This window comes from Ixodes scapularis, unplaced genomic scaffold (assembly GCF_016920785.2).
Source record: "Ixodes scapularis isolate PalLabHiFi unplaced genomic scaffold, ASM1692078v2 PGA_scaffold7__128_contigs__length_106722199, whole genome shotgun sequence".
In the NCBI taxonomy this organism is placed as follows: domain Eukaryota; kingdom Metazoa; phylum Arthropoda; class Arachnida; order Ixodida; family Ixodidae; genus Ixodes; species Ixodes scapularis.
In genome coordinates this window covers 7,332,799-7,467,742 of record NW_024609882.1, presented here as the reverse complement: position 1 = coordinate 7,467,742, position 134,944 = coordinate 7,332,799, and the positions used below count along the sequence as shown (strand labels likewise).

At 48.5% G+C, this 134,944-nt stretch overlaps 1 protein-coding gene across 1 annotated transcript; it reads right to left on the bottom strand.

The window, feature by feature from the left end:
• Positions 1-16,334: 16,334 nt before the first annotated feature.
• LOC8040220 (LIM domain transcription factor LMO4) lies at positions 16,335-127,419 on the bottom strand. Its single transcript, XM_002413995.5, has 6 exons — positions 127,055-127,419; positions 69,121-69,193; positions 44,347-44,638; positions 43,998-44,123; positions 43,128-43,819; positions 16,335-16,598 (listed from the first exon to the last, which is right to left on the bottom strand). The coding sequence occupies exons 2-5, from the start codon at positions 69,134-69,136 to the stop codon at positions 43,453-43,455; spliced, it is 801 nt and encodes a 266-aa protein (XP_002414040.2). The 5' UTR covers positions 69,137-69,193; positions 127,055-127,419; the 3' UTR covers positions 16,335-16,598; positions 43,128-43,452.
• Positions 127,420-134,944: the final 7,525 nt, after the last annotated feature.

Here is a 134,944-nt window from a genome sequence, read left to right as displayed (position 1 = left end):
TATCTCTTGTCCTCTCAGTGCATACATTGAAACAGTCTCGAGGAGATCTTGTTTCCGGACGGCCAGGAAGGTTTCCGAGTTGACGTTTCAAGGGTGAATGATTTGGAAACAGAAACTGGCGACGAACATTAGGTTAGCACACATAAAAATAAAAATAAAAAAACGAGAGAAGTACGATAACAAAAAAATTACCACACATGCACAGTCTGTTATCGTTGTTTTTTTAGGAAACAAGCCAATACAGTCTTTTTTTTTTTTTTCTAAATCATTGGCGAAATTATATTTCGAAGCTTTCGTCGTTTACTTGGATCAAAAAAGCGGATCCGTCTCTCCCTTATCGTGTGTATTTTTTTTTTCTTATCGTCCAGAAATTGGTATGACACAAGTCGCTAGTTTTAGTCAGCTTCCTTATCTGCCGTCCGTGCATTAGCTCATATCTGCGCGCGTCGAATCGTGATTTCTCTAAGTGAGCTTCTCGGCGCAAATAAGCTTCTAACTTCCTATCCCCCCAAAAAAAGAGAAAAAAAAGAGCATTTCTCGAACTTACCCTTATCTTATCACGCGTAACGCGTGTCAAGCACAGCTCTTCATTTTTCCGCCAGGGTCTCTACATTCAGGCCGAACGGGTTGCTCCCGCGGGGAACCTCACAAGCAACGACAGCTGGCCTATCGGCGCCTCTTCTAAGCGAAGGCCGTGTTCTGATGCCAGCGTTGTACGTACACTACGTGCCCCGAGTGTCGATGGACGTCGAAGACTAGGATCCTCCACTGAGTCGGCCCCCTCTCTCCCCCCACGTTAATGCTTCGGAGCACTTCGGGAGCAGAAAAACGTGTACTCTGTTTTTACGAGATGTAGCCGTCAAGTAAATGGCCATCGCCGAAGAGTGCCGATAAAGAAAAACTGGCTACACAATCTTATTCCGCGCATACGCGACAAGCAAGACTAAGGGTCTCGCGGATAGAGTGTATGTAGTATAGACTACAGCAGCGGCTGCTGGGCGTTTCGACATCTGCTCGCCTTTTCTTTTTTTTTTTTTTTTTTGACCTTTTGCCATCCATCCGTAAATATACATTCGAGAGTATCCCTTTTTATTTTTTTTATCTCTGTGGTCTCTCGGTATACGAGAGGATTGCGAGAGTTTTCTTTGAGAAACACGCCCCGAAAATTGGCTGGTTTATGCGAAAACATTGGGGGCCTAAATAACTCCGTGCCGCTCCGACAGAAATCTCGGTGCATTTGACCTTTGAGATGTCAGCTTCTTTTCAGAAAAAAAAAAAAGGGGGGGGGGGGGGGGGGGCTTTATATGTGAAAGCTTATGTGCTGGAACTGGGGGAGGGGGAGGGGAGGGGGAGAGAAGAAGAGTGATAACTCGGGAAGAGGGGAGGGGGCGCTCAGGGCGAGTGGGTTGTTGGTGCCATCGAGCGTGATAAAGCCGACGAGCCAAGGAGTTGAGTTTATGGCGGAGGACCCTGGAAGCAGTTTGGCCTGTTTTATAGCGGGACGGACGGCGGCCCGCCGGGCTTCCTGAATTGACCTCCCCCTTCCCCCATTTCTGTTTCTTTTTTTTTTTCCCGGCCCCAAAGTGGAGCCTAGTGGACGACGATCGACGCCAATTTCTCGCAGATTGCTATCGCCGCCACCGCCGCTGCGCGACTTCGCATCTGCGGCACGTCGCTCCGGGTCTGGGGAAACCGGCGTTGGGAAGACCTCCTCCTGGTCGCCCAGCTCGCGAGTCGCACGCACACGCTTATCGCCGTGTGTGTCGTCGTGTCGCGGTCGTTGGGATGCTCTTGCCGTCCCTGTGCCCGTAACTGCCGGGATGGAACTTTGGATTCGACTCAACTACGGCGGTACTATTTTTTGTCAGTGTCTGTTTTTGGACCCATGTGTGTATGCTTGTTTCTGCGCGTGCGCGTGTGTGTCTGTGTGTGTGTGAGGTTGAAAGAAGAAAAAAAAAGAGACGCGTACGTATTATGAAGAATGCTCGGAGCGTTTCCGGATTATTCAGTTAATTCGTAGTTGTATATTCACTCTTTCTCGCGTGAGTTGAAACATGGTGGCGCCAGTGACCAGATACCACTTACGGTTCTGAACTAGAGGGCGGGTTTCGCAGTGTTTGCGAAATCATATATTCAGGCTACCTTCTGTATGTGACCACTTATAGCACTGTCACACTTAATTCACTCTTCCGATAAAACAATGATGAGTAAAAAATTAGGAAATATCCATGAACCGGAAGTTTGCCGGGGCTATCCAAAAGGTGGCGCCATTGAGTTTTTTGCCAAACAAAAAAAGGGCGAGGACTTTAAAGTGCACTCAAAAAACTGTCGCTTAAACTTCCAAACAAGAACTTAAAAAAAAAAAAAAAAAAAACATTCACACAGCGCTGTGTGAGTGCCAAGCTGGGTGACTTTTATTCTCTGATATTGGCTTCTGATTCGCGGTGCAGTAATTTATAGATGTCTTTGTGCGCGACATCACGAAGTGAGAAAATGATCTTGCGGCTTGATTTGTTAATTTTTTGTGAATTGAAAATAATTTCTACGCCAAAACGTTCAGCAGGTTCTGTCTTTTCCAGACACAGGTTGGCGAGGACGTCCGCTAAAAAGGTAGCGACGCTTGGCGATTGATTCGTCTGAACAGTGCGATAAAAATTTAAAGGGATTGTCCGGTCGAAACCGGAAGTACTTAAGTTCTTGCGCTCGTTAGGTCGAGGGAGTCTTCATGTAGACAAACGTCATTTTTATTTTGATATATGATCTCCCGTTATTAATTAAACCTTTCATGAGCGTACGTACGAAACCACCACGAATTTCGCCAGTGTCAATGGCTGACATCCGTAGGCGCTGCGTGACGTCACAAAACGCAAAGGTTTGTCGGATGGTCAGGATAACAAGCGTTGGTCGATGGTTGTCGTGTATTTTGTTTCGAATTATATAGTCTCCTAGGTTGTACCCTACTTAAATACGGTTCTTTTAATGCAGTTCCCAAGCATGTGCAAAAAAAAGTCGCACCTTTTAGCAGGAAATTACTCGCAGAAAGCCATAAGCTTCGAGCAAACGTGTGCCGTTTCGAGCAAACACAACTGCGACGGCCACCGATCGAACTAGGGGCGCTTGCAAAGCAGAGGATGCAGATTTTGCTTCCGAAGCGGTACCTAAGTACACGAAGCGGCATATGGGTACACATGTCAGCGGATCCATTGGATCGGTGATGAGGCTGCGAATCGTTCCCTCAGAGGGGATGTCCGCTAGTCGAAGACAAACGGCGAATCGTTCAAATGCACGTCGTCACTTGACTTGGACCAGCTTGGTGAATCGTAGTCATGATTCATTTTCACACGCGGGTCAAACAGAATCCGGCTGCACGCGTGCTAATTACAACTTCTGGTATAGTTTCCAGATGGCCTAGCTGTTGGTTTCGGTTTCGCTGCATAATCAAATTGATTAATCCGATTTGGGCGAGGAGTGGATGGACGTAGTTCTATATCGTTGGCACAGCATCACACCTCAGCTTACGAGCCTTCTGTCCGCTTAGAGCTCAGCTCGTAGCTCTCTTCTGTGAGATGATTGCTGCATAAGTGAGATCTCGATCTTGACGGGAACCTAGTCCCTACGCGCGGCAACGATCCACTTCGCTCGACACTGCACGTCTCGCGGAAAAGTGTGGAACGTCATGTCTTAGCTCGCACGTGCAGCCCGGTGGTTGCGGCACCCAACCGCGCAACAAAAATCTCACCCAACTACGAAACAAGTCTAGCACAACAACAAAAACGAAGCACGCTGAGGCAGACAAAAATGCTCGCTTTGTGTTCTGTGACGTCAGAGCTTCAATGTTGCCAACGAAAGCAGCGCTTACGCTAGAATGCGATTGGAGCAGCATAAATTCAATTACTCACGCAGAGGGGCATATAAAATTCAGGTATTGCACGTACGATCCGACTCGAGGCAAAAACAATGATATTCAATTGTTTTCTCGAATACAAAATTTGACCGGACAATCCCTTTAAAAGCGACTGGAAGTTACAGAATGCTGCTTCAATGAGGAAAAAATCTAGGGATCGACAAAGCTGGTGATGATTAAACATATTTTAAGAAAAAAAACGATACAAGAGAAAAATGAAAATTTTTGTTGTGTTGTCTTTTGTTTTTTTGTTTTTATTCACTTTTTAAAATTTGTTTTAAACTTTTTTTTTTTTTTTGCAGGAAGGTTTTGCATATTTGTTAAATTGAAGTGCCTAGATCAAAGCTGTGCCTACATTGAACGGTATTTCTCGAGGTGCCGACTAATTTAGGTTGCGTAGATTGTTCCAATACTGATACTTCGCCGTAGCTTTGCGCATGCAAACAACATCACTATCAAAATATAAAATGTATCTGGGTGTTTTCATGTCATTCATGCACAGATTTTGGGTCAGTATTTTGATATTTGCAAATATAAATAATTTTTGGGTCCTTCCTTAAAATGAAACACGCAAACAACAAATTTGGCGGACTTTTTTGATGTTATTTAGTATTCAGGCAGCCGAGGCTAGAACTGACGTTTCTCCCACCTGTCGCAAATCGCAAGTCCGACCGCTCGCTATTTTTTTTTTTTTTTTTTTCACTACTCAAGCAAATGCACTAGGAATCTTCTTTGACACTTCAAAAAATGTTTTATTATGGTAAAATAAACAAAACAAAAATCTTGTATTTTAAAACTATAAAACAAAAACTGACGATCTCCCGTTGATGATTTTCGGCAAAGTGTCAAATTCTCACGTCAGGCCTATTAAAGAAAGTTTAAATGACCTTGATATAACCAGAAAGATCAAATGCAGCTAATTTTATTTAATATAGTTTTGATATTAAATGTACAAATTAAAATCTGTTATATACATTTGCTCCATTTTTTATCAGTGACAAGGTATGATCGTGACCTATCAAGAAATATAAATAAATGTTCGACAGAGAGAGACACTTGAACTTGCTTACGCGTAGGAATGCCAAAGCATTCCTACACGCAACGCATTCCTACAAGGAGCGCGCCACGTCTTTCTCTTTCCCACGGCGCCTCGGCGGTGACTTCACGTTCCCCCACTGCGCAGCCGCGGCGAATCCCGCCGGCTTCGCGGCGGCTTCCGCGACGAAGCACCTGCGTTGCTGTGCTTTTTTTTGTGTTTTAAATCAGAGGCGCGTGCTTGATGATGTATTGGTGCGACCATATTTCGGGCACAACGCCGCCGCTTTTTCGCGTAATGGGACAAGTAAGGCTTTCGCCTTAATATGAAATATTTTTTGTACATGACCGGAAATCAAGCTTAAATCTTGTTAAACTTGCTTTGGAAAGCGGCAAGTTTTGTCGCGGAGAAAAATCACTTTTACTTCGCGTTGCGCACTCTTTCGGGTACTTAGAAGCTTACGTGTCAAGCATTCATTTGAGGTAATCATCCATATTAATGCCACAAGATTGTCTAGGATATCACCTATGCGAGGACGCTGTCAGTACGCACTACTGTTCAGTTTTAAGTTTCAATTGCACTCGTACAGACAATATACTATATATTCTTTTTATATTTTTGATAGAACACAATCGCACGAAAACACAAAGAAAATAAAGAGAAAAAGAAGTTTTAAGATTATTGGCTTCAAATTTGGTTTGCGAAATATTTGTTCATGTAAATATACAGTCTCGGAGTCGAAGCGATACCTCGCGCTATATTTTGGGCCTTTTTGGTATGGGATAAACACATCAACCTCAACTCCGCATTTGTTTTTCTCTGAAGTAATCCTGCTGAAAGCTCTGTTCTATTTTTCACGCAAAGTATAATGTTCGCGGCACCTCTCGGTCAAGTTTGAACATACTCCAATTGTTGTTCTAGGAGATCGATGCAGCTAAACACAAACTGTGGCAATTTGCCCCGCGTCTCGTTTTACCCAACCTTACACTATGCGGAATATTTCTTCCTCTTCGTCTCCTCAAGAAACAAGGTTCTAGAGACAAGAGTTTAATTATCGTGAGCCGAAACATGATTCAATCGACTTCGTTTCAGCTTCAGTCCGAGCGCGGCCGATGTTATGAGCCGAAGGGCCAATCAAACACCGAAACAGGCACAACGTCATGGCGTGCTCTCTGCAGTTGATAGGACCAGGGTGTATTCGTCGTCTCTCAGTGCGTGCTCCTCCGCCGGCTAGTCTTATCAAGCGCAGAGTGCACGCCATGACGTTGCGCTTTTTGCGCTCTTTGATTGGCCTGACGGCTCATAACATAGGCCGCATTCGGACCTAAGGTAAAACGAAGTATAAGAAGCGGAGGCCGGCCTCTACATTTTTATTTTTTATTAGTGAGCAGCCTGTATGATCCAAGCAGCATGACCTCAGAACATTAATTGGAAATGACCAAGCAATTGACGCCGCTATAATTTGCTATCCACTGATTTTGCGATCTGCTCACTCGTACTGTATGCTAAGGTTTCGATCCGAAGCTATGCGGAGTGCAAGTTCGTCTGCTTAAAAGTATAATGCAATTAAATGCAAAGGGGCAAGCGAGCTGGACAAGAATGACGAAAATAATCCCTGGAGAAGGGGAACAAAGGGACAAAAGACAGACACAAATCTCCAAACAGAGCTAGGTGACGTCGCCGTGTCGTCGTCGTCGTCGACGTCGTCGTGTCGTCTGCTTCTTGCGCAGGAATCGCAGTGACGTCAGAAGGACGCCGAGCTCTGATTGGCTCTCATTGAAAGATAGTGGGTAGACCTCAAAGCAAGCTGCCTTGAAATCTACCCACTATCTTTTCAATCGAGCCAATAAGAGCTTCAAGTTCTGACGTCACCACAACCCCTGGAAAAGAAGCAGACGAACTTGCACTGCGGATTGCCCGGTTCAGACAGTTGCGCATGTCGCCTTCAGCGCCACTGAAACGACAACAACGGCACAATCATTGGAAGAGGCAATCGCCGCGCCCAACTTGATGAGTACTGCATGAAAAAGGGTTCGTGGAAAAATCATTAGTCAGAGTTACCCGGCGTCCGGTCTTTGCTGAGAAAGCAAGTGACACAGATGTACGGATCTACCTTTACACTCTTGGCAAGAGTTCACAGCCGTTTATGCCTTTGCATTTTTTTTTTTTTTAATCTCCCATGTGCAAGGGTTGTGGTCTGCTACAACTAGTGGACTTTTCGATACGACAAAGAGGCGCGTCTTCTCATCTAAAAACGGCCACAGTTTGTTACGGGGACAAGAAAGAAGATGGCGGGGGGACCCTATCATTTCACAGTTGCCAGACTTTCAGCCGGGCGGTTGCTAGACTTTCGGCATCGTCAAAAGACTGCAGAACTCTTCCAGCCTAAACAACTCTCTGCGCGACGAGTTTGTTTTTTGTATATATATATTTTTCGAGATATATTGATTGAGCTCCAGCAGCGACCCGCACAGCCTTGTCAGGACGACGATAGCCAAAGTGGCAGCTTAAAAGCCGGCCAACTCAACGAGGACCTCTGCAGCCGTCTGCTTCTTTTAGAGCCGACTTCTCTTTTCGTGTCCACGGCAGCCATCGTATCTCGAGTCGGGCGAGCGGCCGGTGTCAAGCGTTATTGCTCTCACCCGTGTCAAATGTAACGAATCGAATGCTAATGCGCAGCCTAGCGATCTCGTGCTGCTTTCGAGGCGACCCCTCTCACGCAGCGCCGGGCCGCCTTTGGCGGGGATGACGTGCCGTGCCGCGTTCTCAGGATTAGTCGGCATGATGCGTAGTGACAAATGAATAGCCAAACTGGTTTTGGCTGAGTTGGCTCTAACACGGCGGGCAACAAAAAAGATTGTAAAAAAAAGAGGCGACGGAAGTGAAGGAGGCGAAGCTGCCACTTGGATTCGGCCACTGCACGACCCCCTGGATAGTCGATGTTCCTTTCAGGAAGCGGCGATAAATTAAGGCCTCCGCTGCGTCGGTCGTCGCAGCGGCGTCTTCTCCACGTGGATTCAAACGTAAAGGAAGAAAATGGTGATCTGTGGGAGAGTCGCGCTTTGAATGGTGCGCGATAGGCTTTACCCGAACACTGGATCGTCCATTTTGCTCTTATTTTTTTTTCTCTTACATGAACATCAGTATGTATGACACGAACTTGGGACCCTAGCCTTTATGAGTAAAGTGACATAAAGCCTCGATACCAGAGCGATCCTGGGCCTGGACCTGACCAAGGCCTTCGATAACATTATACACGACGCAGTCCTGGACAACCTCAGGGCGCTGGCCGTGGGCAAGCGAACGTATGAATACATCCAGGACTTCCTGAGTGGGAGAAAGGCGAGATTGGCGCCGGCGGGGTCGAGTCCGAAGACATCTGCCTCGGGGGAAAAGGAACGCCCCAGGGATCGGTGCTGTCCCTGCACATCTTCAACGCGGCGATGCTCTGCCTGTCCGCGAAACTTGAGAAGATAGCCGGACTGCAGCATAGCATCTCCGCCGATGACATCACGCTGTGGGTGACAGGCGGCAGCGACGGCTACATAAAGGATGTACTGCAGCAGGCGATCCGGGTCGTAGAAGAGTACGTAGCTCCCAGGGAGCTGCCGTACTCACCGCAGAAGTCCGAGCTTTTGCTGCCGAGACCCAAACGCGGCGGGAAGGAGAAATCGAACATCGAACTCTTCGGGCAAGGGCACCGCATCGCCCAGGTCAAGAGCATCAGGGTGCTAGGCCTGCACATACAGGCAGATGGAAAGAACAGGGAGATGATAGAGGCCCTGAAAGGGACGGCCTATCAGGTCATCCGGCTCATTGCCAGTATCTCCAACAGGAACTATGGGATGAAGGAAGGCAACCTTATGCGCCTGGTACAAGCTTTCGTGATGAGCCGGCTGGCGTACGTGGTTCCCTTCATGAGACTCGGAGTGGCCGAAAAGTCCAAGCTGGAATGTATAGTACGGAAAGCATACAAGCGAGCCCTAGGGCTGCCGGACTCGACGTCAAACGAGGAGCTGGCGGCTCTAGGGGTACACAATACCATCGACGAGCTCATCGAAGCTCAAAGAACGGCCCAGCTGGAACGGCTCACGGGAAGCACGACTGGCAGGCACATCTTCAAGAACCTCGGCTTCCGGTACGAGACACAAAGAGGCGAGAAAGTGGACGTTCCCCTACACATCAGGGAGATGCTGCAGATTTCCCCCATACCAAAGCGCATGCTTCCTGTACATGACGCCAAGAGAAGGGAGGCGAGGGCCAAAGCCCTGGGAAGAACGCTAAAAGAAGAGGAGGGAGTCGCATATGTCGACGCGGCTGTGTACAAGGGAAGAGAAGCCATGGTAGCGGCGGTGGTGATTAATGACGGACACCTCGTCGCGAGCTGCAGCGTGAAGACCGAAGACCCGGAGACGGCGGAAGAGGTGGCGGTGGCACTCGCGCTAAGCATGCCCGGCGTCAGGACAATCGTGTGCGACTCGCAGAGCGCGGTTCGCAACTTCGCCAAAGGGAGAGTGTCGCCGAAGACTCTGCGCGTCCTCAGGGGTGCGATGTGCTTCGGTGAGAGAGAAAGAGTGAGGCTCGCGTGGACACCGGCACACGCGCTGCTTCCTGGCAATGAGGAGGCTCACGACGCGGCCCGAGGACTTACCGCCCGGGCCGGCACAACGTCTGTGGCCCCCGTCGCGTCGTCCGGGAGAGACAGGCTGGTGACATTTAGAGACATTCTCGACCACTACACGGACGGGAGGGCGAGGTTTCCCCCCGTGCACCACTCGCTGAACAAGAGGCAGTCCACGGTGAAGAGACGTCTGCAAACGAACACCTATCCGTGTCCGGCTTTACTAAATCGGTGGTACCCGGACAGATACACGGTCGCGTGCAAACTATGTAGGCATAAGGTGAACTTGAGGCACAAGGTGTGGAAGTGTAGTAACATAGACAGGGGCGCTTTCGCGATAAAATTACTGACGCCGCTCAGAGATGAAGAGAGCTGGGAGATTACTCTGCTCACCTCGGACCCTCGGGTCCAAGAAGACTTAGTCCGACTGGCCGAGGACGCCGCCGGGGTCCGGGGGATCCTGGCCGTCATCTGAGGGGGGGGGGGGGGGGGGGGGGGGGCCTTTAGTGGGCTCCTCACCCCTTCCTAATCCCTTTTTCGGGCACCAATAAAGTTGTACTGACTGACTGACATAAAGCGCCAATGTAGCGATCGATCGAGCACGGTCCAATTCTGCCCAGCACTTCTTCTAACTGGACGCCAGTTTTAATATTTTGCGTGCAGCAGAACTTGGGAGAAAAAGAAGGAAAATTGAGACTCTTGTTAACACTGGACGATTTTGTCGTCATCTACAATCATTGAAAACTGCCCCTTATCGTCTGGAGATAACTAACGGCTAGCTCTGTAACTTTAGCAGTCGGTTTATTCTCGAATAGAATCATATATTTCCGGTTCGTTGCTAAAGTCGCAAAATAAAAACCAAACACGGCTCGTTTCAGCTCACAAGCGCATTTCCCTAAAAAGCAAAAGCTGCAGCCAAGCGGTCTACACGAACATACACCGTTGCAGCTGTGCCTACACCGTGACTTCTACTGGACAACGGGCTTTAGGTTTCTGTCAGGAAAACGGCAAGAAAATCTATCCCGATTTTGTTGCTACGTGCCTCCTGGCTTCGTCACGACTGTAGTTCCTGGATAATTTGAGACAGCTGCGCATACACGCATGAAGCTCCAAGTGGCGTTTTGGCCAGTTCTATTTTTATCGTTTCGCTTTGTGCTTACGGTAGTATCAGTTCCCGCCCTCTAAAGGTCCGTTCACACTCTTGCAACCGAGTACGACCGAGAGAGACCAGACCGGTTTTTAGGCCTCTTGCGATCTCTTAGGACCAGCTCTGCTGCACCGCATTCGGTCCTAAGAAGTCGCAAGAGGCTTAAAAGCCAGTCTGGTCTCTCTCAGTCGTACTCGGTTCAAGACTGTGAACGAACCTTTACAGAAAACACGGGGTTTTTTGTCTCGCAGGTTTTGTGGGGCGTTTGTTGTCGGCAGTTTCAGTTGATGTTCGACAATAAGGCGGAGGGAGGTCAGTAAGCGCTGTGAAATCGTCTACCATACACAATAAAAAAGAAAAAAAAATGAATTTTTAAAAAAATTTCTTTTATTTTTGATGTTGCGGGTTTCAGACAAAAATTGCTACCTGCAATTCCGGATTAATCAGAGCGTGCTGTATCCATTGGAGTGCCTGCAAGAAACGCAGTCGAACCGCACGGACAAGAGACAGATGAAAAAGATTTGGGTTCTAGCCGCTCTACAGGTTTGGATCGTACGGTAGCACACCCGTTCCGTAATTGTGAGATGATGCATAGATTATGCGCAGCCGACATTAATTGGTGTCATTACTTCCAGCGTGAAAAGCATTATATTCTTGAAGTGTATCGCGCGTCTAGCTTAAAAGAAGAACCCAAATTAAGCGACGTTGTGAAATTTAATTACTCTATTTGCAGTCGACAATGACGGTTGACACTACAGCTAATGTAGGTATAGTGTTCCTCAAGAGTCTTGAATACGATTTCATTGTTTTCGCGAACATAACAACTGCAAGAAAAACTCCGCTACTAATTTTTTAGAGAAATAAAGCTACTGCGATACTTAGTACGAACGCATATTGTTTGTCACGAAAGGGAAAACGTCATCTTTAGCTAAATTTTTAGTGCTATTTAAAAAGTGGTGGTTAGTCATAAAGCTAGCTGCTTCACCTGTTTAAAAACAAAAATTTCGCTAGCTTTTTTTTTCTTTCATTTAGATTTTTTTACAATTGAATGTTTTGTTTTTAAAGGTTGATTCGGTTCTTTTTTTTTTTACGAACTCAGATAATAGTTTTTTTTTTTTTTACACAGACCATAAAGAAAAAGGATATTACAGTCTATAGTTTCTTTCGCCAAAATAGAATGGTAATCTTTATACATTTAGCTTCATGCCTTGACCAGCGACCAGCGTTACTATTACACAACGCAGGATGGGCAACGGCCGGTTTAACAGATTGGTTGCTTCCCAAATCATCTCCGTACCGAAAAAAAAAATAAACGCAAACCTTTTTCCCACGTCGCTTCTCAGGCGTGTTGGGCAGCAGAGTAATTGACTAAATTGCAAAATCCCATCACCGTAATTGGCTCGCGAGGGTCACTACTACTCCTAATTGATTAGACTTTCTAACCAGACATCGCACCGCGCACAAAAACGATAAAAACGCACATACATTGACACACACACAAGGAGCGGCACTGGTCCTAATCGTCCCATTAGGGGTAATCGCGGCGGCTATTACCGCGAGAAAGGCGAGATGGCGATCGTGCAAGGCGCGGGTGCTCCGGCAGACTTTTCTTTGATGGCGATCCGAGATAAGACTCCATAGCTCGCACTTACCCTGGGGGAGGGGGGACCCCCTGAACGCAGCTGGTGTCGGTCGGGTCCGCCGGTTTTCTGGCTCCCCCACCTACCAGCGGGGGTTTGTCTGGGGTATACGTTTTGTGCGGAAAGATTTGCCGTGTGTCTTGGTGGCAGTCATTTTCAGGGTTTAATGCTCCTCTTTTTTCGGTTGAAGATTGGGGGAGCATTTTACATGCAGAACAGACGTACGGAAAACCAGAGGCCAAGAGAGAAAGAGCGAGAAAAAGAGAGAGAAAGAGAGAGAAATATAGTTAATTGTTTTTTGAGGCATTGTAAGTTCTCCATATTCGCAGAAAAATAAGCTTGGTTATCAAGGCGAGTGCTTAACATTTGGTTACCCGTCTTGGGAACAAGACGTTAGAAAATGCTGTATTCGAGATAGTCGGCATTTAAAAGCACAATGAGAGAGTGAGCAAGTATAGACTGAATTAGTCTTCTTCTCTATAGCAATGTCTTGATTCAAATAAACTGTAGTTCAATTAATGACAAATTGGATCTGTTAAGACAGTAGGAAGATTATGTGCATTGAAATGCAGCAACTTATGTGTAGAGGCTACTCTGCCACACTTAATCTAGAGTGTTTAACGCGTGTCACGCAGTCGTCACTGCAGGAAGCATATCCCGGCACGATGCCAGTTCATTTCGAATCTGATTAGAGTGGGATACGAACTCATGACATTAGTCTGCCGTGCGAGCTTTCGCTTCACGTATTCTCAAGATGCGCGGTGTGTGAATACATTTTAAACGTTTCTATATATTTTTTAGAAGGGCTACGTGACGTCACGCTTAGTCTGTGATACCTTTACTTGAGCAATGAAGACGTGATTGGGAACCACTCACGCCGCAGCTCTCAATCGGAGACGGAAAAAAAAGCACTATTCACTTAATTTTTAGCTTTTTTTTAGCCAATTGGAGATAGAAAAAAAAACACTATTCACTTAATTTTTAGCTTTTATACTCCAATTGCATGCACGTTTGCCGCTGGCTTATTAAGCGAACTTCAGACTTGCGATGATGTGGCGAATAATGTGCGAACAAGTACCGAATTCATTTGTAAAAAGAAACACATTTTTAAAAAAGAGACAGGGATGTGTCAAGTAGAGTTGAGTAGCGGGTTTGCTTCTTCGTTAATGAGTGTACTACTAAGAAGCCAGGTCAGGCACAGTTCCTTCTGGAGGCGCAATTTAAGATGTCGTTAACCCATGGCTAAAGGAAGGACTTATTGGCCGCCCTAATGCATCATAGAACCTCGCTGAATGCGCTATACGGGATTGCTGAATTGTTCCCATCACCACAGAACTATCTTCGAGCTTTCGTAGTCGTCTAGAAGGCATACCAATTTCCGACGCCGTTCGGTCAGGTATTCGGGATGGCTGCACTCGAACGCGGAAGGAGCGCTCGAGGTCGTCGAAGACTGCTCCGTGGGAGGGCGCGCACGTGGGCGCCGCTTTTCGTTGAGCCGCACGTCCGTCAAGCTTCAAATAAGTAATTTCATCGGCACGATGGCTATCTCGCGTCCGAAGCGAATGGAAGTAATCTCCCTCCCGCTGAAAACACGCAGCGCCGTCCCCTAAATGTTGTTGCTGATTCAGGAAACACTCCGGAGCGGTGGCAGGCTGTCAGCGGCGCTTGTAATTGGTCCTCTCCGCTGATGAGCCCGCTGGCAGAAGTCAAGAACCAGCTGATATCTTCCCTGTTGCGCCCTCGTGCGTGCTCCGCGTGCATAGTGACTCAGCAGCAAAGGCTTCGGGCGGAGGTTGCTGCACTTCGTGTTTTGCGCATCCTATTGGGCAATTTCGATCGAGTGTTCGTAAGCCTATACTTTCACGGCTTTGTGTTTTGACTGCCGGGCGCTGTGGATTTCTGATTAGCTCGAGAGGGTTGGAGAGCGAACATGTCGCCACAGATTTAGTTTTTAGCCGCTAGATGCCGTCGATTTCGGTGAAATCCCCAATACTTCATTTGCTCATATGCGTCCGAGCGCAGTACAAGGCACGAACACATGCAACAACGAACACGCATACTAAGAGCACAAGTCATTGGGTCTTCATTGCACGGGATTGGTTTAACCGGTTAAGAGCATGACGTTGCACTTTTGACGACGTTTGATTGTTCCCCTCGGCTCGTAGCTTGTCCTGCGTTCTAACTGAGGAGAAACGAAGTGTAGGTTGCGAGCGTAGAGTTGTTATAATGTACGCTAGAGGTTCAACTGGCGCTAGTGTCTATGCGACTTCCGTGACGCAAATGGAAGCAGATAGCAACCAGTCTACTTTTGCGGTGCTCCTGTGCATTCCTATGGGAAAACGCGCCTGCATTTTGTCTCTTCGCCGGAAAATAACAAGGAGAGCTTTGCTTATTTGGGTCGTACCTCGATTAACATGGTAAAAGTGTAATCGCTTTAGTCGCAGCTTTTGTCTTTACCACTGAACGATGTTAAACTTCGCTATATTTCGGGCCCAAACCTTTGTTCCATAGCAGGTATGTAAAAACGAGCGATAATTCTAAGCAAAATAACAATAGAAAGGGATGTAGAGTGTGTTCAAGGTTTGCCAGCATTCCGGTGGTGCTTACATATTGGTAAGATGCCCGTCCTGTAAGAATATGAAAATGACCTTGTCGTGCACCTTTACGAGCGGTTAAAAAACATTCGAAACGTAAATACTAAAGTACGTGGGTCATGAAAGATGGTTCTTTTCATTATTTCTTATGGCGGGCAGCTTTTATCGGTTTCCTGTTCTTTGGGATATCCCTATTTTCAAAGATTTCGAGCTGTGGGTAATGATTTGAACGCAGAACAAGCATCTTCGTGCATATTCATAGGCAGGACGAATAAAGAGGTAATTATTTATTCCCAATCGAACTATATTACGTGGCCTTCAATTAATTAAGATCGTCCCCATGTACAGGGAGTTAATGATCCAGTGTTACTGCGTAGTTCTCGCCGTCTCTCTTGGTTTTCCACATGTCCGTCGTTCGTTTCGCACGTATATCCACAAACATCGGTGGCGTATTATAATCGTGACAGAGGTGTTCTTAGCGATGTCATGGAAACTTGTTCCACAGTACGTATAGTCGCTGTGTAATAACCGAGGTTTCGGTTGCTCGTTAATAAAACGCGTCCCAGGATATTTATATTCGTCTTCAGTCCTTCATTTAAACCTGAATAATTTCCTACGTTGACTTGTCCAAAACCTAGACCGTTTTAAACTCGCAAAACATTTTTATTCCTGATGTGACGTTATCAAAATGTCGTCTACGAAGGCGAGAAAAAAAAAAAAAAAGGAAAAGGGGGGGGGGGGGGGGGGTGTCATACGAGGCCGTATCAAGAGAAATTTTAAACCTCATATATTGGCAGCATTGAACGTGAAGACCGGCGTATTTACGATTGTTATCCTTAAGATTTCACGACGGTTATGAAATAGAGAAAATGAAGCAATAAATATAAAGCAGCTCAAACAGCTTAGCTATAAACTAGAAAAAGAAACCATAGGTCCTAAGAAAAGATTGAAACAATATTGTAGAACACAGTTCTTGCTACATAAAAAACGTCAAGCATAAGTTTGAACATAGTATATGTAAAGAAGCCCAAAAATTGTCGTTAGAAAAAAAAAAAACATTAATTTTAGTTACTATTGAAAATGTTTCGACATTATTAGTTCGATATTCCCTGGGTATGTCTTTCTAAAGAGTGTATTAAAACTGAAATAGTATCACTTCATTCATATTTTTAAAGGGATTGGAGTAATGGTTTGCTTTCAGATATTAAAGCGAAACGACATCTACAAGTTGACTAGTGTGTTGCTTAAAAAATAATTTTCGGTTATTGATAAATAAAAGATGTCACGCCATAAATGGGGGGAAATCTTTGACGGCTGATAATTATATACTGTCGACGCAGAGCCGCAGGGGTGCAGCTCCGTGTCGCGCACTGAACCACAGACACAACGAGGTGAAGGACTGTACATTATTTTAATGTTTTTCTCTGTCTCGCCGGGTCATCCCGGGCGCGTCTTCCGCGACGCAGTATTTACAGGGTTGTTGACACGACAGGCTTTCACTGTACAGGGACTATGCACACGCGTCTGCAGAGAGCGAGGGTCCATCCGCCGCTGAGACAGGGGTCCCGCCCCCTCCCTCGGCATCCGGGACTTGCAGGCGTGTCACGTGGGATCCTCCGAGGCGCCGCCATGCGGCCACGACTAGCCAGAATGCGCCTGCGAACAAACAAAAGCGGAAAGAATAAGGTCAAGCTGGGGCAGCGTTTGTAAAGCCGCTGATCACACTGATCACACATCATACATGCGGAGGACACACGTGTGCTATTAACATGTTTGCACCCGGATTTCGTGCGACCAATACGACGGGTCAAGAAATAAACACGCCAAGTCATAACACGCGTAGCGAAGCAGCCATCTTGGTGCACATGTAAATGGTCTATCTGGAAGCCCCAGTTTCCTGTGTGTGTTGCCAAAATACACACCTGCAGAGCGCGAACACCGTCCTTCAGGATGTACGTCGCTAACAAACACGGCATTGACAAACAAATCTCGCGTTTTCTCGTTGAAAGTTTTCCTGCACGTGCGCAGAAACCAAATTCGCCCGAGGTCTGCGCATGCGCGTTGCCGACAGCAGCGCCACCGCTGCAGCGTGGCGTCAGGACGACGTGACCATTCCTGTACATTCGCTTCTGCGAGTTTTGATCTTTTGTCGACTGGGCACAGTCCACGGCGTTTTCCACCTGGGTGATAATAAGCGCTTGAAAGTTGAAATGTGTATAGGCACGCGATATCTCGTGGACTTGCGCTCCCTTATCATGATTTCACCACTGATGCATTGCAACCCTTTTAGTCATCAAAACGTTGACAAGTAGACATAGGTCACGGGGAAAGTAGATTCGCGAGTATATGCGATTAGAAAAGATCAAACAACCACCTGTAGGTGCGTAATGAACCAAAAAGCTCTCGCGAAGTGCTATTTACTTCATTACGTGATTGATGTACATGTGCCGGTACCGGATAGGTGTCTACAAACAAGGATCCCATCTAATGTTTAAAAAAAATGCGACCTTCTCGTACCGAATCTCGCCAAAAAGGAAATGTTGAAAATGTCCAACGACCTATTTATAAATGATTATTTCAGGAGCGATGATCCAGGTGTCAGTGCGGTTCGACAAGATTCTTTCGGCCGCTACGCAGTCGTACTAAACTACGTACTGGGACAAAGTGACTCAGTCAAGGCACAGCGGAAGCCACATGTGAGAGCAAGAAGCACAATGAAATCCTCTTCTAACAGTCGAAACAGCAAACGTAGGCAAAAGAAAAAAAAAAAAAAAAAAAAAGACGGCGGTACGTACGGCCGAGAGAATGCGTCTTCGAGAAAGTACGCACTGACTTGTAATCAACTCAAATATGTTCTCCTTGTTAGACCCGGTTTATATTTTGCTTACCTGAAAGCCTGCGTCGTGTGACAGTGTAATAATTATATTTCCATACAGAGATTTGCTTTTAAACAAATAAGACCAAAGTTTTGGTCACCTGAATGTTTTCTAAATTCATGACTCGTTCTATAAAACCACAAAGCCATTTAAAAAAAAAAAAAAAAAAAAAACATCACCACGAACGAGCAACAAAGCTACGCACAACTGTGATCAATTCTTACTCGGAGCTTTCCACTAAGTGCTCAAACGTCCGTTACTCCGAATTTCCCGATAACAGTTTAATGAAGATCAAGTGGCAGGCCGGCGGCTTCAGTTAAACCTACCATTTCGTCTCTTCGAGGTCCGTTCGCCCCCTTTCTGTTGGAACGGCGCTACCGCGCGAGTGCTTAAACCGGCGCGCTGGCACTCGGACCGGTCTCTTCGCGATTCAGCAATATTTTATTCGAGCTAAGTACTTCCAAGTTTCGGCACTCCGGAAAGACGAGCAATTCTGAAAAAAAAAAAAAAAAAAAAAAAAAACGAGCGTCTTTGTGGACTTTCCATCCGCGTTAACTCCACTTTTGGTCACTACGTCCGGTGGCGCCTCAGTCGCATCCACCCCCGTGCCCCCTCTCCCCTCCCTTTTAGGGAACCAGGGTCGCGCAGGGAGAAGGGAAAGCTAGCTGCCTTTTTGATCGGTCCGAACGCCGAAAGGAACGAAGGGCATTAGGTTTTTATGCTCGGCAGTCGTGTTCCTAATGGAAAACACTTGTTCGTCCGCTGGTTCGGGCGTCCATTAAAAACCCACTAATGTGTTCTATCAAGCATTTTCGCCCCGGGGGAGGGATCGATGGGTTCCTTCATGTCCGCCGACGCGTGGGAGGGGGACGCCTCGATCGGCTTTCGGAGCTTCGTAGCTGAGTTTCGTGCCAATAAAATCGATTTGGAATGCTTCCGCTAACGTCTATTTGATCGGTATTACGGTCGTCTTTTTTAATGTCGTTGCGAGGAGGTTTGGTGCTCCCGGGAGACGAAAAGCCAGAAACCCGCTCAGGATCGAACTTCGAAGCGTATAGTGGCTAATTTCGAGCTTCACTTGATCTTCATGATCGAATATTGATGTCCAAGGCGATGATAAAATTGAAATCGTCATAAAGTAGGGCGCGATGCAGACTTTAAAAGCAATGGCGACCGTTTCAAAGCCGGTATAGTAAAGGGGACCTGCCACCCTATTTCAGCGTCTATTTTTTTTGCTGTTTAAACGTCTATTGTGGTTCGGGTAACCATGCGTGCACGGAGAGAGTCAGTAAGTATCAGCGCGTCATATCTTAACCGGACGGCGCGGAAACCTCCTCCTCCTACGGGGGCGCCCCGCGGTGTCGAACGCGTGCGGCATGTGACGAATAGACCTGTCGCTATATTACCCAAGGATCAAGGCGAATGCAGAGATTGGTGCACCGCTGAAAATTGGGAGAGTTGGTTATGAGGGAAACAGTGCCCAAAGTACGGAGGACAAAGATCCCCGCAGATTCTATCAGACGGCACACGACGCCGGCGGCACATTTTGCAAGAAGTGAGGCTTCGCCAGCCCGCCCCGGACGCTTACGAGGAGCGTCCTTGTATGGTGGTGCTACTCCCAACTCCGCACTTCTATCGATGATTCGGAGGTCTAACTCCGACAGACCCGGTAAATACGTGCCGGCAAACGCGATGGAGGGCTGAAGCAAGCAACGAACCGTTGACGCGAATGCGGCTGAAGGGGAAGCGGCCATCACCGTAAGCCGCAGCCAATTGGTGAGTCGCTTCGCTTGTACGATGGGCCTCCCAAGCCGGGACAAGGGACATCGCGAAGGAGGTTATTTTCTTGCTTGTTTTTTGTGATTTTAATTTGCCTATAACTTTTTAAAATAAAGCGAATTTCGAGAAAAGAATTGTTTGACTAAGTTACTACGTCCAATGCACTCAGGTTCGGTACAAATGAAAAGCCAGTCAAAACGTCGTTACAGTGCCGCTTTAAAGGGGTACTCCGCCGATTTCTTCATGGCCCCCAATTTGCTTGAAATTTTGCTAAACTCGCCAAACAACGTCGCCAAAATAGTATCCCAAATATTAGGTCAAAATAATTTTTTTTCACGAAGTTATTGAATTTACAATTTTGGTCCTCACCGTGTTTTTCAAACTGAAAGTCTCTACTGGCAACAATGAAAAAGTGACGTCATTGGAAGTGCAGGGGTTCACTCTTTGGACTGCAGAATTTGTTCCCAACTGATTTGAAGCAGTTTCATGGTGTCAAATGAATGCCTTGGAAGCTCGCTCCAGTCCCCGCGCTCCAGCACGGAACAAATAATTGGCATATTCTATTTTTTAGACTGCTCGCCCGACTGGCAAGCTGAACTTCCACTGACGTCACGGCCCTGAAAAGGGCGGGTATATTTGAATGTCTGTTTTTGCATCATTTTCATTTGCCGATTTCGCAATAACTATTATGAATTTCACGATATTAAATAGCATTCCAGAAAGGGTAAAGGCCTGGGAGTCAGAAAATATAGTTAGTTGAGGTAGCTCAAAAATCGGCGGAGTACCCCTTTAAGGCCAAACTAGTACACACAGATAACGATGACTACAAAAATTACCTATCAAAGTGCACAGTGCAACTGCCGACTTCCGTCGATAAAAAGCGCCATAGAATCCTCATTGTGTTGTCGTTCCCGCAGCGTATGAGTGACTAGCCATATCGTAAAATATAGAGGGATTTTTTTTTTTTTTTTTTAATTTCAATGTGCACTTTGTTAAAATACGGTGAACTGTTCACTGTATTTCAAATACGGTGACCTAAGTAACTTAATCCCGAGTTTCGTTTTTAAATTCTTGAACCAAAGCCATGGCATGCCTAAGCTATACAACACAAGTGACGCAGCGCAAGCGGAGGGGATGGAATTGGGATCCAACGAAATGACTAAAGAATCGCTGGTTGCATACCAGTAGTATCGTGTACGAGAGCAATTCAAAACATGTATGAGGTCGTGAAAAGTTTGGCCCTTTCGCGAGGGCACCACCAAGTCACGAGATTTGAGGCTAAGGTCGCCACTTCTCAGAGACTCCTGGTGAAAGGCCCAGAAGGTACATGAATACGGAGGTGCACTCAAAAGCTTTAGGACCGCGTGCTGAGGTCACTGGGATACGCTGGTTGTGGTCTTACAGAACACCACAAGGAAAGCTCCGAAAATAGATTCTTTAACGACAGTTAGTAGATTTTTCAGGTCAATGTATCAGGCCTACCACTGCTTCCAATCGGAAGATAAGTTCCAAGTTGACAAATGACCTCTACTTAAAAATGTTCTTCTGCCATGTGACTTATCTCCATCTCATCCCGACCGCTTTAATTATAAAGAGCCTGAAGATCCTTGCTAGCCGAGCCAGTTCCCAATAGCCGGGAAACGCAGACGACTTGGGCCCCCGTCGTCGTTGTTTCAGTCGCAGTGGCGCTGTCGACGCCCAGCTGGCAGGGGCGGGCGGCCCACGCGGCTCGGTGTGACGGCGGTGCGGCTCGTGTTTGCCGCTGACTTGTCGCTCGTTTGTCCCGTCTTTGTTTCCCAGGAGACGTCAGCCGGCCAGCGGCCAGGAACGGTTCCCTCGCCGATCGATGCTGTTAACGACGGCTCCGGAAAATTGTTTCTCGTCGATAAGCGGCTTCCCGGGGCGTCACGTAATGAGGAAGCCATTAATGGTGCCGTCGACGGGCTTGACTCCGCCGAAGGGACGCTGCCGCTGGTGCCCTTGTATTGTCGTTTGAAGGGGGCGACGAGGGGGACGACGGCTTGGCCGTTGCTGTGTATTTCTACAATACTTCTTGGAAAGTTCCCAGGTGCCGAGTACGGTTCCTGAGAATCGCGACACTCTAACCGTTCCCCCTCTGAAGAAGAATATACAGGGAACAACGTGCTCCGAAATTCGTTTTCGGTGCACAACTTAAAAAAGGGGGCAAGTTCCGAGCATCTGATTACCGCTCCGCAGCCAATGAGATCGCAGTATTAGCCAATAAGAACACCAAATAACAAATCACGAAGGTGGAAGCGTCTGGATAAGAAGTCATACCCTACGTTTCTTAAGCTGTCAGCGACAACAGAAAGGTTATTCGCATTATCAGGCTGCTTTGCGACGAAGGCTATCGTATGTATTTGTTTTGGCTCCACTTACGTCTATTTTTTTCTTGTCCAGTCTATCAAAAGTCAAACCAATATTAACGTGAGGCGTTCTTTGGCTAGGGGTTCGACATTTCGTGAATCACAAAAGTGAAGCCTGGATAAAAGCGTGGCCGCGAGGCTTGACACTGATTGGTTGACGGGTGGGAGAGGAGAAGTAAGGTGCTTGAGGCTGACTGGTTAGCGGGGAGGTCATGCGATCAGGGGTGGAGCGGGGAGGAGAGGTTGGCGAAGTGCGAGAGGAGGAGTGGGTCAGAAGGTTCTGGAAGATCACCAGGCTTATCGTTTCAGGTGTACACATTGCGATAAATAATCGGATGAAGAGCGCCGCTAACGTAGGCGCCTGGCTGCACAAGTTAGATGTGGTCCTAAATGATGATATAAACGTTGGTTACGCTAGAACGTTTCCCGTAAGCAGCACAATTCCATAGCAAATTACATTTTCTTTTTTCATTTACGGCTTTCATTTTGCGTTTGTGTTATCAATTAACCTACTATTGAACGTTGTCGATAACGGTCGTCTTTAGTCCTCCGCTGCGTCGGCAGCCTTTGGCACGAGCCTTCACGAAAGGAGACGGCGGCCGGCAAATCAGAGGGAGTCTCGTCTTTTTACACAAACACTGCGCGTGATCAAATAATCAACGAGAAATGCGATATACGGGATCTTTCTTTTGAAGCGAAGTGTATCTTCATTCAAATATAGTGGAATCTTTTTTTGACGACACGTAGCCCTTTTTAAGCTAATTGTTTTCACACACACTCCGCACTTCATGAATCAATTTGAGGTTACGCATGCGAATGAACTTTGAAGTAACAAATCTCACCGGGAAACACTCAGAAATCGTAAACATCGCGAAATCATAATCGAAATTTGCTTTCTCGAAATATTCAAACCTGCTGTCGACCCATTCCTTCCGCGTCTCAACTAGGAGAAGGATTCAATCGGCTTTCCACTTAAAACTGTTGGATTATGTGGGTCAAAAAAGGAACGAAAATCTCGAGGCGGTTATTTTGAAAGACCTCCTCTCTTCCACAGACGCGGCTCTGACCAGCGACACGTCTCTGCGGCTGAACAGCCAGACGCAGTCGACTCCCCGGTTCGAGCCCGTGGCGGTCCCGGAGCCCAGGGCGCCCCGTTCAGTCCCCGGCGGCGGTGTCGGCACGGGGCAGCGGTCCAACCAATCGGGCCGGCCGGCAAGTGGCAATCAGTCGCCGAGTGACGCCGCCGGGGCCTCGCCCGGAGCGACCGCAGATTAACCGGGCCCCTCGATCTCATTTCACGTGCGAGCGGACGCCGGGCGCCTGATTGGATTGGCTCCCGCGGAACGCCAATCAAACGGTGCTAATTAAAGTTGAGCCGGGGCCAAAGCAAGAAAAGCCAAGCGACAAAAGCGAGGGAGGCCCTGTCGGCGGAAATTGGACTCGGGGAACTTTGGGGACGGAATTGCATCGCAGATTGGCCGCACTGCTTTGTTCTTGCTCTCTGGGGGCGCCCCCGCTCGGCTGCCTCGGCCATCACGTCGCCGCCATCTTTCTTTCGGGCCGCCGCCGTCCGCCGGTGGCTCGCGTTACGGATTCTCTCGCTGTGGCTTGCTTTAGATTCATCCTCCCTGCCTCGATCACATTTCCCCCAGTTTGAAGTAGGCGGCCAGTATTTCCAGTCTCGATTTCGACGAAGTCGCATGTATCTACGAAAGGTGGTTCTGTTCATCTACTCCGTGGAGGCACGCACGTCACAGGCATCTTGATATTTGAGTTCTGGGGTATTTCCGCATCTCATTGAGTCTGTTGGCTTTAAACGGCTCGAGAAACGAAGGTTGAATCGAATATTTCTTTTCTTTCGATCACGAGATTGAGCAGTTGCGAGGGGATTTCGACTTTGCGGTTGCGCAGACACCGCAGAAAAACGCCAAAAAGGATGTTTTTCTTCTTTTATTTACGTATTGTTAATGTTCTGAAGAGGCGCCCAAACACATTTGAGGCATGTTTGCTTCACACGCACGTTTGTTTCGAACACGTCTGCAGACAGTTTTTATATGACTAATGTTACAAGGCCGTCACACAAGGAAGAAATACGCCACAAACAGATAGAGAGTTTTAGGGAAGCATTTTGGCACATCGGATATGGTACGATGTGTCCTCCGGTACAAACTGCGCATGTGCGAGTTTTCTGTTACAGCGCATGCGCAGATCGTATCAGAGGGCCCACCGTACCGTATCCGTGTTGTGCAAAAACGGTTCCCTACAACTCTCTCATATCTAAACCATTCTCTACGTGCGCGCCAATCGTCACTCGAGCTTCGATCCGTTCCCATTGATCTCTCTTAACGGCGGAGCGTGAACCATAGAATCGTACTGCGCGCCTTCCCCTTTCCCTCCCGCTCCCTTCTTTCGGTTCTGTCCCCAAGAACAGCGGGATTAAGCGTCGGCGTCCAGCAGCCAACCGCATCGGCGCCACCGACGGCCGCATCAGCAGCAGCGGGCATTCCTGAGCGGCCTCCTATTTCACGTGTGAGCGGCCAGCCAAAGACGCGAGCGCCGCGTCCGCTGATTGGATTCCGGGCGACCCGTCAGCGCCGTATGCCGCTCTCCTCCGCGCGGACCGCCGCCGCAGTGCTGCGCGCTAATTAAACCCCCTCCCCCTTCCTCCCAGAGAAGGCAAAAAGGAACCGAGTCAACACATTCAACATTGAGCCTAACGAAATTGCACGCGCGGTGAGGTTGTCGTGCCCGTGCGTGTGTGTGGGCGGGTGGGCGATAGTATATAAGCTGACAGCGAGCTAGATGCAATGTGCTGGTTGGCCGCCTTCCTTTCATCCTAACCCGTATTATACTCGGCTCACCGAAAATCTGACAGTGAGGTAGAAACTACGAGCTCGTTGAACCATAGCCTCCTCTATACTCACAAAGCCTAGCAGTTCGATGACGGAGCCATAGAGTGCCCCGTCACAGATTTGGAGCGCGAGGATCTGGTATCGCAGAGCATCAAAAGAGCCATCTCTCGGGAACCTGGTCGTCAGCCTTTGCAGCGGCGAGGACCAGAAACACACTTGCTCGCTCGGGAGAAGTGTGTTTCGGCGTTTCACCGCAGCGGGGCGCCAGTCACGTGGCTCCCCTCTCATCCGTTGTCTGCCGCTGCATTTTTTACCATTTCGGCGGCCGCTTTTCATGGCGATCTGCCAGGCGTTGTCAGTATAGAGGAGGCTATGGTTGAACCACTCAATCGCCTGCTTTTCATCACCTGTACGTACTCGGCTCAATGTTGTACGCAACGCGTTTCTTTTACGAGGAACAAAGGAACGCCGCCGTTCCATCTTACATCGGTAGAACTGGAAGCGAAACTTCTTACGTTTTCGAGGAAACGGCAAGAGAATGACGGCGTTCCTTTTAGTTTTTTCGTCTATTTATCCGCAATTTTAACCGACATTCTTAGGCATTTCAGATTTTTATGATCGACTATTTCAACTTGCGAATTCAAGAGATGGAAAAGTGTCCCCAAAATAGGCGGCAAAAAAAAAAAAAAAAAAAAAAAAAAAAAACTGGAGCAGATGTGATGGGCGCGATTCGACGCGTAGTTCGGTGTAGGTCTTTTCTTTTTCCCTCGCTTTATTTTGTGTACTGACTATACAGCAAAACATTTAATTATAATCTGCACACGTAGCGTTAAAGTAACGACTCGTTCCAATCTTTAAAAAAAAAAAAAAACGTAACGGGAACGCGTTCCTATCGAACCGCTGGAACTTTCTAACGGGAACTGGTTCCAAGGTAGAAAATAAACGAGGAACGAGCTCTCGTTCCTGTTTCGGAGGAACGTGTAGAACGCGTTTCTCCGAAACATGAAAAACGTTTTTGAGAACGAATTGGGTAAACACAATAATAGGGAGTTTTAGCAGGTCGTTTCCACACGAACGGTTCACCCTCCAACGCATCCGCGACGCCACTACGCATGCGCGCGCGAGTCGTTCGGGGAGTCGGGAGGCTCTTCTCGTTCGTTTCTCCCATTCCGGCCGCTGGAGTCGTCACCGCAACGCAGCCAGCACCGTTCACGACTCGGGTAAAAAAAAAGATGACGGTCGGTTCGGCGACCGCCTTCGCCGACCCAGCCGAGCGTTAGGCTTAGGACAGCGGGAGGCGATTTGCCGTCCTGTTAGTCTGCTTCATTTGAGAGCTTGAACCAAATCATTTCGAGGACTGCTCACAATGGTAAGCGATCGTGAATGCTGTAAACTGCGCATGCTAGTAAATTTTTGCGATCTGCGGGCAGACTCTGCCGTGCCGACCGCGAGCAGACGAAATGATTTGGTTCGACGGCACACAACGTGAACCATCGTTCACGATGACGAAGACACACCACATACCTTTACGGTCGTTCAGACACTTTTTACTCAACCTAGCTTCGCAGTTCTTGAAATTCCGACCGGCAAATGTTACGTCGGCCGTCTTGTTTACATCGGTCGCACGCCGGAAACACTTGACGGTGCCCGCCACCGTCAAGGAGGGCCACCGTCGCCACGGATTTACACGTTGCAGAATGTTTCACATGTTTACTAGAAGATGGCGCCACCGTTAATTCCGATCATCATCATCGTTTACACGGTCGCGCCACTTTCACGATTCGCTAAAGTATGTCAAATTTGACGTACGGTTTCGCGGAACGGACCAGCTGTACCGTTCGTGATTTCGGAACCGTGTGCTTGAAAAACGACTCGCTAAAACTCACTATTCTTTGTCTCGTTGCTACGGTCACCTCACATTGTGGGCGATATTTTGGAGGGAACTAGGGCGCCCTAGTAACGAGACACCTATGTACGCCCGGCTCACACCTAAGCTACGCACTCGCCGGACCAATCACCCGCCTCCTCCTGATCACCTGACCCAGCTCTCACCTGCGCGGGGATGTAGATACCGGAACGTGGTCTGGTTACATAAGGTATAGACGCTGTGACTAGCCCAAAGAGCTCGTAGCTTCCACCGCACTGTCAGCTTAATGGTTAACTTAAAAACGCGTTTTTTTCGTTTTTTTTATTTATTTTTTTTTTTTTTTCTATTTCTGCTAGTGGCGTCGGTGGTGGCGGAACCGGCGTCGACCGCGGCGGCGTCCGCCTAGAGAGCTGGAGGGCCAGGGCCGCGCCTGCTCGCGCAAATGACAAGGCAGCGATTTATGGGAGTGATACATATTAATTTGGCCACGGATATATGGCCCTTCTCCCGGCTTGGATTACGCGCGCGCGTCGGCCGGGACTCGGGTAGATTGGTATTGCTCTTCTGCGGCGCAGTTTGGCGGCCGCCGTCGGCTTTCGGGCCGCAATTCGCGAGCAAGCACGCTGCCACAACGCGGCGGTGGCGAAGGATTGGAAAGAGGGGGGCCTCGTAATTTATTGCGGCCCGGGAATCTGTTAGCCACGTCGCACACTAGCCCCGCTTTGCGGGTGGGAGGCCCAGGTATAGGGCTAGTGCGCTAACCTTCAGGCTGACAGTGGGGTAGAAGGCGCGCGAGCGAGCTATACAGACCAACTTGCCGTAGCGCCTCACTGCTTCGCAGTCTTTACGCAATCGTACGAGGGGAGAGATTAGTCACGTGAACAACATTTGATTGGTCTGGCTAAGCAGTGGGCCATGTATACGCTCCGGTCTCGCGTTTGTAGCATATATCGCGAACCGAGTGGATTCCGCTGGTCTATTCTCCTCGAGGGTGGAGATGAGCTGCTGACGTGGCTAAGCCTCGCTGGATAGTACAAAGACGCTGCTGAAGCTGATGCGGCTTGACCGAGCACGTGGGGTACTGGCTCGAGAATTAAGCCGTGGCTAGCGAAAGAAAGTTTGGGATGGGGAAAATGACGGCTGCTTCGAGTAACTCTGCGCAAGCAGTTGCGAGCCAGAAAAGCAAATAACATTTGTATGTGTGTGTGTGTGTGTCTGTACCCGCGCATGTGCGTGTGTGTGTGTGTTTCTATAGGTGTGCGTGCGTGCGCGCGCGCGCGCGCGCGTGTGTGTGTGTGTGTGTGTGTGTGTGTGTGTGTGTTTTCGTGTGTTCTGTCTTCAGCATCTAGATTGCTCTAATATACTTTCACGGATATGTGTTCTATAAGTTCCGCTTGTACAAAGACGTTGCCCCGGTAATTGAAGATATTACACAAGAAACAGGTGCAGTAACTGCTTTTCTTCGCAAACCAAGCGGAATGACATTGCTCCTCTTTCTATCAACACCAATTGAACTACTGGGATCTACCGCAGACAGTATAAACTCCCTTCGCGCAGCTTCAAAGAGCCGGTTCTTCTTCCTTCCAAGTGGCTTTGGCTCATTAAAGATGTTCAACGACCGACCAATTAGAAAGAAAATGACCGAGTCGCACTCTCACCGCGAGGCTCGATGCATCGAGCACGTCGGTTACCATTTCGTTTTCGGTTGGCAGCGGAGATATCTCTCGGCGACACCATCTTTCAATCTTGGCTATAGCTCGGCGAAATAAGAAAAAAAAAAAAGGGGGGGGGGGGGGGGGATTGCGGTTAGAAATAGGAGGTGCAATAAAGTCTTTTCCCGAATCTAGGCACGCCGGAGCGGCTAAAAGCTCGATGGAACGTGTCTGGCGGACGTTATCCGGCCCGTCGTATCCTCCACGTATAAGGACATCGACGCGACACAGACGACGCAGTCTCCCGACGTTGCGAGGGAAACAAATGGAACTTCCTTCAACTCGAGGAAAAGTCGTCATCAACCCGACGTGAAGACGCATACTGCTACCGTATACCGGAGCGCCACCTTAAATATAAGGCCACAGACCCGAACGGTGCGACGGCATTGAAATATGATGTTAGATGGGCTTAACATAACGCGAAGCAGCAACATGCACGACTGAGAATAACGTTTCACCGATGACTTATTCAGACAATCGTACTCTGACACGGCTAAAAGTTGTATCCGCGCCTTGTGAGATCTTACGGCTTTTTACACGACATCACCCCCTTGGAGAAATGATGTCGCTGTCTCAGAAGCTGCTGGTTTTACCCGATTATGAGAGTGAGAAACGCGTGACGTAGCGCGCGAGAGGCCCCTTTATAAGTCCTCGATTTGTGGCTGCTGCACGCCTTGCCACGTGACGTAAACGAAGTAACCAGGGAGCACTCTTTAGGCCAATACGCATGACATAACCTTGTGCCGACTGTATTCGGCAGTGTTAGGTCGAAATGCCATCGCCGATTCCGAATAAAGTCGCTCATGACGCAAACAAAGGGTACATCGTCAGTGGCGGCTGCATCACGTGACCCTCCTTTGAACCCCACCCCCGCCCATTGTATAGCCGCAGTGCTGCGTCACGTCAGTCAGGTGCCCCTGGTATCCGAAAAATATTGATCTCCAAACTCCGAATAGCACGTTCGTTGAGAATATTGGATAGCAGTGTTTCTCACTTCACACAAGCTTACTTGCGGTAGGGTGAAACCGAGGTTTACTCGCACGCAGTGCCACTGACCAAGAAGCTTTTCTGTCGTGGCGTAATTTCAAAAATATAAATGAAAGATTTTTTGTTTGTTTTTTAGTCTCTTCTGAGCAAAGCGTGATGACGAAGCTGTGAGGATCGCATTGTTTATGAAACAAAGAGCTAACGCGTATTTTACAGGCTTTTATTGTCAATGAATAATTCTATGTAACATTTACTTTAAGTAAAAACATTGTTCCATCGCTCCATAAAAAAAAAAACAAAAAAAAACTGATGTGCATTTTTGAGTGTTTTTGATCTCATGCATCCGAATATCACGTCCGTTTTCTCCGAAGATGTCTAACTAAAAGCGAGAAAACACGAAAAGCCTCCGACCAGTCGTTACGTCAAACCCAGAACTTTTGGCTGCCAGCGCGTGGGGCTCGTGTGGGCAACTTGGCAGGAATATTTCCCCACATTGACAGCAGTCGTGACGTCTTTTTCTGATATTTTGTTGAAAATATCGAGAGTGCGCGTGCACAGCTTTGATAGGCGCTGAAGATGCGCGAGAGCGGAGATTCTGAAAACTCCTAACATGACGTCACACTCCGGGAAGGGGTGGTTCAGCGGTACCTTGAAAATGATTATCTGATGTAATCTCGATATTCGTTATCCTGGAGGCCAAATAGAGGCAATTTAAGTGTGTGTATCGTTTTTATCTCTCTCAAATACAAAATTACTTTAGTTCCCTTTAAAGAGCCGCGCAGTTCCTTCGGACACATCCCGCCTTCGGGTCCACGCATGGAGGGAATTACCTACACCACCCCTAAAGCGTCTCATGCAACTTCTCGGCTCATTTTCAAAGCTATTCCGTCGAAAGGCAGTTAATCACTAGGTCCATTCACTAACTCATTTATAGAGAGGTCACGTTCGATATGGAGCGAACTCTTTGCTCGATTTTAAAACCAATCAGCGTCACACCGACGAACTTGTTTCCGCGAGCGAGAAGCAGTTCGGCGCTCATTTTCCGGAACGACTCGGCGCATCGCAGTAAGTTCAGTAGCAGAGCAGCAGCGGGTGCGTCCGCAATTAGGCCATCGTCGCTGAGAGTGCTCGCGTCCGGATGCGCGCAGGAAGCGCCCGTCGCATACTGATGGCTCGACCCTGCGCCGCGCGACCGAGTCCCCGATAAGCCGTTGCTGCCAGGCGCGCCGAAAAACAAGGACCTCCGAGCAGCCGTCGCCGAGAACCAAGACGCGTAATGCACTCTCCATGGGGACACACACACAAAAAAAGGAGAGAAAAGCGAGCGTAGAGACGACGGAGGCTCTTGTTTGAGCCCCCATAATGGATTCCATTAGAAGCCTTTCCGGTCCGCGCTGCCAGCTACACGCGAAGCAACTTTAGACAGCAGCAGCGTGCCGCCGCCGCCGCCGCCGAGGCCCTAATGCAGAAGGAGAGAGATACACGGCCCTCCCTACCTTTCAGCTTAATGGGCCCGTGTTTCGGTGGCCCGCCGCCGATGCGTGCCGCCTTCCGCTGGCCCGCTCGGGGCAGCCGCCAGACCCCGCACCGACACTTCCTCTCGGAAGGAAATAAGGCTCGGAGACGGAGTAGAGCTTTTGCTTAGGGGGACGTACCCCGTGCTTCGAGGATCGCCACGTAGCCCTGGTAACACTGCTAATACATCATCATACAAAAGACAGTTTGCACACGCTGTCTGAGACGTGCTTCTTCCTTGTACGGCGGTCACATTGAGCGGACAAAACATTGTTGGACGATTAATGGGATTCACCCAATGGATATACGTTAGCATTGGTTCTGTCTCACCTGTTTCATCCATTTCCATTCGTTTATGACCCGTTTTCAATATTTTTTACCCCCTTTTATTCTCTTTTCACTCCTCGCTTGACATTCCCGTAAAGAACAATGACATATCACTCATGGAAAGAACCACATCCATCGCCGGAGCGGCAACTGAGCTCGGCCGCATTCCACAGCGGCGCAGCGCCTGCTCGTTTCTGGTTCCGCACGAGCTGTGCGACGCTCGTATTTGTCCGCAGCGCTGACATCAACACGCCTCAACCTCTCCCCGTCGTCGTAAGACCGTGGTGAGACATCGAATCTGTACACGATACCTCCTCACCACCTAACCCTTCTCGCGACGTCATGCATGGCGCTCACAAACGGACGGACGGACTGACACCGGCGGGTTTTTTGCGAAAACGAGCGTTCTAATGCCAACGCATTAAAACTTCCTGCAGACGCGTTCGAAGCACAGTATACGTATCAAGCTTCAAACGTATGCTTGGGGCGTGTCCCGAGATAATTCTATCATCATTTCTTCAGTGAAAACCATGTCTTTTGTTTCATGTATGAGTTAAGGCAGCCACAAAATGGTTCGCCGGGGTGTCGAGAATGATGAGCCGAAGCCAATGTGAGAGGAGGACCGCTGCGCTCGGATGTAGCGATTAAATAAGAGAGTAGATCTCTCTTTGTGTCCAAAAATAATTAATCATTCTACACGAAGATGATCGACCCACTTATGTCCGAGTTTCATATACTATTACGGCAGGGAACAGTTGCTTAGAATGCGATTCCTTGATACTCTTCGAAGATAGGAAAACGGGCAGTTTTCTTCCACGTTTCAACGTATTTTTCTTTCGCTCCTATAAACTAGTCGACTATATACCTTAGTTACACAAGCGCTCTTAACTGTCATTAAGCCAACGATAGTTCACTCAATCACAGTCGGATGGAGTTACACAACGGCACCAAGTGTCTTTGAGCCGCTAACGATCATTGAGTTCATCTGAGCTTGCCTACCTTAGGGTGCCGTCAAGGGCGCTTCGCATAGAGTGATGCCAACTGCCTGTTACCCTTTCCCACACGTTCTTCCACCGCCATTTTTCTCCTCTTATTGTTTCCCCGTACGCCGGAAAGTGGCCTTTATGTCCATCGGTCCTCCCATCTGAGGGAGAAAATGCTAATCCTCCCTCCGTGGGTTCCACAACGCTGCTTCGAAATCGTGAAATAAGGTGCTTGTTTCCGGGAGGGTTACAAGCCCTACATATTATCGCCAAGAACCAAAATGGCTGCTGGTTTGTCGGCGAGCGGTATTACAAAGGGTGGCATCATCCTAGCAAAGCGCACATGAAAGCTCCCTAGCCTACCTCCGTTAAACACTATTTCACCTTATGATGTACCGCAGGACAGGCTACAAGCGCGAGCTCCTTGCACTAGGGCACATCTCGGCGGAACAAGTTCTCGTACATTAAGTGCGGCTGCCAACGCTGTGAGCTCGCGCTTCTAGCTTCACTGCGGTACAACGTAAGGTGAAACGGAGTATGGGGAGTATTCACTGGCGGCCATAGTTGTGTGTGCGAATTCTGAGCGCGTGCTGATGGCGAGCTTCCACAGTTCTTTTGCAACGTGCATTCCGCACCATCAAGAGTGCCGGTCTTAGCAGCCTATTGATGTGAGCTCGTTCTGAGCATGCGCTTTAAACAGCACCCACAAATATGGCGTCCAGTGAATACTTCCTAAAACTGATGGAAGGAGGGTTGCAGATGGGGTTCGCCTAAAGCCCCTTAATAGAGAGTTTTAATAGATCGTTCCGATACCTCCGATAGCCCCCATAACGATACTATGCATGCACAAGGGAGGCGGTGGCGGAGTATCGGGTATCGTTATCGGAGTCACGGGAATGATCTACTAAAACTCTCTAATGTTTCAAAAGTAGCGCAAGGTGCGTCGATGCACGAGACACGTGCAACGTGCAGCCCTTGGGAAGATCATGGCGGCCCAGCGCAGCACTGAGCTAGATTTCAGACACCATGAATTTCCCAGAAGTGGCGTGCGGCACGTGCCTCGAGCATTTCTACAGCAATGAATGGCGCCACTGTTGCCAGAATAGAGGGGCTTTAGGTTCGCCTTTCGGTTCGCCCCAATAGAGCCAAAGATGGCGGCGTCCGCCGCATCGCCGCCTATGGCCAGCTGCACCGGATCACTTACAATTGCGGAGGATTGGGGGAGGTATCTGGAATGTACCGTAGCAGCGAATGTTGTCGGAAGAGGCATGATTCAGGGCCAGAGCTTCCGATAGAACGATCAGGGCACGTCGCGGAAGTCAAAGCTCGGCGAGGGCGGCCATTGTAAGTCGGTGCCGATAAGACTTTCGTGGTCGATTTGGATGAGCATCGTACCGGCGTGCGGTCGTGTATCACTACTGCGTGTTGCACGTTAAAGACCCCAGGCTAGCGGCTGTACCGCACTGGCTAAATTTCTCATCTACAGCTGGGAGACTCGTCGCCCCTGTGAGGCTGACCAAGTTCTAGGCTGTATAAACACACACACAACCCAATTTTTTTTTTACTTTCTTGGTGTCTCTTTCGCTTGGATTCGTGTGAAATGTTCTAATAATGGTTTCTTTACTAAAAAAAATTTGTCTTCCTTTTTAAGGCGGTTAGAATAAGTGAAAAGTGTGCATATACCCATTTGCATCGCTATTTAAAAAAAATGTGACAGCTTTGCTTTCGTTTCGGTTTCAACTGTGTCCCTTTGATGCGCAACTCGACTGGGGTTATTAAGACTATGTACCGCCTAACACCGGACAACCTAGCTGAGCTCAATGACAGTTGGGAGATGTAAACGATCGTTGGCTTAATTACTGTTAAAAGCGTTAGTGTGGCTAGGGTAATAGTCCGTTCGAATAAAGAGCTTTGTACTCGCATTGCGAGGAAACGAGCACGGATGTGCTCGATTGTGAAGTTGCACGCTGGGCTGTACAATGGAAAGATATAGACCAGTGGTTCTCAAATGGAGGTCCGCGGACCTTTTGGGGTCCGCGAAGGCATCCTAAGGATCCGCGAAGACCTGCCTCCCGGTAACAAAAGTTGTCTTTTTTAAAGATTGAGAATAGACGGTTTAATTCTGGGGTGAGTTTCCTCGTGTATATGCCAATAAGAGGTGTCTACTTCACAGTAGCCCTTAGTTATATCCATTTATTAAATCATTCTTATATTTAACCTATAACTTTCCTCTCCTCTAACCACGAACGGGGTCCTCCATCATCTCCGCCGATCTACAGGGGGGTCCGCGACACATCAGGGGTTGAGAACCTCTGATATAGACGATTGCAAGCAAGGCCAGCGAGCGCCGCCATATCTCTGCTCGTGCGGACAAGCCCGTCCAATATCATATTTGCTAAAGCGATGTTCACGCGCAAGCTGCATGTGTTTCCACTCGTGGGACACCAGTCGGGGCGCCCATGCTTACAAATACAATAGCCCTATCTGACCAAGCGTTCGGCGCATGCGTGAAGCCGCCATTACTTTAGTTCCCAGGAGGCAGGCGGACGTGCCCGAGACGGCTCGTGCCTTCTCGTGATCTGCCATCGCCAAGCTCCAGCGAGGTTGTCGCACGTGCAGAAAGACTGAAGTTCCCTCGATGCATTGCGGCAGCTGTGGCGTAGCTAAACTGGCTCGCGAGACCAGTCTATTTTCCATAATGAATATTCACGAAAGTAGTGCCAGGCTCCCCTCCCCGTATGGTCGCCATGTTGGCTCATAAAATGAGCGATTTCTCATTTACCTCTCCATTCTTCGTGAGCCCATCTAAATTCATTGGTGACAAGACGTTTCTTGTGTACCGAGATGTTGCTATCCGCACACCGCCGAAACAAGCCTACATCTTCGTCCCACCACCACATCCAGTGTCGGTGCTTGGAGCCTTTGTAAAATAATTTTTTTTTTTTTTAAATACGCAAGAAGAACAATGTAATTGGAAGAGATCCGTGGAGATGGACATCATTGATAAATTTAGTGCTTTTACAGTGTCAAAGATGCTTATATTGGCGAGGAACGTTTTCAGAACGATGATGCTAAATGGTGGTCTTGGAGTGACTGATTAGGATGACACACTCGAAGATTAGAAGGGGCCAAAATGGCGAATGCCATAGCAACGGAGGCCAATTAGCCAATCGCATTGCGAGGTTTTCTTTGTCTGTATGTTAATATCTGTTCGTATTTGGCTAGCCGGCAGGGAAGGCAAGGGCGCTACTTTTCCAGGATCCAATGACTTTAGTATTCACTGAACGCCATGTTTGAGGGCGCCGTTTGAAGCGCATGCTGAGAACAAGCTCACATTGATAGGCCGCTAGACCGGCAATCTTGTAACGTGGAATGAACGTTACAACAGAACTGTGGAAGCTCGCCGTCAGCACGCGCTCAGCAGTTGCGCACACAGCTGTGGCCACCCAGTGGATACTAAAGAAAGCAGATTGTTCGTTCCTGTACAGATATATATAAATATAAAATAAGAAAAAAAGTTGTCTCCTTAAAACTTCGCATCTTGGCTAGTATAGTGTTTGAGGGGGCCGTTGAACCAGAGAATGCGTCGCGCAGCGCGATAGACGAAAACGATGGCGCCTCAATCGCCGAAATCACTCGGACGCTGAGTTGCGGTAAACCGCCAGACGAGAGAGTGACCAGCAAGAAGGGCCGTCCGACGAGGAGTGCGGCTACTTTGGTAGTCAGAGCGTGCACCCCTCGTTAAGGGCTTCTTCGCTCACGTCGACGGCCACTCGGTGCTGCTGTCTTGGCTGGTCCGCTCTTCTGGCCCCAGGGGCTTCGATAACAAGCCGCGAGATGTCCGCGGACGAAAGGCGGCAGCGACCAGATGGAGCGGTCGCTCTGCGCGCCGGTGGCCGACGCTTTCTCTGGCTGATAAGATCGCGAGACCTGTCCGAGGACCACCTCATGTCGTCTGGATGTCGTAACTTTGTAGCGTTTAAAGGGAAACGACGTGTGCTACTCTTTGTGCACAGTGAAGCGTTTGTTTTCGGTTGCATGCGCTGTCTTTGGAGACCAGGGCCGGTTTCAGGGGTCGGCATCCCGCGGCCCGCGAGGCAATTTCATGGGGCCCCTGGCATGACATCAGAAAAGACCCCCCCCCCCCCCCCCCCCCCCCCCCTTCGCCGCTTCCTCAAACAGACTAAAGGATCACACGCTAGTTTTGACCTCAAACGGGTTTGGACAAGAGCAAGGAGTATTTTCAAATTGTCCGGCAACCACCTACTTGGGCAGAGAACGTCTTCACTTTCTTTTTGCCCTTCCTTCGCCTGCCTGCCCCCCCTCCCCTCTCCCCCCCCCCCCCCCCCCCCCCCTCTTCCCGCTTCGGGACTTGCCGTCCGGTCCCCTCAGTGTCGGTTTCGTGAAAACTCGGCCTGCCGTTGGAAAAGGTTGCCCACCCCTGGCTCAGATGGAGTGAAAGGCAGCCTGGCAAGCCTGGGGTGCGCAAGTGCTTGAGACTCGAATTCACGTGCCACTCCACTTCTGGGCTAGCTTAGGCGGTGCCTTCTTTCACACAGTCTTAGATGAAACCTTGATTATAGCAAGCCGGCCCAATTAAAAAAAAAATAATTCAAATTAAAAAGAAGCTATTTTTAACTTTTTGTTCATTTTTCCACGAAAACAAAAATTACTTTAGCAATATTTGCGTTGTTAGACGCACTTTGGGTAGGGGGGTCGCCCTGCTCTAGGCCCCGCCCATAACAAAAGGTGCTTGGCTATCTAAGGACGGTGTCTCGTCTTTCATTGGTTGGAGTCAACGTTACTAGAATTCCCAGTTGGGAAACTGCCATAGGAGCCTGCATTTAGAAAAGTAGCTCCGATCAGCACTCGAGAACCAAACTAAACGCGATCGCAACGCCGCCCTTTCTCCCGCAGCGGCCACTCCGGGAACCGGACGGCTGCACCAGAGTGTCGCATTCGATAGCGTCAGTTGTAACTGTTCAATTTTGGCTTCAATCGGCCATTTTAACGCCGAAACGTATACAGGGCTGCCAATCCCCGTCTCCGAAGCGTATAGGAGGTATTCACTGAACGCCATATTTGAGGGCGATGTTTAGAGCGCATGCTCAGAACGAGCTCAGATTAACAGCCTGCTAAGACCGGCAACCTTGTTGGTGCTAAATGCAGGCTGCAAAAGGACTGCGGAAGCTCGCCGTCAGCACGCGCTCAGCAGCAGCGCACACGGATGTGGCCGCCAGTGAATACCCCCTATTGACCACCAAAGTTAGGACGCGCCCAGGTCGGCCGAACGCGCTACTTGAAATCACAGGTGAGACATGGTTGTATAAAAACTATATTAATTGTGCCGCAAAACCTTCTAAACTAAAATTTTATGAAAACATCACGCTTTTTTCATTCGATACTAATCTCCAATAAATTTTCTACACAAAAGAATTTTTCCCGTTTGTTTTTACCCAAAAACATGCTCTCTAAAAACTCATAATAACCACCGCTAAAAAAAAGAAAAAAGATTAAGCCGTTGGTTTGGCGCTTCGAGCCAAGGAGTTTCGGTAGTGTGGGAAGCAGTAGCAATACAAGCAGCTTTCATGTTTTAACTCGTTGCTAAAGGGTGGCGCTGTTATCGTATTTAGTTTGGTCTCGGTGGACGCCAGCGGCTCGGGTTTTAAGGGTGAGTTTCCCAACTGAGTGCTTTAGTAACGTTGGTTGGAGTGATGATTCACGTGTGAAGTGTTCGTTATAAAATTGTTCCTCCGTGCCATAATAGTACTTTCATCGACAATATCTTTATATTTGAGAAACAGGTAATCTAGATAGAGCCATTGTTTTCAAAGATATCCCGAGATTGCATTTTCAGCTTCGGTCTGAAACGATGGCAAACATGGCTGCCGGTGTTTGGAACGTGCTCAACGAACGTAGATTTGAGCTCATAATTTTTATGGGTGCGAGTCGTTCTGCGTTCACCGAGGCGTTTAGAGGAAGATCTCAACCGACCTAATTTACAGCAAACAACTGTCGCAAATACGCGCCTTTGGAAGCGTCGTGCGGGTGCTTGTTTTCGTAGCGGTACTGGCCTAAGCGTTGCGCCCCACGTCAACTATTTTGCTGGATTTGGCTTGATTGGTTCGTTTGCGCGTGTTGATGCTGAATAAAGACGTTGATTCCCGTAAAACCGGCCTCGCTGGTGTGAATTGTGCCACCGTCGTTATTGCAACCATGGTTTCGGTACCGAGAAGATACATACGCAGGTAAAAATTGGCTAACCATTTGTCTGGAAGCAATCGGTCGTTCGGCTCGCATCAAGTTTGTCCAGGTATGTTTCCGTCATTTCGCTTCGAAAGGCAAGTAGCTCTCAAGTTTTGCAATGCACCTGGCCTCCGAAAGCGATTTTTAGGTCGCGTTTTAATCGTGCTCCATGATGCTTACCCAACTTCCTCGCGCATGTCACGCAAAAAAACAAACACAAAAACAGAAAAAAACATCATAACAAGAACAGAAAAGCCGGAAGGTCTGCATGTTTATTTTGATTTATTTAGTCCCCTCTCGCTTTTTACCGCACATCGACAGACGCTGAGAGAAACTTGTATAGGGAGTATTCACTGGACGCCATATGTGTGGGTGCTGTTTAGAGCGCGTGCTCAGAACGAGTTCACATCAATAGGCTGCTAAGACCGGCACTCTTAATGGTGCGGAATGCACATTGCAAAAGAACTGTGGAAGCTCGCCATCAGCACGCACTCACCATTCGCGCACACAGCTATGGCCGTCAGTGAATACTCCTGATTGAACCGTGGCTCGTGCATGATGAAACACTAGAACGCCACTTTTACGGTCGCGTCTTGGGAGCGTTGCGGACCTTTCTAGACAGGAGCAGAATAGCAGACGGAGACATGCGATAACGAACACCGACGAGCCGCTTTCTTGATCACGTCCTAATCACCAAACCAAGAACGGAAAGCGTGCAATTTCAGCGGAGAGTTTTCCGACGCGTTCCGCTTCGTCCCATTTTTTTGACGGGGGTCCCCCGGGTGGGGCCTTGGAATGCGTGCGTGAGGAAACCACTGGGCGCAACCAATCACAGGGACGAGGTTATTGGAGAGGAGCAGGCAAAGCAGGAGCGACTCGGCAAACAGAAACTTCGCACAGGATCAAGGAAGAAAGAGGCCAAAAGACGCGAAGTGCGAGAAGAAGCATGTGGGCAGAGACATTCTTATTGGTCCATCCTGAGTGACATCTTTCTGACGACTGAATTGACGTCACGCGCTCCTTTCTCTCCCGACGCCTCCGTCTTGCTCTAACAAAAAGTCATGTCCGAATCGAAAAACGCACGAAGCGTTCTGGCTTCCCGTTTTTCGGCTGGAAAAGTGCACGCTTTCCGCTTTCCGCCTTGATACCCCTTTACGGGCGTTGCAGACAACGATAGACGGTGGTGGAATAGCAGACGACGCCAGAGGCTGCCGCGCGTCTGCTCGCACGATTGGCAGGCGGGATGACAGACTAGACGCACCGGACGTCGCGACAGGGAGACACTACGCTTGCAAGCGTGTTCGGCCAAGCAGTCGAGCCAATCCAGTAGTAATGGCGGGTCCACAGATCTGTGTTCAGGGCTTAGAGTGGGCCGTGACGTCCACCTAAATTGCGTCTAATGACGTAAATATTGTTCGATTTTTTTTCGTAAACGAATGCAAAAAATCGCGTTTCATTCAGGCTTTCATTTGTATTTTCTTTATTTCAGTGTCTTTTAACTTTTTTGCAACGGGCGAGCGGGGACGAACGATGAGATGAAGTGGTCAGATGTAGAGTATTCATCTTTAAATATATCAACCTGAACTCATGACGGTAGCGCGATGTTATAACTCTGTAGAAAAAATGAAAGAAAGGAAACTTTGCCCTTATAGTTTCTAATAACTACACTGCTGAGCGTTCGCCATTGGCATCTAGAAAAATGTGCTGCCGTATCACTCCATAAAAGAATGTATATCGCATCGTACTGCACGCTTTTGGGTATACTCTCCAATCCCTCCAACAATCATTTAAAAGGCTGGGAAATATTGGCAGAAATAGCGAATACGTCTGTTCATAAACTACCCAGGTGCTGAAGACAGTCACTGAGTAGGACACTCTACCTGAATGAAAACCTCATATAAAATGGATAGATGCCTAATTGTGTCGACTATTCAGCTTATTCCTAAAACAGAAAGTTTTCGCACAAAACTGACCGACTGAGGAGCGTTCTCACAGAAAACAGCCAGGTAAAAACCACGAGTAATTTAATAATTAGTAATCGATTACTCTGATTAGCTTCTTTTTAGTTTTGCTTTGTTGCCAGCTTCTGAAAAAAATCTTGAAAATTATTTGTTTCTATCTTAAAGTGGTCAAATGACAACTAAAATTTTTGCAGAGTCTGCGCAATGCTATTGTCTCTCCCATCTTTAGCATACGAATATATGTATATTAAAAATCTTATATGAAACAAGACCGTACCGACTCAGCACAGTCACGTGTTCTGGTATAAAACTGAACTAACTGTAGCTTTGCAAGTGATATCCACTAGTTAGAATTAGATGACCTAATGAATCCCATTTGTAAGCAGTAATTGCAACTGTAATCAACTGTCTTTTTTTTCGGTGATGAATAACGGCATCGCCGTTGGCTATTACGCCCATACGTAAAGAAGCGATGTCTATGACGAACCTTTTTTATCCGTCGATTCGATGAAGCCGCGTGAACAAACAGCCACAAGCTTTTTCTGTTGTAAAGTATCCCAGGACTAAAAAAAATAAAAAAAAGAGTCAACTCGGCCTTGTATCTAACGAGCACTATTCTATATGAGGACAGGCAGTGCCTCCGGGAGCGTAACGGCCGCCCTGGCCGACATCCAGAAAAAAAAAATACATATAAATAAAAAAAGAACACAAATCCCAGGAAATCTAAAAAGCGGGTTGGCCCGAATCCCTTTCGGCCACTTATTTATCTTCGCCTTTTAAAAAAAAACTCGGATCTTCCGAGCAGCGACGTAGGCGCGCGTTCAGCCGACCGAGAACGTTCCCCGTACCGATCTCCCCAAGAGCGAGGCCGCAAAGTGTCTCCCTCCCCGCAGGTGGGACCCAGCAACGGCAGCAGCACCGGCGACGACGGCGACGCTGCCACCGTCAGCGAAAGCGGATCGCAGGGCTTTTACCGGACCCCAGTGAGCGAAAGATCCCGCCATTTTCTGTTTTCCTTTCTTTTCTTTCTTTCTCCACCTATATTTCTCTCTTCTTTCTGATCCGTTTAATGTGACGCTCCGTTGCGCGACCGGGGAGGGGGGGTTCCCGTGGCGTGCCCTAATGGAGGCGAGGCTGTTCCGGCGAGTGGGAGGCTAAAAAGCCTTTTAAGTCCACTAAAAAGCATCGTCGAGTTGTTTGTTCCAGCAGTGCGGGCACTCCCGCTGCGACGGCGCGCGGCAGCCGGCCGCGGGCCTTTTATTTTTTGCACCCGGTGCCACTTAGGTAAATAAGAAAGAGAAGTGCCGAGACGCCTAATGGACGCATGGCGCTCGTGCGAGCAAATGGGACCCCGGGATCGCGCTGTGGACGGCTCGGCAACGCGCCCAACCCTCTCGACCACCCCCCTCCCTCCTCCCTACCCCCCCCCCCCCTCCCCCCCCGTTCTCCCAAGGGGGGACTCGCTATAAATTCATAATGCCGCGATCTGTTTGTGCACCAACGACCGTTGTTGCCCGGCCGGCGTCCCCGTCTTTCGACCGGCCAGTGCCACGGCCACGCGATATCCGTTTATGCTCTTCCGAAGACGGACACAGTGTTCGATAATTATAGGACGTCCCAAAGTAGAGCTCGCTAATTGAGATATTAAGGGTGGTCCATTCCAACCCGCAAAACGGTCGTGCGGGAGCGTCCGGGACCCGGGAGTGACGTTCCCTGTGACGTCAATGGTTACATTTTGCGTGTTCCGGGAGACGGATCGTAATTTTCTGGGAGCCGGACGATCCCTAATTCTGTATTATTCTCCCCCTCGAAGTCACTCAAAAATCCCTCAAGGAGGAATTTCTCTCACTCTCCGCCCGTGATGACTACCATGCTTTTTTTTTTTTCTGTTTTCCGCTCAACCCCCTCGAATTCGCCCCTCCCCTTCCCTTCGCCCTCGCCCGTCGCCGGTGCGCTAGCTGCATCGCCCTAACACAACCGCACACTTTCGAGCCGCAACGGGCTACCGAAGATAAAAAGAAAACGGCTTCCGAGTGCGGGAAGCTCCCGGCTGGATGCCGTTTTGCGGGTCGGACTGGACCGCCCTTTATATAGACCGCTCTGGGATTGAATAAGTAAATTGTTATTTCATTATTATGTTTTATACGGCGCGCTTTCCCCCCTTTTTGTTCTTTCTAAATGAAATCGGTGACATACTGTACGTTGGACGATTGCCCTCACGCTGTCTACAATCTTAGCGTTCTTGCAATTTATATAAAGTTACATAAAAAGAACAAAACAAGTTAATGAAAAATGCAATATTACAAGTGGAATATGACCAAAACCATCTAATAGAAGACCGCAGGTTTGCTAACAAAACAGAAAAATATCTATTCACTTAATTCGTTAAGATGGCATTGCGTATAGACTGCAGCGACTACTTCTATGACATTTCGGCAAAATCCACGCATCACGCAATACATGATGGCTTTCTATGGTCTGTCCAGGATTTGCTCAACATATGGAACTGACAAAATATATGCGACTGTGATAGTCGCGAAAAACGCGAGAAAGGCTTCCTTATTTTTCTTCCATGTACCGGCAGATGACGACATAGATACTGCAGTTTTTCAAAGTGCAATAGTATGGCAAGAAGCGCCACGAGCTAAGAGGAGCGTCTAAATTTGGCCCATCGAAAAAGAATAAACACGTACCGTCCTCGAAGGCCGGAGTGCCCCCGTCCGGGATGTCCCGCTTCAAACCGGGTCTGGCGGACACTCCGGGAAGGTCGGACGGCGCCACGACGACATCAACGACATAGTCTCACTGGACGCAGCATCTGGGAATAGGCCGGATGCTGCCTTCAGGCGCACAGACACACACACACACGCACACATACACTCGCACTGTCACGCACGGAGCAGAGACGGGAAGTGTTCGCAGCTCCGGTAGAGTCCGCCAGAAGGGGCATTATTAGCTCAGGCCCTGTTTGCAAGTGAGCCCAGCGGCGGCGTGCGTACGGCCGCTCTTGTCCCTGGGTCACTTGCCGTCACTCAGCAGAGAGTCCGGGCTCCCGTAGCCGCTCGATGCGTCGTCCTGCACGGCCATATGGTCCAACGTGTGCCTCTTGAGCCTCTGGAGCGTAGCGTTGCTGCCTGGAGACGTGCCGCTGGTCGGAGGACCTCCGGCGTTGCTACCGGCGTTGTTAGAGGCATTGCCGTCCCGGCTGCCCGACGGATTGCCAGACGACGGGTTGTTGCCGCCGGAGGAACCATTGTTGCTGTTCGCGTTGCTGCTGGGTGTGTGGCCGGGGAAAGGGACGTTCTGGAAGGACAACCGCTCCTCGTAGTCGTACTCACAGAGGATCTTGTTGTCGAAAAGGTAGAACCGGTCGCCAACGCAGAACCTGCGATTACGACGAACGGCATGATGTAACCACAGGTAATACATGGAGTGTACAAGGATACTGGAGTGGTTGCCCTAATGAGCATTACCGAAAAGCAGTTGAGAGGAAACACGAAGCTCACCACCCATTTAACATCGATAGGATGCGAGCACGCTTATTTCGATGATCGTTATCTCACCTGTGGTTGCAGTGCTGGCAAGCGAAACACTCCAGGTGGTATACGTTTCCTCGTGCCCTCATAACCATCTCAAAGGCAGGGATCGTCTTGCTGCATGCCGAACAGAGGCCAGTCGTTCCGAAGAGCCTGCAATGAACGAAGACATTAGTCACACGACCCGAAGCCTAAGTTCATTGGTGCCACGGGATTTTCGTTTCAGAGCCAGTCACTAATCATCCCTAAGGAAATATGGCGCTATCTCAAACCGACCTATTCTTAACATGCCAGAGCCCTATAATTCATTTTGTTTTTACTTTAGATTCCGCCTAAGCAGGTGGGGCGCAATGTGAAAGGCGTGCCCTTAACTGACCTGAGGTAGTCCCTCTTGCAGAGGATGAGGTTGGCCTTTGTGAAGAGCGTGGAGCCGACCTCGCCGAGCCTGCAGTCGCAGCAGGCGCACTTGAGGCAGTCCTCGTGCCACAGCTGGTCCAGGGCCTTGAGCAGGAACCGCTCGCGGATAGGCTTCTGGCAGCCGGCGCACTCAGGACCAGGCAGAAGACCAGCCATTCCCAGAGCCCCGAGCCCGTTCCCACCAGGACCCATGCTCAAGGTGCCTGCCTGGACGACTCGCCGACCCGGCCCGGACTTCATGTCCATAGAATCTGGAACATTGACAGGAACCATGCAATGTACATCATGATCATCCGAAAGCGAGTCAGCTTAAATCGAATCGCTATTGAAACTAGTTTATAGATAAATAGTTGAAATGACTACAAGGCAGTGTTGTAGGCATTACCGTAAAAAAAGTAATAAAATACGTTGCTTGTTACTTACGAAATAAAGGTACGCGTCATCGGTACCGATAAAAAGTAGCGCACGTTATTCTTGCGTTACTTTTATTTCTAAATTAACGTTAACTGCGTTTTTTTTTTGTTTTTTTTTTGGCGCCAGTTTTTTTTCGCACTGGAACAAAGGGCGTGGGCGTTAGTGTTTTTCTGAAGTGGTACTTCTAGCGTGAGGAAAAGTCAGGCAAAATATTAAAGGTATGTAGAATGAGTGCAATAATTAATTACCTGGCGCCTATACTTCCCTTCTTTTTAAAATCGCAGCCGAGGCTACGAGTTAATGGTGTCAATCAAACAACGTGAAAACCTCAAGCCCCGGTTTTTTTTATGGTTGGTTCAGCGATGATAAAACAGGTACAGAAACGTGACGAAAACCATGATGGTGCCTTTTCATCGCTCTTTAAGCGGTCCCCTTAGCTCTTAGCGTCGGCTGCATCTGGACTTATGGTAAGACGAGTCTAGAAACACAAAAATAATAAAGTGTACCACGTTTATTTCAGGTTTTGGGAAGAACATGTAACGAGTAACGTAACTACGCTACCCGTTACTTGAAATAAGCAACGTAAGTACGTTACCCGTTACTGTTCCGGAAAAGTAACGAGTAAGTTACTACGTTACCACGAATATTGGTGGCGTTACGGGTAACGCCACCAATGTTGGCGTTACCCGTAACGCCGTTACTTGTAACGCCAACATTGCTACCAGGGATCCCCTTTTATAACAAACCAATATACGATGGTTGCATTAATTAAGAGCTAAGACAAACGGTTTTTCAAAAGGTTTCTAGCGAAGCCGGAACTACAAATGAGCAAGCAGGTACTTGGCAGACCCGCTAAAATTGTGGAGCTCGGTCTCGTAGCGTATCATTTGCCGGAACTGAAAGTGACACGGAGTACCAGATCAACAGCTCCCGAACGTTCGCGCAGTTAGCGAGAAACTCAACGAAGCTGCAGGATGCATCAACAGTTAGTTATTAGCTTTGTAAGTAAACTACGTCGTTCAAACGCTCACGCCATGCTTCTTCGCGTATGTATAAGCGACTTAATTGAAGAAAACGAAATTTTCCGGTCTCAGATATCCTTTTGCTGAAGTGCAAGCCGCCAAGAGGGCGATGCGAACATGCTCTCACGTCACTTACACCGTTCACCGACACCTCCCCTCTGTATACCGATGCGGGCGAGCCAATGAATTCGAAACCGGGACCTCGAATAAACGAGCCCCGTCACCGAGAGCCGCGGTTTCGGGGACAACGAGGAACGTCCTTTGCTGTGACAGCGGTACAGCTCCATTAGTGACCCACGGTCCCAGAGAGAGGATAACGCAGTATCGGCCCCTTCCGCGGACCCCGCGCGTGTGGTTCCATGACCCCCGCTGGTTCGTGGACGGGACCGAGCTCATCACCGGCCAGGGGTTACGATCGTTGTCGAGGAGGTCGGGGAGAACGCCATTGTAAGCGGTCCCACCGCGCCGTGCCACTTCTTCGGGTTGTCCGTCCCCGCAGACTCTGCGCGTTGATTAGGGGGAATTGTTTGGACCCCGGGAGCGACAAGGTCCCTGCTGGCCTTTCGAGTTGTTTCTTTTTTTTTTTTTGCCCCTTGATTTCGTTTGTTTGCTGGTTCCCACGTAGCCGGTTACTCCGCGCCGCGAAGGAGACAGGACCGGACACGGGGACGCCCGGGGGATGGTCAACGCGCAAATCTCATTTCCTCTGTGGCGCCGCCGAAATTTCCGCCTTGACCGTTGCATTCGTCTTCTCTTTGATCGAAAGGAAAATCCTGGTCCCTCGGCGTCGCGCGATAAAAATAAGGGGAGGATGTAGAGGCGGGAGGAGCCGGAGGCGGACAACTTCCGACTTCATTGTGTTTGCTACCTCTTTGCCGAACAAACGCTAAAGCAACTCCGCGACAAAACAAACAAACAAAAAAGCGCACAAAATATGGAGCGGCGCCCACGCGCGGTGCGGGTGTCACTCGAATTTGGGTTCGCATATGTCTCACGTGCGATAGTTTGTGACAGCTGGTGGCCACTTCCGTTTTTGCTTAGATCGAAAAACAAGAAACAACAACAACAACAACGAAAAGGGAAATGTGCGCTCGGCCCGGGGGGGGGGGGGGGGGGGGGCTTTGCGTCGGAAACTGAAGACGACTGCGCGGTCTCATTCAAGGAACGCTTTTTCACCGGTGCCAAAGTCGCTGGTCGCAGTCCGTTAGTGGAGAAGAGAGTGGACGTTGGATGGGCATTGCGACCGGTGGCTCTCGACTGTCCCTTCCGCTTTCTGGGTTTTCTATAGTCGACAAAAATGACGCGCGACGTTTTCTTCTGTTTGTTTTTATTTCTTTTCTGGTGGCGTTTTCGGGGAGCTGAGGTAGCCGCGCTGCGTTTTGTGGGGAACGGCTTGGGTCAGCTTCGTGCCCCAAGTTCACCTGCCAGGAGCGGGGTAAGAACACTTGACTGCTCGTGTTTAGTGGACAAGGGTAGAAAAGGGTAGCCCGTGAGGGCTACGTACACGAACTGGGTTTGTGAACAAAAAATGGCAATGTCAACGTTGCGCGAACCTGACGTTTCTTTGAGCGGATTTGGGATTCGCCAGCGTCAGGTCATTTTACACTCCACCTCACCAGTCATGGGCGAATCTCTGAACAACAGACACGATAATATAGATTAAAAAAAAAGATAAAAGAAACGCTCTGTATGTTGTGGGGAAAGTCCGTTGCCGAAATGGGTATGCTTTGTAAGGACAATCCTGCCAGCGCTCGTCCATAGGCGTACAAAGGAGCGGATAGTGATGGTGTCGACCAGCGGCGTACCGCCATTAGTCTTTAATGCGGAGCGCCATTTATAAGATTTTTCATCCTCTTCGGGTAATCTGATTAGACTCGGGGACAACAATCTGTAGCATATCCAAACAGCAGAGCACTCCGTGTGTGCAGCTTTACTCTACCCCAAACACGCGCCCCCGTACTTTTGACCGCACTGCCACAAAACTTTCGGAGTGCCGCACCGCGTAAGCTCTCCTTTCTTTCTTATCATTACCAAACCAACATCGAGTAGAGCTCGAGTCCTGGCACTCCTGCTTTCACCTTACCTCCCTCTCTTCCTCAAACGTGCGGCTTCGCCGTACCTTCGGAGGGAACCCCAATACACGGCTTCGAGACCCGGCCCATTCCGTAGCAGACCCGGACTTTCCCCAGACGCCCACCGCTGATGGAGATGGCCATCACGGGGCCATCGCTGCCGCCGGGCCCGCCAGCTTGGCTTACGCGCCACACCGAAGCGATGGCTCAGCCTGCCCGGAAAGCTCCTCGTCATCGATTGGGAGCAAGGGTCCGATAATAGGCCGCAGGCAGCAGCCCGCAAGAGGCGCGTGCATTAGCGCTCTCTTCCATTTCCGTCGAGGTGCGTGTCCGCGCGCAAATGGGCACTTCTCCTCTGGAAAAGCCGCGCGAGGCCTGGAGGGGGCGTCTTTTCGCAAACACGCGTCGAGCTCCAAGGCCCGAGAGGCGGGACCGCCCATGCGCCTACTCCCGGTGGTGGACCGCAACGAACGCTACGAGCGATCCCAGCCAATCCGGAACTGCGAAACTAACACGTGAACAACGCGTTCCGCGCGTGGCTGCGGACCAGGCGATGGTCACCTGACATTCGCACCGAATCGGATCGATTTCGCTGGCAGCGTCTCCCTTCAGTCCATCGTAAGGTGAAACGGAGTTGCGGCGGCGGCGGCGACGGCGGCTTCATTTCTGCGAATGTGTCCGGCACGCTGAAAGAGCCGAAATTGCCTGCCGTCTTCTGCATGAAGCAGGACCGGACATACACACACGGCTGCCGCGTTACATTGATGGCCCTTGAAGCAGATGCCATATAACCTTACTTAGGGAGCCGCTTTCTTTTCTTTTTCCTCTTTTTCATCGAGTGGATGTTTACAATCGCACGGCCGAAAGTGCGGAAATTACACCCTGGGAGCGCGAGGGTGCACCTCACTTTGGGAAGCGATTCAAGTACGCGTAATGCTCGCGAACACCGCATACTGGAACGTCTCTATGCGCTCGGCTTGAGTCTTTCTGGCACATAAGGCGAAAGCACTGAATTCAGGCCCATTCTTCTGGGTATCATTTTTAGGGGATATATTTTCCCCCGGTTGCTTCAACGATGCAACTCAATATTTTTCTTAAAAAATAACTCGAGAAAAAAGAAAGAAGACGCTTATATCGTGGTTATTCTGGTCCACTCCACCTTTCAATGGAGATTGAAACGACACCTCTTTCCCCGTTCCCCTCCCCTCTTTGGGACCCATGTTGGACAGGCGCAACACTTGGAGAGCGCTACATATCTCAAGAGAAGCCGTCCGACTTTTACGGATCTCGGCATTACGTCATCATTAGTGAATCCCCGACCCGCCCCTAGCGGCGAACGCGCTCAGGCTCGACGAGGGTAGGCGGCAAAAGCGGCAGGACACGCAGACGTGCGCTATTGGCAACTTTCATCGCGCGTTTTCGAACCAACCTTCACGGTTTCGTGCTTAGACCGCCAGGCGCAGCGGATATTTGATTCGATCGAGAAGGCTAGCGAGCGAACCCGCCGCCAGAGCTTTCTGTTCTGGCCGCTACGTGTCGTCGATTGCGCTGGAGTCGCCTATACAGTCTCACCCAGTCTTGTACACGTTATTGGAAAAAAAAAAATAAAAAAGACGAAAAAAAATGAATCGATTACAATTACAATTTTTATTGGTTAAAAGGTATTCAATTATAATAACTGATTGAATTGACCGTAACTCAAAAAGTAACTGCTACTTTTCGGATTACTTCAGAAATTTTTGAAACGACGTAAATTTCCTGCAGATTTCAGAACGGGTCCTTCATACGGTTCATTATTCGATTAGAATCACCCAACTAAATACTACTTATTTTCTCAATCCACACACTTTAGTAAACTGTGTTTTTGTTTTTGTTTTCTGCCGGAGACTTGGCTCCAGAGGATTCCTCGATGGGAAACTTGTACGAAAAAAGGGCGCCATAAAGAAGGGGATAAGGGAAAATAGTAACGGTTACAATTAATTTTAGTACTCCCAAAAGCAATCGGATTACTCTCGTGATTACTTCCAGACTTGTACGTAACGCATTACAAGTAATTGATTACTTGTAATCAATTACAGTTAAGTGTAACTTTGTAACGCTTCAATTACATTTGTCAAGCTGTAACGCTCGGAGTAATTCAATTACTTTTTTCTGTAATCAATTACAAAATCAATTACACAATTACCAATTACATTTTTCATCCCACAATTTTTTTTTTCTCACAAAAATCAGAATAGTCACTCAGCCATGGAGCAAAAATGATTGACATTTTTTTAACGTCTAAAAAAAATAAAACTAGGATTAGTCGGCAAATCCTTTTTTCTTTTACGCCACGCTCTTCTACAAGCGCGCCACCAGCCTTGGCTGGGGAGTTCCGGATCTCGTTGCCGATTGCTGATAAAGTCGACGGGAAGCGGGAACTCGCTATTGACTTTTTAGTGGGCTTTGTTCCTTAGGTCGACGCGTCAGCTACACGACAAGGTCCGGGTCTGAAAACAAAAAAGGGAACAATCACCAAACAAAATTGTGTACGCAATATTTTACTGTGTATTTGTGTATTTCAGTCATCGCAATAAGAAGTAACGTGAAAGTAACTTGAAAAGTAATCAATTACTTTGCAGTAATTGTTCAATTACTTCTGGGAGGCAGTAATCAGTAACGGTAATCGGTTACTCTTTTGACTGTAGTAATTGTAATTGTAATCAGTTACTCTTTTTCAGTAACGTGTACAAGTCTGATTACTTCCAATAAACGTCTTTAAACATTTACAAAATTACTCGAAAAAGGAATAGAGTACAAGTAATTTGATTACTTTTTATGAGCAACGTACAAGACATTTCTCACCATACTATAGTCGGCGGAGGACGCTAGGAGTTAACTAAGCCAATCCAATCCACTCTAAGTGTCACGTGATCATTGATATATTCCCGTGTAAGTGTCACGTGATATATTCACAGCGCTGGATTGGCTGGGATGACTCGTAGCGTCTGTAGCGGTTCGTCTAATGTAAGGCTCCTTGTGAGACCCTGTAAAAAGCAATCGCGGCGCCTCGGACGACGCCAGATAGGTTGGGCTGCGTGGATTCACTAGTAATGACGTCAGAGGAGGGGAAGTGGAGGCCTTCTAGCTAGCACAGTATTATCATGACTGCAGCAAATAAAAGAATAATAATAATTAAAAAAAACTGTTACAGAAGTTATGTTGACACGCATACCACGAAACGTGGCTCTGCTAACACATTTAATAACCTGTGTTGTCCGAAAAAACATATTTAGACGATATTGCGAAACGGCTTGATGGACTGGTAACACTGTGCGCGCGGTCATCTTGGTAGCGTCAAGTTTCTTGAATTTCGATTTCTCGCCATTTTGCGGGCAGGGATCCTCTGCCAGTGATTACGACGCAGCAACTGCGTGATTTTCTGACTTCCGATTACCCAACGTGTTACAAAGACCCAGGACGTTGTCATATCTCGACGCGAAGGCGCAAGAAGTCGTAGTGTTTAGCGGTTGAAGCATATCGTCCACCATCTTAGCCCCACGCCAATCCATGCGACTCAAGATTCTTCTCTCTCTTTTTTTTTAATTGTCATTGGCGAAGTTTGAAAAAATATTTTTCCTTCCATCTCAGCTATAGCAAAAAAAAAAAAAAAAAGTAAGAAAAGAAGAGGTTTGAAATTAAGTTGGCGTCGTCAGTGTAACTCGGTGTCCGCACCATAATGTTTTTTGTCGCCGCTAACATAGAAGTTTTAGCTACGGCGATGAATTAAGCAGGCCCGACAATTCTCGAGGCGGCATCTCCATATCAGATGTGGCATATGTGTGCACGCTAAACACTGGCGCGCTGATGCGGGTTTTAACCCGCCGGTGGCGCGCTTATTTATGACGCGCGTCAAAAAGGACCAATCAGGGGCCGGGTATTCGCCCCACGGTTTTACTCCGTGAGGAAGCAGCTATACGCTGCCGGGCCCACCGGAAAAGTTTCTGGTTTTCCAGGTCTGCTAACCTAGAAAACCTGGAAAACATTTTCCGGGAACTTGGCGGGTTTGGAAAAGTCCAGGAAACGTCGGGAAATTTCCACCGCAAATCGGCATCGGTCAATGAAACCGAGAAACAGGAAAACACCCGTGTGTGGAGTGACATACATTACGGACAACTCAGTCGCCATGCGGATGTAAATCTCTGTTTTGAAACTATGTAGAGTCTTGTGGGGAAAACCGGCGACCCGACCCGGATTATCTCATCTTGAAAATTCGCGCACAACAACGAATGGCTTCACGACGTGAGAGCTCGACTGTTGAGTTCCTCTATCCTCCGCTAAATGGACCGAGAAGTTCGCGTGGCGCCCCCTTACGGCGAACCGGGGTGACGTCACGGCGAGGAGAGAATTTGTGCCCGACTCGCCTCGCTCGCCTGGTGGAGGCTGTGGTGACGCTACACTCTAAGAAAAAAGTTGGCCTCAAGGGACTAACGGCAGCATTTGGTCCTCTGAACTCCCAGTTGCTCCTCGAAAGGACCATCTGGCTCAAGCTAGGTACCGTGCGCAAAAGCTGGGGACTAACTGCGCTCGACTGGGACCAACCGATAGGCGTGCGCGAGCAAAAGCATCCATTAGTCCCCCTCAGACAGGGTGCATCTGTATGATTTAGTCCCCGAATGCAAACGGAATGTTCGCCAGGAGGACGGATGCTATTTCGCTTGTCTTGGGGATCGGCGAGACTCAGCCCAGCACGGCTGAAAGTGTTGACGAAACTCGGACGAAACTGGCGAATTTGTTTAATGTGCCAGGAACGTTAAGACATTGCATGGTAGAGCTTCACGCGTTGTGTGAAAGCGAGTGAACGAATGTGTTGACTCGACTTCTTCCAACTATCTCCTCAAAAACGATCTGTTGACATTCCAGAAGTCCCATTTACGTAATTTGCCTTCGCGCAAAAAATGTGCATTCATCCAAACGCAACACCTCCAAATACTAACACTTTTTTTTCTTTTAAAAATGAAACTTAACAGTTTGTAGAAGCCACGCTTTTAACACCGGAGTCTCGCAGTCAGAATAAATGGTCATTTCAATCCCTAAAACTGAGCATTCCCACCGGCGATATAAGCAGTCGCGCGATGCCACTAGATCGCATCGCAAAAAAAATTAGATGGTCACACCGGCGTTTGCGATAAGCGAGTCCAACGCCTTCGTTGGCGAGTCGTTTGTCGAAAACTCTCGCTCCGAACGCCGTTGATTTGCTCAGCCGCTCCGCGACTAGATCGCATCGCAAAAAAGTTGAGTCGAGAAGCGACTGCTCCAATCGCGTCGCTTTTTGCCCGCGATGGTCGCTTTTGCGATGGAAGTTATCGCGCGGCTAGATCGCATCGCCGGTGGGAACGCGCCTCCGTCTCTGTGTGACAAACCTTTCTGGGTAGTCCAATGTCGAACTAAAATCCGCAACGACACACTTAATGCACGGCACGTTCCACTTAAAGAGCACATTCAGGGGCAGTATCCAGACGCCTTCATGCCATCGTCGTCGCTGTTTCCAAAACAATCCAGATGAACTACGAAGAACGAACCACGCCCGGAACGTCACACCTGGCAGCACCCTACTAATACAAAACAAATGCAAACTAAAAAAAAAAAAAAAAAAAAAAGCCACTTGAGAAAGTTGAAAATGCTTAAGAGAGAAAGAGAAAAGAAAGAAAAAAAAGTGTCTGCTTGAGGTCACTCGACCGGCGTGTTGAAAGTGGCGACCGTCTCCCGTCCTTGGAGCTCTTCGGTAGGGATGTCGCGAACCACCCTAGGTTCGATTTCGAAAGGTTTCGATATTTGCGAAGCGAACTAAGGTTCGATATCGAAAAATTTCGATATTTTCGTACCGACCTAGGTTCGATTTCGAAAAATTCGCAACTTTTGTCCACAGCGGAGCTTCGAATTCGAAAATTTCGAAGCTTTCACGGTTTCTAAAATTTCGAATTCGAATATGTCGAATATTTTTTTACTTCAGGTTCGATAAATTCGAAGATTTCGAAATTCTTTGTAAAAAAAATTCGAAAACTTCGAACGCTTCGAATTTTTATAGACATGAAGTTCGAACAATTCGAAGATTTCGAATTTCTTTTGGCTTAAAGTTCGAAAAGTTCGAAAGTTTCGATTCTCTTTTAACGCTACATTCAAAAAAAAAAAAAAAACTTCGAAGATTTTGAATTTTTTTTAATCCAAGTTTTCAAAGTTTGAAGTCCGATTTTCAAGTTTTTCTACAGTTTCAGTTTCAAATAACGCTTTCACGACTCACTTGTTTTCACAAAATCAAGTTTAGAAAAGTTAGGGTGTGATATCTAGATTCTGCGAAGTTGGTAAGGCAATTAAATGAGACGACGAGTGTCCCGGACGTGCTAGAATATTTGCCAGTGCAGAATTGTGACCGCCAGCCCCCCGGGGGGAAGGGAGGGGGAGGGGGGGGGGGTCTTTATCACGCAGTAGTGATTGCACGAACACACTGTTTTACGAAGACTCATCCAGTTCGAAACGGCCAGGGGCGAGCAGGAGGTTGAGGCTCAGAAAAACCTTGAAGCGACCTGGCAAACCAGCTCGCCACCCCTTGCACGCTGGTAGTAATCCGATCCGGTGAAGTTTATAATTGTCCTGGAGGTTTATTTTCTGGGACGGAGGAATCGCCTCGCAAAAAGCACAAAAGCCGACACAACTCGAAGTCGAGGAGCGTTCTACCATACAAGTGGCGTCGGAAGAGGAAAAACGGGGGGAAAGAGGATAGCGGCGGGGGGGGGGGGGGGGGGGGGGGGGGGGGGCTTCAGCTTCCTTTTCCCCTTCGCAGGTATTTCGGACTGTTAAAGAAAACAATACGGGGAAAGAGGGCGTGGTCGAGCTTATTTTAATCTGAAATTATTTATGCATATGTATAGCTACTGTCGCTCTTCACTGCATAAAAGGTTGCGTAGATGGTCACTGTTAGAAACTCGTTGTCAGAAGGCACTGCTCGTCACATGCTTAGTGGTTCGGAAGTTCAAAGCTGTCTTTTCGACCTAAACACCTGTGCCGATAGTAACAAAAGAAGAAGAAAAAAAAAAAAGAATAAATGCGGGAATAAAAGGCAGGAGAAAAAAAAAACTATCAAGAATTCGTCGGAAGTGTTCTATTCGTGCATATTCAGAGGTTCAGAACTTCGAAACAAGTTTCTTTTACCAAAATGTGTACAGGCTAAAAGAAACACGTCCCAGGAACGTGAAGCGAAAAAAAAAAAAAAATGTTTTCTTTTATTGACGTGCTGAACTTGAACACTACTAGAAATCTTCTGCAATGAGTTAATTTATTCCTTAACGTGAAAAAACAATAAATATATTATTTTTTATTCTGCAGATGGCAATGATATGTACTGTCTGTGGTGCTAATTTAAATGCGATACCTCAAACAACTTAGACGAAAATAAATATCAAGTTTAGGTCATAATTGCATGCAGATTCATGTTTGGACATTTCTTTGAAACTCACGTTGAATAACAATAATCACATCTTAAGACGGCACTTACCTAGGCTATACATAGATCATTCTTAAAAAAGTATAGCATATCTACCATAAATAGCTCCGGCTGCAGCGTGCTTCAAATCTGGCACAAACGATAATCGTCAAAAACCCGTCGTCCGTCCTCGCCCCTTCGGGGATTTATTTCTTTAAACCTAAGCATGCCAGAACATTGAAATAAATGACATTGTCTTTCGTAAGGAACGCAGCACCGCGTGTAAAAGTTCGAGAAAAAAAATTACGAATGTACCCCACACCTTGAAATCAAATGAAACCGGCCGCCGGTCTTTCGAAGTTCGACGAACGTCGAACTTTTACCCTAAAAGTTCGAAGTTCGTCGAACTTCTGACTTTTCAGAATTCGAAAGTTCGAAACTTTTCGATTTTCTTGATAAATAAGTTCGAAAGTTCGAAATTTATCGAATTTTTTGGTCAGTCAAGTTCGAAAGTTCGACAAGCATCGAACCTTGCAGCGCAATAAGTTCGAAAGTTCGAAAAATATCGAATTTTTTAGCGTAATAAGTTCGACGGTTCGAAAAGCGTCGAACTTCTTAGCTTAACAAGTTCGAAAATTCGACTTCCGTCGAATTTTACGATATAGACAATTCGAAAAATCGAAATCTTTCGAACTTTTCGAACCGCTTGATTCGATCATCGAAACTTCGATTCGAAAAAAGTTCGCGGCATCCCTACTCTTCGGTGTCCTTGTGTCGTGTGCAGTGGGAGTGGGAAAAGAGATTATCTTCTGCGCGCACTGCCCCCTCCCCCCAATCCCCTACCCCGCATTCTTTGCTCCTTGTACACGCGGAGGGTTGGGCGTTGGTCAGATGGGGTCCGTCGGGAAAACGGGAAGTGTCTTTGTTTGAAAAGAACCTGTTTTTAGTAAGTTGAAAGTCGAAATACAGCCTTCGTCGGAGGCTGGTCGCCTTGTGTCGTCTCCGATCATGCTGGGATCGGGTTTGGATTCGCGGTACTGAAGCACTGCACTTGATCTGTTCTGACGTCGCAAGCCAAGGGAACTCGATTAAGGTATGTCGAAGTGCTTCTGTTTATGGTGTATTTATTAACTGTGGCTTCAGAAAGTGTTTTCTTTTGAGCGCGTTCTCTAGCTTGCAAAGCGCGCGCCATGCTCTATTCTTTTTGGCACCCCGGTTGCTGATTTTGTTATGCGGCACAGAGACCTCATATTCTATCGTATCGAGCGAAACGCCAGTTCTACCGATGGCTTATTTTTGTGTGTGTGTGTGTTTCGCAGACCCTGGCAGGATCGCTTGACCATAAACGCCTGTCCACATGCAGCGGAGCGCTACAGGCATAACGCTGACCTTGCGCTAAGCGCGTGCTGACGGGATCGGTCAAAAGCTTTGTATCGCACCGACAAAACTCATGCTCACGGCAGACGAAAAGTAGCTCATGACACGTGAGCAGCGCTACATCAGCGCTTCGCTGCGTGTGAGAAACGGCATTAATGGAGACATTTATTCGATTGTACACTAGACATTCGCGTTGATGGCGGGAGATCATGCCGTCACTTTGAAGCATAGTTTGAGCACGAACGCGCTGGGTCTGTAATTCGCAGCGAACGATCTACTAAAATCAATATTGCGCTGGTCTGCTGTCAACAGACTGCGTGTTGGATGTGAACCATTGTATCACTTATGCAGCCTATTTGTTAATTTATTATGCGTGTGTTATAACTTATATCTCATATATTTGTCAAGCGATTCGGTATTAATGCTGCCCTGTTACTAATAATCCAAATTCCTCGCAAACAGGAAAGAAGCTGCCGGAGCCCCAATAAGCGGTGCTGGGACCACGACCGACTTGGGCAGACGTCCCAGTGTCCAAGCCATCGTCGACGCAAGTGCGCTCTTCGGAATCTGGCCTTATCGTGGATTCTACCGCCCTGGAACTTTGACTTCAGTCATCCTTGAATGCGATGTGTATCTACGAGGCAATAAAGCTACTTTTAACCTGAACTCCACAATTTCGTTTCGGGAGATTTGTGGCACGGGACCAAATGAAAAAAAAAAACCTTTAGTCCCAGAAGCCTAAATCCAAGGGCGCAACGTTTAGACCCAGGGGTCCAAGTGCAAGGGCCTAACAGTTAGTCCTCGGGGTTCATTTGAACCGGTGTAGCAGTTAGTCCCAGGGGTCCAAGCGCAAGGGTCTAACAGTTCGTCTTCGAGTTTCAATTGAAACGGTGTAACAGTTGGTCCCAAAGGACCAAGTGCAAGGGCCTAACAGTTGGTCCCCGAGGTGTAACTGAAAGGGTGCAACAGTTAGTCCCAACGGTGCTAGTGCGAGGGACTAACTGAAGGGGCGCAACAGTTGCTCCCGTTACAGTTGCTCCCCTAGGGGACTAATGGTGGTGGCAGCGCATTTAGTCGCCCGAGGGACTAAGTCGCGCTCCCTTTTTTCTTAGAGTGTAGCTGTCGGCGCGCTCGTTTCTATCTATTTTTTTTTTTCGGCCTGTTTTCCGTAGGAAGTGAGAATTCTTATATTTGCCTCTACTGAGGTATGGCCTGTAGCTACAGGCGAAACTTGAACCAACATTTTAAGCATGGTTGACAGGGCAGGCGACTCATGAATCACAGCTAATATATGAAAACAAAGAATATGACCACAATGGCAGGAGCATCACTATAGATTTACATCTCGCACAATAAATTCTGCTGATGGTCTGAATGAATGGGCAGGTTATGTATACTATTTTTTTATCTCTGTTTTTAAACAAGATCGCCGAAGCAGAAAAGCTGCATGCTGCTCGAGCAACATGCTGAATACAGTCTGGGCCATGGGGAGAAATCACAATTGAGACAGCCCAAGTGCAGGGGCAAATAAAAAAAAAAAAAGAAACAAGGAATCTTTATTATATACATGTCTCGCATTTGACCTTTGCTGGATACCGATAGTATTTCAATAGACTACTCGGGTGATATCTTTGGACTTGTTTATATCAACCCTCAAGTAATGTATAACAAACGTAAGCCAAGGTGTCTAGCTCGTTATTAGTTCCTTAAGCCCTAAAATTAAGATTTTACTTATATCGAATCGTCCTGAAGCTATAATACCATAAGCTTTTCTAACGCAGACTGTCGCCCTTCACAGGTTCTACATTTTCTGCTACTATACCCGTTTTCACCTCAAGAAAAAAGCAATTTTTGTGCATTGTTCATACAGATCGAAGTAGTTTTTACGATTTTTGGTCATGGAAGGAAAAAACGTTGCTGGAGAGATGTTCGAATCCTTGCTTTTACTCCTGTTTTCCTCTGTTGTCAGAGAGTCCAGCTGTAAAGAGTTTGGAGGCCGAGGAAGATTTTGGGGACCTGCAGCAATGTCTCTTTTAATTGGAAATGACAATTCAGACTAAACGGTGTATTTTCGGAATACCCAAGGCTGGAGTAAAGAATGTCAGAAAAAGTATAAAAATTCTAAATTACGGCACTATTGCTGTACATATTTTGGGCAGTTCAATGTATATACACCAACTCATGTTTACAAACAAACCGGAGCGCCCCTAGCGGACGCCACTGGCGCCGCGCATGCGCGGTGGATGGTGGGCAAGAAGCCCGCCGTCGCTCATGAACAAACCATTGAACTGCGTTGTTCACTCTCAAGAAAAAAGGGTGTCAAAAGGTGTATTCTTATACCCTTTGTCCCATATAATACACCCCCAAACTTCAATTCGACATGCAGCGCCCTACAGTCAAACCGACGGCCCGAAATTTTACGAGGGGCTTGATAGCCGTGTGGTACAACTTATTAAAATAGCTAATGTACGTTTTACTGAACACGAAAAAATAATCCGGGTTTTCTTGGCCCTACTGTAAAAACTCGGTGTTTTCTTTATGTGGTCTTTGATACGTACTTTCGCTATTTAAAATGTTGTACCACACGGCTATCAAGCCCCTCGTAAAGTTTCGGGCCCTCTGCTCGACTGTAGGGCACTGTCCGTCGAATTGAAATTCTGGGGTGTATTATATGAGACAAAGGGTGTAAGAATACACCTTTTGACACCCTTTTTTCTTGAGAGTGTTGTCGGCGTCGGTGGGAGTCCCCGTGCTCTTTTTCGCGTTGGAATTGTTGATACTACGTCCCCCTAACAATGTCTGACTACTTGAGCGGCTTCAGCAAAACTAACGAGGCAAAACTTTGCGTGAATAATGTGACGTGCGGCGATTCATTTCACGTGGACGCCGCAGAATGGGCGCTAAAGCGTGACTCCCACGATGAGATTCTGCTCGCTGTTTTCAGACGCGACGTTGTTCGGACTGCAAAAGCGTGGACCGTAGCTGAGATGGTGGACGTTGATACTGAAAACTGCAAGTAGAATCGGGCATTACAGATCGGTGATGGTCGCTGGTAACCATGATCAACATTTGTATCTACTGTTTACACTTAGCCTACTTACCTCAACCAATCTTCAAGAGTGTTTTGAGTGCCTGCACAATTAGTTCTTATCGCAATTACCGGGTCAACGTTTGGTTTACGGGCCGCTGTCGTTTGAACGAGCTGACGACAAAAAGCAGCCAAGTTTGAAAGAGCAGACGACAGTTTGAACGCATGCGTAATGGGGTACGGGCAAGAAGCACCGCCGTCCCCCGTCAACAAACCACTCGAATGTCACGTTGTCGGCGTCTGTGTGAGTCTGCATACTCTTTTTCGCGTTGGAATTGTCGATTCTACGTCCTCATCGCAATGTCTTACCACTTTAATCGCCTAAGCGAAATTATCAAGGCTCGTTACGCCGCTAAACTTTCCGTAAATAATTTGACGTGCGGCGATTCATTCGCATGAACGCCGCAGAATGGACGCCAAAATTATGATGAGATTCTTCCACCTATTTTCGGTAGCGACCTCGCTCGTGTTGCAAAAGTGTAGAAGGTGGCGGCGATGATCGACGTCGATACTGAAAATCAGAAGCGGGAACAGACCAAGTGTAACAAGTCGGTGATGGCCACCACTACCAATGATCATCATCTTGTGTTTATTGTTTACACCGAGCCTACTTAAGTCTTTACAGGCCTGCAATGACTTCTTATTGCAATCACCGGGTCAAAGTTTGGTCTTCGGGCCGCTTTTGTTTGAACGAGCAGACGACAAAAAGCAGACGTTTGAAAGAGCAGACGAAAGTTCGAACGATCAGGCGGCCGTGTGAATTTGAAGACGCACTGAACCCGTTGGTGGTTCGGACAACTTGGCGGTTTTCTCTCATTTATGTTGGAACAAAGCAAATACATCTGGCGACCACAAAGTGTTGCCCGCGCACGCAATCGTAGTTCGACAGCGTCTGGTTTGCCCTTTTCACGGCTACTATCCACGTTCTCGGACGAACAGAGGGGGCAAAAACACATGAAAACTGATCTTCAAACCTTTCCAGACTCGCTTGGTACAGCCCCCGTCGCAGAATTTTGACGAGAAGGCAGGTTTTTTGTCTCGTTTCTTCCAAAAGAACACAGGAATGCATGTCTGGCACGGCGACTTCTGCCCACCGCCCCAGACCGGAAGTGCGTCCGGCGCGCCACCACCGCGGCGTGACGTAGGAGAGTTGATTTCGTGTATACAGCCAACTGGGGGCAATTCGGCCGTTTTTGCTGCTACCATACAAACTAATTTCCAGTAATTGTGCATTTTCTAAGAAATATGCCTGCATACCTGTATAAACTATATAATTAATTCACGAAGAAGCTACATTTATCTAAAACAACCCTGTTCCACGAGCACTTCAAAGATCATCGGACGCAGGGCCTTCAAAAAATCTGCGAACCAGCGCATGCCGAGTGGCAGCGCAGAGTCGGGGTCGCGAGCTAATTTGCCGACCACCCAAGGGCCCATGATATAAATGCCACTTCAAATGCCTTGAAAGCGGGATGTAATATCGTCCTAAGTCATGAACATGCAAGGAACAGAATTTCAGCGTCTGAAACACTTGCGCCACCGCTTCACCAACCCCTCGCAAGATTGCCTTGTGTCGTGTGGACGGACAGGGAGGTTCATCAGCGGAATTGCCTCCACCGATCGCTTTCGGGATTTCTAACCTAATTTTAAAGGTAAAAGGGACAAGCAGGCTTATAAAATGTACGGAAGCACGTCAATATCGGCCTAACTCAACGTCTTGTACACCGGGTAAACGAAGTCCAGCTCTTCGAAGAGCTTGTGGAACAGAACGCCAAACCAGGAAACCGCGGTGCTGAGAAGCGAGCCGATGCGAGATCGCGGAGCGGAGTCCTCTCCCTGACGTCACGGTACACCTCACCCAATCAGGGCGCGTCGACCGCAGCGACGCTTCTGTTCGCTCTCGGGGCTAATACGGGATGTCACCATGCACGGTTTGTTGAGTTCATTTCTGTTGCTCGAGTGAGAAGATCTCGAAGTTCGAAGTGAGAAAGCCGCGGATGCTTCGGTGCCACGACGCTTATTTAAGGCAGTGCGTCGTAGGAAACAGGACGGTTCGTACCACGGGGGCCTTCGGCCGGTAGCACCTAGAAGCCTAGGCCTAAGCATTACGTCATCGTTATTGGACCCCTGACCCGCCCCAAGCGGAAAACGCGCTGACGCGTGGCGAGTGTACGGCGTCAAAGCGGCAGAGACGTGCGTCCTGGCGTCGCCGCTTGCATGCGCCGCGCTTGTTGTATGACGCTGGAAGACGCGTTGGCGGCGACGCGGACGCAAGCTGCTATAGTGGCGCCGCGTCTTTTAGTTGGTATTGTTTCGGCACCCTATCTCTTACAAACGGGCTGATATCTCGCTCTCCAGCAGTTGTTTCTCTAAGTCCGCTCGCCTTACGTTTGAGGACAGGGAAATCTAGACGGTCGAAATCCCTATTACCTACTCCCACATAAATTAAGAACTCGGGAGATCGGAGATGATTATATGATTATGCTCTCGTTGTTGATAGTCGAAGGAGGGGTCAAGACAATTGTCAAGGAACTTATATGCATTATGTTTTATTTCAGGTACTGCTTCTCTGAAAGCGGATGTTAGCGTCTTTGTACGCTGCTTGTCCTATATGCGGAAGTTCAACGGCTTCGTTTGCAGGCGTTCGGTTGACGTCATAACGTCGCCGAGCTGTGATTGGCTTTGATTGAAAGGTTAGGTGGGTATACTTCAATGCTAGGTGCCTGGAGGTCTACCCACTATTTCTTTCAATCAGCCAATAAGAGCTCGGCGTTCGGACTTCATCGCAACCCTGTTACAAGAAGCAGACGAACTTGCGTCCGCATAGCGACTTGATACATTACGGAGACGAAGTGTACAAACAGAGCGCTGACTCTCAACTGATTAAATTGAATAAAACACAAATATTTGTGTCTGCTTTCGACCTCTCCCTACTGGCTGTCATATATAGAAGGCATTTGCCGGTTGCTCAGCTAGCCTGTCTATACTCTGTTTCATACTTAGCGTGCAACGCTGTCAGAGCTACTGGCGCGAGCATAGGGCTTGATCTCGTTGATCATTTGCACGCGTTCTCGCGCAAACAAATCCATATAGATGAAGCCACGCGCTCGCGCCAGTAGCTTTGACAGCGTTGCACGCTAAGTATGAAACGGAGTATAAGTCACGAAGTGTTCGGTTCGCATTGTCCTTCGGGTCGAGTAGCAGATTTAAAAGCAAACCAGTAAGCCAAGATTTAAAAAGAAAAAAAGAGAGAGAGTCAGCCGGGTCGGACGAGAGGACGATCCTATCGGAGTCACGAAAGGGCATAGAGAAGAGTACAGCTGAGACGCGTAGAAGTCCACCCGCCAGGAAAAAAAAAAGGAATGCGATAAAGCGCCCACCCCATTTCCTATCGGGGGCCTCAAATGTCTTTCTCTCCAAAAAGAGCTTAGGGGGGCTCCGACAGCGAGTTGTCCACGGGCCGGGTATATAACGGGACTTATCGATGCGGTGGCCCCAACAAATTTCCTGTCCCTCCCAGCCGCCATTTCCTGCAGCGTCTTCGAAAGCGACGCGCGCATCCATAAACTTGAAGGGACCGAGATAGGCGTCGCGTTCAAATGTCACGTCCGGGGAAACAGCCGTCCGGGACAGCTACTCCGTTTGGGCGAAAAAAATAAAAAAAAAAGAACGAAAAAAGACGAGTGGACAAGCGACGGCCGGATTGTAATTCAACCCCTGTTCGCGGGGGCTTGATTCCTCGGCGACCCTTTTTATTCGGCCGACGGCCGTCCGACGCGCGCCGAAGAAGCCGCCACCGCCTCCGCCGACGAGAAACAACAGTGGGCGTTTGTTCGTCCTTGTGTGCCTTGACCTCAGAGTGTTTCCAGCTGCTCTATCGGCGTTGCGTAGTTTATCGGCCGCGTTTAATGCAATACGAGCTGCTAGAAGGTGACAAACGCGTTGCTCGCCCGTAAGCGTCTTCACCGTTACGCTCCCTTTCCTCGTCGCCACGTGACAACGCAACGCACGTGCGCTTGCGGCCGATCTTTGCAGAAGGCGTCCGCCAATGGCAGACATGAAGTTTTGCCCATTAACACACTGGACGAAGTAGTGCTTACTAAATCTGGTTATCGAGGGAAGGAGCCATGGTTTAAACGTTTCAAACGTGTACGTCTCGATACAATAACACGAAGATAATCTAAGCTACACCTGCGTATACCTTGATTCGGCACATGAAGGGGGAAATGAGCGACGTTCCTCGAGGACTTTTCTTACCCTGGAGAACGTTCGCAATTTAATGGCGGACACCCTCTGCGCGGATCGGTCGCAAGTGGGCACGCATCACGTTGACGCGGGTCAAGGGAGAAAGCGTTCGCAGAGGAGGGGGACGCTTGCGGGCGATCGACGCCTTTGACTCTTCCTCTCAGCTGTTGTTTCAAACTCGGCCCGTTCGCCACGCGAACCTTGATCGACGAGTTGGAAACGCTCTGCAATCGAGGCACACCGTCCCGCAGGCGCGATAAGGACCCCGAACCGCTTTACGGATCTCTTATTTGGGCGTTCGAAGGGGAGAGCGGAGAAGGGCCTCGATTCTCTACTCGACGAGGCCCGCACTCGGCGCGCAAAGCCCCACCCCGTCGCAATTTCGGCGGGCCTCCTCCGCCGCGCTCGCCGTCTCACCGTGTTGCCCATGCGGGTCATGTCCCGAGAGCGTCTCTCTGCTCCGGCAGAGCAGGAAGGGGTGCCCCGGAATCGCCCACCATCGATTCCCGACGAAGGGAAGCTCAGCTATCCCCCCCGTCCCGTATCTGCGCAAGCCATCGCGCCGGGGAGTCCATACTAATGCGAGTCCGCTGTCCGCTCTGATTTGTGCGTGTTCCCGTCGGATCGCGCGATCCGGCCCCGAGATGGGCTCCCGTCACGGCGCTCTCTCTCTGTCTCAGCCCCGCTGGCCAGAACGACTACGATCCACATCGCGCTGGACCGCACCGTACCGTACGAGCGTTCCCAGCCAATCCAGAGCCGCAAATGTGTCACGTGACCACGTGCCCCGCGCGCCTTTCCCAAAGGCCACGTGACATTTATAAGGCGTTGGATTGGCTTCGATTAGTCCGCAGCGTCAGCTGCGGTCCATCGGTAAGGTGAAACGGAGTGTAAGTATACGGGGTGCTTCTCCTGACATTCGAAGCCCCTGAGGGCTACCTCCAGGCGTTGCGCGCAGAGAGCCCGAGACACGCTCATCTGATGCCGGCTTCGTCCCAGGAAGCCGCTGAGGCTTGTACTTCCGTGCCGTGAGAGATAAGGAACTACGAGAGTGCCTAGGGCGACTTAATCAACGAGACTCATTGAGGGCTTAAGGAATGCAGGGGGTAGCGATTCACGAGCATATTTGTACGGCTCCGCAGCCAATGGGATTTCTGCATTAGACGATAAGAAAGCTGAAAGATAAATTATGTCACGTAATAAGCTATGCCGTGCGTTTCTGGATCTCTCAATGACTATGGCTTCACACCAAGTCACGGAGAGCGTTTTCTTTTGTTGTTGTTTTTTTCCCCTTTGAACGAGAGTTTCGGCCGACTGCTTATGAAGCAGTTGTGCGCGCTAGCCTCCTGTTGGTGACGTCGAAAAACCCAGCGCTGCGACCTTGTTATACGGGAGTTGTCGCTCGTCAGCAAGGGGTCCCACTGGGGACACGCATGAATGCTACCCAATCGCAGTTTGTAGTGAGTGAATAGCCGTGTCTTTACCGACAGCGCGCGTTCCTTGATGGTGGCACTAATTAAGGCCGGTTCTGGGGTCTCACGAATCGCATATCGTTTGTGGGTCAATAAAAAATGGTGTAAGAATGTCCAAAGCCTGCTTTTTGGTATGAAAATATGAAAATATGTTGCACTGTTTGTTACTACTTTTTGATCGAAAGCTCTTCGCTTTTTAACTGCGATGTATCCGCGGTGCTCAAGCACATCGGCCGAAACCAGCCACCCGGCTGACGTATTGGACACGGGCACTGCGCTACTCGTACGTGTGCGGTCGGCAGCAGTCGATCCGTCGACGAATACCTGAACTCGCTCGCGTTTGTGGCCAATGAGTGCCGCGAAGGCACTTACCATCACTTGCGGATGTCAAGTTCCGTGGTGTGAACCCCGAGTTGCGAGCTCAGCCATCTTAAAATCCTAAGTTATCCGGGGAAGCCACTCATCGCGCGTGTAGGAGCCGTGCTCCGTCTATTGCAGACGGTCACGTGACCGAATTCGGCGAATAGCGACGCCGCGCATGAAAAAGAAAAGGAGGAGAAAGAGACAAAGGCAGGAGAACATACGCCAGGACCCGTCCAACGTCGTCGACGCGACCACATCAGAAACTTTCCTGCACAGCATAGGATTCTTTGCTCGTCACGTGATCGATCTCGGCGAATAGCGACGCGGCGGTACCTGGAAAACACACGCGCAACTCTGGCTGGGTGCCTATTCGGAATGAGAGCCTTTTGAGTTGAAAATTAAAGCTAAGGAGGAAGAAGTTGAAAAATCATTTCATGGTCCCTTTAATATAAATAAAAAAGATTGCGGATGCTACTTTTTTTTTTGTTTTTAATCTTTTGTGCTATAGTTTGGAATTATTTCTGCATCTGAAAACCACTATTTCACCGAAATAAATACCCTAATGTCGAGTAAAGTGTTAAACCAAAAACGAATCGCTCGTGATATTTTGAGCGTACTCCGGACGGAACGTAGCGTGTTGTCATTGTCCGAAACCTTCGAAGCATATCCCTCCTCGCCTACATCACATCACCCCGAGGCGCGGCGGCAGCCTTCGCGAGCGACACCGTCCGCCATCGAAGCAGAAATCTCCCGAAACGCTCGCTATCCGAGATCAGATGCAAAGATACCAAAGCTTCTCCGCGAGACAAAGCAGACGCGTTTTATATCGACATACCGCAAACAATCAGACAAAGACGCCAATGAACAAGGAACAGACACGCATTTCGCTTTACGCTTTTCCCCATTTTACGAGCGGCTCCGCGACCCGCCACGACAATCTCCTCATCGGAGGAAGTCCTCCCCAAATTTTAAAATTTTCACGGCGCCTCCCTGGGTTTGTTTATTCGATTTCTCATTCTCCGTCCCTTCCGGACAACGAAGAGGAGGCGAGAACCTTCAGGCGAGATAGCTCTTTCCTTTCGCGACCAGCGCCGGTGGTCCCCATTCGGGAAACCGGACGGCTCGGTCTTCCGACAGCTCTCCAATCTTCCCGGTTTTTTTTTTCCCCCCTCCAAGTCGCTCGTTGCATTCCGCCACCGCCGCCCCGCGTGTCCCAGCGGTATTGTTTGATGACCTCGCGGACGATACCTGCATGGCGAACAGCGGCACGGACCATTCCAATTCTGACGCTGGCAGAAGACGCCGTCTGCCCGCCTGCGCCGCTCGTCCAATCTATACGGCGATGCGCGCTGCAGAACGAAATGTCCCTCTGTGTATTAGAGTCGTTCGGTTTTAAATCTTGTTTCTTTTTATTCCTTCATCTTCCTCTTCTTGATTCGGGATCCGCGGGGGCCCGAGTCGAATGCGTGTCGCGTTCTTGCTTCCCCTCTTCGTCACGAGGGAGCGCAGTCGTCGCATCTTGTTGGACGGGGGACGCGACGTTCCGATCGGTTTTCCTTCTTTTTATTGTTATTATGATTATGATTATTGTTTTTCTTTTTTTTTTGAGCATGCGAGATAAACGAATCTAGGATTTTTTGTAAAATGGGAGTCTGTTCGTGTCCCCCCGCGGACGGAAATGCGTCTCCCAAGGCAACTCCGAAGTGGCCGTTGTTGTTGCCCCGTCGCTTTCCAACAACCGGCGACGAGCGCGACGCGCGGCGGAGCGCCGCTCTCATCGATGACGTTTGGGAATTTCGAACAACTCTGGGGAACTCGGGTTTTACGCGATGCTGCGCCTTTTTTTTTTTTTTTTTTTTTTTTTTTTTGCAGTGAATGGAGGAAGAGCGCGTTCACTTTGAATATGTCGCTTCGTATTTGTTTCTTTGTGGCTCAAATTTTCTGGATTTTCGCCCGCGCGACTCTGGGATTATTCTACAGACCCACGAGGGACATTATGACGGGTTCGAAATGTTTTATGACGAGGGGGCGCGTTGTACAATATGAATGATAGCCGCCGCTGGCTCTCTCAGCTCGCAGTACGCAAGTATAACTTTAAATGTTTGTTACTAAATTTGTAAAAAAAAAAAAAGCGTTTTTTTTTTCCTTTTTTTTTTAGGGGGTCACCTTGCACCAATACTCCGTAAATACAAGGTGACCGCCCGCTCCACGACTCGCGCTACTCTACCATATTAACGGCTGGTGTTCCACGTCCTGCTAGAAATACCAAATTTTTTTTTTAAAAATCCCGCGTTTCACATTGTCGTAAAATTCATTATATAACCCATATGGCGCTGCCGAGCAACGGGACGAAGGAAAGTGCGGAGTTCGTGGTATATCGTGTGAATCGCGGCGGCATTTTCTATCCAAGCATTGCGGGAAGCGACCTTCGTACTTGCACGAGCTGCGACGCGCATTGGCTGTGTGCCACTCTCCTTGCTGGCAAAATACTTGAAGTGAGAATCGCTCGCCAAAAGTTAAAACACGATAATCGTAATTATCTTCAAATCATACTGTGTCAATGCGAAAGGGTGGCTGTGAAAAGCTTTTTAGTGGATACGGCCACACAAGGTAAAAAGCCTGCAGCTCACAACGATCAAGAAAAACAACCTAAAGGCACCCACTTTGTCTATGAACATGTTGGTAAAAAAAAAAGTAAGCGTCGACAGAAAACAATAAGCCGAAAAGGGTTAACTGTTTCTTTCTTTCCTTTTGATTATTTGAGCAGAACTGCCGCAATACATTAGACGATATGCGTAAAGTCTCTTAATAGAATTCACGCTTACAAGTACCGCCAACTCAATTCAGACTACGTGTTTTGTACGATGTGTCGGCAGATTGTTCGCAGCTTTAGTGACGACAGCTATTGGCGGCACCTGTTATCGTCTCGGCGGTGACACGTTGCCGCGCGAAATGCGTGCGTATAAAACTTTTCCACTTACTCTCGCCCCCGACCACCAAATAGGCATATCCGGTATGGGCGACGAAAAAATAATAAAACGTTTCAATCTGCAAATAGTAAAAAAATAGAGGGGAGGCAAAACGAGAATTCTTGACGGTTACGCTTATCTCCTAAATGCATTCTACTGACGTGGCGACGGCAAAACGATGTTTTCGCCCATACTGGAAGTGACGACATTTCAAGATGGCGGCACCCTTGTGAAAAAGGTCTATACACTCACCGGCTCCGAAGAGCATGGCGCCTCGCCCTCGGGCCACAGCCCGTGTCCCTGCCACCGCCCGCGTCTCTCGCACCTGCGGAGAAAAAGGAATTGCACGTTCGATTGCCGCGCAGTTCGAATTGTTTTCTTCGAAACCTGTCATTGCCATAAAAAAGAGTGGACGGCCGTCCAACTAAAAACACAACAGGATAAAGCACCCCTACTACTACTAGAAATAATAATACTAGTAATGGTAACCATTATGATATTTTGTTTTAAAATCACGCACTCTACAGACATTGGAGGAGTAGGGATGGACACAGTGGAGCCAAAAGAAGGGAAGGGCAACTTCTATACCGTAAATTATGCCGCAACTTCTATACCCTAAATATATGGAGAGTTTTATAGTAAGTTACAGCTCAAGAAGGTAGGGCGAGGGAAAAGAAGACCAGGGAAAAAGAAGCAGACAGAACGCTAGAAAGGAGAGAAGGAAATCTCCTCCTCTCTCCAGTGTTCGGTCTGCTTCCTTCTCCCGGGTGTTCCTCGCCTTACCTTCTTGAGTTCCAACGGACTATAGTCAGATCGGTTCGACACCTCCTATACTCCCCTATAACGATACACGAAGAACGAAAGCCCTCTAATAGCGTAAACAGTAAATGGCGTGGTGTAGTATTAAAGATCCAAGCAACTAACCGCTGGCACCGGTATTTTCACGAACGAGTGGCGATTCCAACTAGCACGCATCAACCACTGATGTATACGTCTTGCTCCTTTAGACAGATTGTTTCCTTGAGGCCCGTGTCACACTGCTCAAACATCATACAAAAGAAAGTCTGCCAACAAGAGTCACCGCAATATCCGTGGTTCGAATGCCGAGTGCCAAGTTTTCTCCTCGAACTCACTGCCGCGCGGCATTCGAAGCACGGATCTCGCCATGACTCGCATTCGAATCGGTATGCGGACTGTCTTCTGTGGTATGATGCATAAGCAGTGTGACAGATTTGATAACAGTAGCCGTGGAAATGTAGTTCTCCGAGCAACCTAAACGAATATGGTGCGAACTTCCCCAGAAGGCCGGGGTTGCCCAAACGCCTAGAGAGACGAAGCGCGTCGAGTGCACGCGTACGTGCAATGGAAGAGGCAGCGGTGCGTACCCGCGAAGCGAGTGACGAAACCGGGGAGAGAGCGGCGCCGACGACGACTCCTCCGCCGGGATATTTATACAAACGGGAATCCAAACGAGATACTTTTTTTTCTTGATCGCCCGCAATTTGGAATCGGAAGAGCTCGCGGAGTCTCCTCCGGAGGTATTCGCTGCGACGGAGCGGCGCTCTGCCCCTGAAAGCGGGCTCAAGACCCGCGCTTTCTCCAGAAAGCACGTACACACTGTGATATGTCATGGATGAACAAGCCTTCCTAAGTTTGCTTCTTATCAAAACTTTCTCATTTTTTTTTTCTGTGTGTGTGTGACCGTAAGCACGGGCTTACGTGGATTGGCACACACCGGCCGGCTGAATCGCGAATTTGGGTATCACTACGAGAGGAAACATTCGATGTAAATAACATGTTTTTACAACAAGAACGCGTGATATTTTATACGTTGACTTCACTGAGTTCCTTCATCTTGAAAGGCTCGTGCTACCACTGGCTCTTTTTAACGTTGTCAAGAATGACTAGTGTTAACACAAACTGCGTGTCTTCGTGCAAATTCTTTATTCGAGACATATGCACAGTGTATACGCTCCACATTTCATCTTAATTTTAACGCATGATTTTGCTGCGCGCGAAGAAATAAGCATCATTAGTGTGCATTTGAGCAGTGTTTTGCGCTGGAGTGTCCTTTTGCTGAGGACGCAACAGGTGGGGCTTTAAGAAAACGCAGTATATGTGCCTCGGCGGCTTGCGCGGACGTTGTGGGCACCGGCACAAAGCGTGCGACCAGGTCCCCCGCACGTTAAATCATCTCACGCCATCTCTTCCACGAGCCGCCTTCACGTTTGGCGCCAGATTTGTATTTCCCTCGTTGATATCCACCTCGCTGAGTGACCAGCGATTATTGAGCACGTTTCTACGAGTGTCCCGTTCGCGAGAACAAGAGAACCTAAACTCGATAGAGCTCGCCACTCAAAGCACGGAACGTTCTTGCAATTTGATGGGGGACATCTTCTGCGCATATTGGTTGCACGTGAGCGTATACGTCCGTTTTCGCGTCGCGAGGAGGATTGAGGGCGGAGAGGCCGCAATAAGGCTTCGGCACTCGCAGACGAGTGGCTGTTTCGTTTATTCCCCTCTCACTCATAAGCCACGTAACAACGATTGAGCAGCTCAAAACAATCAAATCTGGGCACACTATTCGCGTCTCCAGCTCGTAGCTCGCCCTCCCGCGGCGGAAGCGGGAAGCACACTAGCGAGGGTTCCCCGGTTCTCTTGCTCAGCGGGCAAGGCGGAACTGCTCGCGATCATCAGTCGCGAAATGTTCTTTCCGAATGCCAGCAACACTCATCCACCGTCCCAGTGTAGTGTGCGCATAGAAGAAGCTAACGCAAGCGCTGTACGTTTGCGTTAGAGCTGCATGCTCCACGCTGCGCATGCGCGTCGTCGCCACGCTCCAATCCAAGACCGCCATTTTGGGCTCCGCACACGTGCAGTGTGGAACGCGCAAACACAGAGTGCTTGGGTTCACTCGTAAGCGCAACACTAACCCTCTCTGGAGCGACGTTAGCATATGGTAACATTTCATACCCATACTTACTATGAAGGTATTTTACGAACAAACTGCTCCCCACGCGCCAAACGACCCTTTGGTAACACGCCAATTTTCAGATTCCGCTAGTTCCAACTTTCTCCAACCAGAAGGGAGCACCCGGCTGGTTGTTTTCGAGGGGCCGTGCCGGCGTGGTTTCCAATGACTTCGTGAGTTTTTAATGATGTATTACTGTCAAACGTCTTCGTAATTGTTGTTTTAAAAAAATTGTGTTCAATCTTGGATAGAACACCGATTCTTACAGTACAGATCGGCAAACGATTGGTTGTTTTTTAAATGCAGGGAGGATTTGGGTTCGTGACCATTCGGTAACATAACGCCGTAATTAGCCGTAGTTGGTTTCCGCCGTCTAATATACCGCTTAATACGGTGGTTGCTGTACGGCTGTAATACCTGATTTAAAGAAACTTTGTGTGGACATTTGGCTTTGTTCTCTCAGGGGGATCCCAGTGCTTTCTATAAGCGCAAGAGCTGGCGTGTTTGGCGCATACCAAGCGAAAGTGAAGATTCCGAACTGGGTGGGCATGACGGCGTAGACTGTATGTATGCTTGCGCACTTTTTATAGAAATCATCTGGTTCAAAGTTCGTTGGATGTTTAGTTCGTTTGTACTCGTAACAACCTTGAACGAAAGCCGTGACGAACACGAGAAAGTATAACTAAATTCGTTCTAGGAAGTCATTGAAGCGCTGTGCCTCATCTGCTCTAATTCTTTTCAGCAGACGTTTCTGCTGGCTATGTGCTAGATTCGGATACGGGATCCCAGCCGGAGAACTTGGACTTTGATGACAACTCGTCGTTTGTTCATTCAAGGGCATCAACGTCTTCTCGGACGACACCACAAGGAGTTCCAGCACCTTTCGGAGGCAGGAAAGTCCAATGAAGGTCAGTTTGGAAAACTGTGAGTACTTCATAACATCTGTTGACTTCGAGGGACTGGAGGACATACCACAGAGCATACTGAACGTAGAAACACCGCACGAATTCTTCATGTGCCACTGTACAAGTTCCCTCAATGACCTGATCGTAGAGCAATCCAATTTCTACAGTGTCCACAATTGACCGAACAGTCCCTTGGGTTCGTCAGAGGAAGAGCTGAAAAAATTTATCGACATACTTTTCTACATTTTGATCACGCAATTGCCTGGGTCTAGGTATTATGATACAAAGGAGTTTAACATCCCGAAGGTGTCGTCAATAATGACCTGTAAGCAGTTTTTTTTAGGCATTTGGTTTGGAAGGATTGGCGGTGACTTTGGAAGTTTTGCCTATTGTCAAAAGTAGCGACTTTGATAGCATCCTTTGCTTTACCCACAATTAATGTAATTTTACGTCGATTTCTCAGATTTACTAGTATGTTTTCATTGATTTTAAATTATCTTAATTTTTTAACTTGCTAGTTAAGAATGCTGCGAATGACACAAGTGATGATAATTTGCACACTTTTGTTTGCCACACTTGTTCACCTTATTTGAAATTAGATCATAAGCAACAAACTATATTAGAGCTTGAAAAACGACGTATTAACATATCTTAATTGCATTATTATTATTAATACAAATTGCGGCAATGTAGACCCCCAATAAACGCGACGATCACAAAAATACACCATTTAGCCATAAGAGCCTTTCCAGGAAGGTCTCATGTTGTCCTATGCGTCACGCGTTGCTTTAAAACACACACGCAAACACACACACACACACACACACACACACACACACACACACACACACACACACACACACACACACACACACACACACACACACACACACACACACACACACACACACACACACACACACACACACACACACACACACACACACACACACACACACACACGCACACACGCACGCACGCTTCTGCAGTCTCTCACTCGGATTCTGTCTTTGAGTTTCTGTAATGAGAACGGCGTTCCTAAATTTATACGTTTTGTGAACATATACTAAACTAATCACCCGTGGCCATATTTTGTAAAATCTGAAATCATTATTTTATTCGTGTAGTGGGAATAATGTTAAAGCAATTAATCATCTAAGCACCTAGAAACCCATTATAAGGCCGGCAGTCCATTCTTTCACGTGACAATTATCTGAGCAAGACAAGTCAGCAAGAACACAAAACTATTAGCACTGCTTTTTTCAACAAATACACTATTTTGCGTTACCTCTATATGAAAGACTCTGTCTTTAAAGGGCACTGAACTCTCCCAAGTATTTCGAAGTACTTGGATCGGACACGTATGCCACAAAATAAAGTTCACACGAACAACTATTTTAGCTCAATAATTACGCTGTGAGACACATGATATGAAAGAATCTGAGAAAAAATCAAACAAACCTATACCAAAAAACTAACTCCAAAATAGAAATTAGTTTCGGTTTCGTTCCAGAATCAAAACGTGCCTCCTGACGTAAATATTACGCTAAACACCGTTTTTGTTTTCAGGACAAAGAGGTGACCTGCGCTCATAGCACCCTAGCTTCCTGGTATGAGCAGGAATAATTTGTGTCTCTCAGTGAAGCCGGCACACTAGACAGCCTCAGCAACTGGTATACCGGCACGCATCTCGGTCCTTCATTATTGCCGCCATATTTGAAAACGAGTGGCGCTACCTATAGTGCATTCGAGTCGCGAATAGGAGTACCCCATCGAACCATACGAGGGAAACCGATAAACTTAAAACTCTATGCGCGGGGAACGTCTAACCTCGCGGAGACGCGCTGCCGCTCCTCGCGAACGCCGTCTTTGCTCCAGGCGGCGGCGCGGCAAACAAGTCGAAGAACCCAAGGAGTCGCGATTCGCGAACGCGACAAAGGGAATTGGTCATGCGGCGTTTTATTGTCCGGAACCGATCCAAGGGACGCGTTCTGTTCTCTCGCTCTATTCTCCGATCTGCCGTTCTGATTTCCCTAGAAGGCGCGGCAAGCGGGGGAGGACTGCCTTTTTGAGGCCAAGCTCTAGAACATCCACGGTCAATGAGTGAAACTTGTAAAGCCCATTTCTCGCGCAGCGCTGAGATGGCCCTAATTCACGGAGAACGAAATACAGGTTTTATATTTTTTTGTTTTTTAGCACTGTGTTTTCCATCTCATACGTGGCTGGATAACAGGGAATCTGCTAAGGGAGGCGCTGAGAAAACCCCAAAAGTATCACTGACCTAGCGCTATATTCGGAATAGCACGAGAGAACGGACCGAGGGCTGTGCCAAATTACCCACTGCACGTTTTGTTTCTTCTTGCTACCATCTCCTCTAAAAATGTATAATTAATGTTAATACTACTATTCGGGCAGCAGGAGCGGTGGTGTCATTTCTCTAATCTCATAACCGTCACCATGTAAAACGCCTGCACTGCTTCCTGACTAGGAAAAGAAAAACAGAAAAAAACTGCCTTTCCGCGTTAGTATTTTTTTTTTTTTTTTTTAATGCCTAGTATTTGTTTCGGGGAAGTCGCCGTTCGCGCCTGATCGAACAAAACCCTTAAATACTGGCTAATGATGTCCTGAAAGCAGTCGACTGTCTGTCATTCTCGGCCCAAACAAAGCCTCGTGGCAGCGGTACTACACCATGCGCCCAAGCGTGTCTAGGTCCAGCGCCGAGCTAGTTCGAGAGCTTGTCACGGATCACGACTGCTCGCGCCTGGAGCGAAATAATAATAAAAAAGACGAACAAAGAACACCGCGCCGCTTTCTTTACGTTAGGGATTCGAGCGTGTCGATACAGAAGCTCTCCATCGCGGATTGTCTCCAAGGCAGCCTTGCCTCCCCGTCGCGTGGGTGCTGTCTGCGTAACCCCATTGTCCGCCCAAAAAACCACGGTCCGGTGCCACTGAAAAGCCGCCGACCGTGCTCGCGTTCCTTTTCGCTCCCTGCAGCCCAACGCCGCCGCCGCAGGGGCAGCGCTTGTCGCCGTTTTTGTGTTGCCATCCGCTCCAGCGCTTCGCTTCCAACGACGGCGCGACGACTCCGTTCCGACCGGTCGACGCTCGGCCACGACAGCACGATCACGCTCGAGCGGTTCGCCACGACTCCGGGGGCCAACTCGACGTCGGACGGACTCCCCGGGACTTCCTCTCGGTCCGTTGGTCTCCCAGAACCTCGGGACGAGTACGGGCCCTTCGCTCCAAATGGTCGGCCGCGACGGCGAAGGCTTGCCCTCCCGATCCGCAGGAGAGCTGAATCAATGGGAAGCGTCTGGCAACCATCAGCAACGGGGCATTTCCCAGGGTTGCTCGCTGCTGCTCGTCTGCGGCGGCCGCCGCGCTGATGATGATGACCGCCAACGAAACCAAGCTTGGGTCCGTCGTTAGGGACGTGCGTTCACAAGCGGTGCTGCGCAAATAGAGGGACCGCGGACGGAGGAAGAAGATGGGAGACGGCTGGCTCGTTTGCGGTGCCTCGAGGAACCCCGCGCAGCGTCTGGAACGCGCCGGGGGAAGCGTCGTCGGTGTCGCTCATCGGGCGACTGACGCCGTTGCCGCCGCTGCCTCTTCCGTTCGCGTCTGGCGGCCCTTTGTTGTTCGGGGACTCAATGGGCGCTTAGGGCGCTGGGACGTCGCCGCCGCCTAATGGTGGCCGAGGAGACCAAGTCGTGCACGTCGGGGCTCGAAGAGGCGCTTCTCTTCTTTGACCGTAGAGGCATCTCTGCATAAGGCGATGGCCTACCCGACGCTGGAAGAGGACGCCTGTGGGACAGGGACACCCACTATGCGCGGAGGCGGCAAATGAAGGCACTGCCGTCTCCGGCGACTCAATACCGCTCGCTTTTCTACGCTGCTTCTTATGCGTTTTCGCGTTTCGGTTTTTGTTTTCCCCAGTGCATTCTTTCCTTCTCTCGCCTCACTATAAGACAGGTGGTCCGCTGTGAGCGTCCAAAGCACCGAACGTCACAAGAAGTCCGGAAAGGACATGCGAAAACTTGACTTCCTTGATACAACGTATTATTTCGAGAATTCTGTCGATACTCAGTCGGGTTCGATCGTCACTGGCTTAGGATCCAAAGGAGGATTCGGCCTTCAATGAATACAACGTATCGCTAGATTAGCTAAGCCGATTCGGAGTCGTCCGTTTTACCATTTCAAAGCACGTTGTGTTTCTCCTCCTTTTTTTTTGCCTTTGTTTTAAGTTTTAGTGCGTCGAATAACAACCAGCTCGCCTAGATCTAGGAACGTCGTCTTCAAGTTAGAGCCGTTCAAAATTACGTTGAGGTAGCTGGTGTTGTGTTTCGTCTTTAGTTTGTTTGTTTCCTAATCATGCGGTGCAAAACAAAACAAAAAAAGTATTGAAACGCGCTTTTACTCTACGTGCGCAATCAAGACGGAGAGTGCCGCTTCCATACACAGCACCGTCGTCCCGGCGATACAGCCACCACCAACACCGAGGTCGAATCTGCAACACGAAAGCCACGTGCACTGCATGCTGAGAACAGAAAAAAAAAAAGGGGAGATGGGTCCCGTATTGGCCTTTTTTCCCCCGTTTCCCGTGGCACTGTTCGCGGAATGCGGAGGTTGTTCTTCCTAACCGCCCGAAGGGAAAGACTCCCATCCAAAAGCGAGCGAAGGCAATAAAAGAGCGCTTTCCATCGGAAAATGGAGGAAACGGGGTGATTTATCGGCAGGTGCTAGATTTCGAGTTTTCGCGACGAAACGTTTTCCGCGGGGCCGCCACCAATTGTTGCATTCCTGCCATCCCGCAATTTTATATCGACTCACGCCTTCGGGGCCCTCCCTCGCCTATAGAGCTGCATGCTGCAAGCACGAAACCGATTCCAAAGGCTGCTGCTGTGTGCTATCGCTCCGCGAACGGCTTCTTCTTTTTTTTTCTATCGCCCACTGGGACTACGATTTGGGCTATGTCTTTTTTTTTTTTTCCCCTATTTCTTCTAGGGAAATAGGAACGAAACAAAACAAAAATCGATCATCAGACACGCGCATTTTCGGCGGCGAGCAAGCGGCGAATAAATGAAGACGACGCGAGAAAAGGAAGGAATTGTTGCATTCAGCCGATAGCGTAAACTACTTGCGGTGGTGTGTGTGTGTTGTGTGTGTTGGGGAGGGGGGGGGGGAGAGTACGTGAGGGGAAAGGAGATGGGGGTTTGATCGCGGAGATGCGGCGCAGGCGATCATCTCGTGGTTGCCTTTTCGCGTTCTTCGTCACCGCGCGATCGGCCCGCGCGATCTACGAGCAATTTTCGATAGGTATCGACGCCAATAAAATATCGCTTCTGAAATTTGTGTGCTGGTGCGGATCGGTATAAACAGGGCATGTGTATGCGCCACGCGAGCCACACTGCTGGAATTGCTTGATTTTATGCCAGGGAATGTCGAGGTCTAGATGAAAGTATAAGATGGAGATAAGCATCTGTTGAAGCGAGCAGTATAGCTGTTCTTGGCTCGTCATAAGTAAAAAAAAAAAAAAAAAAAACTACCCAGTAATTCGGTTTTAAGCCGGAGTCACACTGTTTTTACATCATACAAATGACAGTATACAGACATCACTCACCGCGACAGCCGTGGTTCGAATGCAGTGTTTCCCCTTGGACTCTTTTCCATGCGGCATTCGAAGCACAGGCCTGCTGGTGGCTTGCGTTCAAATCTGTGTGCAGACTGTCTTTTGTATGTTGTATAAGCAGTGCTACGCTGACTTTACAGGATATTTACCTAAAGTGAAGAAAGGTATAACATTTTGGACAAAACCCCGAGACTGGGGGGGGGGGGGGGAGAGGAGGGGGAGGGAAGGAAGGAAGGACAACACAACACAAAGTCTTAAAGCTGTGTTCGAGACTTTGTGTTGTGATGTCCTTCCCCCCCCCCCCCCCCCCCCCCCCCCCCTCCAGTCTCGGGGTTTTGTCCAAATGTTAAACCTTCACAAGCTTGTTTGCGCCCTACCTTTTTGTTTTTGAAGAAAGGTATTCGACAAATTAAAATACGGCCAGATAACCTGAAATCCCGAATGTCCATCATGGATGATGATAATAATAATAATAATAATAATAATAATGTTTATTTTTTGCATGTATCATACTTGGTAGAAATACGGGTCTGTCAAAGCCAGTTGAATGACTTGTGGGACAGCACCCTTCACTCCATGAGTACAAAATGTCCCTCTGATTTGTAGTTCCCGACTCAAGCACTGTTACCACGCTATGGTACTGACAATGATAATTAAAGAAAGAAAAGAGAGAAAAAGATCACGTTTGTTAGCGTTCACGCAAAACACACACAGGGTCACGCACACACAGGCACACAAATTCACGATGTTTTGCTGAGATCTTGAAGTGCTCGTCTTAGTTTCTTCAGGGAGTCCGAATCATAAACGTCGTCTGGTAGGCTGTTGAAAATCGCTGGTACATAAAAGGCCCGAACCTTCTTCCCATATTTTGTTGTGACAAAAGGTACCTTAAATCGTTCTGTGTGTCTAAGTGATCTAGTAGCCACATGGGGTATCTTATATATATCGTTCCAAAAGTACTTAAGGACTACAGTCTGAACCAAAAAAGCCCTGAAGAAGGGCAAACCTAAGTTGGCGAGGTTTTCCTCTTCGATTTGCAACGCTGGTCCATAGACAATGCTTCTAAAAATGCCTTTTAAAATTGTGTCTAATTTTTTGTACCAGACTTCAGAGCTGTGTCCAAAAATTGTTATACCATACCGCAAAATTCCGTATACTAATGCTTGAGCTATTGTTTTTTTTGTCGAACTAGGTATTAAGGATCGTGTATTGTACAGCAAACAGGACGCACTCCGCAGTCTTCTGCAAAGCTGTGAGAGATGACTGTTCCATGACAAATCACTATCAAATTCTATCCCAAGATATTTAACTCTACACTATCAACGTAAGTTACAGGACTGCAGTTGCAAGAAATACACCCAGACGTGTGCATGAAAAGCGGATGGTTGGACGTTAGAATTTTCAGGGGATTATGAAAACAGGCAAGCTTGGTTTTTGATACATTTATCGTTAGACAATTTGCTTTAAACCAGTCGTGTAAACGGCAAGTGTCGTTTTGCAGCGAAGAGATTGCAATAGCCGGATTAAGGTGGACCGAGAGCAAAACCGTGTCATCCGCGTATTGGAAAAGGCTACAACCGGAGATTGCTTTGGACATGTCATTAACAAAGATGTTGAAAAGGAGAGGCGATAAAACAGATCCTTGTGGAACCCCGGCCTTTAAGTCAATTTTGGAGCTTCGGTTATTGGCTATAGAAACTACTTGTGTCCGACCAGTTAAAAAATTTTGTAGTAAAGAAAAGAAAGGACCGCGGAATCCAAGGTTGGATAATTTTTTCAGCAGAATGCTATGACTTACAGTATCAAATGCCTTGGAAACATCAATAAAGAGCGCGCAGGCGACTTGATTCTTCTCGAAAGCGAGATGCAATTCATCTGTGAAGTTCTCTAACAGCGGTTGGGTGCCACGCCCACTAACGAAGCCATATTGTCTAGGCGAAATATTGTCAAACCTATCAAGGAATGCCGTCATAGTTTCGAGAATATGTTTTTCCAATATTTGTATTATGCAAGGTAAAATTGAAATTGGGCGATAGTTGTCAAGTTTGTTGCGTTCTCCTCCTTTAAATAGAGGCTTCACTAGTGCGCTCTTCAAAGTGTCGGGGATGGATCCGGAAGAAATAAAACCATTTAGCATATAGAGGACCACATGTTTTATGGAATCATAATTCCTTTTTAGATCCTCCGCACTGATGCGATCTACTCCAGGCGCCTTGTTTGCCTTGAAGCTGAAAAGCTGGGATCGAAGGTCTGGCTCGGTCATTTGGGGAAGGAAAGCCGAGGCGGAGTTTGAATCTGAAGCACATGTTGCAAATAGAGAAGTGTCACGGGCTACTCCAGAGAACGTAGCAAAGAATTTATTAAAATCTTCTACCAATTTCTTAGTATCGTGGCCAAAAACTGTTTCAAGTATGTCATCAATCGACCTCTTCACACCTTTGCCTCGCAACTGGTTTACCAAACACCATGTCTGTGAAATATTTGATCGGGCTTAAACGCTTTACGGAAGTATATTCTTTTCGCTGAACGAATAAGCGCGTTTACGCGGTTTCGCATAATGCGGAATTCTTCCTTCAACTGGGCATTTCTTGGAGACCGGCGACAACGAGCCCAAAGAGCATCTTTCAGTTTAATAGATGACAGAATATCATCCGTTAACCAATCATGGTCGTTTCGACGCCGCCTTACAGTAATAATTTTTCTAGCTTGCGACCTAAAAAGGCGGAACTGCTCACTAAACCTAGTGTAGACGTCGTTGAAGTCTTGAATATGCAATAGATTATTCCAATCGTATTTTTGTACCAACTTATCAAATCGTGCGCGATCAATTATTTCTATATTTTGTGTTACAGCCGTCGGCGGCCTAAGAGTGAGCTGTGATACAAGTTGGCAAGCCACATAGTAATGGTCAGCAAGCTTCTGCTCTATTATGGCCGATTTTGTTGCTATGTTCTGAGCGCGTACATTGATATGGTCTAGGCATGATTTGACAATATGATCACCTAAATGTTCTTCTCGTGTGGGGCCAAGGATCAAACACTCCAGACCGAAATATGCCAATAAATTCAGATAGTCACACACGAGAGACTTGACTGGCTTAAGCGTGTCGATGTTGAAGTCGCCTACCAAACAGATGTCATTCATGGATTGAAAAGTTTGAAGCTTATTCCTGAGCTCTTCCAAAAACTTCAAAGGATGAGCCGAAGGAGGTCTGTAGAAGGCTAGCAAAAGTAAAGACCATTTAGAATTCCATATCCTTATAAAAAGTGTCTCACAATTAACGAAATCGACATCAAGCTTTTCAGTACCCCACGAATCTCTCACGAAGATAGCAATTCCTCCTCCTCGGCCAACCGAACGCGTGAAAAAGTGTGCATTATACCCTGGTATTTGGAATTCATTACAGGAAACGTCTTTAACATTAATTTCTGTAAGGACAAAAACATCAAATAGTGACGTTGCATTTTTGACAGTTAGTGTAAACTCATCCCAATATTTTCGAATACTCCTAATGTTAACATGTAACAAACCAAAAGTGCTATCACTGACTGTATCAAAGAAACGTTGAAGAGATAAAAAGTCTGAGCAGTTAGAAAACTGTACCTCCATAATTCGATGTTGTCATTCGATACCTTGTTATCTGTCGGTTTGGCAAGAGAAGAGCTAAACAATCTTCTCCAGGTCAGCAAACCGATGGATGCGTACTGCAGGAGAGGATTCTGTTTTCTTTGCAAACAGTTTACCATTCTTCACCCATGTGAATTTGTAATGCATGTCTCTTACTTTCTCACGTAACTTCCAAAAGAGCTCCTTGTTCCTGCGGGTGAGGTTTTCGTTGAAGAAGAGTTTGGGTAAAGACCCGTTTTCTGAAAGAGGCCGCAGCTTTTTTCTTGTGGAAAGCCACTGATCTCTAAGCGCTGCCGTAGAGAATCTGACCAGTATAGGTGGAGGGATGTCACGTCGAGATGGTAGGCGGTGCATGGTCACTATGTCACTTCGTTGGAAGTCAGCTAGGCCGAGCTTACTGGCCAGCTCATTGACGACGGTGATCAAGTTCTCATTTGAGGAACAAGGCATCCCATGTATTTCGAGATTTGAATGTCGGCTATACTGATCACTGTCATTTAACTCGTCCTGGAGGTGTTCAATGGTCTTGGACTGCTCCGTAACTATCTCTCTCAGTGATGTGGTCTCGTTCCGGAGTTCTGTCACTGATGATGCGTTAGCGGTGGCTGTCAAGAGCAGAGAGTCGTAGCTCTCCGACAGGAAGTCAACCGACTTTTGAATCTCTGTTAGTGCAGATTTTAGGTTCTCGACTACAGGTTTTAATGTCAAGAGCTGGCCGATTTTGGCTGGTAAAGAAAGGAGGTTGTCGACGTTGGCCTTGAGGGACGTTAGGCAATCTAGTTTCGACTCCAGTGATCGAAAGTGCTCGCCAGTCACGGGAGATTCCCATTGTGACAAGCCCGTCTCAGATTGAGAACCGGGCTCTCTACTCTGCTCTCGGCACCGACGGCAGCGCCAAATCTCCCGCTTTGCAGCCCCCATGGTTTTAAAGGTGCTGTCTGCAATTCCAGAGCAAAGCTTTCCTACATGGTACGAGTTCTTGCAATCGACGCAGGACATGTGTCGACCATCATTGATGATCTTTTCTCGGCAATTAGCACACTTAGATGGGGAAGACATGGCAGTAGAAACTAGAACAAGCGGTGAGAAATACCGTGCCGTCTTGTCATTATATATTATAATTGTCATTATGTCATTATAATAATAATAATAATAATAATAATAATAATAATAATAATAATAATAATAATAATAATAATAATTCAGAATTATGTAATTTTACCGATTTGAATTCGCTACACAAAAATAAACACGTCCGCAGAAGTGGGTTAAGGGAAAATATCTTAACGTTACGTCAAAAGCAAATAACGATCGCAGCATCTTTTGGCCGGAAACGTTGGTTCAAGTGTTTGTTTTACAATTTACACAGTTTTATGGCGTTGAAATACTCATCATTTCACAATAATTACAGTTTTCTACCTTCGACGCACGGCTGACTATTTACGTTTTTGGACTGAGCCCCGACTGTCCGTGTAACTTCAGAACAACATGAAGTCGGCGAAACTATAATAAAGAGTGCCTCGCACAACGAACGCTCCACCCTTCAAATGAACGTTCGCATTGATAGAATAAATTATTTCAAGCACTCCCTGGGTAGCTTTTACAGAAGCAGAACCACTCGTATTCGAGGCTGCTTTTCCAGCAAACCTATCATCCGATGAGCTTACATTAAATTTGCATCTTTTGACACGACGCCAAAGATTTTATTCCGCTTGCGTGAGTCGGCTTATGTTAAATTTGCACTAAGTTTATGTAAGATACAAAGAACACTAGTGCACGTAAAGATTTACTGCCAGTGGTATCACGCCGGGCGTAACAGGGTGACCGCAAACACAAAAATAAACCTCCCCATACCAATCAAACTAAACTTCAAAGTGTACTCTAAAAAGAAAGAAATTTTGTTTTGAATATTACCAGAGAGTATTCGCAAAAGCGTGACTCACCCGAGTTCGATCAAACTTTATTTCAGGTCCCGAAGTATATCCATGGATTGGTTAAAGTGATCCCGTCATCCTGAAGCCCCCTCTCCTTCCCCGCTTCGAAATCGCGGAGCCCACAACTACTAAATCGTCCCGCCCTTCCTTCCTTGTTTGGCTTTAGCCTTTCGCCGAAACTTCCCGGGAAAGCGGCGGCGCAACACTAGCGATAGTGACAGGGAAGCGTCCTGAGCCACCCTCAGTAGCAGCAGCAGCAGCATCAACGCTCCTCGAACGGACGCTACGAGAAGAGGCTCGGCGGAGGAGCCACGATGCACAGCGGAGCCGAAGAAGAAAGACCCAGGTGCCGCAATCCCCATCCTCCCCATCGCCATTCCACGCGCGTTTGTCAATACGAAGACACGCAAAGGCGGTAATCGCCGAGAGAGCGCTAAGCTTCCTGAGGAGCGCTTCTCCTCCGAGAATCGCGCAGCTGCGAAGAAGAGACCCCGCAGGCACCGACGCCTCCATCTCCTTTCTTTTGCCTCCGAAGACTTCGAAGAGGGGAGGCAGGCATCTTCGTGCCGTTCTTTTACCTTTTTCTCGGATCTCTCGTCACGCGCGGTGCAGCGCAGGCCGCCGCCGCGCGTTCTCGCCCCGAACCAGCTCCCCAACGATCTACGCTCACGCCAACGTGCCGGCGGCAACGCGGTATATATACTATAACGCCACGCGAAAAATATCCGAGACCACCGCCGATTCCTGCCGAGAAAGCGGGCGGCGGTGCCGCCGTGCTTCGTCGTTTGCTGTTGTTGCAAAAGCCTGAGCCGCCGCCGCCGCTGTCTTTTTTTATTGCGTTTCTCCACTGGAAAGAAATGGAAAAGCAAGAGGCGAATCATCGGTGCAGGACTCGCGTGCTTTGTGGAACTCTCGGCGTTGCCTCCGAGCCGCGAGGCCGGACTGCGCGTTAAGCAACGGAAGAAGGAGGGGGGGTTCTTTTTGCGGAACGAGCGGCATTATTCACGTGGCGATGCAGGAGGTCCCCCCCCGTGCGTGGCAGCCGAGCATCTACACGGCCGCCTTAGGCCAGCGCCAGTGAATGCGAGTCGCTCTTTTTTACTCCCCTGCAGCCACAGCAGTTCACGAGTCGCACAGGCGGTCGCGGTCGCCCGCTGCGAAATAAAGGAGTTTGGAATGGGATTTGTGGCCAAGCTGCGTGTTCTCTCTGACTGCGGCGGCGGGCAAGGCCGACGATAACTCCGGCCATCCCCTAAGCTGACAGTGAGGGTGGTTAGAGGTATACGGGCTCACCTGCCTTCCATCGCCTGACCCAGGTTTCTTCGAATGGGTATACGGGGGTGGAAGCGTGATCACGTGGCGAAAAGACCGACGTATGAATGCAGGTCCAACGAGTACGTAACCTCCACCGCACCATCAACTGGAGGATGAACTGAGCATAGAAACCGCACGCGGTTCGCGAGCAGAGGGAGGCCGCTAGTATCCAAGGCGGCCCCAGGGAATTAGAGAGGAGGCGCGCGAAGAGAGCACGACTCCGGCCCGGCTGTGGCGGATCGACGACTGCCGGATTTTATTCAGCACCATGTTTTCTTGTTGTGTGCTTGTTTTCGGGGGGCGTTGGAAGATGCGGTTCCCGGGAAGCCGGCGGGGTGCGCGAAGAATCCCTCGTGCTTCGGGGGGGTCCCCCGCCATGACGTACAGCTTACTGCGGCGAGGCACGACGACGACTCACGGAGAAAATGCCTGCCCGCTTCTGCGTTGTCGTGAAATTCGGCTCTTGCGACCGCGCGCGCCTAAGCGGCGACTGATGGAGTGTGTGACCCGCGTCCCGGAACCTGCGGTTTTCACGCGTTTTCTTTTTTTCTTCTTCTCTCCGATGTAAGATGGGTGCGCGGGCTGAGCCGTGGGGAGTCCGAGAATCACGCGTTGGGCCGGTCACGTGTTGTGTTCGCCTCGCCTTTCTCGATTTTTTTTTTTTTAGTGACCATTTTTTGTTGTAGGTCGTGCATGGCTTCGAACGAGTGTGTTTCTGCAGCGCACCTGATGCGATAGAATATAGCTCTCGCAGAATTTCGTTTATCCTTCGACAATGTGACACGCCAGGCATGCACAAGCCGCGCCAAAGTGCAGCCTGCATTTTTTCTCCTATAATTAATGTATTTCTTTTTATTGGTGCGCAATCTTTTTTCTACCTTCCTATGTGAATGTAGAAGAGATGTACGCTGATATGAGGGAAGAGAAATCATATTCAGAACACAGGAGCGCACTAACTGCTTGGCGCCCTAGATTTTTCATGATAGTGTTTCATATACAACGTAGGCTCACCAAAAATAAAAAAAAAAAAGGACAAGTCCTGCTGTTGCTTGTCGGATGACGAAATGGCAATGTAAACCGCCTGCTAGAATCGATCGCCCATATCTTGGGAAAGTACAAAATGCATGTTTCTACAAAGCTGTGCTCAACAAGATGAACAATCAACTAGCCATACTAGCCATCTTGATGCAGAATGTAGGTGTCTACATTGCTTTGCTGTTTGTGCCGCAAAGCGACGAAGAATCATCTCTCGTGGTAGAAAAGCCCTTTTGAGATCTACACTTTAAAACTTATCTACGGATATTTACTTCACCCTTGCGTGAACAAATTGTATATTCTTCTCGACACTTAATCGTTTAGATGACGACAAGTTTCGCGCATCCAAAGAAAGACCAGAATAGTTTTGCAAGTTTTTTACCTGTTAAAAAATGGTGACCCTGGAACAGGCTTCAACTATGCCATGATGAGATATACGGTTAAAAGATTAATAGTAGCATAAATCATGTAAACAAAACTATCGGAATATTCCGTCTTGAAGGTGGGACGCACTTCACTGCATGCTGACACGTGTGTTCTTAAGGTAACCCGGCTCATGTTACCTCTGGAAGGGCTCGGTCAGTAGTTTATAAAAACAACACCAGTGAGACTAGATAAATATCAAGCTGGAATTGAGATGTTTGCATAGTCGACATTTTTACCCAGCACTGGTAGTTACTTTCATACGGGATGGTCCTCTTTTTTACCAAAAAAACGTTTAAGAAATTTATGCAAAAAAAAATATTCCTCTTTAAAAACACATATGAGTTCTACATTTCATATTTCAGCGTTTTTCGGTAGAAGCAATATTACTGAAAAACGAATCGGCGAGGAATTCGCGGTGTGTTTTGGAAAGAACCATAAACATCGAACTCCTCCTGTAGCGACAAAATTCAGAGGTCACTTCTGGCCACTTTACACTGCATCGCATGCCTGGGGCGCCATTTCCCTTCAAGTCGGCTTTCCGGCATCTCCCGTTCTTCCTGCGGCTAGACTGAATCAACTGCAGCGGCAAAGCAGCAGAATCATCGTAGTGCTGCAAAATTGCGCCGCGGGGTGCTTCCTTCGCCGGAAATGGCAGTGGCGATGGCCATGGGGCCTGCGCGGATTAAAGAGAAAAAAAAACGCGGGGTCGTGAAAACCGAAACAACGAAAAAGAGAAACGGAGCAGGAGGGCTTGGCACACCCGGTGTCGGGGAGGCTATAAATTATGGCGTAATCTGGGCCTCGGGTTCTGCTGTTGCTGTAGTCGGTGCCCGCGCTTGGGACCGCCGGCTCGGACCCCCCGCTCTTGGGTCAAATGCAAAGGAAAGGTTGCTGACTACCGTCCGAACTTAAAAGCTGTTTCTGTGCGTTGTTTTCTGGGCAGGATTTGTTGCTCCAATCTGGCAACATTGCTGCCAGTTCTAAACGCGCGCTCCTAAGTCAATCTAACTTCGAGTTTGATCACCGATTGATCTATAATTCGTTTCACCTCATGTCAGAGCGCAGACGAAGGTACTAGCAGATAGCGCAAATCGAGCACTGTCAAAAGCGCGCCGTCGCGGCATTCGTAACCATTATGCGCGTGTGATGTTGCCGGCGAAACTAACCAAACGCGCTGAATCCGCCGCGGCCGCGGTGGAATGAGAGAGAGGTGTCTGAACGAAACCAGAAAGATGGTCGAAATTTCACTCGGGCTTTGGGCATCGAACGCTTCCTCGAGCTGCCGTCATGTTGCGTATCTGACGGCGTTTGCCAGAAATGCAAGTGAACCTTCCACACATTTGTTCCATGGCGAGGCGGTGCCGTTCACACGCCCCTCTCTTTCTCCACTTTGGTTCTGACCTTACTTTTAGTGTGTGTGTCCATGTTTGTATGTGTTCCGTCCGGTCTTTGACTGTGCCCTGGCCTATTATAAAAGAAATTATAGCTCATTTGAGGAAAAAGGTGTGCAAGTCAAACGTTATTAAATGGCTCTATTTTGCCCCCGCCACCGAAAACCTCGAAATTAGTTCGTTGAACATCAGACGCCAGACGACGGGCTGCAAGGTAGCACGACACGGAAGTCTCGAAACCGTTTTCATCGCATGTCCGCGTACTTGGTTCTCCCAGTCTCGGGTATCCATCACGCGCAACAATATTCACGCAAAAAAAAAAGAAAAAAAAAAGAGAGGTGTCTGCAGTAAAAGTGATCGCTGCGTCCGGCAATCCTGCGTGATCATAGGAGCCAGCTTTTTTTGGGCACAGGTGATGCGGGGTAATTACTGTCGCTGCTAGCGCGCAGACGTGGAAGGGGGGGGGGGGGGGGGGGGCACCCGAGGACATCCCTTGATGGAAAAGCGGGAGGGAGAAGATGGAACGCCTTCTACTCCGCCAGGGAGCGCCCCTCCTCATCTCAGCTCGTTGGGGGATGTGCTAATCCGCGTTTCATTTCCCTGGATTAGGAGGGGAGGCTGCGTACCCTAGGGAGCGGCCCGGCGCGAACCCTTGATCGGTGCCCACGGCTGACGCTCTGCCTCCTTGCCGTACCCAAGCCCTTCGGGGAAAACCGATCGTCTGGTTTGGGGCACCACCACTCGGGATGTCTTAGTTCCTAGCAGTTCCGACAGATGGCGGAAGCGACTGTCTGTTTGTTCGCCTGATTACTGCGATGTGGTCTGCACCGCCGACGACGCCAGGCCGTGTTATTGGAAGGCAAGGAAATGACGCTAAAGCAAGAGAAGGGCAATATGTAGGAGGTAATATCGAAGGATATTGCGAAGCATGCGATGTACGGGGTGTTATCGAGCGTGGACGGACAAGTGCGAAACACGACGTTGTAATTGGGGAAATAAATCGTTTTATTGCGTACTTACTCCCCGCCTCAAACCCTAATCCCAAACCACGGCTTTAGCCATCCCCTTCCCATGTGGTCCAATACATAAATAAATAAATTGCATACTAAAATAATTTAAAGCCCTTCTTAGTGTCCATTTTTATAAAACTAAAAAAATAGACACACAACTTTGGTAAAATTTTGAGAGATATTGCACCGAACCTCAATAAATTACTTTTTCTTTTTGTTATAAGCAAGCACACCCAAATATGAAACCATTATCTTTTGTGACAATGCCAACAGTATTGAAAATATTAAAATAAATGAATAGTGACACCGATAAAAGAGTTATTATTCTCATAATGTGGCGTGCAAGCATCGTTTTGAGAGTTGCATCCATGGGCAACGCTGTTTTCTTTAAAACACGGATTATAATCAAACCATGCCCTTTCGCACATGACTGCGTCTACGAACGCATAACATAAAACTAGACGTGACACCAGAAGCGGTGTTCCATTCCCATTACAGACAAGGAGCTCATTACTATTTTCCTTTTGTTTTCAGTTCTATGATCGCCAAGGTAGCCACAATTCTCACTGCGCGAAAACACACGTAGCCAGGAAAACACAGCCCGAACAGCACTCGATTCCGTTTTGGCATTCCCTCGCGGAAGGGTGCAGTCAGGCGCACCACCCTCCATCCAACCCGATAACGCGAGCTCCAGCCGAGCGCGGCAGCACCGGCGCGCGGCTGCGGCCATTTTTCCAATACACCAGCGCCGCCCTGGCGGCCGGCGAACGAAGTGCAGCCGGGGCGGGGGCGCATTGGCCATTTCGATTAGGAAACAGACACAGCGGGGGGGATTGGGGAGTGACGGTCCTCTTCCTTCCCCTCGTGGGGAAAATAACCTCTAACCGCGACCAACACGATCCAATTCGGGACAGCGCGGAGGAAGCGGCAATAAAGGCGGGGAAGGAAGGGTGCTTCCCGGGAACGAGATTAGGCCAGTTGCCGGCGCGCACGTTAGAGGGAGCGCGAGAGCTCTGCCGCCGCCGGCGCTGGCAGAATAGCGGCGGCGGCGGCCGGGGGCGAGAAAGAGTGCAGACCGGTCTGCGCCCGTGTAATAACCCACGTCACGGGGATGGGGCGGATGGATATCGCAGCGGCGGCCTCGGCCAAATTGAACCACGTCGGGGGCTCTCCTGTTGGATGCGTGCGCGCTGTAATTCACTGCCGTCCAGATAACGCGCGGGGGGAGAGAGAAAAACGAATAAGCGAGGACACCAGCTTCCGCGCGGATCGTTTTCCTGATGTTCTCTTTTTTTTTTTTTTTTCTCAGCAAGTTTAAGCGTGGACGTGGAGCGTGTGTTATCCCACTGCTTCTGAACGTGAGCAATGCGCGCAATCTGTCGTAATAACGATAAAAAATATTCGCGAGTTCGTAGAAAAATCTTGTTCAATTTAGTTCCCATGGCTGCGTTTTATGGGACTATATAATGCGCTCTGATCTGCCCGGCCTGACTGGGCTTTGTTTTGAACTTTTCTTACCCCAACGTCTGTATCACTTCCATTAATGACGTCATAATGCCGGTAACAATGAGACACTGTTCTTACATGGAGAGAAGATGGATGAAATATACGCGCCCCAAGAAGGAAAATGATATCAGGAAGTCTGCACTTTTTTGCACCCGGGGCGTTAGCTGTAATGCTAGCTGCATTGAATACAGTTTACTGCGTAACTTGGTATCGTCTTATGCACGTTAATTGTCAGCCACAGCGTGCACTTTATTACTTATTTGCTTGAAGGATCGCAGGTTACCACTCATTAGGGTGCAATGTTTCTACTCTTATCGACGTATTACAATGGCAATTAAAAAAAACGAAAAGAAATATTGTTGGAAAAGACGGTTATCTTTGAAATACGTACGTATCCTTCTTCAGCTCTAGACGCTTTGGCGCAGCTGTGCATGGAGAGAATTCATCTTTGAATTCTCTCGGAGAGAATTCATCTTTGAATTCTCTCCGAAGTATGAACGGAAATGTTTTCTTAACTAAAAAACAGTATCACTCGCCACGTTTTCCTTTTTGTTTGTTTGTTTGTTTTTTCGGGAGTTTAATAATTGTTTTTATACGTTCCCCACTTGCTGCGAAATGTCGATCACAACAAAGAAATTTCGCGATGAAATGTGCCGCAACCGCTTCCTTACACGAGCACACTCATCGCTCGTTTATCAGCTATACCAAGTTACCAACACGCAGTGTTGCCGTGTAAACCTCGCCTCACGTTCCGTAGCGGGTCACTGCATGGATTCACGGCGACAAAACAGGTAAATAAATAAGAACCTATCTCAAGAAATCAGACGAAAAAAAAAGTGCGGTTTTCTCCGAAACGTAATACGACGACGACAACACGAGGAAGCCAGCGCGCCCGCGCGAATTCGCCAGGGTTGCCCGCCTGCAAGAGGCCTTCCAGCCCCGACCCCTTCCAGCGGACAAGGAACCCAGCGGCGAAGGCAAGGCGACGACGGGCGGCGTGCCCGTGGAGCCAATCTCGAGACGAAATAACGCGACGGTTTGCCCGCCGAGCAGCAGCACGGTTCCACACGGCTGACCTCCCGCTGGTTCCAATCATAACTCCTCTCCCGCCGCCACGCGCCAAGGAAGAGGAGAGAGTCGGTGATTCGAGGGCCTCCCCTTTTCTATCCGTTCCCGGTCTTCCCCGCCTTTCATTCGCCGTCGTCAGACGCAATATGGGGCCGGAATGAAGTCGGGAAAATGAGCCGGAGGAAATAAAATCGGGTGCACCGCGGAGAAGAAGCAGCAGCCTTCCCCTACTTTTCCTTCGATCGGGCATTTTAATTTAGCCGGGGGAAGAGGCCCCCCTCTGTTTGTTGGCTGTCGCGTCGCGTCCGGGATCCTAGGGAGGCTGCGGCGGAGGCTTCCATTGTTGCCCGCAGCGGCTCCGAATGCATCTCCGACGAATGCGGAACGAGGAGGCGGCTTGCTGCCGAGCGCCTAATCAACGAACGCCCACGGGCTGATGCTGCGGGGGGAAGAAAGAAAAAAAGGGGAATAACACGTCTCCCTCGTCGCAGCTACGCTGCTCTGCTCTGCTCTCGAGATACAAATTTGCGGTGGAAACTGCTGAGGGGTGAGTGGAGGAGGAGGAAGCCCATGACCGACGCCACCGTCGTCTTTGTGATCCCTTCTCTGTCTATTGTTTGCGGCTGTGTGCTCTTGGTACAGTCTGGTTTTCGTCGTGGATGATCAATTACGGCGCGGTGCCATATTGCGCGGCTAGACCAATTTGTGATAGAGAGATGAAACGTATGGGTACTGAACTTTCGTATTAAAAATGTTTTTTTATTCTTTGCTTTAAAGGGAAGGTATTGGCGTTTATCAGTAGTAATTATCTGTAGTGTTGTACCGCCGCTGGAGAGAGTCGTTGTGCGTGCCTTGCAGGTAAGAGAAGGACTATGCATTTTCCGTACATAGCATAAAGCAGAAAAAAAAGCGGGGATGTTTAAAGGTTTAGGAAGTTTTCTTCATCTTCAGAATTCCGTGAATCGTAACACGCGCTCTTCAGCAGAGGACGAGTCTTCGGTGCCGCACGAACATATGATAAAAGCTGTTGCAACGGCGCAAAACGGACATTTTTTTTTACGTTTCCTTCAAGAACTCACAGCCGTGTGGATCATCCCCCTATATTGGAATATACATCTACCACGTTTTTGTGCGGCGGACCTGCAGCGCCATCTATCATTTGTTCTCGGAACCGGTGACCCGTAGCGTTGGTACCACCTCGAGGCACACGACACGTGTCACAGCCCGTGCACACATATAGCACGCTGTGGCCCAAAACCCAATCAGCGAGCCCACCCGTCGACGCGCCCAATCAGACACATCAATGATGCAGCTTCCATGTTCCGTGATTCATTCGCGTGCTACGACGAGACTAGCGAACAAGAGACGCCGGTGGGGGGAGGGGTAACGCCCACCCACGAACGAAGCCGACCGCATTGACAACCTACAAAATAAGGAGACGAAACGCAGCGAGGCAGGAAAAGGTTCCCTTCGGGGCATCCGAGCGTTCGGGACGCCCGAAATTGCGGCGCAGGCCTCAATCAAGTCGGGACTGCGGGCAGCCCGCCCCGCCGTGTCGTCGATCCATCCCGCTCCCCGCCAACGTGGTCCTCCCGATCACGCCATGGGCGACGGCCAAAACGGCCCAATAACAACGTCAGGACGAGCATCAACAACAACGGCGTACCCCACTCCCGAGCTCTGGGACAAAAAAGAAGCGCCAGCGAGGGAACCGTTCTTCGACTCTGACACGCAGCAGTCGGTCGTCGTGATGGGCGCGGGCGAGCGGGCCGCCAGGCACAGGAGATGAGAAAGCCTGACTCCGTTCCAGCCCTAAGCTGACAGTGCGGGGGAAGCTACACGCTCGTGTAACCAATCATACGTCCCCCCTTCGCCACGTGATCACCTCTCGCCCGTATCCACGCGCTGCGAGCGGGGTCAGGTGATGATGGGGAAAATGGTGAATTGGTCCGGCAAGCGCGTAGCTCCGACTGCATTGTCAGCTCAGGGGGGAACGATGCAGGGAGGGCAGCATACTAATGTTACGTTCACCACTGCGCTGACAGTGCGGTGCAAGCTGCGTGTTCGTGAAACCCGTGATACGTTTATCTTTCACCACGTGATCGTGCTCCCTGCGAGAGTGTATGGCTGGGAGCGTGATCACGTGGCGAAAGCGTATGACTCGTTCCAACGAGTGTGTAGCTTCCACAGCACTGTCAGGGCAGGGATGAACAGAGTGTAAACCGGACTGGCCCTCCCAGAACGCGTTATGTGGGCAGAGGCGCCATCATCTCACGACCTCGAGGAGAAAAATACAAAAAAGGGAAGGCGGTGTGTGCGTGTGTTCCTCCCAATATGCGTGTCAATTTCGGCGTTCTCCAGGGCTGGTCGCCGCGCGGAATTTCCTGAATGCCGGCGGTGTCGCAGCGCTCTGTCTCTGAGTGGTCGTCGTCTTGCGCTGTCTGTGCCACCCTCCCCGCTTTATTGCCTTTTATTTTTTCGCGTGTTTGTTCGTTTGTTTTTCCTTCTGACATCGAAGATTGTGTTTCGGGGGAGCTACCGTTATAACGGAAAAAAGGGCGAGATGAACGAACTCGGTCGAAAGACGTCGTCCGTTGCATATTGCTCCCGTTTTCTCGTCCAAACGGAGTCGGCTGGCGTTGGACAAAGAGCCCGACGGAGCCACCGTCAATCGCATGCTTGTTTCGCTTTGGATTGCGCGTCGTCCCCTTGGTGAGTTTTTTGGCGTCTGTGTTTTGGAATGTATTTTCAAGACCTATTCCGTATGCTTTTAATAATGATAACGCACTGTGTCCGTTATATTGTGTCCGTTATTATAATTCCCTGTGCTTCGGGGTTTAGACTATCGTGTTTTCCACACCAGCTCGCCGGAATATTGTATCTTCTTGAGCCAGCAGGATGCTGCATCAAAAGCAAACTTGATCAAAAAAAAAAAAAAAATTCTAGATTTTTACGAAGGTAAGTCAACGGTGCACACGGACACGACCCCACTGTTTGTGCACCTTTGAACTAGAAATCGTGATACATTTAGAAGAAAAAAATGCTTGGTTCAAAGTTCAAACATAATCGAGTGAAATATTGGCTAGTTTTATATGGAAAAAACCTGCTTAGATTTATGCGCAGGTGCAAATTTTCTAGGCTGCCGTCAATCCTTTTGAACAATCGCCAACGCGGCGACATAATTGTTGTTCAATTTGCCCAGCTATAAGATATATCACGCATCAAATAAAAAGAGGAATCAATAATTTAGATTCGCTTCCGCAGGACTTAAAGGGAAACCAAAAGGGTTCTGTATTTGTGTGAAAACACTTAAATCGTCTTCATTTCGCCCCCAGGATCACGAATAACGAGATTATTTTTCAATTTTGTGCTCCGAGGCTGCAGAAAACCATTTTCAAAGTACCGCTGATGCTCTTCTTCTCGGATCGTTACGTCATAAAAGGAGTTTTCGGAATCTTCGTTCTCGCGCATCTTCAGCGCCTATCAAAACTATGCACGCGCCTTCTCGCTATTTTCAAGAAAGGTATATAAAAAAAGAAAGACGTGACGATTTGCGTCATTGCGGGGGAATTATAGCTGGCAAGCCAGCAATTCCTTACGCGCTGCCCACTCGAGCGACACGGGCTTGGCGTCTGAAATGTCCTCTTCTGACGTAACGACCGGTCGGAGTTTCGTCGTCTTCTCTCGCGTTTAGTTACCACTTCGGGGAAAACAAACTTGATATTCAGATTCAAGGAATAAAAATACTCCAAAATTCACCTCTAACCCGTTTTTATTGTTACGAATTTTAGTTTTTTTTTTAGGGCTGTAATTTGCTTATTTGCAACACTGCCATCGAACGTTTCGCTTCTCCACCGCTCATTCCTTTATTCGAATCTCCCCATATCCAGTCGAAGCCTCGCACCTCGCATAACCGTCGCACATGTGCTTCGATCCGCGTCTATAACCTCCGAACTCCCCAAACAGGCAATATAGGTTCTCGTTAATAACCATCCCTAACAAACTTGGTCCGTTCGCACTAAAGCAACGAAAAAACGAAGAAAAAAGAAAACGTATCATCGCCCGCCATTAAGCGCGAGCGATAGGACGCATACCGCGTGACAAACGCCGCCTCCCTTCGCAGCGCACGGATCCAATTTGAGTACGAAACGCGACGTTGTCGCTTCCCCCCCTCCTCTTCGCCCGGCGGAAGGATAAATATATGGATAGAGGAAACAGGTTCGGTGATTCGGTCCCCGCCGCCGATCGGCCATATGACCCAAACAGCCGGAACGTGCTAGCGCGTACACACGCAGCCTCCGCGCTCCATACATCTAGATTAGAACGGTGCACTCTAAATATGAATGCGGCGCGTACAAATTTGCTCCATGCATAATTGAGCACACACATGGTCCTCCCGCCCACCCCCCCGACGGACGCTGGCTCCGTGTGTATGTATAGGCCGCGAGGGTGGACGCAATCCGCGCTCGGGCCTCCTTGTCTCGCGCGGCCCATTTATTCGCGGCAGGGAAAGAAGAAAGCCAAAAAGGGGAGGCTAGCTCAGCTCGCGTGTCTGCCCTCTAGCGAGAGCGCGCGCGCTATGGATATTGCGCCATAAATATTGTCCGCTCGAGCTGGGACTTCGGCCGAGCGTGAGCCTCAAGACCCGCGCGCCCGGGATGCCGATGGGTGTCCCTCCCGCCCCTCCTCATCGCACGCGTTCTTTTCTTTGTTTTTTCTTTGGCCTCCGAGGCTCACGTCCGCACTGTTCAGTAGGGGAACCTTGTCGTTGTTGCAGTGAGGGCTTCGGACCGTGCCTTCCTGGCATGGCGCGCGGACTGTCCTCCGGGCGATCGTGTCCTCCGTCCGGGATCCGTCGTCCCTCGCCTGATTTCGTGCAGGATCGCGAAACAATCGATCCTTGCCATCCCCCCTTTTTTCCTTTCCACGCACGCACACACGTGCCTCTGTCTCCTTGCGCTCTGCTGGCCCGTTAGCTTGCCATTGCGAGCAGAATTGCTGTACGGGTTCGATTTCCTTTTCTAAGGTCGGTTCGCAGCACATTGTCGTGGAAGGGTACGTCACGCAATATACAGGGTGTCGCAAAAGAAAATTTACGCGGTCTTTTTTATCGCAAAAATAAACTAGGCATCGCCGAACGCTCATTCTCCGCCCAAAGGTAGAGCTAGAGGTCACAACCAGATGCCAAAGTTTCAGCCCGATTCGATAACTTAATCAAAAGTTATAAGTGATTTTCTGAAAAGTCCAATGGGAAAATGGAGCCCATTTTTGCCCGTTTTTGGTTTCTGGTGCCATAGAGCCCCATGTGTTTGAGAACACCGTCGGCCGTCATTTTCCCATTGAAATTTTCAGAAAATCACTTATAATTTTTGATTAAGCTATCGGATCGGGCTGAAACTTTGGCATCTGGTTGTGACCTCTACAGCTACCTTTCGGCGGAGAATGAGCGTTCGGCGACACCTAGTTTATTTTTGCGGTAAAAAAGACCGTGCAAATTTTCTTGTGACACACTGTACAACCGGGCGCTATCCTGCATTCGTCTTACATGCCCGCCTAGTTTCAAGATCGCGTTCAGTCAATTTGATGACAGGTCCCCCCCCCCCCCCCCCCTCCCCCCTTTTTTTTTTTTTCCAAGGAAGACCTCTAAAAGAAACCACGGGGCAAGCGTGGAATTTTGAGACAACGTTTTCGTGAGCGACTGAGCGCCTTCAGGACTGACAAAGCCAAGGATATGTTCGCGACGTGTCGGCTGTCGGTATGATGTTTTCCAATTTGTTTTCTTTTTGAGTTTCCTTCTTTCGTTTCTGCTTGCTCCGCAGTTTGTTTGATATTTGACTCCGGGAACATTATTGAACCTATAGATCGTTTTAGTGCGACGAGCTTCATGTTGAAATATGACGTAGCTGGGTTGGGAGACAAAATATAAACTAAATAGCTTAAACATAACTACAGTAAGAAAAAGTATAGCCAAGAAAAAAAGAAGCTAAACCAATAACACGAACCCCTTCAATTCTATCACCTTCCAGGCGGCAAAAAGTGTGGTCTACTAATTTGCTCCAACTCAGCTACGTCAAAAATTTAACATTGCCGCCGCCACAAAAAAAATAATAATAAAACGATATATGCAAACATTAACCATTTCCAACGGCTGTTTCAAACAAATATTCCTTCGGAAGGCAAATTTCGTCATCGTTAAAACGACGGAAAGAAATATTGCGTAAATCGCATCGTATCTTTAATACAAAGTCAAAAGTATTATCAAGTACTTTAGCATATAACCTCCCGACAAAATGTCGTCAGGCGTTCAAGTGCTCCTAATGCGCATATGAACCACTCATGTGAATGTACACTAGTTTTCAAACAAACGAAGACGCTATACACACGCTCAGAAAGGCACCATATACATTGGTCCTCCGGTTATAGACTTACCCAGAGGCATAGTACGCGTTCGACTAATAAAATACCTGCGCTGACTAAAACGGGAAGGCGGTGCATTGGGCCTGCTACGAAGATCTATGAAGAGCGGATGTTGCTCGGGTGTGCCGACACGGTGCTCCCGGCTGCGTGATTTGTTCGGAGGTGCAGGAGGGCAGAGCGAAAATGGAGTGCTGATGCCATTCTCATGGTTCTTCATCCCACGTCGAAGGATTTGATGTGCCTTTCGCACGGGGAGCTTTGCGAAGAAGACGAGTACTCCCTTTGAGTTGGCTGCATCCACAAGACCATACCCAATATATATATATATATATATATATATATATATATATATATATATATATATATATATATATATATATATATATATATATAGAAGGGAGGCCCATGCAGGCAACACTACATTCTCAAAATCGATTAAATGGCGGAGTGTTGCGTTTTTCTTTTTCCAATTTTGAAGTACAATTTTCCCATGGATGAAGAAATATTTTGTACCGCTGAAATATGCCGAATTTATAGGACGCTCCCGAGATCGTGCCCATATCCCAGAAACATGTTTTTTTTTTTTTTTTTTTTCAACACATGATTTTTGATTTTTTGATGGTCAACGGAATATATATATCCTGGCCCAATTTTTCGCCAGCTCTCTTTCCCTAACTTTTATGCAATAAAATCAATCACCTTCTCCCCCCTTCCTTCACAATATTACTACAGCTGCACTTGTCAATCTTCATTCATTCCCATAATATATATATATATATATATATATACTCCGGCCGAAACGTCGAAGATTAAATCGTCCGTTGTTGCTGTTTTTCACTAAGGGTTTTTTTCTTCTCAGTTTTATATATATATATATATATATAAAAGTAATGAAGTCGCAGTTCAAAGCGCGGTTGGTGTTCGAAAGCATTTAGTGAGTCGACGTTTCTGCTTGAGACAGGTCTTTTTCAAGGAAAAGGCTTTCGTACGACGAAACTTTTAAAGAGAGTAAATGTACCTCGATGGCTTTTCAGTGCAGTTTTATCACATATTGGTCGACGTTTCGTCCTGAGTCAGGCCTTTATCAGGACTGGTTACAAAACATTCTTCGTCGTCCGGACTTTCGACCCCCGAGTCCGGTCACGTGTCACGTGACGTGCATAACCCTTTTAAAGCACAATAACAGGTGGCCACTTATTTTGGGCGGGAAGTCAGGACTAAAGGCTCGTTCACACCCTTGCGACCGAGTACGCCCGAGTGAGACCAGACCGGTTCTTTAAGCCTCTTACGACTTCTTGGGACCAGCTCCGCTGCGGCGCAATCGCTCCTAAGACATCGCAAGAGACTTACAACCGGTCTGGTCTCTCTCGCTCTTACTCGGTGACAAGGGTGTGAAGGGGCCTTAAGCGGCTCGCAGCTACATATATATATAAAGATGAAACTCCGCCACTTTAGATTGCGCTGAACTTTACATGTGCTGAAAAAGGTGTCACTGTTTTCTATCTGCACATTTTCCGGTGCATCTCGATGGTCGTGTGAAATATTTCTCGACAAAATGAGTCTCGGAGTGCGTTACATACAATTATTTTGGAGGCGTTCCCGATCAAAAATGTAGTTTGAGCAAATAAACTTCCTTTTTTGAGCGGTTACCGAAGCTAGAGTTTGAAACAGAAAGGGTGCAAACGAGCCGGTGATGGTTGAACATGGCAGACTTAAAACTCCAAGAGTAGGGAAAATGAGAATAATAGGGAGACTAGGGAAACGAGGTACCTACGGGAGAGGTTCCTGGTGTCCCCTTTCCCGTCCCCCTCTTTCTACCGGCGGAGGTCGCTTCATTTGCAGCGAGGAAGCACCCGCGTTCGCCGAGCCATCTTCTCCCGTAAGCGGCCCCTTTTCGTCGCAGCGACAACGAGCTCCGGTTTGGGCTCCGAGCGGCGCTTTGCCCCAGGCCACGGGCGCAGGGCGGCATCGACCTCGGGCTCCGCGCTTCCTGATCGCCCCCCTGGGAGAGAGCAGCGGCGCGGGGGCGAACGCCGGAAACAATAACAGTAAAGACGGCAGCTTCCTCGTACACGCCACTTCCCGCCGCTTGGCTGCTCCCACCCCCCCGCCTCAGCCCGCGCACCGAAACAACGGCCCAGACCCCGGGCTAGAGCCGACGCCGCCCGCGCAGCGAACCCGCCACTTGCCGCCGCCGCTGTCGCTTATCGCCCGTGCCAGCCGACAGGCGGCGGCAGCGTCGCTTCTAGTGGAAAGGGGGGTCACGTGGCGTTGTGCCGTCACACGTGTACCTCTGCCTGAACCGTGCGTTGACTCAGAGAAGTGACACTTTTTCTGGGGTGGGGCTGTGGGAAATGTGCAATCAAGATTGCCATCGGGATATTTCCTTCTTTTACTTTTTTTTTTTGTATCTTTTTATTTCATTTCTTACTACAACATATGCTAACGATCTGTGTAAACATATGCAAGAAACGAGCGGTGTTGTTCCTTCTATTAGGCGGCAACATGTAAAATGCGTACGCGTGAGCCTTCGGGGACGTTTTGGTCCGCTGCCATGATAACACCGAAATTTCAATAAAATTAGGTACAATTACGTTCACCCTTTATTAACTATTTTGGTTCACGATTTCAAAACCTGCGGCCTTCCTTTTTTGCAACCTCAGGCAACCCTATTTAACAATCGGCCAGCTTCTTGCGCCACCTTGTAAGGTGTTGATGAGTTGATACAAATTCTCGCGGGGCAGTGAAAAAGGTAAGGCATAATAAAATGTGTTCGCGAATGTAATGTGGCTGCTCGAGCCATAACCAGACCCTCTCCATGTAGTAAAGAGCACTTAATAATGTGATGCTGACTGGAGCGACACGTGGTGTTCGTGTTTGTGCCATCTTATCGAGGTAAGAGCAACTGCAATAATTTTTTCTACGTCTGGATGTAATGACGATAGGCCCGATACTTCCACCATGCTTTGATCGCAGAAATATCGGGATAACGGTTTAAGCTCATCTCAGCATAACTTTCAAAGAAGCCGATGGAGTCATGCACCGAAGCGCTCTAAATGTTAAATGAAAACAAGAGAACCACCCCACCACGGGCTCTTCACTTTGTGCCGTATACGACTACGTAATTTTATGTATAATGTTCGTCTTCCGTTATTATTTAGTACTGCAGCATCGATCGTGTTTACTTTCGGGTCCTCGGCAGAACATGCAGCTTAGGCTATTCTCCGGGAAACTTGGCCCCACTTCACAAACCTAACTTCATCCGCCCCTTGGCAAACTGCTACTCCATCTTAAACCCCCGAAAATAGAGCCCAACACACCAAGCCGGTTCGATGACGCTTGCGTCAGGAACCGCATCACTGCAGGATTATGTAACCGTGCAGCCCTTTCACCGAGGAGTCAAAAGTGCTCCTCCAGCGGAAACGCCAGGTCATTTCGTCGTGACTTATGATCGGGGGCTGACAGGGTTGCAGACTCAGTTTTTGTCTACGCCTGCGCTTCGCAGTGGCACAAAAAAGAAACAAGACAAAAAGAAGAAAAAAATATTTCAAGATTGCCTGTATTTTACGAGTTCTGCGCGAAAGGGGAAGAGAGCTCTCTCTCTATATATATTTATATAAAGCGTTGATTGACGGTTGATTTAGCATCGGATCGCAGCCGCGGCACGGCGACGACAGCGGTGCTGGACGAGACTTGCCGAACGGAGCGGTTTGAGCATGCACAGCGTTCGCGTCGCGTGGCCCGCTGGGGAACCTTGCGTCGTTTTGTGCACGAGGAAGCAGCCATTAGCGTTAGTGGGAGAGGAAGGTGCGTTGGCACAGCCGTGCGAGCCAATGGAGCTGACGCGGCGAACAAGCGCACGTAATGGGACGAGGGAGGGGGGGTCGGGCTCGTGTTCATAAAGGGTCCCCCCTAATGCTCGCGTGATAGAGGCACCCGCCCGTGCAAGCTGCTCACGCCGGCGGAAACACTCTCTTTCTTCCCCATCCCACGTCTAGGGCGGATACCGCTATGCTGTTATTTAGATATTTGTTTATTTAAGTTATGCCTCGCTTTTTCTGAGATTCCGCGAGCCATTCTAACGTCTTTCTTTGTCTTGTTTTATTTTGTTTTTTGTTGAGGGGTTGTTCATGTCTTCTTATCAAACCCCCCTGAAAATCCTGGGAATGCATTTTCGTCGACGCAAAGTGGAAGGGAGTTCGCTTTCCGTCCACCGAGTGAGACTGAAAAGGTTTCCCTTCGCAATACCTCCAGTTATACGCCCAGATATATTGAACTGTGCCTCACTGGAAACCGTCCTCGCTGGCTGAGCTTGTGTACAGCCAATCTAACCGTCCACTGCTCGCACGTTTGCTCCGAGCTTTATTTTTTTTCTTTGTGCATTTTGTTTTTTTTAGGTCTTGTACGACCCGAACGAAATGCGTTTTTAGACAATTTAACCCCCCCCCCCCCCCCCAAAGAAAAAAACCACAAAAAAACTGCAGTGACCTAAAGGAGTATGATTGCATGGCAAACACTTTATATCGAGCAACAAGGCTTCACAGTGTCTTTGCTGCCATACGCAATTTAGCTGTTAAGAAACCCCATCTACACAATTTCCTTATAAGTTAGGTTGCTCGCATGCGGCGGGATGTTATTCGAATTGAGTTTCGACACACTTTAACGTGTACACCACAAAAGGCGAAGAATATACACGCTATTGTTATTTTATTTTGAGCAGTAACAAGTCACGAATTTTTAACGCTAATAAGTATACCATCCACCATGTAACAATATGGCATAGTTTAACAATTGCGACAGCCGACATTCGGAAACAGTGGAATGAGGCCGACGGACTTGACGATAAGCTGATGTTATTCGCGACTCGAGTAAAACGGACATCACCTAGCGGGAAAACACTCAACTAGCCGCAACAGGTCCTCTCGCAATATTTCTGGTAGCCTCTCGTGGCTTCCGTGGTTACATCTTGTCGGAGGTTTGCGCGATAGAACAGTTGTCACGGTGACTCTATTGAAAATTTACTATCAGCTTCTCCCCAGGTTGCTCTGCACGAAACCTATAGGCAACCGCGTGAACCAGACATTCCGCGTCTATCAACGTTCATCAGCACCTCGGAAGGACAGTAGGCAGTCCTTTCATCGCTTCCTCGAAGAAAGTCAAGCCTCTGAAAGCTCGCTTACACCAGCACATCGAGACAGGTTCGAAACGTGGAGGGTAAAAAGCGGCGTTAACCATTTTGAGTCCAGTGTTTGCTCGCTGATGCCCCAGCGTTGTGCGTTGAGCTGGCCCATGGCACGGCACGACCTGGATTAGACAGCCATATTTTTGTTTTCGATATCGGCGTCCCTATAGTTTGCTGGAGTCGCGAATACCGTCAAGCATTGCGAGCATATTGTTTTGGGGATCGTAAGCCTGGGATATTGTTTTGGGGATCGTAAACTTGAGTTTAAAAAAAAAGAAAGAAAAGTAGTGTTAAGGGATAAAAAGAAGTAACGAAACACCTCAGAAGAACTCGCTCAAAAAGTTGCAACAATACGCTAGAGAGGAGGTCGCGTCCTCTCTACCACTCGCTCTGCTAAAGGGGAAAGAGGCGGGAGAAGCTTCCATTTTTTCACCTGTCACCGACTATAGCAACGTCTTACCAGAGCAGATTGGGGATCGGCGCTTCTGGAATGATTTGAGTGTAGCTCGTTTTCAGAATCAATCGAGCATTAGGCTATATTTTCCATTTCGTTTGAACCTTGGGCGGCCCCATCGCCATCAACTACGCGCTCCATTTCCCGCTGCTGTCTGTAAGTCCAAATTTTGGTTTCCTGCGCATCTCGAATAAAAGTAAGACCGTTAACACATCTCCTAAGTTGAGTAGTTACTTATCTAATTGCGATTCGCAAACAAAGCAATGAGAAAACGAGCGACGGAACGACCCCTTGACGACGATAGGTTCTCGCTCCGCTTCGATTCAAAGCAGACACGTTTTCGAGACCCCGAGGAGAGGGTTCGAGGGAAGAGAGGAGAGAAAAAGAGACGAAAACGAATTTCCAGTTAGCCGCAGCCATTTCCCATCCCGTCAGGAATCATTCTCTTCTGCTTCTTTTATTTTCTTTACGGGGGGCTTCTGCCCGCTCGCTCGTTGCGTGTGCTTTGTTCTCCGAGATCGAAAACCCATTCCCATAAATGAGAAAGCCTAGACGCCTATTTCCATCGGCGGGATGATTCACACCGCGCGTTGTTTGAAGAGAGCTTCGGCCGGACCCACGCCTCTCTCTTGCCCGCGCCGGCCCGTCACTTTCGCGAGCCGCTCGCTCGTTCCACTAAGCAAAGAACGGCACCGCGCACGGAAAACGCCGCTCCGTTTTATGTGACGGCGGCGGCGTGTTCTCAGGCTCCCGTCAGTTATTAATACGAACTCGATTTCCCCCCGCCGTTCCCCGATGCAATGCCGGGTAATCGGCTCCGTTCGACACACCGGCCGCCCGTAAAAAAAAAAGTAAATGACAAAAAAGGAGAAGGCGGGGGGGGGAGGGGGGTGGGGGGGGGGGGGGGCACGTGTCATTTTGTTGCCGCTCAGGCCCCCCCCGTTCCGTGAGCTGTATTGTTTCGGAGTGCACCGCGCGCCGTCATCTCGCGCACGCTCCAACGCCAGACGAGATTTGCATCGGGGAGGAGTCTATTCGCTGACTTCCCCAACCTTTTTTTTTTTTTTTTTTTTTTAATCTTTAGCTTTGTGTCTGTAGGCCTTTTCAGTTTACGTGATTCGCAGAGGCCCCAAAATGACTGGCGCAGCTCACGAAGAAGGGCCTGCGACACTCGAAGAAGAGTGGCGCAGCGCTCTCTCGTGTTTTCGGCGGCTCGCGTTTTCCTTCTCTCTATCGACTCAAGCGACCGGGCTTTCGGCACCGGCGTCGTCGTCGCCGGCAGGGGAGGGCGAAGAGTAGTTTTCGGTTGGGCGCGCATGATTGGACGAGGAGATTGCGTTCGAGATTGGGGCCTGCAGTGACGAGGCGATCAGTGCACGCCTGAAGGGTACAGCGGCGCGAAAATGAACGTCGCTCGCTTTCCGCCCGACAACACGCAGCGCTGAGCCGAAGGCCTCAGAGCGTGGGACGTTTGCGCCACGTCCCTCCGCATTAATCTAGTCCAGCTTTTCGCCGCGTCAGAAAGCAACAAAAAATGAAGAAATGAAAGGTCGTTCTGCACGCCCGAGTTACCGCGTAATCCGTGCTCAAATAAACCTTATCGCTCGGTCTATTGCGAGCTGCTCGTGCTTGAACGGTGTTCTGTCCTGTCCGCGTAAGGTATTATAGTTACCGACAATTTAAGAAACGCAGAGCACGGCATATCTCATTAACGTTTCGCAGCCAATCAGAATGCGGCATTGTTCGATTCGAACACAAAATAACCAATCAAGAAGCAAGAAGCGTGAACCTGCGACTGTCGACGGACCTGTAGGGGTATTCTCATGGACGATGCCCTGAGGAATAACTCTCCTCCCTCCATCGTCGTCTAGTTGAACGTTATACAGGAACCAATCAGACCGCCTGATTGTTACGGTGGTTTTGAAGCTACCGTGGTGACAGCGCTTGCCTCTCGTGGTATATATATAGGACTAAGAGCCGCAGAGGAACAAGGCTTCGTCTATCGTTGTAATCATTTCGCAACGATCGCTGCGTTCGTCGATTACCGGAATCCCGAGAGGGCGTGGAATAATACGTTTAGTGTGAGTGATCAATCCGGTTATCGGGGGCGTTAAATATGCCTCGAAACATGATTTTACAAATGGTAACACAATTTTATTTAAAACAAGCAAGCAAAGGGTAGACTTAGTAAATGTTCCAAATAAAAAAAAAAAAAATTAAAGCGTCTTAATTTTTTAAAACGTTCACCTGGGCCGGCTAGGTTTTAAAGTATCCTTCCCAATCTTTTTTTTTTTTTTTTAAAGATCGCTTTTTTTTTTTTTGAACTTTCATAAAGTGGTAAATCCATTAACCTTGGCTCTCCTCGTTCTTTCATTAACCGTATAAACCAAAACGCGACTAAATAAAAAAAAAAAAAAAGAGAAAGAAAGAAACAAGACGTAGCCGACTGCATTATGGTTGACATAGCAAGGAATGAAGGGTCTCGGGCCAAGGCCGCTCGTCAGCAAGGGAGGCAACGCCCTTTAATAGACGCGCTTACGCGGGGAGAGATAGTGTGCAACGATCTTGGCCTCAAAGGCTGCATTCACGTCGGAAGACGAGAGCAGGTCCAAGGTCATGGGCTCATGTCACAACGTGTGTGGTCGGGCCAATGTAGAATACGCTCTTCTTTGTTCTGTCCTTGTCCTTTGCGCTTTTGTAATTAAGATGTTTAACCAACTAGCCCAACAGTTAATTTTAATCCAATGTAGAACCGAGGGCTCGACTGAAAATCCGTGAACGACACACGAACGGCTGTTCAAATGAAGATCGAAAGAAAAAAAAAAGAAGAAATAATGATAAGGTTTATCAAGAGCATAACTAATATAGAATATCTAATATATGGTAAAAAAACATGTTTGAAAAGAAAAAAAGAAACATCCGAAAGTCTCAGAAAATTTGGTGCGCGCATAACCAATGTCACAATATATTGTTGAAAATCGTAAGTAGTAAGTGCCAGTAAATGGTAAATATGGTTTCGTTAAACGCGTGGATGCTATTTCATAAATACACAGGGGCGATTCGTTTTATAAAAAAAAAATTTTTGTGAAAATATTTCCAAACGTTCAGAATTTCGTGCGCCTTTCAGTGGTATTCTTTGCACACGTATTGACAGTTCTCCGCGGCTTCAAATTTCAGACTCGTTTTGATACATATACTTTTCTAAATTGTGCTTTCGTTGTTCGCGGCCAGATCCGCGAATGACACAATCTCATCCCATCGTCCTTAGATGCGGCGCCGCAGGCCTTCCTGGTATGGGCTACTTGCCTTTCTGCAGCACCGCGGTTCTCCTGAACCAAAATAATAATAATAATAATAATAATTATTATTATTATTATCCCTTATCGGTCATTATAGCATTTACGAAGAAAATATTTGAAACCCACTTGTTCTGCGAGGGACGGACGCCAGATCTAGAGACGGCGCAACGTCGACGCTTCGTTGTGCTGGGAGAGGTTCAAACACATCGGACTTGGATGCACACCCTCGCAGCGTCCTACTCTCCACCGTTTTTTCAGTTTCCAGAGGCCTCCAGGAGGCGCAGCGTACGCCGATGGCTACGCGCCAAGTGTTCGCATTTCATTCGAACCAGGACCAGGTTGATCCTTCGTTCGAACCAGGAAGCAGGTTGATCCGAAAGAAATAAAACATCAACTACCTTCGTAATGCATGACTTCGAAACTTCGGTTTTATGCGACTCTCACGCTTAACTATCCGTACAATATTACAGCAGGTAGCGTACAGCCTTCCAAGCAGTCGATCTATAAGCTCCACAAAAATCGGCAGTCCAATGAACTGAATCAAAGCGCGCTGCAAAGCCTGGATCTCCAAGCTGTTGGCGCGACAGCTGCGGTTCCTCACCGAGTGCCCCGAATGTTTTCACAGCGGCGGGGCTCAGTATTCAGTTGTGGCACGGCCGCTCGATCTCCTCCTTCCCCGGGGGAGGGGCGTCGAGGGGCCGTGGTTGTGGAAACCAGGGACTTCATGCTTCAGGAGCCGAGGGGGGTCGGGGGCACTCGATCGAGGCGACGGGAGGAGGGCATCCATCCCCTCCAAGGGGCGTGAGAGAGCACGACACCGCTCGATCGCCGGCTGTCTTCGAGGTGTTCGCGGACTTGTCGACAGGCTCCGATGTCTCCGGGCCGATTCAAGGCTGGAGTGGCGGGCGTCTATAGACCATTCCGACAGCCGCCCTCTGCGCGCGGCCATCTTTGACTATTCGCGACTTGCAAGACCTATATGGGGGCGCGGAAGCGCCTACCAAAATGGCTGTCACCAGCTGGATGATTGACATTGTATATGCAGTACGACGTGAGAACTGTAACGCTTAGGCAGTTATCATTTCGCTAAATGCGGGCGATTTTAAAGTGTTGAATCCTCTTTCAGCGTCAGGAACGTGTAAGCGGGTATCTTGATTGTGAAGTCAATCATCCACGAACTAGGGAGCGCGACTTTCACACTGAAGAAAGAACTCCGAAGTCGGCGAAGCGAAGAATTAGCTTCACGCGTTCGTTCACCAACTGTGCACTTCGTAACCTTATCCTCTACTGAAAACGGCAGCAAGATGCGGATAGGGTGTGTGTCTCGGATTCTTTCCCCTTTATTACCTTCTTTTGTTTCCATTTTGTTTCGTATACCTGTCTGCGATAAACCCCGATAACTTTGTTGGGGTGTTTGATACCTCCCTTGTATCTATCCACGTTTCTAAAAATGCCGTGCAAAGTTTGAATTATATGTAAGGCATATCACCGAATCACGAGTACAAATATCAAACAAGAGAAGGGTACGACTGCAATGATCCACACTGTACCAGCGACCGACTCTCATCGAAAAAAGGAGCACCTGAAAGCTAGAAGAGAAGAAAACAAAAAAGTATTTCATTGAAACAAACGGTTCCAAGACAAGCTCACTGGGGAACTTTGACGGCCCATCATAAGCACGTGCTATTCACGCTATTCAGTATGACTCTTCTTTATTGAACTGTTGCTTTTTCTGTTTTAATCACGCGTACCACAACGTTCTTGGTTATATTAAATTTGAGAAACAAATGCTCATGCGTACACCCACAAGACCGACCGATACGCGCATATACTGTAACGCGAGCATTTTGGTCTACAGGCACGAACAGAGCGATAGTTTTCAGGTCGGTTATTATCACAGCGCTTGTTTGCCGGAGAACGGTGCAATTGTATCGAGGAGGATCCTAGCAATTTTCATGGACGAAATAAACGACGCACAAAAGTACCCGCAGTCATTGTTTAAATCGAGGAAGGACGGCGAAGATTCGTTGCGGCACCGACCGCGCAGCCCCAAGTCCTCGATCCAGCCCCCCGTCCGCGGCGCCACACTTTAGTCCCATCCTCGTGAGCCGTGTGCGTGACAGCGCACGTGGCGTGTGGTTCCGACCCCAGCGATCCGCGATACCGTACGCCGCCTGCAACTCGCTTAGGCTAATGCTGTTTGGATTTAATTTGGGGACGACGCACGCAGGGAGGGGTTAGGGCTCACCGGTCTGGGAGACTGCCGTCGACAGAAGAAGCAACGATACACACGCACTAATGGAAAATACCCCCCCCCCCCCCCCCCCCCCCCTTTCCAGCCAAAAAAAAAAAGATGGGAGTGACATAAAATATAATGTAGCGATGCTCCGATCATCGAGGTCTCGCTGCTGCAAAGAGGCTGAAAGCGTCGGTTGTTTGCCTGCATCCCTCGATCGGGCAGAGACGAAGAAAGGTCGGGGGAACCAGGTTTCGGTTGACGCGCCAGCGCACGCGGTGGGCACCGCTCGCGTCAATATTTGGACTGCGCCGGCTTCTCCTGCTGCTGTTCACGTCATTTAGCTAGAGATCGCTCCGGCGAGCGCGACGGCACCCAGCGCGGTGGCACGCGGCCGGCTCTATCCGTGCGCTGCTGGGACGTTCCCCGCGCCATGGGAAGACGTGGCTGACTGGAGAGTGACGCGGGCGGTGTTGAGGGGCTTTCGGGCGCGAGGGACTGGGTGCGGGATGGTGATTGCGTGGATGAGAGCGGGCTATGATTCATCATAAATGATAGTGTGTCCAGGGAAACTCGTCAAACACAAAGTTGGGACCGAAGTCGACGGAGCGCAACGATTGGCCTGTCACGACGACGACTTCGCGCTTTTTTCGTCGACGTCCAATCGGCGCGCTCCGCGAGCTTTCGACTCCCACTTTGTGTTCGACGGGTTTATGGCGCCTGGGCACGTACAATACGAAACTGAATCATGGAAGGGTTCGAGTCTCACGGATGTCATGGCTTTGTGTTTGCTCGCTGTGAAAGACCCCTTTGTCGTGGCAGATTTACACTGTAGAAGTGGTAGTTCAAATCACGCTATAAAAACAAACCACTAGTCTCTTCAAAATAACGAGGCGCGCAAGCCATTCATGTTTGTTGTTCGGCTCTCAAATAGGACGCGTATAAACTCAATCTAATAGAGACAGCACCGGAAATTTTGTGACGTATAAACAGTAATCAACAGCCCATGCGCCGCAGTTCAGGGCTGTGGGGTAGCCGAGCATGAGTGTCCAAGTAAGAATGTGAGCAGAAGAAACTAGCCACCGTAATATTTTTACTTGCAATTCTGGCTCCAAATATTGGTTTAATCAAACAGGAAAAAAAATGTTTCACTGCGACGTTTGCGAAGTCGACGAAGAAGGATCAGCCCGGCGTGCACGCAAAAACTTTCACGTCAACGCCGTCTGCGACGTGCACCGTAAACAGGCGCGTCGCTCCGCCAAACCAGTCCCATGCGTCCGTGGGCGACCTTTCCGCGGATTTCTCGAGCCTCCCAAGCTCAGCGGCACCGCCAGCCAGCCTGGCTGCTGGTTCCTCGTCGAGATTCCCGGCTGAGCACTGACGTACGGAGTTTCCCCCCTCCGGTCGGGGTTAACTTTGCCATTAAGGCTCTCCGGCCCTAAGTATGGATCTCTGTCTCGGCCGCGCCGGCTGCATTAGCGCGTCTTCGCTCTCGCCTCGAGGAGGAAGCGAGTTCCGGCACCTCGCTTTGCTTTCAGCGCGGCTTTCGTGGGGACGGCGTGGAAATGGCCGCCGATCGACGACGGGGCCTCCGCTAGTGCGTTCTCTTGTTTTCCAAAGCCTGTCTCCGAGGCTACTCGAGCCGAGTGAGTGGCTTTCCGAGTTTTGCGCTCGCCCTAAGTCCATTTGCGGCCTTTTGCTGCCGAGCTCCGCCTTCTCCGCGCACGCTCTTGCGAGCACTTTTAGCGACCCCCTTTACTTTGCGTCCCCATTCCCGATGAGCTGCGCCGAATCTTCTTGGAGTAAGCCCTCGCGAACCGGATTCGCTCCAACCTTTCTTTACTGCGCTGCTAGGCCTTTCCAAGATAGGCGTCAAGGTCCTTAAAATCTAATGCGTGTGTGGAGATTAGCTTGGGCCCAAAACGTATCCCCCGGTTCCCCGGCTAGCTCATGGCAGAGTCGAAAGACTTCTTCCCTTCAAACGCGCCGCGGATTCGAGCGACGAAGTGAGAACTTTTGAGCGAGTTCTCGCGTGAGCGTGGCTCATCGATAAACATGCTTTGACAGTTTTTTTCCTGGAACAGCCTTCATGAACACAACTGGTGCCGGTCAAAAGCGTCGGGACGGGCAACTGCGGCTTAACGCTGATTGCCGGTTTGCCAGCGGGGGTTTTGGCAGTCGGAGCTCTTTGGCGGGGAGATTATCGTATTATCGGAGAGCCTGGAGACGCTCTAACTGCGTCCTGCTAGTGAAGTCAAAGCGACGATGAGACTCTAATCTCCCCAACATTAGCTTGTTTTCAGGGCCCCCTGAACCTCTAAGTGAAGTAGTGCGCCCGCTCGAGATAACGATGCCTCTTGACCGGTCGCCCCTCCACGGTCGCTTTCTTCGAGGAAGAAGTTGGTTTGAACTTTCAAGCGGGTCGTTTCTGGGCTAGGGATTTGCGCCGATAAAGAAGCTTTCGCCGATTATTCGATGACCTTGAGGCGATTAATTATTCGGCTGACCTCTCTAGTGCGGGGCCTGATAGAGCCGCTAAAAGGATTGCAAATTTATAAATAGAACATTATACATTTGGATCACAAACTGGTGGAATTCATATCGCCTGAGCAACACAGTAACAATAATGATTTCATTAGGCCAGAAATGGGGGGCTGCAGTGCCGTTGGGTGCTCGAACAACGCGAAAAAGGGGTTCAGGATGTACCGGTTCCCGCAAGGAAAAGAAAACTGCGCAAGGCACAAGATCTGGGAAACCAAGAAGGGCTGACTGGAAGCCGAGTTCTCGATTGTGCGAGGTAAGTTTATGATTAACGTATGATTAACGTAAGAAAATGCTTGATTTTTCGAATTTCTCCTTACGCCAACAAAAGCGCAAACGGCAAAACCTACACGCGTATACATCGCATGTCAATGGGGGCCCACTCGCCGGGAGGCACATCATGGCGGAAGCGGCGCCCGCTGAGTCCGCTAGACCTAGCGGGCCGTAAGCCCCTCCCACCCGCCGAACTCTCCCAGTATAAAAGGCTCTGATTATAATGCCATGGGCCGATGGCAGAAGCAGACTAAAGGACAGATCAAAATGGGTACGCCTTTTAACTAAAATAAGGTTATCATCTAGCAAGTACAATTTAACAAATTAAAAGTGGGGTGCGTTATCCACCTAGAAGTATGTATTTGACTTAAATATGAAGTAGCGTGATTTAGTTACGTAATTTACCGAATTACTCTACATGAACTTGACATGTACACATTAAAAAAAAAAGTCCGCCGTGTGGTCGCGAACTAAAAAACAACAAGATAGTGTGCAAACCCCAGTCACCGCAATATCTGTGGTTCGAATGCCGCGTGCCCAAGTTTCTCATTGAACTCATTGCCACGCGGCATTCAAAGCACGGATCTTCCGGACGCCGTATTCAAAGGTCAGGTGAAGTCGCAATTTCAAATCGTAACGATCGTCAGTTGCACCCGCTCGGTACCGAGCACCAAAATGGCGGTTCCCACATAAAACAATCGGGGCTTATTTAGTAAGACAAAGTTGGGGCGTGTAGGTTCGAGCATGGGTTTCCCCATCGGATGATCGCATAATAACCCACGCTACTATCCGATACAGCCAATCAAGCGCATTTATTGCTCGTGATTGGTTTCACCCGCGACAGAAAAAGCACAAGGTTGATGAGAGTCGTGACGATGCAGTTTTGAATGATGCTTGATTGGCCACGTTCATGGCTTTAAGTTGGAACTTGAGCAAACTATTTTTTTTTATGCAAACGATTTAACTATTTGCGGCCCGTGGCGACCACACGTGCTGAAGACGAACCAGACGACGGCGACAGCGCGGAAAAGCCGACAGGAAAAAAGCGGCTCGGATTTATCGCCTCCGGGAGTCGGCTAACCGACTCCTTCCTTTGTCGGTGGTTCAGTGCGTCAGATAAGCGGACTTGGGCCCCGCGCTTTCTCCCCTGGGCCGAGCCTCTCGACAGCGGCGAACCCTCCTCCGGTACCGCGTCGAGTGCGCTAATACACTGAGCGGTGTCAACCGTCGTCGGGGGGGGCGCCGGGTCATTGGAGATACCGCAGCGGCTGCCGGAGATGCAGGCGACGCTCCCACGACCCGCCGCCGCCGCTCGTTTGAGAGCGACGGCCAGGGCTGCACTGCACGCTTCAACTTACGGTGGACCGCCGACGACGCTACGTGCCGTCGAAACCATTCAAATGAGACGTGAGTGTGACGTGTCACGGAGTTTATCCAGAGGGTGCGGAGCGTGACTTGGTCTGCTCCTTTGGCAGGGGTTGTGCGGACGTCAGATTGGCTCGATTAAAAGAATAGTGGGTAGATCTCGAGGGCAGCTTGATTTGGCGTTCGACCCATTATCCTTCGATCGGAGCCAATCAGAGCTCGGTGTTCTGACGTCATCACAACACTCGCAAACGAAGCAGACGAACTCGCGCTGCGCACAGACGTGGACATCCGTGGCCCCGACGGAACCATATTGCAGGCGGCACTTTGTTATACACAAAGAAACGCGCGTATCTAGTGCTTTTCTTTCTAGCATTATTTTGCCGACGTCGCGCATTGTACAAGAAGAATAAATGAAGTTGACGCGAGCACTCGAACCTCATCTCGTCGCGGCCAAAACGAACACGCCCGATCTATTCTCTGCTTTCTTTCTCCGCTCCTCTGTCGCTCACGTTCTCGTTCTTTCTCTCGGGATCGCCAATGTGGGCGCTTACGACTTGCCGCGTTGTGCTCCCGTCTTTTAATCCCCGAAGTTTGCGACGCGCCGGTCGCCACGTCGTGTAGTCACGCGATGCCTTCGCGTAGCTCGATTGGTCGGGGGTGAACCGTAGCGTGCGTTGCGGTCCACGTTGAGCTGAAACGGAGCCTGGTGGCAAGCCGAGACTCGAGAGCAGCCGAGATTGCGCTCTGTGCCGGCGATAAACGTTGCTGAGTGTAAGGATATACGTTCCGGGGGGCTTCCAGTGGGGTGAAACGTTTCCTTTTACTTCGTAAACTTTGTGCGGGTCAACAACGCAGAGCGCTGCTTGCTGCAAGTGGGTATTCGCAACTTTTCGCGACAGAATATCTATTTAGTTTTCGCCGTTTCAGACAGTACTCTCTTCATCGATATTCAAGAGCTATTTCGGAATCTCATACACGCGTTCAGCTCAAGTTACTAGTACCGTCAAGTCGCGAGATAAAATTGCGAGTCAGACGACATGGTACGAACAGCTTCACCAATGCAGTTGCCTAAAAGGGGCGGACAAAACAGGGCAACGAAGGAAACGAAAGCTGGTTGCTGCTCCGCGCAACTTTCTTCCCCTCCGCGCCTACATCGCGGAACAAAGACAACGGGGATCCACAGTCCGCGTTCATAGTGCCGCATTACGGCCGTACACATTTCGCTGCTTCTCTGCCCCGTGAATCGAGAAGATTAGTGGCCACACGGCTGGGCCTTCGCCGACGGCACACGCCCCGCCAAGAGAACGAACAAGGAGGAAAAAAAAACGCCAGGCTCGCAGACAGTTTGCACAGCGGCGGGCGGAACGAGCTTAGCTCAGCTCGTCGGAGCCGCTGGAAGCCGGATGCCTCGCACGTTCGAGACGATGGCTCGCGCGCCCGAACGGGCGGTCCCCCGGCTTTGCACTTCCTGCTTCGTCGCCGCACGCCTTTCTCCCCTGCCTTTTGCCAAACTCCGTTCATCCCTAAGCTGACAGTGCGCTGAGAGCTCCGCGCTCGCCTCCACCAGTCATCCGCCTACCATTTCCCACGTGATCACGCTTCCGCCTTATTACCCACCCGCGGGAAGCGGAGCCAGAGGATGAAAGGAAGGCGTTTGATTGGCCCGGCGAGCCCGTAGCTTCCACCGTGCTGTCAGCTGTGAGGTCAGCGGAGTACACTCGACCATGTTGACTCCCTCAGCCGTGGAGCATCGCACAGCCGGCCCCATTATAAACGCCTCGTCAAACCGCAGGAATTGCTCTTTGGGGAACGGGGACCCTCCCTGGCGAAAAAAGGAAAAAAAGAAAAGAAAGGCAATCTAAAGCCGAGGATTCCTCGGGGGGGGGGGGGGGGGGGGGGGGGGGGGGGGGGGCGAAAAAACGCGAAAAGTGATCCTGGAGCACGGTCAAGCCGCCCCCCGTTGCCGACAGTCTTTCCCAGACTGGGGACTCTCCTCCGGGGCAGAGAAGAAGGAAGGCGGCGAACAACAGAGAGCGCCATTGGGGGTGTCAATTACTTCCCGTGCCCAGATGCGTTCCTCGCCGCCGCGATGACGTCGCAGGAGCCTCGTTACCAGGGAGACGGCGGCGAAAAATAAACACCGGGGACCATTGACGTCGAGCAAACAGGGACAGCCATTATGCGGCCCGAGAAATATGGGGGCTACCACCGGTGTTTCGGAGCGCGCCACCAGATGGAGCCAATCACTGGGAAGGGGGGACTGGTGTTGGGTGGCGTTGCTGGTATTGCTGACCCCCCCCCCCCCCCCCCCCCCTTTTTTTCTTCCTCGCAATTTTCTTTTTTTTTAGGTTTACGGTTGGCCGTGTATTTTTCAGCGGTGCCAAGACTTCTGTGAGTGCGCGGGTGCGTAGAGGGAATTGAAGTATCGCTTGCTCACTAGTCACATGACTCGAACCAGCTCTTCTTCAATTTGAAGAAGAGTATCTTTCTTATAGCGCATGCGCTGACCTTGGACTGGTTTGGAGCACACGCATTCAAAGTTCCCAACGTCGCTACGAGGTGGCGCCACATCCCCACTTCTTCCATTGATGTTTGCCACCAATGGAAGAAGGTTATTTTAGCGGTATCTGCGCTCTATGACAACAGCCTGGGCAGCCGCCTGCTCTCCGAGGCCCCTGCAGGAGCGTTACGAACGCAGGAGTACCGTCGGTGCTACGACCACACAACAGTTTCGCCAGTGTGTCGGGATTGTGGTGAAGCAGATGAAATGCTCGAAGATGTCGTACTGTTGGGCACCGGATTCCAACCGGCACCATCAGCGGAGCGCAAGCGGACAACCCGGTAGCGCTCACTGTCGGGGGGCGCCGAGCTTTGAACCTGTTCCGGAGACTGCGTCATCTGCATGCAGAAACAACGTCAACGGCGCTCACACTATGCCGAAGGCCAACAGAGGGTGGAGCAAGAGAGCGGTGGAAAACACCAAAAGGCGACTAGAGAATTGGCGGCTAAGGATTCAGAAAAAGGGCTACGTAAACACCAGAAGCTAAGACCCAAATACCATCGGGCCGCCCGATTTAAAGGGAAGAGCTACAAACCATCATCATCATCTAAGGAAACTGACTACAAAACATCTTTTGCCAGCACCAACAGATGGCGGCGGAGTGTTTTACAGTGATTTTGATGTAAAATAAAATTAGCATTCATCATTAGTATTCGACGATGAAAGAAAAATAAAATAAAGCATGTGTGCATTCATTGGTTATTAGTCTTCGTTTAATTAGAAATAATCAGCCGTTCATACAGCAAAAATGTTACATCGTATTACCTTTGAAAACAAAATATTCCCTTATGAAAACAATGGCCATATTTCGTCTTCGTGGTTGAGTGCACGTTTATGGGTGTGTGTAGTGTGTGTATGTGTGTGTGTGTGTGTGAGGGGGGGGGGGCAGCCAGGTGTATAAAATGGGCCCCATTCTTTGAAGTAGGATGATACCAAAGGCTGAACTGGAAAATAGCTACAATGTTTTCGCGGTTCGTTGCTTTCCCTGTCATATCGCGTATAAAAAAAAAAAAAAAAAAAAAAAAAAAAAGCAGCGAAAGTCCGCAGCCGTTTCGTTTGCTCGAATCCAAGACCGAAAGCGCCAGATGGTGGCCTGCCAGCCACACCGGAAACAAGGTGAATCTTTTGAGGAGCCACGGCGAACTGACCTTCGTGACAGCGGCGCCGGGTGCCCGAAAGAAAAACCCCCAAACCCCAGTCGGGCCGCAGCGAAGCTTCCCAAGCAACTCCGATGCCGACGACGACAACCGTGAAAAACCGCGAATCTGCCCGGCCACACCGAGACGAAAAAGAGAGGATCCCGAACTCCGTTCAGCATTACGATGGAGCGCAGCAAACGCTACCAGCCATCCGAGCCAATCCAATGCTTCGTGACTGTCACGTGACTGTCGGGAAGGGCGCAGCGCCGGGCGCTGAAACGGCAGGTGTGGTTCCTAGTGTCCGTTCCGGTCCATCTTGAGGCTTAACGGAGTACGGCTCCTAATGGAGGGGGGGCCCGTCTCTCGCGCAGCCATCGCAGCGTCGCGCGTGAGGAAGAATCATCGGCTGGCAGCGCGGCGACGGAGGCAGAAGAAGCGGGCGCCGAAGGGACCTCAAATTTGACGGCCGTGATTGACGCCCCGGGATAAAGGCGTCGACGAAGCGATACGCACGACGAGGGAGTGCCGGCTCCCGACTCTCGCCGCTAATCTGCGTCCACGCCCGCGGGCGCCCTCCGCTGGTCCGGCCGTGGGAGTCGCTCCGCTCGCCTCCTGCTCCGGACAGGCAGGCCTCGCTCACTCCTTTCTTTGCTCCTAGTGCGGACTGGAAGGCGCTGGGGAAGTCAGTTGGCGACCTTGAGACGCGTGGTCACGCTCTTCCTCCATTTGGCTTTACCCATCTCGTTGTGAGGATAATGCAATTCAAATGCAAAGGTGCGAGCGAGCTGGACAAGAATGACGAAAATAATCCCCGGAGAAAGGGAACAGGGGTACAAAGGACAAACACATTTTCGTTTGCATTTTTTTCCCCTATCCTTTTACCCCGTCGATCGTGAACACGAATGCCTGCCAAAAGATGCCTACAAAGAACAAATAGATCGATAGTTTTCTTCTTTTGATTTTTTAAAACTATATCTTACTACTACTGTACTAGTACCCCTAGTACAACAAAAGTTTACTATTTTTTTTTTCTTTTTATTACAAATAGCGTTTTAGTGGAACCAGAATCCGCCAAATTGCCGGTCCCGACTGCGCCTTCGTCGATACTTCTCGATGTCTACTTTGGCAAACTTTCGCGGAGAAGCCTTGCCCCTTCGCTTTGGCACTTTAGGGTTCGCGGCAGGGGACATCAAGCGCCATTCAGTCGATACAATTAGATGTTTTCCATTCATTTGCAAGGAGAGCGTATTGACAGGACCCCGAGGTAATCATTAATTAGTACAACCGGGGCTCGGGAATGGTCCGAACAACCTTGACACTACACGCAATCAACCTATGGAACCAGTCAACCACCACTGCCCTCGCCCCCACGTAACCATTTCCACTTACACATTCATAGCCCCCTTCAAGTATCGACAGGAGGCGAAAAAACGTCAGACCAAACACTCCGACGCCAAGATGAAAAAAAAAAAAAAAATTATAGCCACCGAGAAGTAACTACACGGCAACGCAAACGCTCCTATATTTTTTTCTGCTCTGTTTCTGAAAATCTACCCCACTCCAATTTTCAATATGCTTCAGGTCAATCGCAATAGTAAACTCCTTTCCCTCGAGATTTCAGTCAAAAGCGAGTAGCTTCCGTCGCTCTGCGTCATCACCACAAATGAGCGAGACTAAAATACTCCGCTAAAGCGCAGAAAAAGAAAAAAGGTATCTCCAGGAGCAAAGCAGTCCAGCGAGACGCGAAACGAAAGAAAGAGGCACCATTTTCTCGGCCACTGTGGACGATGAAACACGCGCTGCTCGCCGCCAACACAAAGACGCGGCCGATAATGGAGCCCGGAACATCGCGTCCAGGACGTATGTTTATGTGTCCGCTACTCTTCGCGTGTGCGCGCACACACACACACAAGCAAGAGCGCGCCGCGCCGCGCAACAGGAACAGCAACAACAACGAGGAGAGCCGGAGGCCATTGTCAGAATCCCCGGCCAGTGCTTACATAATCCAGCGCGCTTTGGATTGGATGGACCCAGCAGCGGCGGCGGCAGCGGCGGCTATTCAGATTGCCTCGCAAATCGTGCACCAACAACAGCCCCGACAGCCGCGTTGCGTGTCTGCCCTCTCCCCAGATTTCTCGCGTCGCAGATGGTTTGGAAAGAAGCGCGGGCAATTTGCCTGAGCAGACGCTTCTTCGCCGCGAGTCGCCTTGTGTTCTGTTTTCTCTTGCGCTTTTTTCTTCGGACGTGAAACGCTTCCGTGGCGATGCTAGCTCGCTTTGGCTGCCCATTCTCCGGATGAGGATCAGGCACGCGATAAACGCCGCACCTGCCTGCAATCACGGGAAGAGAGGCACCTCGACGAGCTGTCAAAAAACGGGCTGCAGCGTTTACGCGGAGAAAACAGTACATAGTATTAAAGCTGTCCCATTTGCGAAGGGTATGAAGCCAATATAGTCGCGGCTGTACATCTACCGTTTCTTAAACCAGAGCCATCTCTTTTTAGAACAAACCCCGGTAATATGAAAGCTCTCCCGCTATGTAGACAAACTTTTCGGAGACGAATTAAGTAAGTACATGCACTCCTGCCACTCAAATTATGCGCGATGTTTTCGGGAACGGAGGTGTCCCTATAAACGAGACATCACTGCGTTGCCCTAGGGCAGTGGACGGGAGGGCAAATTAATCGCATCGGGCCCTAACATGCCGTCGGAGCCAGCCCGATGCCGTGTTAAGCTCACAGCGCTTGATTAGTTGGAATGTTTCGTAGGCTCCGCTACGTTCGGGGTACAATGAAACAGAGCTATAGTCAGCGAGATGCGGGCCAACAGAGGCAACATTGGGAAGGCCGTGCCACCGAACGATTGGGCCCGTGCGCCTCGTCACAGTTCGGCAGGACACTCGGACGCCCGTTCTCGAGATCGGGTCTGATGACTACGGTCGCCGGCCGTCCCGGGGTTGCGGAAACTGCGCGTGAGATGGCGCTGCTCGTGAACGAAATTTGATTGCGCACTCGGTATATGCGCCTCGATTTCGTATTCGAACCAAGATATTATATCAAAATGTTTTTGCATACCGTTTGATAGAGGCAAGCCCGCGTAATCGAGATGTTCTTCGTAAAAGTTATAACGAAATAATAATAATAATAAAAAAAATTCGCGTCTTGTCTTTTTATTGAGGACGCATACAATGTCTTTATGCGAGACCTAACTTGATACACAAAACCCGCGCGCTAGAAAATAAATGAAAAAAAAAAACGTATTTTTTCGTTTTTACAGCATTTGTATTTTCACGGTCTCAATGTAAAAATATATTTGGCTCACTTTTCTCAATTCTAATTTAACGGACTTCCAGCTGCGTGCCACAGTGCAAGCCTATCAAATGAAGCCCGTTTTCAATCCTTACGTAATTATTATAATCGAGAAACATTTCAGTCTTCAACATTCCCTCACAGAGCATATCCCTCTTATTACGAACGTCTCGTTCTCCCCAACTCCACGCCTGCGCCCTCTGCGCATAATCAGAAAAATATATAAAATAAAGCTGCAATAATTCTTGGGTCACACCGCATTTCGTTATGCCTCAAAGTAGCAGACGGGGGAAAAGGGATGAAAAGGACGGCGTTTCTATTTCCGCGCAATGACGCTACCAAATCAAAGGAGGCGTGCAAATCGAAGACGAAAAAAAAGACGAAACAAATAGAAAAGAGATGTGTGTGTGTGTGTATGTGTCTGTGTTTGTGTGTGTGTGTTTGTGGGAAGGAGGACCAGTCCACATTAGACGGACGGTGCGCACATAACCCGATTCCACTTGGCGCAACGAACGTGAGCTAGACAGAGACCGGCAGATGCGGTTGTCGTCGTCGCGTCTGCAGAAAAAAAAGCGCGGGAAAAAAAAAGGGGGAAGGGGGGGGGGGGGGAGTGCCCGAAATGGCGCGAAATTGCCGCCAGCCTCGGGTCGGCGAACGAATCGCCGGCTCATTTCCTGCGCCACGAGGAGCTGGAGCGTTCTCGTGTGCGAGGAGCAACGCCGCCGCCGTCGCTCTCCGCGGACGAACGCGAAGGCCAGCGGGAGACAGAAATGAGATTGATTCAATTTCCTCCGGCGACGCCCGCCCGCCTCCCCTCGATTCCAATCTCGAGGCATCTCTTCGGAGGCCCCCACTTCGCCGGATTGTGTGTGCACGGCCTCGTCGGCTGGCGGCACGCCCCGACGACGAAGCCCCCCTCCTCTTCTGCGAGCGACGTGGGCGCACTTGGGCCACGACGATGCTCCTCCGGGGACTCGCACCTGATGAGCTTCGAGTCGGAGTCGTCTCTCTACGCGGCTCTCGCGTTCGCGGCCAATCCACGCGCGCTGGGGAGAGCCCTGTTTTCCATTACGGCTCCTATAAACGGAAACGAACCTAATCTTTTTGGGGCGCGCGCCTGGTCGCGACTGCCCCCGGCGCTGATCCTGCGAACGCGCGCGGCGCGTGCTCGCCCGTGTTGTTGGGCGATTTCTCGGGCAGGGAACCGATAGCGTGCCAGTTTCGTTTACTAATGAACACCGCTTTCATTCGGTGCACTAGACCAAACTACCAAACATATTACTTGACAGTATAAAGTAGGGGTCTCTGAACCCCGGCCCGCGGGCCAAATCCGGTCAGCCTGGGCCTTTTGGCAGGCCCGAGGATGCCCGCAGTATTTGCAGCGACGGCCGGCTCGCAGCCCATAGCTGCCTAAGCAAAATTAAGCGCGCGTAAAAAAAGAAGAAAAAAACGAAACGCATTGAGACAAGTATTAAAAGTGCAAACGATGATATCAGAAAGAATTAACGAGTGAAAACTGCGTTGAAAGGCGGACACTCTCGCTATAATATATATTCCTGATCGTGCACCGGCATTACTATTCATAGTCTCTCGTTTTATGTCTACGTAACTCTGTTAAAATTTCTCTGCCGTTCTCTTTCTTGTAAATCTTGCGTAGAGACTTGTGTCTTAACTACTGCATATTGTAATCAGCGCCATAATGAGCGACGCATTGAATTTCAAATAAAATTATATGTATTCATCCACTCAAAATATATTCACAATTTTACTTTGGTATACGTTTTTGTACTCAGATGACTATTCACGTTTATATATTCATTGTCTCCACGTTTATATTTACTCGTTTATTTTCCGGCCCTGCAGGAACTGGAACGGATCCCCAACCCGGCCCGTCCCCGACACCGAAGACTTGCCAAGTCGAACTCTGTGGTGCCCGTGGCCTTTTCTTGGAGCCTTCTAACGCGTCTCGGATGGAAAATCAAATTTATGGAGACAAAAAAAAAAAAAAAAAAAGTACAAGTGATGAGTCCGACTTCAAGCTGCGACTTTGCTTCGCAACGAAGGACTTTCGGAAGAAGGAAAGCGCGCAGCTCCGAACCTCGGTAAAGCACGCTACGCGTAACACGGCTTTTTGGACCAACCACTTGCGCCGCGTCGGAGAAGCGTCATCGTCGTCGACATAATCACCCTTTCACAGCGCCAATGACGATGCTGTCTGCGCTGACAATCACGCCAGCGAAACAATAGTGTTCGACCGTAGGAGGCTTATATGGTTAGACAACGCCTATATCCTCCTCTTATACGCACAAAGCCTGGCAGTTCGACGATGGAGCCATAGTGTGCCCGGTCGCAGATTTGAAGCGCGAGGATTTGGTAGCAGAGAGAATAGGGAGTTTTAGTAGACCGTGTTTCCCGCTCCGCTAGCCTTCCGCTACGAAGAAACCGCCACTGCGCCTGCGCGCCGATGGCCTTGGCTGTAGAGTTCGGGCTAGCGGAGGGGCTTAGCGGAGCGGGAAACACGGTCTACTAAAACTCGCTTATATCTCGGGGAACCTCATCGTCAGCGCACATCTTTTCGCAGCGGCGAGGACCAGAAACATGGTTTCCAACCCCGACGAGAAAAGAAGCGGTATAGCACGAGGAACGCGAGGGGCACGAGCGGACATTCCATCGCTCGGGAGAGGTGTGTTTCGGCGTTTCGCCGCAGCGGGGCGCCCGTCACGTGGCTCTCCTCTCATCCGCGTTGTCTGCCGCTCCATTTTTTTCAATTTCAGTGGCCACTTCTCGTGGCGATCTCCCAGGCTGTGCCAGTATAGAGGAGGCTGCGGACAACGTCAACGAACGAATCGCCGATGCGAGACAAGCGATCGTTCGTTCTGCTCGCACGGATCCCCCGTAACTCCGTATACTTGGTTTCGCTTCGCGATAGACCTACGAGCCACTCAGAAAACAACCCAAACGCCGCCTGAGCGCCACGGGTCCTTCCGGAGAAACGCAGCAACGCGTGGAGAGCACAATCACGTGACAATTTCACCGCGCCGGATTGGTTGGGACTGTTCGTAGCGTCCTTCGCGCTCTATCCTAAGTGTCAAATGAAGTACAGCCGCAACGAAGATGAGTATACGACGAAGCCGGCGGTGACACCCACACGCGACGCGGGCAGACAACAAAAGAGAGAGACGCTCGGTCGGGACGCGGGATCGCGCAGCCTGCCTCCCGAAAGCGGCGAGGAAGGAACGTCGAGGACGGAACTCGGCGAGAAAGAAATGAAGGGCGGCCGACGGCAAGCTGTCGTCCGGACCGACGCCATTCGGAGAGCGCGAGAAGAGGAGGGGGAGATCGGCTGACGGATGGACTGATTGCTCCGGGCGAGCAACGGGCCCGGCGTGCCGCCAGGGTGAAGGGTCGCCGCAATAAGGGCCCCGTGGCGGCGGAAAGCCCGTTATACGGTCCAATATCGGGCGGCTTCCAATATCGGCCCTCTCCGGAGAGGTAGGCGCCGCGTGTCGGCGTCTCTCTTCCAATATATCGACTCGGGGAACGCCCCGGGAACGCAACACCCGACGGAAAAAAGAAAAGGACTCTCTTCGACTGTGGCGGATCCCGTGCCGCCGACACTCCCAAAGACGTCGGCGTCGTTTGTGCACGCCCAAGTTACAGTCGTCGGGGACCAAGCAGGCCGGAATGTGGAAGGGGCAGGGACGCGTTGTTGGATTCCAGGGTAGGCATTACTGGGTACTGCTGTCAGGAGGAGGAAACGCAGCTTGCACGGGGGTGGGCGGAGGGTCTCATATATTTCTCCAAAGGCCCACTACCAACATCGGCGCGAACCCATACCACTCAAAGCTGCGATCACACTTTTAATACCCGATGCAAAGGACATTCTGCATACGCTGTGTGATGCGTGTCTCTTTTCTTTTCGTGCGTGACGACCATGACAAACTGATCATACCAAAAACTATCTGCACACATGTTCAAAGCTCATGATGTATGAAGCAAAGATGTTTTGAACACGCTTACGGCGTGGCAGCGCGTCGTTCAGTAATCTTGTCTGCTATAAACACCTACGCTAAACCACCCAGAGACTCTGGGTTCAATCCCCTCCCCTGCCAGTTTCGAAATCTGGATGAGCATCGTACCGGCGTGCGGTCGTGTATCACTACTGCGTGATGCACGTTAAAGACCTTAGGCTAGCGGTTGTACTGCACTGGCTAAATTTCTCATCTGCAGCTGGGAGGCTCGTCGCCCGTTGAATCAGACCAAGCCTCTAGGCTGTATAAAACTATAAACATACACACGACCCAACTTTTTCTAAATTGAGTGGAACGCCTTTAGGAGGTTCTGCGACTATCCGCTGATGTCATAAATTTAAACTTGACGAGGTCGTCTCGTGAAACATCGGCGAGACACGTGTAGGTACACGGTGTGCGCGCCTTTTTAGGTACCATCACCTTGTCATGCCTGCGTGAGCGACTAACCGCGTTCTCTTCTTTTTTTGCATACACATATCTATCTGGGCTTGTACCTAATTATTTACCCGGACGATGGTGAACGTATCAACGAGAAGTGCGTGTGATCATGCATCGATATAATTTCATGACCAGTATGAATCATACATTCAGAACCGCGATGCCTGGTGATATAAGATAATACAAGTCATGAAACTGAAATTCACATACCTGTTGCGTTTTTTCTTTTTTTTCTTTCGCGGAGGTTAAATTATTTAATATCGCGTGGAGTACCCGAGCCACAATATCAGAGCTGAGAAGAAGAAATATACCAACCAATGTATCACTTATTGTTCTCGTATATTAATTTGCGTGAGGTAAAACAAGTAATTTTTGTATTTTGTAAAAGCAACGCCATGTATTGACGTTTTACGGTTATCTGAATTGATACGACGTTTTAAGATATTAATCAATATTACTATTCAACAACAGATGGCCGTGTCAAAAAACGGCATTATTTTGCTACGTTTTACTCAGTTAAACAACAATTATGTTATGCCTCACGCCCTCTTTGAGTCCACAAACAACCTCCTATTCCGCGCCACCTTGTTAAAAAAACATCTTTAGGCCAGCCGATTTAAAGAGGCCATCAAGGCGTAAACGGAGCACTTAGCGGTGGCAAAAGCGCCGCTTCCCGGTTAATGGGTCATTGGTGGGAAACGAAACGCGCAGAAGGAAGGCGCGGAGAAGGTCAAGACCGACCTAGTGGAGAAGAAGGCGAGGGTCCGCCGGTCGCCCTCAGCACAGAAGTTCTTACATGTTGTTGCCGTTCTAGACTTCCATCAAACGACAGCAAACAACGTCAATTGAAATTACGCTTGTTGGAGCTTCGATACAAGGGAATATTTATAGCGATGCATGCGTGCGCCCCTGCGCGATGAACTGTCACCTTCCTACTTTCCGTCTTTTGACTGTGACCTGTAGTTTCTTTAAGTGAAACAAAGCGAGCTTCATGAACAAGATGAGGGACACGTGCTGGACCGAACTATCTCGCACTTAATTGGGACTTCGGTAGTTTTGCCGTTTGCGGCCTCGTCTTTTATTGTGAATAAAAAAAAAAAAAAAAAAAAAAAAGGTCGCAATAGGATAGTTTATGTTTTCGGGTGAGCGTAGCGGGAGTTGCGGGATGAAACGCCTTTTCGTTAAACTTAAATGCAAATGTTTATTATATATACGTAACTTGGAATCAAAATTCATCAGAGATCACAGAAGCTGTTATACAACAGTTGATATTCAAACCCCATCACGCACTCCGCCACCTCTGCTACAAAAATAAAGGCGTGGGAATGACTCCAGACACCTTGAACAAAAACAGAAAAAAAAAAGCCAGGTGATGAAGAGAGAGAGAGAAAAAAACAACAATTAAATGAGTCAACACTACCGCAAACTTCTAACGAATATAACAGCTGTTTACTAGATTCGATTCGCGCGGAATTCAAACAGACCGAACACTCGGTACAGAGGCGACACCCAGAAGTTCTACAACTTGATCCTCTACAACATGTAGGGAATTAACATTGGGGATGGTCTCCGGTAGTGCCTACATCCATTCATTTCCAACCTTTCCCACATACCTTTCCTCCACCTTCGAGGCTTCCAATTATGCCTGTACCAGACTGACTGCTTGAATCCAACAAGACCAGACTACTCTTTAAATCGGTCTTACTAAGACACTTGCATCATATGGGACCAGCTTGATGTTCAGACCAGACACCCTCGCCGCCGCCGCACCCCTGATTGGGACGGGTGTTACAAATGGTCAGCAGGCTTTCTCTTCCGGGATAATATGATGCGTGATAGGTATTGCAGTTGGGGAGTGAGTAAGGCACGTACTGGGTGTGTCGGTGTTGCGGAAAGGCTAGCGATCATGCATCAAGCAAGTTTGCCCACAACTCGAACATCCACGTCCCTTCTATACATCCTTTACAGTTAGTTGTAAACACGGTGAACCGGGTGATAGAGCATTGAGGGTGGTGGAAATCTAATGAATTACGAATAAGAAAAACAAAAAAGAAGAAAAACGAGACAGTCGAATAGTCCCTATCTCGTGAGACGAGTAGGAAGTGGCGTAGCCAGGAACTTACCGGTCGGTGAAGATCCCGGCGTTCCTCGGATAGTTTCCGCGACAAGCGTGAAACTCCGAAGTTCGTGGACGACGCGACGGTTCCACGAAAACACACACGCACCCAAATCCAGCGGTTCTCTGGGGGGTTAAAACCCGACTCAGCGCTGACACGTCGACGTCGTAGACGCCGTCATCGCAGCCGTCAGAAGACCGTCAGTGCACCGCACGGTGCGCGAGTCTCCCACACGGTGGGGGACGAAACCGGACAGCGGCAGCGCACACTCGGCTCTCACTGACAAGACGCCGGCGAAGGGGCGAATGTTCGCCGCTGTCGTCGACGCTCTCCGCCCTGCCGCTCTCTCCGCTAGGCGAGAGCGTTGTGACGTCACGCTTCGGAGTCCGCGTTTTTTTATGGCGCCTAGCGACATCTTGTGGCGTCCGCGCGAGGTGCTACGAGCGGCGTTCGCTTTCGCTTTCACGCGTTGTATAATTTCACACGTGTGGTACGTTCCTCCGATACGTCAAGGATTCTTTAAAGTTCGCATTAACGAATCATGTTTACGTCAATATGTCCACGAGTATGAGATATCACGTTGCCACGGATGAAATCGCAGCGGTTTAATGTATGTTGTACGTTGAGGACTCGGGAATAATAGAGTACTACAATGTAGTACCACACTGAGGAGGTAATTTATTAGTCGAACTAATAATTCTATTATGGGGGTGGTACTTTGAAGACAAATACTCGATGACTTTTTTTAAGCGTTGTAGTCTTAAAAGCTGCGGGAACACGACTAATACATCGGACAAAAACAGTCTACAGAAGACTGTCTGAGACTGTTCTGTCACACTGTCTCGGTCTCAAACAGACACTCTCCGATGCTGAACCGTCCAATTAGTGACAGAACTGTCACCAGTGTCATAGTTCTGTCACGTGGATCACACAGAAACTGCCTCCAGAAATGTTCGAAACAGACATATGTATGAATCAAACATCCTTCAACAATGCTTGAGGAATGTCCGTAGGTAAGACAACGATGAGGGATCGTTTACCTCTGCCGTGTTCATGCGTGTCAGTTACAATTTATAACTTCGGTGCGACTCTATCGCATTTTTTTAATTTATTGTAAACAAAGAAAACAGCGCTTCCCTGTTTGAGGAACCGCTGGCTATTGAGCAGGAGAAAGACCACTCACCCCGCAAGCAGCAACGAGCATTTTTTTTTTTAATGACGTTTATTTGGTCAGGACTCACGTTTAATCAGTGAACCATCAACTGAATATAAATTCCAGCCCACCGCTGTTGCAGCTCTCGTGTGATCCAATCTGCCCCGCTCTTGATCGAGATATAGAATGCACATCCTTTGTGTTAATCATATAAACACCGATATGTGTGGGAAATCCGCTGTACAAAGACACCCCAAAGTTTGAACGTCTCGCTAATAGGCCATCATATTATATACAAAAGGTAACGCTCCAATGCATAATTAAAACAAAACAAAAACAAACAAAAATTATTATATAAAAATAAATTATACTTCGTCGAACACTTTTTTTTCCTCCCAAAATGTTAGCGCTAGCGGTCCGAAGTAGATGCAGAAGTTTCAGAACTAACCGTCCTCTCGTTCAAAAGTTATAAGTGATATTCTGAAAATTTTAATAGAAAAATAGGGTCCGTTTTTCGCCAGTTTTTGGCAAAGAGCGCCATCCAGCTCCGTGTATTCGAGAGCTGCGTTCGTCGAATTTTCCATTTAAAAATTTCAGAAAATCACTTAAATGTTTTTAATAAGATAACGAGTAGTTTTTGAAACTCTGGCATCTAGTTAAGACCACCGGTGATATACACTCTAAAAAAAGTCTGTGCGTCTACTTTCACGCACAACACTTGGAGAACCAATCAGCATCACTTACGGAGGCAGCTCAGCGAATGACGATACAAAAACATATGTTCAGACCAAAAAACGCAGTCTGAGTTGTGACATTAAGCAATGCAAGCGTGACGTTTTGCATTGCTTAATGTCACAACTCAGACTGCGTTTTTTGGTCTAAACATATATGTTTCGGCATCGTCATTCGCTGAGCTGCCTCCGTAAGTGGCGCTGATTGGCTCTCCGAGCGTTGTGCGTGAAAGTAGGCGCACAGACTTTTTTTTTAGAGTGTATTTGGGCGGAGAATGAACGTTTGGGAATGCGTAATTTACTTTTTCGGTGTTTCTTCTTTTTTTTTTTTTTAGACATCATGCACAGTTTATTTGCTCGAGCTTGCCATTTCGACACACGAGGGAGCGTTTGCCACATTTAAATTGGAAGCAGCCGTTAGCCCGATTCAGGAGTGGTGTGCACTCCTGCTGCTCCTGCAAACAAAACGCGGGAGGCATTCACCTGTCGCAGTTCGCAGAATATACTAAAGTTGAATAAAAAAAAAGATTACAGCGACCTTTATTTGAGATGAATTATAGGAAACTGGTTAAGAAATCGGTGTGTCACGTGACGTGTATTCTCTCGCTAAATTGAGTGGGGAAACTGCATTAATATTTTGGCCAGAAGCCGTGAATTTTTCCGCTTAATTCAGCGGGGCAACTGAATTGTTCTCTGTGCCCTGTGACGTAGGGTCATGTGACATCAATTTTCACGCTACATTTAGCTGACAAACTGAATTCGTGTATAGGTCTCGTGATATCAATTTCTCAGATAAATTTAGCGAGAAATGCATGGACGGATGGACGGACGGTCAAACGAATGGACGGATGGACGGACAGACAAAATTTGTGAATTGGGGGAGCGTTAAAGAGCATTTCAAGATTTAAAAAAAATATATTTCAGAGCCCGTGAAAGTAGGTGTTGTGTCCTCTACCGCCAGGAAGCTGAAGGATCGTTCACTTTGCGTCGTCTGGTCGCGGCATGAATTCGCACAGTTCCTCAAAGTTTACTGCTTGTCAAATAAAACTAAACAGCGCAGACAAGCCAGGAAAGAACGAGGGGAGACAAACAACGAGGACAGCGCCAGTGCTTGTTCAATGTACGCTATTTCATCTCTTGCCTGCGCTGTTTAAAAACGCGAATATCCGGTCTGTGGTTCGATGCCCATAGTGTATAGACCGCAAAAAAAAAAAAAAAAGAAAGTTTCGGATGAAAACATTTTTGTTTTCTTTTTAAATAGTTTGCATTTGGGCCGACTTGCTAGAAACGGAGTCCTAGCTAAGACTGTGCGAAAGAAAGCACTCCCAAAACTAGGGCACGAGCGCGATAACACGGAATAGTACCGAATCGAACACACCAGAGTAAGAATTAACACTCGAAGAAGTTTGCTTTTGCCGGAGAATATCAATAAACCTCTTCGCCTCTGCAACGGAAGTAATCATTCGTGAGTGCGGGTGTCTTTTTACTGTTCTCAACTACACATCAATCGAGATTTAAAATCAAAAATTGTAAATTGCGCCCTTTTTGACGTATTCAGCAAAGGCACAAGATGTAATTTTGAGTTTTTAAAACTATTTATGCGTGGGAATGAACGAAACAGATTAATCGAAGATGAAAAGGTGGCGATTACACGGGTTAAACAACCGATGTCCAGCCTTAGTCCTTTTTGGTTATAGCGCTATCCTGGCGGCAGCCGTGCAAAGGTTTCGTGACATAACGCTCTAGATATCGACCCAAAGTGCTATACACAAAGGAGCCGATTGAATGAGGGTTTTCGGTTTCAACGCCTCTTAATTTCCCGTGAAACAGGCGTATTAGGATTCTAGGAAACTCGTTTTCATATATTCCCTGCTATCTTCGGGTAGCGTTGTGTCCTTTTTTAGTATATTTAATTGATAGGCGTATCTACGACACTGGGAAAGATCGTACAAATGCGTCATTTCTTATCTTCCTTGCTGTCGAGTGACTCGGGATGGAAAACCTTATCGTAAACCGAAGTGGTATTTTTTGTGAGATGGAACTCTGGGAATAATTTCTCGACCTCTAATGTCTGATTCAAGCCCGATTCACAGGGTGTGAATTGACTTGAGAGTTTCGCAGCTGCGACGTCGAACATGGCAACTTCCAACACGCATTTTTTCTGTATTTGTTTTTTGTTTGCTGCGATATGAGCGGCGTCGTACCTGCGAAATCGCAAGGAAAAGCACATCATGTGAATCGGGCGTTAGGTGGTACGATTTTGCTTGCGAATTCGCAGCAGCGACGTTACTCGTGTGGCAGAAAAGCGTAGTGAAAGATGCAGTGCTCGATTAGCCGCAACTGAAAAATTGCAACAACAAAAATTGTACTATGTAAATATAGTAAAAAAACAAACATAAAACAAACGTTTGGGTAGTCCGCATTCGGAAGCATGTATGGAGCCTTCCGTAAAACCGTACGCAACAAAGGCATAAAAGGGTGCATATCTCTTTTAGGCAGAATCTGCGAGCCTTCATCGAGAGCGACGGATTCAACGTCCTACCTCAGCGGATTTCGTTTTAACCGAGAGATTAGTGTCAGCGGCCCATGGCAGCTAAATTTATCAAAAATGTGAAAAAGTAAAAATAGGCTGGGAAGGAGCTCAGGTTCGAACACAATCACGTCTGCATTGAGCGCAGCCTGATTCACTTTATCCGATTTTCTTACAATCTTTTTATGGCAACACGACCATAAAAAAAAACCGGTGGAAGTAGTGGTGTTGTGCAAAATCGCGTGCAAACTTGCAGCATGATAATAATGCTTGACGATTTCAGGCACAGAAGTTGGGTTTAGCAGAAAAACTTAATTTTATTCGAGAAATACTCAAATAAAACATTGAGAAAACTATTTTCGCAAAAGAAAATTGTATATAATGGTTGCGGGTTACAAGATATTAGGTGGCCAGTCCAGGTAACCACCATGCTTGAAGAGTATCCAAAATCACTTCCTGTGGAAATCTCTGAAGCAATTATTTTCTACCGTAATACAGAGCGGGACGCTGCAGGTTTAGCACATCCATGTTTTTCTTGTAAGTTACGCACTTGGGTTGTAATTTGCACACCTCCGTGACCTGCATTTTTTTTTTTGGCTGATGCATGAACTCAATAACGCCTAAAGGCTGAGATATATGTGTGTGGAAAACCATGCCGAAGTTGCACAGATTTCAGGACATGCGAAGTTTGCTTTATTCTATTTCCTTGATAAATTAGGGAATTTACGACACAAAACAAAATATTTCTTAAAAAAAAAACACTACCACACAAAAAAAGGCGAAAAAAATTGATTTTGAAAAATGTCATTTATATCTACCAACATCTGGAGAGTATTCCCAGAAAGTTTCATTAGTTTACACTGCATAGTTAATGTTTTTATAAATTAATTTCGGTTCACCGATGCTAAAGAAAAGGTAGAGTTTGGATCACTTTAAACGCATTTTTCTCCATTACACCTTTTGTCATATATTTCACTTTATGATCTTGTTATTGCGTAACTTGGATTCATTATATTAGTTTTTCTGGGGTGAAATTTTAAGCGGAAGGTAGCTATGAGCTTGTATTTTTAATTTCTTTTTATATATTTCATGCCCAAGAACTAAAAATTTGGACAAAGGATGGAAAGTGAAAAAGCAGTATTTGTGTTTATGGGGCTTTTTCGTCAGGAAAGATGGTATAATATAGAAATATAGATCCATAGCTATCTGCTCTAAACTGTCCTAAAGCAATATAAGACATGAAATCGACAAATTGATAAGTAATTTTAAAACGAAAGTTTCCCTGCGCAGGCACACCTACTTTCAGCATTGAACGTTTGCAATATTTTATTGTACTTCACTCAGGTTAACAAAATTTGGCACAAATGTTCTCAACATCATAAAAAATAAGCCCTGTAAACGTAATTTAAATCAAACAAGTGGTTCAAACATTCACTTTTTTTTTTTTAAGATTGTCGAGTTAAGTATTGCCCAACATTCCCATCGAAATAATAAAAAAAATATCGTCCGTGGTTCGCTTTGTTATTTAATGATGTGGAATTATTTTTTTTTTCTCAAAAATTCGTGCGATTAGGCGTAGCTTTCTCGGAACATGTGTTACAGCCTTTACAGTGTGTTTTACTTGTAACAGTGAAGCCGAACCCATGAGCCCGATCACGTTTCCCTGTAGAGTGCCCAAGCTCGTACTCTTGGAAGGTCTGTAATGGCATTTGGCGGATAAGTTGCTACTATATCCAACCCAAACAGTTTTTTTGTTGTTGTTTTGTTTTGATGAAGTAACATGATGTTATGCATTTCATTTACTCTTTGGGAGCAACTCCAATCGAACGCCTGACTGGATCTCGGTGTGTGCCTTTGATTGCGCGTTTTGATTCAACGCCCGTGTGTCTTTTATAGTGGCCGTGCGATGAAAACTCTTAGTATCATATCTGGTATCACTCGAAAGTTCAGACACCCTGATTGTATGATTCGTTTATTTTCTGCTTTAGTTAGTTCACGGCTTGAATTTGCTTCAGTGGTTTGGTATTCTCTAACACGTACGCAGTCTTTAAGCAGTGAGTCGGCGCAAAAAAGAATTATACGCATAGTATTTGACATACGCTTTTATCGTCGCTTTTATTAGGATTTATAAATTTCCTCTTCTTAATAGTGTTTTATTTAGGCCTTTGTCAAAAATAAGATTCGAGCGTGATCTGATTGTTCTGCACAGGGTGGTAAAGGGTTGGATCGATGCTAACCTACTTCTGAGTACTGTGGATTTTCATGTTCCTTGTCACGTTACCAGAAATTTTACTGTCTTTTACGTTCAATCCACGTCTAAACTTTCACCACTGTCCAGTATGCAAACTCCATTTAATAGAATTGCATCCTCTAGCTTGGACATTTTCATGGATTCCTCAGTTTTTCGCCGGGTATTGGAGAGTCCATTTGAACATTGAAACTCTGTAGCACATTTTGTGTGAAGTGTGTCCACTATTTGTAGCCATGTTGATTGGTACATTTGATGTTGCGCGTGTGTTGCGTTTCTTTTTTTTTTCATATCTTTTTCTGTGCGCCAATGTGTAGACCCGCGTGTCTTTTAGGAAAGAACATGAAATTAACAATATTATTATATTATTATTATCAACAGTATCGGCGCAAATTCACAGCAGTGCAGCCTTGCATTTGACACCATCCGAAAAAGTTCCCACCTGTAATGGCGGGAGATGGCCTAATTGTTATTGTTGTGTAATAACATTACATCACTTAATATGGCTCAAATGTAATTAAATTGCATTACAATTTACAACAACAGTAAAGTTATTTGTTTTAATTTTAAATTACTTTCCGAAGTCATTACCCTATTTTCTTGAAAATCGTTCACTTTCCATACAACGAAGCAGGCATTAACACTTACTTGCAAGATACAAATTAATTCATATTATAAATACACCATCTACGCCGCTGTTAGAAGTTTGCGAAAGCATGTCCGAACCTTAGGTTTCGCGAAGCGTGTTTTGAAGAAAATTCGGCAGCTTTTAGAGGTGAGAACCCTATAGCTGGAACTAACGTTTTAATGTGATTCGAGGGAGCAGTAATCATTAAATAAGGGGCTACGTTCAATTATAAATTACGTTGACTTTGACCATTTCCCATATATTCTGTTCTTAGAGATACAGATCGCAGGTGCTCCACCTTCCCTTTGATAATAAAAAAATATTACCTATATTAATTCCCGCCAAGGTGAATATAAATATTATTCTTGAACAGAAGAGGAGAAAAGAATATGAACCCTCATTTGGAGCTGCATTTTCTCACTTCTGCTATTCATTTTCATTCATTCCTTTGTTTATTTGCTGTGCTCATGAACAGCTTAACGCCTTGGTAATGATGCACAACAAAATGTTCACAAGTTAGTTACAAAAGTCTTAAAAGCTACGAAATTTGGGTTAAAAACATCAGTATCTGCTCCCCTGAGGGTATTGTAGAAGTGTTGAATACGG

Coding starts and splice junctions, on each gene's coding strand:
- LOC8040220 (XM_002413995.5), bottom strand. Junction 44,124..44,346: donor TGCAAGAGGGACTACCTCAG/GTCAGTTAAGGG, acceptor CGTTCATTGCAG/GCTCTTCGGAACGACTGGCC. Junction 43,820..43,997: donor TGCCAGCACTGCAACCACAG/GTGAGATAACGA, acceptor TCGTAATCGCAG/GTTCTGCGTTGGCGACCGGT.